The sequence below is a fragment of the Telmatherina bonti genome, assembly GCF_933228915.1.
Source record: "Telmatherina bonti genome assembly, chromosome: 2".
NCBI classification, from domain to species: domain Eukaryota; kingdom Metazoa; phylum Chordata; class Actinopteri; order Atheriniformes; family Telmatherinidae; genus Telmatherina; species Telmatherina bonti.
In genome coordinates, this window is record NC_136620.1 from 27,320,329 (window position 1) to 27,463,977 (window position 143,649).

A 143,649-nucleotide genomic window follows, 5' to 3' on the forward strand; every position below is an offset into this window, starting at 1 on the left:
ATATATATATGTATATATATATATATATGTATGTATATATATATATATGTATGTATATGTATATATGTATGTATATGTATATATGTATATATATATATATATATGTATATATGTATATATATATATATATATATGTATATATGTATATATATATATATGTATGTGTACATATATATATATATATATATATATATATGTATGTATATATATATATATATATATATATATATATGTATGTATATATATATGTATGTATGTATGTATGTATATATATGTATGTATATGTTTGGATGAGTGCCACACTTTAAATGCCATTTTTTATAATTTTTTTTTTTTTATTATTTAGACTATTGAGTGCTTCTTTGAAGTGGCATTGAAAAAACAAGGACCTGGACACAGTATTTATGTATTAAACCACTATAGCGCAGGGGTGATAATGAATGGGATACGAACTGAGATGCGCCGACAGAGCCTTCCAAAGGTACATTTAAATTACATTTGGATTATAGGTAGCAAATGGTTTACCGTGATGTATTGTTTATAGGCTAATGTCAGATGCTATATTATAGGTCAACTTTGAGGAATACACTTCAGTTATTAATTTTCTAAACATCAACAACAACCACTGGAAGTTTCTGGTCAGTATTGTTACATAAATTGTAAAGATCATTGATCCAAGCATTTAAGGCAATTTTTTGTTAAGCTTAACATTTTTTCACAGTTTCTGCATGCACCAACCAGCCAGGTATTTGTTGTGGATCCTACCGGACAAAATGAAAAACTTGATTCAGATCATGCTGCAACCAGATTCAGGTAAAATTAAATATCTCTATGGTGTGGTGTAAATGAGTTTCATTAGTTTTTTAAGTAATACACCCATACATCATTTGTACTAACTGCTATGAGCTCTTGATTTTATTTAAGGCATAAATACATTTAAGACATGTCAATAACATGCAACACCAACACAATGGTCATTGTTTACAATGACAAGCTCAACATAAAAACATATAATTTATTAGGCAACATTATGTAAAAGGAAAGATTTCAAGTCAGAAAATCAACAACATGTATACAATTGTAGTTAAGGTTTAGATTTTATTTTGTATATATTTTCACATAGCAATTCTAATTGATACAGATGGTTGTACAAGCACACTATGTGACAGCTTACCATCACTTGTGTGTGAATAGGTGAAAGAATGCAAAATTGTTAACTATTTGGATAAAAGTGCTATACAAGTGTGTTCCATGTACTTTTTACCATTACGCTCATACAAACAAAAACTAATTTGTGAAAAACATATCTTGTTTATGAGGGAATACTTCAAGATGCGAAGAACCTGCCACAGCAAAAGTGACTGGGTGGATAAAAAGTGGATAGGTGGGGTCATTAACCATACCATACAACAGGACACATTCAGCTGTGGTGTATTGGTGATGCAGGTGAGTTCATACAGTAAGATGTTTATTGCATGTATAAAAATAGTCAGAAAACACATGCTCTTTCACTTCAGTCCATAATACATTTTTAATGAAAATCACAATATGTTTTGTATGTCTGAGCAGATGGCCATGAAGGTCGTGGAACACCACCCCCATATCCCCAAAGACATTAACATTGACACATCAAAACAATCAATGTCAGCCAAGCGGCAGGAGATGGCAGCTGATATTCTGGAAAGCTCAGGTGTGTAGATAAAAGAAAAAGTAAAATAGGATATTAAAATCAATGTAATTACACTGCAAACTTTGCAGTGAAAGATAATATACAGGCTTTTTGTTGCAGTTTTTGATGAAGACAGAGATTGTTCAATGTGTGCAACAGACAAGCCCCCTGGAGGTGGCTCAAAGACAATGTGGGTTAGTTATTTTGTTTTATACAAGGTGATTATCACCACATCTCTTTCTAAAATAGTTGTGTATATATAATGCAATGCGCATTGATCTAAATAACGCTAGACATGAACAGTATTTTGTATTTTTTTTAATATGTCGACAGTTGGCACATTAGTAAAACTGTCTGCAAGGTTTAATCTGACCTTGATCTTCAATGAACAATGCAAATCCTGCATTATCAGAGAATAGCTAAGATTTTGGATGATATTAGATTATCAGGACTGGGCCAAGTTAGTGTATGAGTAAGACTTTGTTATTCTTATTGTTTGTCAATTACCTTATAGATCCAGTGTGACTCATGCAAAAGATGGTTCCACCAACTGTGCCTTGGGATGACCACAACACTCCTCAAAAAGTTAAAGAAAGGCATTTGGAGGTGTTGTCTCTGTTGCTGATGACGTGTAAGTCTCAAAAATATATTTTATTTTAAAAGAAAAATTTGAGATTGTATTTTACTTTTCACAACTGACACATATACTTGAAATGGTCCATATGAAAATCTGAAATGTTGATCAATCCTTTTTTCCTCAGAAAACCAAAGGAGTTGCAAAGCATGTGATGTTCTTGTTCCTCTTTTTGTTGTTCCATATGCTGTTTGCTGTTTTTTTTTTTTTTATATAATTTGTTGTTTTTTCAAACGGTTGTATTTTGGTTTGTATGTTCGGAAATGCATGTACATGCTCATCAATAAAAAACTTAAACAATTTTTTTTTATAAAAAACTATTCTGTTGTTCAATATAAAAATTCATATGAAATGACATAAGATGATAATGGAAAAAGTAATGGCTGTGCAACATGTGGAAGAACTGGATGAGAAATTAGGCAGTGTTTTGAGGAGTGTAGGTCACATGACTAAAAAGCTATTGAACTTTGAAATCTTAAAAAATTCATATAAAATCCCACAAGATGAAAATGAGGAAAATAAAAGGCTGTGCAATGTGTGGCAGGACTGGACTAGTAATTAGGCAGTGATTTTAGGTGTGTAAGTCACGTGAGTAAAAACCTATTGATGTTTGAATTGATTAAAAATTCATATAAAATAGGACTAGATGAAAATGGAGAAAATAAAGGCAGTGCATCACTCACAGATAAATCGTAAACTGTTTAAAATTGTTTTGACATTCATAGCCCCAGTGGTTGCGGAGATAGTTATGTTTAAATTCTGCCATGGTTAATTTGTTGACGGTCCCTAACTATCCGCCGGTGGTGAAGACCGCTGCGGTGAAATTTGCTGTCACAACCCCACGACAAAGCAGCTTAGGGTCGGCAATTCATTACGAGGAGACTGGGTGTTCAAATATAGATGGAAGGTATGAAGTTAAGAAGACCGTTGCATCGTGCATCTTAACCCCACGACGAGGTGGCTTCGGGTCGGGAGACTGGGTGCCCGAATATCTGTTGAATATCAAACATCAAACTAACTTTACCTCGGTCTTCAGATTTGTCTCAGAACAACGGGATTGATTTTCTCGCCTGCAGTATTTCCACAGCCCACACCATCATCCGCAGTCCTCCTCTGCTTATTACCACAGCTGAGCTGAGAAGTCCTCGTTTCTATCGACTCACATGAGTCCATCCAAGTCTGGTGATCACCATTCAGGAAGGGGATAGATAGCGGCTTACTGCGAAGAATTCTGCGGAATGCGGCACCTGAAATAAATGTTCGTCAGAGACTGACAGGATTCATGGAGACAACACAAGACTGCGCCCGTGACAAACTTGTGCAAGGTAGGAACAGGGAGAATGTGGGCGCTGTTCGGATATATCTGCACCAGTTAGTTGTTTTTCTGCACATGGACAGAAAGAAAACAGAAACAGATACCTGCGTGTAGTTAAAATACAAAGAAACCATCAATACACCTTGTTGTGGGGTGACACACCACCAGATTTGTGACGCTCACCTGGGATCTTTTGTTCACTGGAGACTTGTTCATCTCTGCATACGTTGCTGCTGTTTTTCTTTTGTTTCTGTTTGATTGTTTAGCTTGTTTCTGTGGATAAAAGACAGCATTTGATAATATTTGTATGTGTCCTAATGTACTGAACATCCAAATGTTTAGTAAAAGGTTCCACGTGGGTTTTCCTTTTGTCTGGCAGGAAAAGCCTGGGGACGTCCCAGGAAAAGATGGCATTCTGGAGGAGAAAGCCTTATGTTGGTAAGATAAATGATCATTTAGTCCCTATGTAGGCCTATTTTACGTTTCCTCTTATGTGACCAACAGTAGTCGACTATGAAAGTGTAATAATATGCAGCCAAGACACAGTTAGCTAATTTCTCATCCTGCATAAAATGTATTTTTAAAACTATATAATAGCAATATAATTTTTAAACCTTAAAGTTTAAGTAAGTAAATTTAGTTTTTCGTTTAAAGGCAGAAGGCAAACTTGACTTTTTGTTATATGGACAACTTGTTCTCTCCTGCAGACGAAATGTAACTTCATTGTAGACCCTCTCTTAGTCTTTGTATGTGTGTATCTGTCGGAATGTACTGTGCACATGTTGTACGTGTGTGGACTTGTCATCTTTAAGGTTAATAATCCTGTAATGATCACACACAGAGTGGACTGACCTGGTGCTCTGCAGAGATAGACTATGTTTATGTTGATGGGATTTTATTTCTGGGGCTGCATGGTGGAATAGTTGGTAGCACTGTGGCCTCACAGCAAGACGGTTGCTGGTTTGATCCACAGCTGGGTGAGGTTTGGTCAGTGGTCTTTCTGTATGGAGTTTGCATGTTCTCCCCGTGTATGCGTGGGTTCTCTCTGGATACTCCGGCTTCCTCCCACCGTCCAAAGACATGCATGTTAGGTTAATTGGTTACTCTAAATTGCCCCTAGGAGTGAGTGTGAGTGGTTGTTTGTCTCTGTGTGGCCCTGCGATGGACTGGCGAGCTGTCCAGGGTGTACCCTGCCTTTCGCCCAAAGACTGCTGGGACAGGCTCCAGCTTCCCTGCGACCCTTCAACAACGACCCTTTTAAGCGGTTAGGAGAACAAATAAATGAACAGAATGGATTTTATTTCTTCAATCTATTAGGTTTTCATCCGATTTGTGAGAGAAATTTCTTGTATTTGCTAAAAACTGACCATCTAAATTATTTCAACGTCAACACTAAACTCAGGAGATATATGATCTAAGCTATATCCTGAGGTATTTGTGAAACATAGATGGTTCTCTGTCTGAACTTGCCGGCTTACTTAAGAGTCAGTGGAATTTTCCCAGAAAAGAGACATACGTTCGACTGAAACTGTGAGATAAATGTGTTTGTTAGAACACAAAACTGCATTTTAACATCCTTTTGTAGCCCAAAACCTTTTTAACAGCAGTATTATTTCTTAATAATTAATGGCTGTAGTAACTGATAGCTGAATGACCACAGTCGTTGTGTAAAGATCATGTGTCCCGTTGCAACATCCTGCAGGTGTGTTATGCATAATTTAACAATGATTTAACCTTGTTTGGTGATAACAGGTATATTTGCTGGTTCAGCTGAGTGTGAAAAGTTCAAGCACTTTGACAACGTTTAATTGCCTTTGATAGTTAATTTCCTATTGAAATGCTGTAAAGTAAGACCAAATAACTAACTAGATTTAACCAATGAGTTGTTTTTTCCACAGGCTGCATTTTAACACATCAAGGTTAATCAGGGATAATTAATTGTTTATGAGAAATTACAATAACTTTCATTTTTACTGCACATGAGGGAAAATAAGCACAGGGACTGATTTCATTCAGTGGAGCAGTGACAAAGTGGAAGGTGAAGATGGTTGTTTATATCCCTTAATTCCATAAGATTTTCTAATCTGTAGAGTTCTGGCCCCAGCTGGCATCTTGTTTCCCTTCTTTACCATCTGAGACCATGGTTACCACATTGTGATCTTGTACTGTTGTCTCAGAGCAGTTTACACACAATGCCATCTGGATTTAACTCTGCAAATAGGTACAAGCCTCAAATCATTGGCATGCATCAAGAAGAAAAATCATCCAAGGACATAGCACAAACTTCTAACACTCGGTTAAGAACTGTCCAACGAGTTATAAAAAAAACTTGAAGGATGGTGGGGAGCCATCGTCTTCGTGGAAGAAATGTGGTAGGAAAAAATCCTGAAAGCTGATGATTGGGGGGGTCATTTAAATATGTAATTATATTAAATAATACAGAAAAATTAGAACTCTGGCTGACGTTTAATAGTGAAAGTAGGAACATTTCCACACACTATGTGAAGGGAACACAAAGAGTTGAGACAGAACAGCTGTGTGGCCATAAGACAACCATAGAGGATGGCTTCAGTTTGCAAGGATGTATAAAGATCAGACTCTGTAACAGTGAAAGAAAGGTCAGGTGGTCCGATGAGTCCAGATTTACCCTGCTCCACAGTGATATGTGCATCAGGGTGAGATGAGAGGCAGATGAAGTGATGCAGCCATCATGCCTACTGGCCATTCGTCTTCTTTTAACTGTTATAGGGCACGGGAGAGGGTGGTTGTGGGTGGGTGAAAGGGGACTGTGGATGTATTTGTGTGTATGTTTTGTGTATTTTATGTAAATTGTTTTATTGTGTGAAGCACTTTGTATTGGGGTTTTTTTTAAGCACGAAAAGTGCTATAGAAATAAAGTTTGATTTGATTTGATTTGATTACTGTACAAGCCTGTGGAGGCAATCTTTGATCTGGGGTTGCTGCCGCTGGTCAGGTCTAGCTTTTCCAACATTTTGTACCCAAAGAATGAGGTCAGCTGACCACCTGCAAGTTATTACATCAATTGATTTTTCTTCCCTAATGGCACAAGCATAATTCAAGATGACAATGCAAAAATTCATTGGACTCAACTTGTGAAAGTGTGGTTTGGGGTGCATGAGACATTATTTTCACACATGGATTGGCCATTACAGAGTCCAGACCTGAATTTCACTGAGAATCTCTGGGATGAGCTGGAGAAGGCTGTGCTCAGTGGTCGGATTCTATCATCATCAATACAAGATCTTGGTTGAAACGTTCATCCTGGTGGATGGAAATAAGTCTTGTAACACTGTGGAAGCTTATAAAAACACTGCCAAAGCAAATGGATTCAAGAATTAAAACTAAAGGTGGCCAACATAAAAATGACAGTTTGTAACCCTTTTGTTTTTTTGGCCAATGTATTTTGCTTTTATCACTCTGTAGCTTTTTCTTGCTTTGATGGTGTGAGGACGTCACCTAAAGCTTGACATTAGTTCTGTGTTTGAGCAATATCTTTTGTTATGTTGCTCCAAGAATGCAGAGTTATAGATGATATTCTAGCTTCAGTTGTAGCAGATGAGCAGAAATATGGGAGTCTTGCATGCAGGCCAGGGACAGTTGTAACACTTTTTACATTTGACACTGTTACTCAGAGATGGTTTGGATTTAAGAAACTAAACTTTTATACCATAAACTTACACGTGTCTGTTAAAAATAAAAAATATTTAAAGATATTTATTAAAAGTACATTTTTAACTATTTGCATTTGAATACAAGGAGTTGGATGTTCCAACTGTCCCCAGTCTCTGGGACATTATTTGGGGTTGGTTGTAACATGTTACAAATATGATATATTTCAGTATTAGTAAAATTATTATTAAAAAATATATACATTTTAAAATTACAGTGATGTTTTTTTTTATTTATCAGATTGATTAAAATGATAGATTTATACAGATGAGTATGCCTTATTTGCAGATGTCAAAGAGTTAAACGGACTCAAATGCAGTAGATTTTCAGTAACATTTTTATTTTAGCAATACATTAAAACTGCAACAATATATCTGTATATTGCAACTGTCAAAACTGTAACATAAATAATAATGTAACGTGGTTTTATTGTTTAATACTTAATTATAATTAAAATTCTCCAATTTTACATACTAAATTATTTGGAGGCTCCCCCAAATATGGAGTGGGACTCTTCTGTTTGTCACCCTCCCTTCAGAGTGCACTGATCTCCAAATTCTGGAGGGAAATTAATAAATATATGTTGGCTATTTTTTTTAGACAATATGCCATCGCTGTTAGACAAATCCAACTGAGCAAGTGCAGTTTCACCCTGGTCTGTGTCTGACTTGAGAATAATAACATGTTGCAGCCGTCCCTGGTCTCCCTTTAGAGGGTCTTGCTCTTTCCTATTTACCTTTTTTTTTGTAATGGTAAGGACTTGCAGATGTCTTCTCAAAGTGGATGGATGTAGAAACTCTTTTCGATTAAGCTGACGTTCTCACATCTTAACGTGAAAGTAGACATAACATACGAACAAAGATAAGGTTTTTACAGACGGAATATTTTGCAGGAGGCACGTAGGTCTAATATTTCTTTAAGTAATAAAAAGCATCCGAAGTATGTGATTATAAAGAGTTTGAGATACGCACGCTGCGTCTGCCGCTACTCTTCTTCACTTGTGCTTGCAGTTTATAAATTTGTTACTATGGTTACCGTAGTTATGATGTCTAAGGTTACGGTAGAGTGCGCAATGCATGATAGGTAAAAAAAATAGTCGGTGTAGTAAATATGAAAACTTGGGTTTGTTGTCAGGTTTTCACCAGCACAGGATCACTACTGATATTAAATGGCCGTTAGGCCTATAAAGAGATTAACCTGCCCAAACCTAAACCCCAGTAAGAAACAGAAAAAAGGTAAATGAGTGCAGAAGACCAGACCGAAATATATAGTCCCTCCGAACCAAACATCCACGAACGTTGTTTTTGTCAAAATGTTTGGTTAGCTCCAATAAATACTTTGAAATTTGCGTTTAAACGTCCCACACCGACCAGATTCAGAAGTTAACTTGAACTAGACACAGTTAACTAATACTGCACTAATACAGTGAGCAGGTATCAAGCTAACTCATTATAACCACACAAAACCTCACATAAATAAAGTTTAATTCTTTCAAAACAGAGAATGGGAAATTAACATTTTCTAAAGTAAATAATGTAATAGGGGGAAACGATGAATAAATAATTAAGGTGTGTTTCACGAAACACAAAAAATTGTTACTGGTACTGTTAGCATCCGTATAGTTTGAGTCACTGGTTCAAACCTGGTCTCGGTCGTGTGTAACCCTAACCCACATTTTCTAGTACCCTAATGTGTGTTATCTTTGAGTCAGTTAGGGCTCTAATTTTCTTGTCCTTATGAGTGCATTTCTTTATATGAAGGGCTGTAAAATTACGTTTTTATAACTTTCACTTTAACAAATCAATGTATACACGTTGGGCAAATAACGTTTTTTTTTTAAAACGTCTTTTCAACGGACTTGTGCTGGATGGGTCTGCACCATCCGTTCTGCTTCATATCACATGCAATAAAATAACGTGTAAGTTGTTTTTCATGGTTTGATAATGAAAATGTCATCTGTGTTTGTAGAGAAGGAACGCCATGTGAAAGCCAATGCACGGGACTACAATGACAAGTTCTCTTATGCCGTGAGTAGAATTCAGATTTGGTTCCAAATGTATGTGATTTTTACACAAGTTCACACAATTTCCTACATTTGAGTTTGACCCAGTTTTTTTACATGGTAATTTAAGAATTATTACTGATAAACACAGATTTTAACCAAAGTTTTTTTTTTTTTTAATGTAGTTCAACTTAATGAGAAATTGGAAAACAAACTTTGTACATTCTGGTTGGAAAAAATATAAAAGATTATTAATTGGAAGTTAGATTTCTTACTTTGGATATATGACTAACTTAATGAGACATATTAAAACCTCAAGGGAGCCTCAGAAACAAAATGCCACAGTTGTTATTTTTGGAGACTCCAGACATGCAAATACCCCCTTTATGTTGACTTCAAACATGAGTGCAGACTGTGGTATTTGTAGTATTTAGTTAGCAATGTTTCTGAATGTGTTCTTCTTCAGGATAATCGCATCAAAACCTCAAAGTACAACATCTTCACCTTTCTGCCTGTCAACTTGTTTGAGCAGTTCCAGAGAGCTGCGAATGCTTACTTTGTTGTACTGTTAATACTACAGGTAAGAAAAAACCACTACTGTGTATGTAGATCTATCAGCCGAGATGTCTAAGCTGAAGGCTAATATATGTATTTTTTTAAGTTAATTCCAGCAATCTCCTCTCTCTCCTGGTTCACAACCATCGTGCCTTTGGTTTTGGTGCTGGTGATCACAGCTGTCAAAGATGCCACAGATGACTATGTGTGCATGACTATTTATATTTTAAAAACAATGCTTGTAATCCCCCTTTATTTTAAACTCCATCGCTAAAAATGTTTTTAAAATTTCAGTTTCGACATAAGAGTGACCAGAAAGTCAATAACCGCCAGTCTCAGGTTCTCATCAGAGGACGGTACCTACTTGTTTTCTTTTTTTCTTCTGTTTGTCTTTTACATAATTCAACAGATTAAGGACACTTACTGTAGACATTTGTCTGCTCTTGTTTTAAAGTTTGCAGAATGAGAAATGGATGAATGTGCGAGTAGGAGATATCATCAAACTGGAGAATAACCAGTTTGTTGCTGTGAGTAAAATTAACTTTCACATATTATGTAAATCTGGATGATCTGATGCTCTTTCTTCATTTCAGTGGCATCTTTATTAGAAAATGTTCTATTGTACCTTTTATATTGAGATATGATAAAGAAAAAAGCCTGAGATGTTGAAGCGTAAAGCTTTCTTTAGGGACATCCGGGCTGCTGGGTGTCTTTGTTGGTGGAATAATGCAGACTGATTTATTCCCTAGTTTCACCACTGAATCTTTCATATTGGATTTACACACAGGCAGACATCCTCCTCCTGTGTAGCAGTGAACCGTATGGTCTGTGCTATATTGAGACTGCAGAGCTAGATGGGTGAGTACTGCAGTAGTTATGTAAACTGAAAGCTAGAAAACCCAAAATAAATTGAATTTATTTGAGCTGTTTGGTAGCTGTTTTTTTTTTCTTTTCTTTGATCACTGTGGAGTAAATTTCATTTTTTGACATTTCTCCTCAAACAGAGAAACAAATCTGAAAGTCCGCCAGGCATTGACTGTCACCTCAGATTTAGGAAATGTTTCAAAACTGATGGAGTTTGACGGTGAGATGACGTAGGAATGACCAATGTTGGATGAATTAATATCTTCTTTTGTCTTCTTCCTGTAATGTTTTGTCTTCACTCTTCAGGAGAAGTCATTTGTGAACCACCAAACAACAAGCTGGATAAATTTACAGGAACATTATACTGGAGAGACAATAAATATTCTCTGGATAATGACAAAATGCTTCTGAGAGGCTGTGTTCTCAGAAACACAGAGTGGTGCTTTGGAATGGTCATCTTTGCTGGTAGAATAATTATTAATTATAGGGCTCAGTCTTCTTATCTGTTAGCTTTGCCATGATTATTTCCAGCTTATATTTAGCTTCTATATCCACTGATGGTTGCTTTTGCCTCCAACAGGGTTGCAAACTAAACTGATGCAGAACTGTGGAAGGACTCAGTTTAAAAGGACCAGTATTGACAAACTCATGAACACTCTGGTTTTGTGGGTAAGATATTTTTGCTTTTGATGTTATCCATTTACGAATAAAGCAAAGCCACAAGCTTATTACAGACTGAACTGTTCCAATAGCTTTTTGAAGGAAAAGTGGGCGATTGAGCTCCACACACAAATAAATAGATTGTAATGGGTTTTGATTCATATGTTCAAACAGTCACTGCACAGTTACATTGAAGAAGGTGCACTTCAAACTGGGAGGGCATGTAGTCCAAGGTAGAAACAAAAAAGGACCCTAAAAATGAAAGAGATTGCAAGAAAACACACACAAAAAAATTTAAGAAAGATGTCCCTCCTCCAGAGTACTGCATAATAAAACTTCAATGAACAGAAGACATACATAGATCTGAGAAAAAGGTCTGACTAGACACAGTGAGTGATAACCTGTGGATTTAGCGTGCCATTAATCTGCTTTCAGATGCTAATATGCTTGTGACAGATTTAAATTAATATAATCCATCTGTGTATTTGAAAACTTCAAACAAATAATATGTTTTGTTTCAGATCTTTGCCTTTCTCATATGTATGGGAGTTATTTTGGCTATTGGAAACACCATTTGGGAGACCTGGGTCGGCAGAAAGTTTGAGGTGTTTTTGCCATGGGATGAGTTTCAGAGCAGTGCTGTTTTTTCTGGCTTCCTCACCTTCTGGTCCTACATCATCATCCTCAACACGGTGGTGCCCATCTCACTGTATGTCAGGTAAAACCGTTTTTTTTAAAACATTTATATTTAATGTTTGAAAAACAAACAGCTTTCAGATTTACTGACAACTTCACCTTTAACAGTTTTACTGTTACTACCCACAGTGTAGAGGTTTTGCGTCTTGGTCACAGTTTCTTCATTAACTGGGACCAGAAGATGTACTACACACAAACAGACACTGCTGCTGAAGCTCGCACCACCACTTTGAATGAGGAGCTGGGTCAGGTGGAGTTCATCTTCTCCGACAAGACCGGCACCCTCACACAGAACATCATGGTCTTCAGCAAGTGCTCCATTAATGGACAGACATATGGTACGACTGGCTCTTTTGCAGAGTTAATGCACAAGGCTAATTAGGGCTTGTTTAGAGTGGAATGAAACAAAATCAATACTATAATACAATAGAATGAAAAAAACATGCAGGTCTTTATTTTGCCAGACAGCTAGTGACTAATTGGACCACACACAGAGACTGAAATCCAGAAATCCATCTTTGGTCCTTGGTTCTTTTGACAACAATAACAGTTGTGAGCAGTTTTTGCATAGATAGCTTGTAACGTCCTCAGGTTGACATATGTATTCATCCTAGCAGAAAACTGTAATATATCATTTAAAACTGTGTTACTGTTGGTATCTAATCCCTTTACTAAAATAACTGCAATGTTTTTTATTCTCTTAGAATGTTTAGTTTATGTTTACTTATTTTGGGTTTACATACATGAAAACTGCCATATTTTTTTTTTTACTACTCTATCCCTGAATGGACAAAAACTTTGTGAGGTGAGAACTGTCTGAGCTTTAAACGGAAGTTTTGACTTTGTTTGATAGGTACTAGAGCGTAATGTAGGAAGTGGTACGTTAAAAGGCATATAGCAAAATACAATAGAGAATTTGCATGTGATGTCACTGCAGCTTCATTCACCATTTTGGGTGATACTAGCCTGCTGTTCATTTCTATAGTTTTAAGTTTCTTACCATGTTGAAAAGAAATGTTATTACCTCTATAAGCTCACAAGAGAAGTGTGGAGTCATTACAACGTAGAAACACTAATTATCAATAATAGATTATTACAACCTGCTGAATAACGAATGAAGTTCAGATTTACATGTTTTTCCACCAGCTTCACTCTCAAATGTTGGTTTTAAGTTTGTTTGTGCAAGTTCTTACACCTGTCATGATTGTAACGTTCGTGCAGCCATTTTACAAACAAAATAAAACCTGCAGGTCTACAAACCATCAGAATGATAATTAATATTTTCACATCCATATTGGTAGCTCTGCATTTAAAATCACATGGTTATTGCATCTGCAGCCAAAAACTCTTCCTGCATAAGTTCTCAGGTAAATGCTCCCACAATTCTGTGGGTTGATGGCACCTCAGCACATTCTATATACACATGAACACAATTATTGATTGAGTTACTTGAAACCACTGGATCCTCTTGCGTATAAAAACATATTTATGTCTGGAAGAATTCTGGCCACTTATGGCCATTGTCTATTCACAACTGCTCTGCATTTAAAGTAATTTCTATTTCTGTGTTTACCACTACATGTCAGTATTCTTTACACACTATACCTTTAATGTCACACATCAGAAAAACAAACATACAAACAAAAACAAAACAATTATTATCCAGTTTATTTATTAAAACTCTGGCTCATATTGATTTTAAAAACACCTATGAGAAGGATTTAACTGATTTGAGGATATTTTCCTCTTCTAGGTTATGTCTATGATGAACTTGACCAGAAAGTGGAAATCACAGAGGTAAGCAGTTTGAAACAAGCATAAATTTTCTATAACAAAAAATATTACACTGTTTAAAAGCCGATTCAACATTTCTCATCAGAAAACAGCCTGTTTGGACTTTTCATTCAACCCTCTCAGCGACAGAGGGTTTAAGTTTTACGACAGCAGCCTGATCGAAGCCATTAAACAAGAAGAGCCTGCTGTGCATGAGTTCTTCAGACTGCTAGCTCTGTGCCACACTGTCATGCCAGAGGAGAAGCATGAAGGTAAACTGCGCGGAAAATCCAGTAGCTGATATAGTCATAGCTGAAATGATTTAGTATTATGTTGGGCTTTTTTTCTGATGGGTTTTGTTTACATGAAGGGAATTTGGTGTACCAGGCTCAGTCACCTGACGAGGGAGCGTTGGTCACTGCAGCTCGAAACTTCGGCTTTGTCTTCCGGGCCCGAACTCCAGAAACCATCACACTATGGGAGATAGGAAGCACAGTCACCTACCAGCTGCTGGCGATCCTCGACTTCAACAACCTGCGCAAGAGAATGAGTGTCATTGGTTAGGTCACCACTCATAACAACAATCCTCAGTTTATGAGTTTCATGAATAAATATAAAAAAATAGCAAATTTGTTTACTGTTATTAGAAAAATCCCTACAAATGAAACTCTTTTGGTTGGTGTTGTAAAGTAACGCTTGTGATATAATCAATACAATATTTGGTACACTTACAGTATATTCAGGCATGAAATATCCAGTCAGTGATTCATGTATTTTTTATGTACCGGATTGCAATTATTCTTCTTTATAATACCATGTGTGTTCTTTTGTCTTGTTATCCAGTGAGAACTCCACAAGGCAAAATTAAATTATACTGCAAAGGCGCTGACACAATTATCTTTGATCGTCTGGATCAATCCAGTGAAGACCTTATGTACACTACCTCAGAACATCTCAGTGTGAGTGTTGAAGTTCAAGTTCAAGTTTATTCATGGCACATTTACTACAGTGTTGCCCAAAGTATTACCAGAGTCATCTGGCAGAGTTAACAGCATACACAAATGCTAGTTTATGATGATTTCTTTTTATCAAAGGAGGTTCACTTGTTTTAAAGCTATTTTGTATACAATATTTTTAGTTGATTACTATGAACTGTGCATCTGCTCTTATAGACTCAGAAAGGGAATCAACAAGACTAAATGACAATAACATCACTTTCCTTATGTAATGCTTAAATCTCCTGCAGCAGTTAGACATGCAACATGCTAGATATATTTTGTTGTCAATAAAAAATGAAGGCAAATTAATAAGATAATGAAAATAATATCAGATTATAAGAATCAAAAACTATCTTCACTTTCTATATTATGTCAGTTCTGTCAGTCTAAATGAATGTTACACTTATGTTTAATCAATTGCTTTGCAGGAATTTGCAGGAGAAGGGCTTCGAACATTAGCTCTGGCCTATAAAGACCTTGATGAAGGATATTACAACATCTGGATGAAGAAGCTTCTCTTTGTGAGCACTGTGATTGAGAACCGTGAAGATCAGTTGGCTCTTCTCTACGATGAGATTGAGCAGGGCATGAAGGTAAAATGGTCATCCTTTTGTTTACTTCCTCGAAATGATCAGTTTTGTTTACGGCTACAGACTGACTGCTGACTTTGTTGAAGCTTCTAGGAGCAACGGCAATTGAGGACAAACTTCAAGAAGGAGTGCCAGAGACAATCGCCTGTCTGAATTTAGCTGACATCAAAATCTGGGTCCTAACAGGAGACAAACTGGGTAGCTAAAAACTCATTATTCTAAATGATTGTCTTGCACAGAAGGACAACAACTGCTTTCTTATCTGTGGAGCGTTACCCAGCTGTACACTGTGGTATTTCAGAGACAGCAATGAACATCGGCTACTCCTGCAACATGCTGCGTGATGACATGAATGAGGTGTTTGTTATCTCTGGCCACACACTGCTGGAAGTGCAGCAGCAGCTCAGGTGATTCATCCTGTTCCCACAACAGGTTTATATTCCAACAGTGCTACTTTGTTTGCTCACCTTTTTGTAGAAAATGTTGTGCTTTTATGTCTATTTATCTGAGATCCGTTAACTCAATCAGTCAACAAAGAATTTAATAAACATATTAAAGATTTATGTTGACTTGTTTTGTTCTATCCACAGGAGTGCTAAGGAGCACATTCTTGGCCTGAGTCGAGTAAGCAGTCAAGGAAATTTTGAGAAGACGGACATGTTTGCAGACGATTCTGTTTTTGAAGAAGAAGCGATCATTGCAGAATATGCCTTAGTCATCAGTGGGCACAGTTTGGTAAGACATTATTTCATACAAAATGGTTTGAATTGTGCAACATTTGCCTGCTTTGTGTATAGGTTTTAATGTTTTTTTTTGTTTTTTTTTGGAAGCGATGCCTTCAGGTTTTACACTAATAAATGTTTATTTAGCTGTTTGCTAAATCTGACTCTGCTGCTAAACATAGTCTAATTAAAAGAGAACTGCTGTGTTGCAGAGGGCCATCAGCTCTACTGCAAGTTTCTATTAACATCCACTTCCTACTCCCTAGCTGCGCCTCAGGCAGTGTGTCTCATTCATTAGGCTGTTGCGTGGTGCCGATTCTGCAGAGGGTTGAGATTATAGCATGGTAATGACAGCTTTAACAGGCGTGATGTATCCATTTGCCCCCCAGGCTCATGCTCTGGAGTCCCAGCTGGAGCACATGTTGCTGGACTTGGCATATTTGTGTAAAACAGTCATCTGCTGTCGGGTCACTCCCATGCAGAAGGCTCAGGTGGTGGAGCTGGTGAGGAGGCACAAGGGGTCTGTCACCTTAGCAATAGGAGATGGAGCCAATGATGTCAGCATGATCAAGAGTAAGTCTTGGAAAAAGAAGCATCAAGCCTCTTGGGAATGACTGTAATTCAATTTCAAAAGCTGTGACTATAAAACTCAGTCCAAAACATTAGGGCAAATGTAAATACAAAAAAAGAAAACAATGATTTCCAAATCTCACAAGTTATTGTTTTGTCCATAGTAGAACAGAAAATATATCAAATGCTGAATGTGATATATTTAAAATTGTCATAAAAAATGTTAACTCATTTTGAATATGATGGGAACAACATGTCTTTAAAAAAGGAAGAAAACATTGGCATAAACAAAGCATCTTAAAGAGGTAAAACAGTTTAGCAATCTGCTAAAAACTTTAAAATAGTGATCATAAATGTAGATTTGGAATATTTAATCATTCACAATACATAACATCTAAACATTCACAGGATCTGGAGACATCTTCGTATGCCAAGAGCACAGCTATAATCAGTAATTATCTATGATTCTTAAGTTCTAAAACGTAAGCTCAGGAATAATTTCAGAAATAATACCTGTGATCATAGTTCACAGTTGCTTCTACAGATGTACTTTAGAGCTCAACTGTGCAAAGAAGAAAATGCACGTTGATATGAAACAGAAATGCTGCCATCTTCGCTGGTTGAAAGTTCACTTAATGTGGATTGATGCCAAGTGCAAAACTGCTCTGTGGTCAGGCAAAGTGGAACAATTGTTTTTGGAAATCACACGTCATATCATCCAAACTAAATGAAAAGGACCATCGAGCTTATTATCAGTGCTCTGGTCAAAGGCCTTCATATCTACTGGTGTAGGAGAGCCTTACAGAATGAACAGTGCAAATAGGGTTTTAGAGTAAACTATGGCTCCATCTGGATGTCTTTTTCAGGAAAGGTCTTCATATTTCAGCAAGACAATGCTAAACTACATGCTACATGTATAACAAGTTACTGTTATCTCAGAAGAGTCTACATGCTGAACTTCTCTGCCTGCAGTCCAGACATTTTACCAACTGAAAATATTTGCCAAACTATTAAAAAATGGACAAAACAACCCAGGACAGTTAATCTGGAAAAGCCCTCAATCAACAGGACATGTCTCAAAGATCCAGCAGCTGCACTCATTTCAGTTCCTGGATGTATGACTGTTGTAAAAAAAAAAAAGATTGAATGCCACAAAGAACACCCTGCTGTTCCAACTTTTTTGGTCACATTACTGCCTTCAGATTCAAATTGAGCTTTTTTGTTTGTTTTTTGGTTTTACATAATACAGGTTGACATAATAAATTTTAACCAGCGCTGAAGGTTTCTTCTAGCTCCCTGTAGGCATCTTTCATCAGGTTTAATAAAGTACTTGCAGCCACATACGATTTCTTCCTAAAATAAGAGTTAAATGACTTCATGCATGTGGCAGTAACTTAATTAATAACTCATAACTACTAATTATTCCCAGCTTAGAGGTAACATGGGGCAGGATCAGCTTGAAATTCCAGTATGTAATAATGTCAGACAGGTTGTGTCCTAAGGTTCTCTACCAAATTGGGATTTACTTCAGTAACTATTGAGCCTTTTCTATAAATGTGCATGTTCACATAATTACATAAAGTAACTAAGACAATAGAACTTGAATATTCTCATAGTATTTTTATGTTTGATGTCTTCATTTAAACGCTCAGTGACATGTGTTGTGCATTTCTTGCTCAGCTGCTCATATAGGTGTTGGCATCAGTGGACAGGAGGGGATGCAGGCTGTTCTGGCGTCAGATTACTCCTTTGCTCAGTTTCGATACCTTCAGAGGCTCCTGCTGGTACATGGACGGTGGTCTTATTTCCGGATGTGTAATTTCTTGGGATACTTCTTTTACAAAAACTTTGCATTCACCTTAGTTCACTTCTGGTATGGCTTCTTCTGTGGTTTCTCAGCACAGGTAAGAAACTGTAAACTATCATGTAACCTGTGTGCTATTTGAACTCAGTAATTTATTTAATTGTGCTTTTTTTTCCACAGACCGTGTATGACCAGTGGTTCATAACCCTCTTCAATATTGTCTATACATCTTTACCAGTGCTGGCCATGGGGCTTTTTGATCAGGTGAAGATTGATATGAATAAGTAAACACAAACTTTAGGACAAAACTGCCGAGATTATCTGCCTTAAAGCTACATCTTCATTAACACATTTGCTCAGAAAGTTATTATTTTATTAGACTCCAATGGAAACTTCCTGATCCATCTTTTACTTTGTTTTCTTTTCAAGATACTGTCAAGTCATGCAGGTGAATATTTTATTATTACTGTAGATGTCTTTTACTGTCACCATTTATAAACCTCCCACACATAACTAAGAATCTAACCCCATTTCAGGTACTAAACCGAATTTAACTAAATGTGTGATGACAAACCCTAAACCCATATAGTACTTCTACTACTACTGTTGCCATACTCGTGTGTATCATCAACTCATCATCTACCATGCAACTATCCCAACCATAATATGATCTCTTATTAAAAAAAAAAAAATTATGCATACCTTTATACTAATGCCACGTTTGTTTCCTACAGGATGTCAACGATCAGAACAGCCTTCGTTACCCGAGCTTGTACAAACCCGGCCAGCAGAACCTTCTCTTCAACAAACGTCAGTTTTTCCTCTGCACTCTTCATGGAATGACGACATCTTTCCTGCTTTTCTTCGTTCCCTACGGAGCCTTCTCTGTTCTGGTGAAAGAAGATGGTTCCCACTTCTCTGACCAACAAGCATTTGCTGTCACCATGGCAACCTCTTTAGTTACTGTTGTTAGTGTTCAGGTGGGTTTCTTAGCAGAATAAGCCAGATTGAATTAGCTGTTTATAAAAAAATGTTTGTGTTGTCCCCGTTTCTAGATTGGGCTTGACACACACTACTGGACAGCTGTCAATCATCTCTTTGTATGGGGGAGTCTGATTATGTACTTCGCCATATTGTTTGCAAAGCAAAGTGATGGCTTGTGTGGCATTTTCCCAAATTTTTTTCCATTCATTGGTGAGTTTTACTCCATGTGTTAATTTCAAGGTCATAACATTAAAATTTAGAAATGGAGTAAATATTAATTAGTTTTTTGCCTCCTCAGGCACAGCCCGCAACTGTCTTTCAGAGAAGAGTACATGGTTGGTCATTCTGCTAACCACTGTGGTGTGTGTTGTGCCTGGCTTGGTAGTTAGCTTTCTGAGAGTGGACCTTTTCCCGACTCTGACTGACAAGGTACAATAACTGCATCATAAACCAGCTGTAGCAGTAAATACTTTCACATTGATTTATTTATTTCTGACAACCTAATTATATATAACAATATATCAATCAATATAATAAAATGTTTTGTGTTTGCTTACATTAAAAATCTGAGAGATTTCCTCCAGTACTTTTGTATTTTCACAGGTTCGTCATCTCCAACAATCTAGGAAGAAGCAAGGACTTCAGGAGCAAAATCTGAAGCGAGTACGCAGGACAAGCTCCCGCCGCTCTGCGTACGCCTTCTCCCACCAACAGGGCTATGGAGAGCTGATTACCTCGGGCAAAAACATGAAGATGAGCACAGTGTCTTCGACTTGTTCCCATGAAAGGACAACACATAGCTCCAACTGGATAGAAAATATGTTAAAGAGAAAGAACGAAGTCTCTTGTATTTCCCAAGAAACATAAGATGCATCAGAAAGCAGCACCAGAGCTACACAGACTCTTATGCAACAGCACATGGACTGATCTTGAGTTAGGGACTGTACACCGTACAGATTATCAGACACATGGATCCTACAGACCAAGCACAAACTAAATGTAGGACACTTCATTTACCCAAATGAAGTGTCCTTCATTTGGGTAAATCTCAGCTCAAATCAATAACAGAGTACCTCGTTTGTTTTATTCAATTGAAATTGTAGGCTGAGTGATGAAGGAGAAACAAAAGAGTAACTATTTACCCCAAAATGGTAAGCTTTACATCTTTACCTTGTAAGACCTTTATTCAGTGTGCAGAGTCTAACTTTTACAGTGGTGGGTATATTTTTATACCATAATATGAAAACTTTGTCAAATATTTCTTAATGTGCAGGAAATAATCCCTGGTGGTCTTCAAGCACTGGTTAAGAGAAACGTTTCCTTTGATTGTCCAAAGCAAATTTTTGTATGATACAATAATAATATCCAAAGTGCAAAAATAGAAGTATTTTTATCATTTCTGAAATGGAGCTGTCTGCCATTTTGGAAAGCAGTGTATTACATTTTACCATCTCAACATTTTGACAGTTTTTATGCCAAACTGGAACTATAAAACTTGTAATACTAAGATTTACTGACTTTTCTGTGCCGTGCCTTTATAGGTCCTGAAAACAACTTTTTGTTATTTGATGTTTGTCTGGCCTGAATGTATTTGAGGATGAGAGACACTGGAATGCAGAGCTTCAATGTGACAGTTCTTTCGAATAAAATAAACAAATAAACAAATTTATTTTGAAATTTTGATATGCTTAGCTGCTAAAAATATTAGGATGATCACCGATCAAATCCCAAACATGATTTCAATAAATGATGGTAAAGAAGAGTAGAAATGACTAAATGTTTTATTTTACACATCAATTTTTAAGTAGATCTTTGAGCAGAAAGACTGACAGGAAGGGATTCATGATCAGCTATTTTCAGTACAGTCGTGTAACTTTTTGATTCAGGTCACTGAAAGTTTAATGTCACAGCTGTCAAATCATGCAAGAAATGCGCAGAGCCCAATATTAGGTGTTGGAAGATGCTGCTTTAATGATGCACATGTAAATCATGAATATATTCATCTTATTCAAGTATTCATTACTTTTGTAACATGTTGACATTAAATTCTAAAATCTATTTATGGCTTTAGAAAACATTGTTAGCAGTACAATTTTTTTGTGTGTGTTTTTTACAAGATGAGTTAAACAAAAACATAAAAATCATTTTTAAAAAAAAGGTTTTAATGCACCATTGATATCATTTTTGGCCCTTATAAACCATTTGACAAAAGTCATGTTTAACTGCTGAGTTTATCACTTATTTTCTCGCTTCAGTGTGATGATTTACATGCTGAAGCATTTCATTCTTCCAAGAAAACCGCAGCTCCACCACCTGGCTTTGATACAAACAAACTTTGTTTTTCCATTGCTGCCCGCCGTGGATCAGGGAGGAAGTAAGCTTCTCTGACAGCTTGTAAGAAGGACTCCACCTTCTCACTGGGAACCATGGAGACGGCACAGCCTCCCCATCCCGCTCCTGTCAACCGGGAACCAACAGCCCCCGACTTCCTGTGATGAGGAGAGACAGTAAAAAGTATTTAACACTAACCTTCAGTTCCATTAAATCTCATCTTTAATTTAGGAAGAAGGTGAACGAATAATGAACCAGAAGACAGAGAGAGGATCAGTATAGAAAAGTTATTTTAATTGTATGAAGAAGATATGACTGAACAGTTCTATACTGTTGATTGAGCTGTATGTACTCTGTAGTATAGAGTACATACAGCTCAATCAACAGTTTGATCAGTCCTTTGTAAGGTATTTGATTATGAGTTCTATATATGATAAATGTGGTAAATAAGTAGAACTGGAGGTCTGCACACCACCACACAAGTTTCATCTATTGTCCTGTCATTTCTAAGTAAAGCTGACAGAGTAAAACATTTCTGGCATTTTCTGATAAAAAAGGCTTAAAAAAAAAAAAACCACAAAAAAAACCACAATCCATAATCCATAACTTGAGTTTTTTGTGATAAAACAAGGTGTTATTCAATTTAATAGTATGACTAATAAATATTTTGTTTGAATAATTCAGAAAGGATCATAGTGTCAGGCCAAAATTAGACTGAGCTACACTCTCAAAAATAGAGGTACAAGATAAGGACATTTCTGTACCTATAGGTACATTTTAAAGAAATGTTCTCTCAAAAGTACAATACTGGTCTTTAAGAGACCAGAAGCACACCTTCAGAGTATGAAAAAGGGTTCAAAGTGACATAAAGTACAAATTTGTACCATTTTGACCATAAGGGTACCTGCAGCATTGAAAAATGTAATGTTAATGGCTGTAATGTTACAAACTAGAGCAGAGTTGAGTGATGACAGTAGTACTAGTAAACAGTCATTTATTACACCAGACAATGAAGGTCAGATGCTGCAAACTAAGTGTATGGCTGGTCAGTATTTTGAGTTTTTGAAGATTATTTCTAGATTAAAGATAAGATAATATTGCTAAGTGGCATGGACCAGGCCTGATGCTGTGAAAAACATAAAAAACATAACTTGATAAGGTACAAAAATAGACCAGAACTGAAGGGTACAGAAATGTCTCTCAAAAGAGTACACCCCCAGCGACAAGCATTTGTACCTTTTTAGGTACAAGCTGGTACCTCTATTTTTGAGTGTGTAGGGGAGAATAAAACAGAGAGCAATGTTGGGTTAAATTAACTAATAACTTTTGATTCTGAATTATTTTAGGATTAGCTTCTCTGTTTGCTCAATATGTCTAGTTTATAGACACATTTGCACTTAGATATTTTTAGGCTTTCTCAAAAACCGATTTTGCCTTGTCTCAGACATTTCTGATCAATAATTGCTCACTTTAATTTAAGTGATTCAGTGAGCAAAATTATTGTAGTTTTATCCAATTTCCAATAATACTTTGTATTTCTACACAGCTTTTGAGAACTTCATTTGCACACCGTACTGAGGTTTACATTTGGGGTACAAAACATAACGTTTGTGTCCATTACTGAGACTTCAGCCACAAAATTGACTTTCAAAGCATATTGCAAATTAATCCAGCTCTACTCTAAGTAAACGTATTTGTAATAATCAAATATTACTTAAATGCCTATCACTAATATCAAATTCTATCTTTGAGTACTCACAGACAGATGTCTACCAGTTGGTCCAGTTCAGGACAGCTGCACTCATACAGGTCTCTGCAGCTTGCATGGCTCTGGTTCATCAGCTCTCCCAGGAGTTGCATGGATTCTACAGGTCCAGAGTCACACACACTTTTGAACGTCATCACTCGGGCAGCTTCGCCATACACATGCTTGGCTCGCTGGTGAAGCTTGAAGTGTGTTACTAGCAGAGACAAAGGCAAAAAAAAGTCAGGCAAACCATCATTTCTGATGTCCAGTCAAATCTTGTCTACATGGCATCAAATATGGCTAAAATGTTCAGATATGATGATGTACTTTCTCAACTACTTCATGCATCCGAAAAAAAAGGGTCAGTTGGTGCTTTAAAGAAAAAAGTGAAAGGAAAATATAAATGAATAGTTTCATGATACATAGTATCATTAAACATAGAAAAGGATCATTAAGAAAATAAATCTTAAATTCAATTTCTTTTGTTTAATAAATATGAAATAAACATTAAACCAAGATTGACTTAAAAATTTGTCTTACCCAAATTTACATATTGCAGTTTGTGCTGAAGCTATCCATTACTTTGTCAGCTATCTATTAAATGATCGTTATATCCAGTCTGATCACCTCCTGCTCATATGTGTGATTTAAAAAGACGAGGTGGGATGACTGACTTAGAATCATCCATTTGCATGCTGCTCCTCACCATCCTGAGTGTTGGAGCTCAGCAAGTCTGTTGAGAGCTGCTCCAAGGTGATGCACAGCGTCTTGCAAACCTCTTCACGGCTGTATGGCTCAGGATGCAACACCTCATCCACCAGAGTCAGCATCTCCTCCAGTGAGGCCTTCAGCTCTGTCTGAACCTGAGCCAGCTTCAGCAGCCCACTAGAGTCCAGACCCCGTGCTTGTGCCAGAATCTGAGGTAAAAAAAACCCCCAAAATATTAACTTTGATGGGATATGTAATCGTGTTTGGTTTAAATGTTATTTCTTTTACCTATGATATAGTGCATCTCTCAAGTAAGTAAATCTGAATACCAAGAAAATCACTCAGAGTGCAGACCTCTGCCAAGCAGCTCATTTCTACCCACATTGTTATTTTTATACCTTATGTTATACTCCTCCTTTAATTTTATTTGTATACACCATTAGATTTCTAGATACACTGATAGTGAATCCAGAGTGTCTTGACTATAATGTGGTGTTTACTTGATCTTGCTGGGATCCAGATCTAACTTCATATGTCATAAACCATGTTGGGAACTTCTCATGCATTTTTTTTTTTTTTTTTGGCCGAGCACTCTGACAATTTACTGTGGAGTAATTGGATCACTCCTAAAATTGAACTGAATCTAAGTTAAACCAAGACCCATTATCAAGAAAAAGAATGATGAATATCTGTCCAGTAGTTTTTGCACAAAGTTGCTAACAGAAAGACGAATAAACACAAGGAAAAACATAACCTTACTCACCTCCTTGGCGGAGGTTATAACAGATGTTTCCAGGCATAGACTTCATTTAGTTAAGTTTAAAACCTTAAGCTTGGTAATAAAATATCTGACTAAGATCAAAGCACCTTTGTGGCGATCCGACACTCCACCACACGGATGTTGTAGTGAGAAGAAGCAGCTTTATTCATCTCCTTGCAGCAGTTGGAAATTACAAACACAGGCCCCTCTGGTAGCTTGACATCCGTGGCCCTCAAAGGCTGGAACTCTATAAGTTTTGCCTGACAAAAAAAGATAATATCATTTTAAAAAAGGATTCAGTGAGTAAATCAAAATACATGTGATCATATTAAAAGTCTTTATACAGATAGAAGTAGATTTGAAACCATTTAGGAATAATTTACGTTATCTGCTTTAAGAAGTTCAATTAATTGAGATGCATTCCATCTGTCAAACATAATGATAATACCCAATGTCATAACAGAAAAGCTATGTACAGTTCCTTTCTCTGCCAGGAAGGATATAGACTGGTCCATGCCTCCTCCCTCTGTACCAATGTATCGTTCACATTTGGCACATATCTCAGCTAGAGACACCTGGAGGAAGAATTACACAGGAAAACAGAGAGTATAAAGCATCAAACATAAAAGAATTCTTAAAATGCTCTCTATTAAATATTCTCCCACACTGAATCAAATTATTATTTACCCCAAATAATGTGCAGAACTTATAATTAAGTTAAATGTGAAGAGATTTTACCTTGGAGAGGGACTTTTGGTTTGCCTCCATTGTCAAGAGGCCTGAGCAACAAACTAAGGCACTTGAACTGGACAGACCAGAGCTTGGAGGAATGGTTCCATCTATAACACATGACATCCCTGCTAAACGAGTGATCCCAAACCTCTCCTGTTGATGAAAACATTAAAACAATGCATCAATGCTGCAAAGCAATGTTTGTTGTTATGTTTTTATTCAACTAACAGTACATCAAATATGGCTTACCTGAATACCTTTAACTCCACAGAGAAAATAATAATACCACTTTGGGTTGTCACTGTCTATGATGATTTCCTCTGAGCATGATTGTTTGAAATCTCTGCAACAGAAAATAAACTTAGAAAAAATCCATGACACCATATATATATTTAAATTAAATTATTTACAAAAAAAGAAAAGCACTACAAGATCGAAATCAAAAAGTATTGAACTCTTACTGGTACTGAGGATTAGTGTTGGCAAGCTGGATCATCCCTGAACTGTTGACAGACACAGCTGCGAGGATATTCTGCTCAATCGCCATTGGTAGTACAGAATAGCCACAGTAGTCGATATGTTCTCCTGGGAAGTGACAAACGTATATAAGATATATGAGGAATAGTTTGAATTTTATAAATTAAAAGATGTACACTGAAAGTATTACCTACACAACTATTTACAGATAGAAACACCAATGCAACTTATTCTAAATAAACACAAATCATATATAAAATAGAAATACCTATTAGATTTACCCTTCCGGGTGCACATGCATAGAAGAGAGGAGATTCTCCATACTTTGTTTCAAATGTAGTTTTTAAGTTTTTCAACCTGTAATTGACAAAAAAAATCTAGTATGTTTCATAGAAAACAGGAAGTTTATTTATCACGAGACTAATTTAATGTTTGTTACCTTTCATTACTATTTATCGCCGTCTTTATCTTGGGTGGATTTGCAGCCATATCCACAAATAATTCGGTTACTAATGTAATCTTTGGCTGGTAAGAAGGAGAATTCTTACAGAAGAGTTCACACAGAGCCTGACTGTTGTCAGCTGACTGCCTCCGATGGATCCCGGATATGTAACCGCTGAACTCCAGTCAGCCTAAAAACAGAAGCTTTGTACCTTTTCAATTTTGACAGTGCAGAGAGAGCTGACTCTGGAACAGTGGCAAAGAGTGAATGCCAAATACGGAAGTCGCCTGAGTCGCGTGTACCACATGTCCTAAATGGGCCGCCGTATGCATAGTCATACAGGAACTATGATTCTGATTCGTGTTTTTAGCATATCTATCTATCTATCTATCTATCTATCTATCCATAGACATCATATATACGATATATATGTTATATGATACATATATATATACGTATCATATACGTATATGTGATGTCTATGTATCTATCTATCTACTACATTACCCGTAATTCTACACATTCTGTTACTATGGAGACGTGTTTAGCTAATAGCATTTTGTTTCTTCTTGTTCTTATCTGGAAGTTGACAACAACAAATATTGTCAGCATATATGTTGTGCTTAGTGGTGGTATTGTGGGCAAATAAATCAGCGTTGACAACATAAATCTAGTTTTTATTCTAACAAACGCTGGATACAGTTGGTGTGTTGAGAAATTCTGCCGACTACCCTTGTGGCGGTTCGGCGCTGTTAATGCGCGCGAGTTTCAAAGTGGGCGAGTCTGTTTAAAGAGGACGCTCCACCGGCTAATTAGTTAGCTGAGCCGGCTAGCTTAGTGTCTCATAAAGTTTAGTGTTCAGTGAAATAATGGAAACGTGGCGCTAAATAGTATACTGTCCAGGGCTTCATGGTAAACATAGAAAGAAATTGGCGTTTTGTTTTTTTTTTAAAGGATGACTTCCTTTTTTTCTAACGAAGTCGGAAACAACGCTAGTTAGGTAGCTAGTGTGCATGCTATCTAATGTAAACAGCGTGGCTAACAATAAATGTTTACCACGCTTTAAAGTTACTCGGATCAACGAGGAAGTAAATAAACGACGCAAACGTCTGCCTCATTTCTAGTAGGTAAGTAGTAAATGTAGATATGTATGTGTGTATGTTTGCGTTTTAAGCTTTTTGGTAATTTAGATTTTGATGTTTGTTACTGTTAGGTGAAGATGATCGGTGCCAGGTATTGCTGAAGAAACTGCTTTGCTGCTGAGTGTTAACACCTTACCGGGGTCCAGATCTTTGAACCCCACCATTTAATCGAGTCAGGTGACTATCACGGTGCAAAGAGTTTTGTTTTATATTGAGTAAGACAACTTGTCCTATTTCTCCCTCACTTAAATTTGTTGTATCCCTTGTCCCTACAGGGAGGCACTGCAACATGTCTATTGATTTTGACAGTGCTGCTCTTCAGACTCAGCATGATGATGAAGAATACGACCAGGAAGACTATGCAAGAGAGCAAGAGGTGCAACACACACAGCATGTTTCCATTTGGATGGCATTTAACACCCATGTGTGTGTGTCCAGAGTTGTTTGGATAGTGTTGTGTACTGTTTTGAGGTTGTATTATGTTAGTTATTCACGATTTCAGATAACACAAGCTCGTCAAGTAAATGCTTGTATTATAGCAAGTAAAACACTGAACTTGTTCTACTTCTGAAAAGCATCAAGTGTCATTACATACAGGTACATATCAGAAAATTATAATATGAAAAATTTCAATATTTTTTGTCACTCATTTCAGAATGTGAAACCTACACTACTCAAAAAGTTAGGGATATTTTGCTTTCAGGTGAAATTTATGGAAAATGCAATATGTTCATGCTACAGTGATATAATATCATAAAAGTAAGACATTTAAGTAGAAGGATGCACTACTGATTTCCTCATCTCAAAAAATTCATTCAACACAAAAGGTAACAACAATGGTAGTTACACCACAACAAAAAATTTGAACGTCTCAATATCTCGTCATGTGCCCTTGAGCATCAATTACAGCTTGACAACGACGTCTCATGCTGTTCACAAGGCAACTTATTGCCTGCTGAGGCATGGCATCCCACTCTTCTTGAAGGGCAGCCCTCAGGTCATTGAGGTTCTGGGGTGCAGGGTCTCGAGCCTCTGCACGACGGCTCAGCTGATCCCACAGGTTTTCAATGGGATTCAGGTCTGGAGAGAGTGCAGGCCATTCCATTTGAGGTACACCAGTCTCCAACAGCCGTTCCCTGATGATGCGGCCTCGATGAGCAGGAGCATTGTCGTCCATGAAGATGAAATTAGGCCTGTGCTGTTCATGTAGGGGCACAATCACTGGATTAATGATGTTATTCAGGTAGTATGGGCTTGTCACTGTACCATTCACAAAGTGTAGGGCAGTTCTGTACCAAGTGGACACCCCTGCCCACACTGTAACACTGCCACCACCAAAAGCTCGCCTGGTGACAACAGTGGCTGATGCATAGCGGTCTCCCTGACGTCTCAAACATCGTTGCCGGCCATCATTTCTGCTCAGTGTGAATCGACTTTCATCAGAGAACAGCACTGAGGCCCACTGATTCCTCGTCCAGCGTAAATGCTCCCTGGCCCATGCAAGACGATGATGCCTGTGCCTGGTGGTGTGGTCAGGTACCCGTGCAGGTCGTCTAGCACGCAGACCACGCTGATGTAAACGGTTTCGAATGGTCTGACGTGACACTTGGGTGCCTCTCACCTCTCTTAAACGTGCCTGGAGTTGAGTGGCATTCATCATCCGGTTTCTCAGGGCAGTGTTCACAATGTAGCGGTCATCAGCACGGGATGTGGCCAAAGGACGTCCACTTCTAGGCCTTTCTGTGACTCTTCCAGTCTCTCGATATCTCTGTTGCAACCTGCTGATGACACTCTGTGACATTCCAAGCTCAGTGGCCACTTCTGTCTGAGAACGTCCTGTTTGAAGCATCGCAATGGCAAGGGACTGTTGTTCCATTGTTAGGTGTTGTCTTGGTCTCATGATGTCAAAATGTGAACAGCATGATGAGGACAACTGTTTAAACATCAGCTCTAATTGAACCAGGACATTTATTGGTCAATTCAAGGATCACACACCTGCCGTGATTTTTGCCGTTAAGCTCCTTGTTAGAGAACAGCAACTTGTGCAAAATTTATTGAAACATTTAACAGTTGGACATGTGCATTTAAAAGCTTAGAGAAGATCACATTAAGTTTACCTGTACAGGTTTGAATGCATTTTAGGCTTGTTGTGAAATTTCACCCAAAAGCTGAATATCCCTAACTTTTTGTGAATAGTGCTATATTATATAGATTCATTATAGATTGAGTGAAACATTTCAAACATTTATTTCTTGAAATTTTGATGATTGTGGCTTATAGATATATGGGTTTTCATTATAGATAATGAAAACCCAAAATGCAGTATGTCAGAAAATTAAATATTTCAGAAGATCAATGGAAAAAAAAGGAAATCATCACTGACTGTGGAAACACTGGACTTCAAGCAACATAGATTCTGTGCCTTTCCACTCTTCCTACAGACTCTGGGACCTTTATTTCCAAATGAAATGCAACATTTAATCTCAGAAACAGTCCAGTCCTTTTTCCAGTCCAGTCGTTGTCTCTGGTTCAGGAGTGGCTTGGCATGAGAAATGTGACATTTGTAGCCCATGTCTAGGATTCGTCTGTGCGTAGTGGCTCTTGATGCGCTGAGTCCAGCTTCAGTCCACTTCTTGTGAAGCTCCCCAAAGTTTTGAATGGATGTTGCTTGACAATGCTCTCAGGCTGCGGTCTGCCTTTTGCTGGGGCATCTTTTCTTTCCATTCAACTTTCCATTAATATGCTTGGATACAGCACTCTGTGAACAACCAGCTTCTTTTCCTTTTATGGCTTTCCCTCCTTGTGGAGGGTCAATGATCGTCTTCTGGACATCTGTCAAGTCAGCAGTCTTCCCCATGATTGTGTAGCCATGTGACCCAGACTGAGAGATCATTTAAAAGTTTAGGATACCTTTGCAGATATTTCGAGTTAATTAGTTGATTAGGGTGTGACACTATGACTTTCTAAAATTGAAGTTTTTCACAATATTCTAATTTTCTGAGATGCTGCATTTTGGGTTTTTCTTATCTATAAGTCGAAATGATCAAAATTTCAAGGACTGAATATTTGAAATGTTTCACTCTATGTGCAATGAATTTATAAAACATATAGGTTTCATACTCTGAAATGAATGACAAAATTTTGAACTTTTTCATAATTTTCTGAGATGTGCTTGTAGCAGTTACTGTTAACATTATTAAAATGATTGTCTATGTCTTGATTGTGTATTTGCCACATCGCTATCATCCCTTTTACGGGAGTATAATCTGTTAGGTTGGTATTTATTTTCAGTTTACTGTGTTGTTAGGAGGAACACAGAAATGTGCATTGTTTAAATTTCCAAATTAAGCCTCAGACAGACACACATCTACATAGTATTACTCATGCATACAATCTGTTGTATCGTGAGTCTGAGCTATGATTGGCTTGTTCATGGGAAAGACCTCCCTTCAGGTGTGTGACACTGCAACTAGCTCTGCCCAGTTGTCTTGCTACTTTCTCTATGCAAGTTATTTTTGTGTCTGTGCCTGACCCCACTTGAGCTGAGTCTGGCTGAAGAAACGGGTGGCTAAATACCAGTTTTACCAGTGCGATTCAGAACTTAACAGAATGGGACTCTGAATAGTAATACTAGATTTTTTTTTCTTTATTATAGCCTACTTGTTAAACACAAGTTGGTCAAGTGGAAAATGTTTGCGACTCATAATTGGAATGTTTCTGCTCCAATTAACCTTGCTATATGTTTTGTCTAAACAATGGACTTCTTTTGGAGCAAAACGCTGCAGTACTACAGCGAACCGACAACATGCCAGGCACGTTTTGGATGTTTCATGTAGAAGGTCATCTATCTAGACAGAAAGGCTAAAACAGTGGCCATCTTTTGGCTTTATGGCTGAAGCAGAGGTGTCTCTCTAGTTTTTAAGTGTGTAAATGTGCTAATATGGGTCCTTTGATTGTGAACGCAGTGGAGGATCTGAGAAATATTCAGCTGTCTTTGTGGGAGGTAAGTCCAGCAGGCTTTGCTTATTTCATCACATGTAGCTGGATGAAAACAAAGCCTGGTCAGTGTGATACTAACAGTGGAATTGATTATCCTCTCTGTTTTCGTATTGTGTAGATCTAAGATGTCTAAACTAGCCATTTATGTTTGTCAGTGTCAGAACTTATATTAAAACTTCTCAGTTAATGGTGAAAATCATCAAATTCATTAACCTGAGACAACTTTGTTCATTTCTTTCAAATGTTTACAGATATATCACTTGTATGGTTCAAGGTTGTGCTTAAATTTATGTATAATGAATTACACTAAAAGGCTGTGAAAAAAGTTTTGATTTCATAGAATTCCAGTTGATTTTTTTGTTTCAGGATGTTGAATTAAAAATTCAGTGGCAACGTGAGGATGGAGCTGCTTTAATCTAAAAACTATTTTATTTTATTTAGTTATTTTTTTACATTGATTCAACCCCTGATGCTTTTCATATCTCTTAAACTACGATTGAATGGTTCTGTTATTTTTCTTCTATCTATTTGTTACTTTATAACCCGGTTGCGAAGCAACCTTGGTGACTCATTTCCATGTGCTATTTCTCTGCAGCTGCACAAACTGCTCACAGACCTGCCAGATGACATGCTGGAGGACAGTAGAGACTCCTCCCCTGAACTTGAGTGTTCCACTTGCAGCAATAAAAACAGCAACAGCAGGTAACACATGCTTCTGTTGACACATTAATGACTCATATTTTGAGAGCTCTGGATGTGCTTTACACACCCTGCACTGCAGATATACTTCACTGATGATATATTTTTGCCTTTCCAGCCCAAAGTCTCAGTGGACTCAACAATGGTCTGATCATACTAAGCCAGCCTCTCATGCACAGGTAGACTGTCAAATATCTCTTGTGCTCATAATGTATTCTTGCTTTTTATCGAGGAAAATAAACAATGATACATGATGTTGTCAATGTCTCTCCTAAGAACTATGAAGGTGACTTGGATGAAGGCTCTCATGAGCAGTATGTTTATAAGAGTGAAGCTGCCCACTTTAATGGATATCAGAGTCACCCTCAAAATCAGCCATTGTCACACACCTGGAGTCAGGACCATCAGTTTGTACCAGGAGATTATACATGCACGAGCATGGGAACAGAAAATTGTACTGAGACCAGTGATTTTTCTACTGGGTTTGAGTCAAAGCCTTATCCCGAGCAAAGAGACAATCCTGTGGAATATAATAGTGAAGGAACGTTTAGGGATGAGCCCTGCCACGGGGACCACGACACAAGCAATCATTTTAAAGTAAGTGGTCTATCTTTACATTGCAAATTTGCCAAAATACCAACTGAATCCTGGATGTTAATTAATGCAATTAAACAAAAAAAAAAAAAAGTCAAGCAATTTTTTTTTTCATTTTTAATGTGCAACTGTAAACAAAACAAACATTTAATTGTGAAGCATTAAGTCGATATGTTCGTTTGCCTTATTGCCATACTGTGTTTCTTTCTTTTGATCTTCAGAATTTAAAGTCAGGGCTGAGTGGCAAAAGTGGAAATCAGTACAAAGCCAGTTACAACCCTCACCGTCCTGCGCATCAGCGAGACACGTTTAACACACAGCCTACTCAGCAAGAGGATCAGTTTCAGCATCTACAAAGAGAATTCCTTGATTCAACTCAACGTGAGTCTTGTTATCTTTATTTTGATAACGAAAGTGTATTTTAATAGTATTGTAGGATTTCTGTATCGGAATTATCATTAGCTAAAAACAGAATTGTGTTACTGCTGTCATTTCTCTGGCCCTCTTTCTACAAGACTCAATTCAGAATATTTTAAAGCATGAAATATTCTGAATTTGGTCTTAAAATATTACATACAAAACATTTTCTTATACAGTTGCTGATTGGATTAAGCCTTTTTTTGCTTCTGTAAAACACTAACTCGGCTTGCCTTCAGCCTTTTATATCTGTTTGCTGTTCTCCTTTGATTTGTGCTCACCTTTACTGCAGTTCAGTATGAACATATTACCAACAAAGCTGTTTTTCATTCTTCTGTTTGTGTTGTTTGACCCTAAGAGTGGTAAAAACTGATTTACATCAATGTATGTCAATTCAGTGCTCAACAAGCCAATAGATAGATAGATAGATACAATAGCATTGATCCAAACTTTTGATCAAACATTTGTCATTTGTAAGATGTTATAGATTTTAATTAACATTGCATCTTTATAGAATTTGTGATATTGTCAAACTTCGAATTTATATATAGTATTGTTTCATAACCAGATTTGTGAGTTACACCTCTGTTTTGACAATAGAAGAAGTTGTGTGGTTCAAATACAATGCAAGTCATCTTCCAGGCTGCAAGATTGCACCAATAAAATCCTAATTTCATAACCACCAAATTATTAAAATCAAAGTGCAAGTAATTTGAAAATAGCTATATTTAAAATGATCACATGGAAATCACTCATTGTGTTATACACATATGCACTGAACCTAAAAAACATTGGTAGCCTAGGAGATAAAAGCTTGAGGGATCTGTGAATTGTTGTTGATGCCACTTAAACACATTCTTTGGGATGAGTAAGACTTGAGCTGATTTGCTTAAAAGACACATGATATAAGAGTTTGAATCACACAGCACACAGTGTGTAAATCACAATTTCAAGATGTCTGAAAATGAGTTAGAGCAGTTTGTCGGACTGATTTTTAACAGTTGAAGATACTCTTGTGTAGAGTTTTTAAGAGTGTAAAACCAAAACGACTGGGATTACTTCAGGATTCCTTAAATATAATTCTATAACCTGCACCTAATCAATAGATATTGCTTGAAAAAAAGTGTATTTATTTTGTCTATGTGAGAAGTACATTGCAGTATTTTGAATAAATTTGTTTTCTGGGTTTTAGAAAATGCTGAGCGCGAGCAACTGGCTCAGATGCAAATTTTGAATAAAGCTCAACAGAGGCAAATTGAAGACTTGGAGCGAAGACTAGAAGATTCACGTCGTAATATGAGATACATTGAGCATCAGTTTGCAATTGTCAAAGGTAAGTTTCTACCTTTTTAAAATGAGTTGTGTAAGCTCACATGAGGTAATATGATCACACTGAATGATGGTGCACTTTTTTCAAATGCATTTAATAATTTAGCCTCTAAACAATCTTTATGAATGAGTCTTCGTAAGAATAATATCAAAGTACATCTGACATTTTCTGTCTTGTAAGGTGAGCTTTCCTGTTTTTACACTACTATACGTCTGCCCCCTGGTGGCTGTTAATGGGCCGTGCATGTTCCTTTTTAGTGGATTTACTGCTCATGAGAATATCGTCATTATTGTCGATCAACAGATGAAAAGAGTGGTCTAGCAGTAAGTCTGAAGGAATCAAGTCGATTGATTGAAGAGGCCAAAGAGAGAGAGGTTCAAATGCACAAAAAGCTGAAGGCAATGGAGCAGCAAGTCCAGATTCTCACTGAGAAAGACCAAGAGGTAAATGTTTGACTTACACATACTGTATTAACTTATGTGTAATCCACCAACATTTGTTCTTTCCAGGCCTTTATACGTTACATTATGCAGTGTGCATTTAATGCAACTGGAAGCTGTGACAGCCTTAACAAATTAAAAAAAAAAGAAGCTAAATATCCCTGCTTCTCATCCAATGGTTGCTGGGTTAGGCTCCAGCCTCTCTGTGACCCTTAACTGGAACAAGCGTTTAAGTAAATGGATGGATAGAAGCTAAAATATCCAAAGGATTTCTACATCTGCTTTGTGAGCTGCGCTGCATGTTGTTTCTGAAGCGTTCATAAGAATTGTGAGTGTAAAGACATTTTCTTGATTTGCAGAACATGAAGAAACAGAGGATAGCAGATGCTGCAGTGGATAGCATGAAGCAGCAGATGTTGGAGCTTTGTCGCTCTGACACCTTGTCCAGAGCGCGGGAGCAGCATGATAGAGACGTTGCCATCATGAAGGAGCAGCATGAGACTGCATTGTTGGCCCTTCAGCAAAAGCTTGACTCTGCCTCTCAAGCTTTGAGTGAGCTGGTCTGTAATTTCACTGATATGCACAATTCATTCTGTTAAAAACTTTTTTTTTTTTTTTTTTTTAAATCATATCTATATACAGCTACACTGTTGTCTGTAGCAAATTTCCTTTCGGGGACAATAAAGTTTATTCTGACATTCTCAGTCGCCAGTAGATTCAATCAACTACTATATTTTTATTCTTTCAGACTGATGTCAACCAGAGGTTACAAGAACGTGTAAAGTTTTTGGAGCACCAGAGAGAAGAAGATCAACTTGAGAGGGCCAGAGTCGTCAATTCCTTCACACAGCGTCTGGAGGAGAGTCAACAAAAATGTGCCAAGTTGCTGGAGACAAGTGAGTCAGGACACCTACATCTGTACTGAGAATACATCATTTATCTACTAATCCCAGCACGTTCCTAAACAGCTTGCAGAGATGTTCAGTCATATCCTCTCATCGAAATAAATCTTTGCTTTTCTGATCATTTTTTTAGATTCAGTCCAAGAGATGAGCCAAATGCAAATCAGACTTCAGCAGGCTCAGTCAGCCAAGGCACTGAGTGAAAACATGAATAAAGTTTTACAGGTTTGGATCCTGATTTTTCTGCCTCAGAACACAATGACTGTCAAAATATTGTAACTCAGAAAAAAGATGCTTAAACACGGAGATCTAAATGGTTCTTGTTTATATTTTTATTACAAAGGAGGATATGGCTGATCTAAAGGAGCAGATCACTTTGTATGAATCTGCGATGAAACATGGCGTCATCGCATTAGACTTAAGTAGTGACTGGGAGAACCATCTGTCTGAATCCTGTATGGAACTGGGATTGAAGAAAATCAACAGGAAAAATGGCACTTTTCACAGGTACACTGAATATTATGGTCCTCACTATGTCTTTGAGTCTGCGTTATTTTCCCATGATTGCTAGTACACATAATAAAATCAGCCCTTTCATGTAATCAGAACTAAACAAAGTTACATCATGCCTTTCAAAACTTTGTTGCTTTCCTCAGTCCTGTTCTAGCACAATTGTCAGACTCCAAGCTGCCCAAGGATGAGGCTTTACGGCTGCTGAGAGTAGAGATGCAGCGCTGCCTGGGATGTTTGAAAGGGAAAAGGCAGAAGATCAGCCAGCTGCAGGAGGAGCTTCAACGCTGTCAGGCTCATGTGAATGAACTGAAGACTGAGTTAGATGAAGCCAAACTCAACTCGATGAGTTCTCCTCCAATGGTCAATTTTAAACTTTAATTTAGCCATAATTTTTTTTTTTGTTTGTTTGTAGATATTGGGTGAGAAACATAAATCCTTTTTTTTTCTGGATTTTACAGGTTGAAGAGTTGAGCCAGTTGACACATCGAGGTATAACTGGAGAACCTCAGAAAGAGCTGATTAGACTACAGGAAGATAAACAACACTTACAGGAACAAGTGGAGGTTGTTGTTTATTGCATCAGTATTTTTTATTTTTAATTGTAAATGAATGAATGATACAATTTTGTTCTTCAACTGCAGCTACTAGAAAAGAAGAATAAAGAGTTGAAACAGAGCGAGGAAAAGTTAAAGTCTGCCAATTCTGAGCTGTGCACCAAAATGAGGGAGATGATCCAGGAGCTCGACCAAGAAAAGCAGGAAGCTGCAGAGAGGTAAGAAACGGGGTGTACACTACATTTACCATTTCCACTTACTTTATTTTGAGTTGTTTGGATGAAGTATTTGTATTTTGTTTGTTTTTTGAGAGCTGAACGGATTCAGCAGCAATACAGAGACGACGTGGTGAACCGAGTCAGAGCAGAGCTCACGCTGGAGCATGAAACTCAGGTTGAACAGCTGACAGCACAGCATCAGCAGCAGCTTCAGCACTTACAGTAAGTCTTGTGTTAATGTTGCTGGAAATTGTTGTCCTCTCAAACAATTTGTGGCCTATTTACACTATTTGTGTTTTTCCTCAGAAGCCAGCTGCAGGAAGTTAATGATAAGATGTTAGCTGTGCAGGAATGTTACCTATCTGTCTGCAAGGAGAAGAGCCTGCTGGAGGAAAGAATAAGCATCAGAGAGAAAGAAGAGGCTTTGATCAAAGAGGAGAGTACTGCTGCTGCTGTGGAGAAGCTGAGAGGGGAGCTTGAGGCTCAGCATCAGGCCTCCATGTTGCATCTTAAAGCAGTTTGGTCCAAAGAGAAGGAAACTGAAATCCAGGAACTTGTGAATTCTCATGTTGCAGCAGCTGAAGCTAAGTGGAAGGAGAAACTGCAAAAGGTCTGACTTCTACTAAAAGATTGCTCTCCTTGTCCTGCAAAGGTGACCTCATGTCACAATCTTTTTTTTTTTTTTTTTTGTTTGCAGATGGAGAAGAGTTGGGCGGCGAAGCTGGAGGACGCGAGGAAAGAAAAACACAGTGAGTCTGTTGAGGCGATCTGTCAGACTGACAAGACTGAGGAGGATCGACGAACCATTTCTGCTGAAGAGCTGAACTCCAGGCTTGGTGCCCAGAAACAGCAGCTGCAACTGGAGGCTGACAAAGTGCGATGCAAAGCAGTGGAGGATGCCAGGAAACAAGTCCAGAGAGAGTTACAAGAGAAACACCTGGAAGATTTGACCAAGCAGGTCAGCGGGTTTTATAATCCTCACATCGAATGCGCTTTATTGAATTTGGTGAAAGTATTTTCCACCCATGTGGAGATAACACTGATTAGATGTAGCTCTTTTTTTCTGATGCTTTCATGCTGGCAGAATGTTTAATCAAAGTTATGGTCCCTTCATTTGAAAAGGTCAAATGTAATAATTTTTATCAATATTTTGGTGTTTCAGGTTGAAGGTGCAGTAACTCGGGCCTATAACCACTGGGTTGAGGACTTGTCTTCATTACCAGAATACCAAGCCTGTCTTCAAGCAGAAAAGGAGAAATGGGAAGAGCAACAAGAAAAGTTCACAGAACAAAGAGTATGATGGGAATTTCTAACTTTTAAAAAGTTTAGCTAATACAACATTCGTTTTCTTTTATGAATATGAATCTTAATGTAAATGTTTCAGGTGTCCCAGGCTTTAAGAGAGGCAGAGGTGCAATGCAACAGGAAGCAAGAGAACCCCCTGGAAGAGCACAGCATGCAGAAGGCAGCAGAGCTTCAAGAGGAGGTGGCAGCTCTCAAGAGCCAGCTGGAACAAGCGATCAGAGAGCAAGCTGCCCTGGTGAAAGCTGAGCTGGCTGGAGCCAGGACAGCTTGGAACCGAGACAAACAAAAGGAAATCTCGATGATCAAGGCCAGCAGCGAGCAAGCGTACCAAACCAAGCTGCTAGAGCAGCGCAGAACGCTGGAGCAGGCTGTGCAGCAAGTCAGAGCAGATGCTGAGCTCCAGACGAAGGAGCTGCTCCTGCAGACGGAGGCTAAGCTTCAGCAGACTGTGAGAGCACGAGAGGAGGATTGGAGGTGCCAGTATGCAGAGAAGGAGCTGAAACAGAGACAGGAGTTGAGAGATGAATTTCTAGCAGAGCTTGAGACTGGACTGGCGGAGGTCTATACTCAGCTTCTTGGAGCCCCTAAGAAAGATCAGCAGGGGACTGTGGACAGCGGGAGGACCAGTGGATCTACATCTGAGGCTAAAATGATTCACATCATCCAGGCATCATGCAGAGACATGGTGAACAGAGCTGTGTCCCAGGCCAAGTCAGAGTGGAAAAAAGTCAGTTTGATATAAGTTATGTAAAGATATTACGTTAAGCAATTTTATCTGTTTATAATTTAAGGAGGATGGCTTTTGCTCATTTTTCTTTTTAAGTTGGTTTCCTTTTAAGATGCTGTTTACTTTCCCACAGATGAGTGAAGAGAAGCTGAGCTGTGTCTTGAAGGAAACTCAGGAACAGCATATGAGAGAAATCAACAAAATGCAAAGTATGCAATTCACTAAAGTCTGTTGAATGCAGTAAATACTCACATCTCTTTAAAGTGCATTGTTCATGCAGGGAAACCACAACAATGCATTCTTAGTTCACATGAACGACTTTTCTATTATTTCCAGGCTCTTTATTCCAGAGGAAGGAGCAGTCTCATTGCAGGAAAGAGTGCAGCGAGACCGTAAGTAAACTACAGAAGAAGAACCAGGAGCTCCAGAGACATTTAGAGAAAGCCTGTCGACAACTTCAGCACAGCGTTCGAGAGCACAAAACAGCCGTGCAGCAACTGAAAGGTTTAGTTGTTGTATTTGAACGTTTCTCTAAAAAGTCTCCAAAAAGTCTCCATCAGCTGACACTGCATCTGTGTTGATCAGATATACTGCTTTGATTTGTAGATGAGCATGAAAAGAGCTTACGAAAGGCAGAGAAGGAACATCTGCAGCAGTTAGAGGAAATGAGGAGAGCCACAGAATCCCCAGTGTATGTAGTATTATTATTATTATTATTATTATTATTATTCATTTTTATTATTTATCATTGTTATTCTTTATTTTTAACCAATCATGTAATACTGTTTTGCATATTAAAGTTAAAAATGAAACATTTTTGCCATTATTGTTTTGTAAGACTATTTTAGCTGCACCATAATTAGCAGCTCACATTCAGAGTTATATCCACACATAAACTTGGAGCACTTGATCAGTTTCTCCTGTTTTAACAAGACTGACTCAACAGTTTTTTCTGTGTGGGTCAGTTGCTGTGGCGACTGTGTACTTGATGAAATACTTGAATCAAGGTTTTATTTAAGTTTTTCTTCAGTATTTAAATATGTGAAAAGCAAGAAAAAAAAAGACTTAATGAAATTAAATGTTTCATAACCTTTTTATTGATCTAGCGATCTAATATCTATCTCTCCATTTCTCTCTCTTCCTTTCTATACTTGCAGAAGTCCAGATCACCAACAGAATCTTCAGCAAGGCCTGGAGGAGATGAAGCAGCAGTACCTGGTGACTGTAGAGAAGATCAGAGGCAAGTGTTGGTGCTGTAGGAGCTGATAAGAACGAACAAAACACTATTTAAGCACCGTGTGTGATGACCTGTTCCACACTGCATGTCCTCGCTCATGAATCTTTTGCCTGAGCATTAATCTTCACCCTGTTTCCATTTGACCCGGTAAATAAGTGATTTTAATTGTGCGTTTTTTGTCAGGAGACATGCTGCGCTACCTCCAGGAAAGTCGGGAGCGTGCAGCAGAAATGATCCGCATTGAGGTGCAGAGGGAGAGGCAGGACACTGCCAGAAAGATGCGACGCTATTATCTGACCTGTCTGCAGGAGTTACTGGAGGATGGGGGAAAGACTACGGGGTACCGTAATTGTCCAATGCTTGTTTGCTCGCTTTGCGATGGCTCCTCAGGCTAATTGTATTGATCTTTGTGTCATCTGCAGAGCTGAGAAGAAAATAATGAATGCTGCAAGCAAGCTGGCGGCCATGGCTAAAGTGCTGGAAACTCCTTTCAAAAGTAAATCTGGAAAGAATTACAGTTTAGCAAGTGAGTCCTATTGTCCACACCTTCTTTATCATGGATTTTCTTTCTCCACAATATAAATTTGGTGTGCATCTGTGTTTTGTATTGGCAGGTTGTTCAATGGCTGTGCCCACCACTGCAGATGGCAGCTTGCCAGGTAGAAACGCAGCTTTCAGTAAGAACCTGTCCGCTCTATCCAGGGTTCCTGATGTAAGGCCAGAGGAAAGATCTCATGGGGAAAAGACTTGTGCTGATTCGGGGCAGAAAACAATCACTGCAGTTAGGAGCAAACTTCTGAATCAACAGGATTCTCCGCGTTGTCAGGAGGCCTCAGCGAAGGAAATCCCAAACCTCCAAATCTCTCATCCAAATCTCCCTCCTTACAAAGCCGCTTGTCAGACGGCTTCTCGATCCGTTGTGGATTGTGGTGGTAAGTCTGTGAGGGGTAACAGCTCAAAACTGTACCTGCACGGAGGTGATTCTAGCAAAGACGACAGCAGCCTGGAGCCAGGGCAGCAGAGCAACTCTGTACTTGTCCAAGAGGCTCCTGTCAGAGATGAGAGACAGACTGACTGGAGCATGACAAGCTATGATTCAGACATAAGCCCTCAGTTTACTAAACTGCCCTATTCAGGGAGGAAAGTTGAACCAGTCAAACCTTTTTCATTGTCTGCAGCATCAACCAGTGGAATGGCAGAGTTTGGCAGCTTCACACCAGTTGTTTCTGACCTAACTGTTTATAATAAGATTCCCAATAAGTCATCTACCACCAAAGTCTTTACCCACTCACAAACACGTCCACACAGAGAGCCTACTCCCGGTTCTGAAGGTGAAATCCAGCAGGGAGCTTTTTCTGGGCCTCTGTTCTCTGAATTGAGACAGCGACAACAGGATAGCGGCTTCGACAGCCCCTTCTGTCAGCAGAAGTGAGAAAGGAAGGGCAGGTATGAGGCTGGGTGCTGATATTCCAGTTAGCTCATCAAATTGTGCCTTTAGGACATTATTGAATGTTTACGTGATGAAACTTATTCCTTTTATAGCCCATTACAACATGCAGTGAAATTATTTGTTTGCTTTGCACTGCAGAGTAGCATAGAATGATTATTATCCTTGCATGTATGGGCCGGCAGGTTAACAACCATAGCTACGTAGTTTAAATTAGCAGAGAGACCTAAAGTGGGTGAACACAAGCAGAGCAGTTTTTCTCGTGTAATTAAAATCTCTCCTCTACTAGCACATTTCAGTCTGAACACTTTACTTCTTCTGGGCTGAATCTGCATAAAGCCAGTGTAGTGTGAAATTCTGGACATTCCTTGTAAACGTGAAACTATTCTCTCTGTCTTTCATATGCATCAAGAAAATTTCCACTTAAAGTTAAAATGAAAAAAAAGCCTGAATGAAATATACTGGCAGGTTTTCCAGAAATACATGAAGTTCAGGATAAAAGCAGGTTTATTCAGTCTGTTTCTGTTTAGAACAAGCAGAATTTCATATTCCAGTGTCATTGTGTTTTTATGTTGTGAAATGTTTTGTATTAAGTTCATAAGATATGCTGTGCATATGTTATACATTTTTATACGGTTTTTTTTTTTTTTAAACCCTTTTAAATAAATTAATTTTATGTTAAACTGAAAAGAAATCATTTGTATGTTTTATTAAACAAACCTCAACAGTAAACAGTTTTCTTAAACTTGGTTCAAATATAATGTTTACATAAATCATCGCATGGGGGACATTTTAGCACCAACATCGTGGCTTTTCCCCCCCCCCCACTTTTTAAATAAAGTTTGGTCAAGACCATGTCACGTCACATGACCTCCTATTTAAGATACACTCTGATCCCAAACCCAGTTCAGACATGATTCTCAGAGTTGATTGGCCAATGCAAATGTGAACTTCTCATGCATTTTTAAATCTGTGTCTGATTTTTAAATTAAACTCTAAAAAAAAGTTCATTTAAACAGCTCAGTTATCGGCCATTCTGCAGTGACTTTGTACTTGTAGTACATGAATTAAAGCAGGAGAAAATTAAAACAACTTTCTTGTTTTAATTTGCAGATGTTGAAGAAATGATTTATTATGACCAAGTAAAGCCTGAGTGAGCGAGTCTCATGTCAGGCAAATAGTCTGTATAAGTGATCGATCAGGGAGTGTTTATGAGAGAATGGGGATAAGAAATGCAGGGCTATGGTCTGAGTGAATCTCCCCTCAGGAGCAGGTGAAAAAGCATCAATACAAAACTACATGATGCAAACATGCTGAATTATTATATTAACACTAATTTCTTGTGGTGTCAAGGCAGGTAATAAAAAAACCCCAAAACATTAAATAAGACACTTTAATTACAAACAATGAAACACAAGCTTACCCATAGAAACAATCACAGGTTTTATGTTTCTTCATCCATTGGTTGAGATAAACCTTCAATTGCAGTAAAGTATGTAGAAAACAACCTCACTGCTAGTTGTTGGTTATTCAAGTTCTTTACTTCCTTTTACTGCCGGCAAGGACTGTGGAGATGTGATGTGTCCAAATGTCACCTCAAGCGGCCCCTCTAGTGGTGGTCCTGGTACCAAAGTAAGGCTTTTTTTTTAATACACACAGCCATAGTTAAGTAACTGAATGCCATCATGTAGTGAAATGGACTGGACACTACAAGAAATGAGAGATGAAGACATTTATGCGTAGTCTTTGAAAATATTATTTTATTTGGTAATCACTAGAGATGTTCCCTGTTGAACTCTAAAACAGCTGGCTGCAATACTGAGTCCTATTTTCACATCTATCTATTAAATAAATTCCCTGCTCCAGTTGCAGAGTGTCAAAATATTAGCAGAGCTTAAGATTTTAGGGTGAGTTCAGGGTTCAACGGAAAAAGAAAACACGTGCTCCACCTCTGGCTGTTTTCTTCCAGGCCTCCCTGAAGCAGTACTGATCCCTGGTACCTGGCTTTGGACGGCTTCTCGCCATCTTACAACAAGACTCCAAACGCCAAACATGATTCATGATTTCCTTCTTTTCTACCACAGGGCTGTTTTTCCAGAGCTTTGGGGAGACTTACATACATTTATTTGACAAAGTATAAAACAAAAAGCCTCTACAGCAAATTTTCCTGCTGTCAGCAGATCTAATAAAAAGACCACAACAACACTTTTCACTTTCCTCCGTGCAGATGGAGCACTCAGGTATTAATCTATGGCATCCTTATGTGTGTAAAGGCTTTATGATTGATATCTGAACCTGACTTAAACACATTTTAACACGCACCCTGCCTCTAAAGTCCTTTAATACACTTCAGTTGTAAGTGAATGAAGCTGTTGATGGTTTAAATCTGGTAAATATGTTTTAAAAATGCATCTGCTAAGACAATGAGATGTGGAACATGAATGAATTAATGGATATTTGAACTAATTTCTCATTGCTGACTATTTTAAACAAAGTTAAGGAACAAGTTCTCCAGTGAATACATGTAGCAACAGAACTGCTATAGTAATGTATAAAAAATAAGACAATAGTACCACCATGATCCTTATAAGGAACACGTCTAGTTTGACTTTGTTGGATAAATTATATTCTTTCATTGTTATTACTAAAAACATGAATATAACCTTGTCTGCATGTTATTTGCTGTGTGGTATCAATCACATCAATGTTACTGATCTTTAAAACATTTCAGCAGTCTGTGGGAAATGCTCAACTTTAAGGAATGTACTGAAGTGGCTTTCAGGAGTGTTGCATCTTAAAAAAAAAACTTTAAAAGGCTGTAACGCTAAAAAATGGGATCAAAATTTTGTATATTTACTGTTTACCATTGTGATTTGTCAAAATGATTGTAGTGCTAAAGGTTTCCATCAAGGGGCAGAAGACAAGCTTAAATTATGCAAAACAGGGTTTTATGCAAAGTTTTTACCATGATGTTTTTCAGAAGTTTTCAGAAACTGTATGAATGCATGTATTATAGTTTATTCATATCAAATATGATACATAAAGCATGAAAGGTGAAGCTCCAAGTTCTGAGTATAGACATGTGCATTTGTAGGAGAGAATATGACTTGAACTGACCTGAAACTCCATCAAAGCCAGCGAAGTGGAAGAGGCTGGTAGTTTTCACTGAATATCTTCACAATTTTATTTTTTATCTATATCAACTTTAAATAATTCAATTTTCAATTTTAAAAGATTTCTGAGATTACACTAGGCTCTAAGATGCAAATGCATTTTGAATGAAAGTCTTATCTCACTTTATCTTTCTGCATTTAAACCAAAATTAGCAGCATATTTGCTCTGCTGTTAAACCATGTGCTGTGATTATGGGATTATTTTTCAGCTAAAATGTATTACTACTATATATCAGCAAATAGCAACATATTTGCCAGATTTAAGCACAAGCAAAGCTTCAATTTCAGAATGTTGGAAAAAGTTTATATGTGACGCATTCACCACTAACCTGACAGACTCGCTGTTTGCCAGTGTCCTGTGTGAAAGGAACACTCCATACTTTAACCTCAGGGTTCATTGAACTTGCTTGAGTTTCTCTGTGGTATTTACATTTTCCAGGTCGTCTGAAGTCAGTGTCCTGGTCATGAACGTCTGCTGATATATTTGACTCTGACACCGAGGAGCCACTTCATTCTCCCATTCATTGCTTTTGAAGGAGCAATCTCCATGTGCAATCTCTATCTTTCAGGGTATCTTACACCTGAGTTTAAACACAGCTTTTAAATCAGCAGCATATAAAGGACAGGTGTGCCGAAGGGTCAGTGATAAAATAAAAGATAGCATGGTTAAGTAAAAGAAACCCATCATGCATATATGTCCTATTTTCCTAAAATAAACATACATTTCTGTAATATTTACTTCTAAAACGAACAGCAAACCTGTGCAGAGAGAACAACACATGCAGATAATAAAGGGAATTCTGATGAACCCAACAGTATCTGAAATATTACAGGTACATTTTACTGGAATAGTCTATATCAGTCAGTGTTTTCTCAATAAACTCTTTTCACGTCAAGATTGGAGATAAGAGATGGCTGTGCTTACTTGCGGGAGAGACACAACTTTGACCTTATCTGAGGTCATGTTATATAGGGATTTTGGTATATGCAAACCAGCTGAATATTTATCTATTGATTTATTTGTTTATCAGAAATTCATAAATTATGTCATGGCAAACATTTGATTCACCTCCAAATAAAACTCCAATTCTAAAACTCGTGATACATTGAGTAAAATTTAAATACAATTGAATGTAATTATCTGCATTTCATTCCAACACAAATAGCGTATCATAGGAAAGAAAACATAAGGTCATTTTACTGTGATGGCAACACATTAAAAAGGTTGAAACAGGGGGATGGTAGCTGCAGAAATGAGCTGTGTGGTCCTTCTCTTTAGTAACACAGCATCCGTGGTTTACAAATAATATTTTCACATTTTGATTCATCTGACGACAGAATAGTGATCCACTTTGCTTCACACCATTTTAAAAGAGCGTTGACCCAGAGAAGATGGTGGCCGATGGTGTTCACATGTAATTTCTTCTTTCATTGAAAGAGTTTCAAGCTTCTTTTGTGGATTTCAGTTTCAATCTTTCAGCCAATGCCCCTATTTTTTTTTCTTTTTGGACTGCCCAAAAATGTTTGCATGTCAGGTAAAGGCCCATGAAATGTCCTTTGTGTTATTTTTAGTGGGGCAAGAAGAATCCTGGGTTCAGCAGCTGTAACCATGAGGTGATCTTCATTCACTGAGGTCTGTTCTCATTGTTCCCTCATTGCTGTTCACACCAACTCAACTCCCAGATGATCCACCTGACTGCTTAAAGTCCTTGTGAGTGACTATTACACACACTTTGCTTACATTTAGGCCATAAATGCTTATGCAATGGCACTTTTACTGACAAATTAAATGTTTGGGAGAGTTTGAAGTAACTGATTTTATTTATTTAAAAAATTGTGCTGAGAAGGATCTGAACTTAATTTTACTTTCCTAAAATCTTTTGAAATTCTGTAATTGTGTTTGGAGCTACACCTGCATGCCCATTTGTGGTTATTACATAGAAATTACAAATGTTGTTTCCATGGTATTGTTTCATCTGGGAATGTCTGATGTGATGTAATATTACCATGGATTAACACAGAAACATGGAATAGGACATTTTGCAGCCCTGATTATGGTTATTACATAGAGACTACTGATGATGTTTCCATCTTATTGTTCTATATGTTGATTCAATTCAATTCAGCGCCACTTCACAACAATGTTGTCACAGGGCACTTAACAAACACATCATTTCAAGCCAATTCATACATATCCTATAATAGAAACCAACTGATGGCATCGAATCATCACTTCAATCCAATCCCCCATTCTGAGCATGCACGAGGCGGCAGTGGGAAGGAAAATACTCCCTTTTAACAGGAAGAAATCCTCAGACAGAACCAGGCTCAGGGAGGGCAGCCATCTGCCTCGACTAGTTGGGGTGGAGAGGACAGGAAGGACAGATCAACATGTACAACTGCACTTATTGATGTCTGCTGTAATGTCATATTAATATGAAATATAATGGAAACATTCAATGGATAATTTTACAGCCCTGAGTTGTGATTATTACATAGAAACTGTCCTATCATAATAGGTAATAATGACATTATGACATCATAATTTCTCCTTTATTTAAGTATGTGTAGATGTTTGAAAACATTTCCAGGCAGCTACCACCACAATATCACTATAGTAGTACTAAATAGTTTCAATTTCTAATTAAATTGGTTACCCTCCTATTTCTGTAGGTTACAGGCAATCTATTACCCTTTACCTTAAGTTTTAGTCTATTACCATTATGTACTCAGTGTTACTTGCAGGATGTTACCTGGTTATTACTTATGGTGATTATGGAGTAATAACTAGTATTTATAAAGTCATTTAATCTGTGTTACCATGAAATTACGACACAATTACCCTATAATTACCGAGCTGTAAGGTAAAGTGATACCAATTGTTTCACTGAAGTGTTTTTATTTATACAATCTAAAGGCCAAAAAGGCATCGATATCAAATATTTGATGCATACAGACGTAATTGTCCTGTTATTACATAGTTATTCCATACATTTTATACACATATATATATATATATATATATATATATATATATATATATATATATATATATATATATATATATATATATATATATATATATATATATATACACACACATACACACACACACACACACACACACACACACACACACACACACATATATATATATATATATATATATATATATATATATATATATATATATATATATATATATATATATATATATATGCAAACTCTTTAACTTCCACCTCTTCCTCCCTTTTCATTCAAATGTGTGGATTTAGGATGCTAAAAGAGTGGAAGAATAAATATGTTTTTATTTTGTTTGGAAGCGTTTTATTTAAAGGGTATTAATTTTGTCAAGGAAACTGTTGACATGTTCAAAACTTCACACAAAGAAAGAAAGCGACAAAAGGAAGAATCTCGCATGTTTCTCTAGTCAGTGGTTGTTTGGAGATGAGGAATCAGACCCATACCCAGAACGTCCATCACATTAAAAAAATGAACAGGCTGTGCTTTTCTGCACGTGCAAACAGGACAGCATTGTAAGACAGTCTTGCTGTTATTTCTGAGCACAGTTGAAGCTTGTGTAACTGGAGCTGCGCTCCTCCCCATAAATCAGCAGCGGGAATGCACACCCACCGCCGCCGCTTACATTGCGCATTTTTCATCAGGGTGCCATTTGCGGACTTCATCAATGTTTGGCTCCTTTTTTTTAAAATGCCACTTTTGCTTTAAGACCTCCTACCCTCACTTGCATTTAGAAGAGACAAGCAGTGTAAAGTGCAGCTTCCAGTCGCAGCTGTCAGCTTGTTTTCAGATGAACAGGCTGCTTCACACTAACAGTTTGTCTGTCGGGGCCAAGAGAATGACCTAATCGGAGTGAAGTGAACCAGAAATACGAAAAGATTCGGGTTAGTAGTAATGTGTGCAGGAAACATCCAATCTGGCAAATGGATAACTTTCCCCGGAATGAAGGAGGGGTCGGTGGCGAGAGCCGAGCGCCGCCCCCCGATCCGACAGGCTGAACTTTGTCACAAATATTAACAAGAAACTTCACCATTTCCACCTCCTCTGATTGCTGAACCCCTCTCTGCGACATGTACATGTGGTTCACCGTTTTAGCCGGCCTGGCTGTGCTGCTGTTTTCATACATCAGGACTTTTTCTCCTTACTTCAGCGAGGACTGCGCGTACATTCTGAGGAGCCTCAAACTCGGCATCAGACTGGTCAAGTACAAGAAAATCAAACCCTTTTACAGCATCTTGGACTGTTTCTTGGATGCGGCAAGTAGACACCCTGCTAAGATCTTCGTGCACTTTGAGGATCGCGCGTATTCTTATGGCGAAATGGACAAACAGAGCAACAAGGTGGCCAGAGCTCTGCAGGCAGAAGCCCGGCTGAAGGAAGGGGACACTGTCGCCCTGTTTCTTCCCAATGAGCCAAGTTTAATTTGGACATGGCTTGGTTTGGCCAAGCTGGGCTGTCCGGCCGCTCTCCTTAACTTTAACATAAGATCCAAATCTCTGCTGCACTGTTTCTCCTGCTGCGGGGCCAAAGTGATCATCACTTCTCCAGGTCAGAGACTGTACAGTGTCATGGACTAGATCTGTCAGGGTGGGGGGCTCTCCCACCCCACCACTGTCTTATTAACTGGGTTTTAGCTCTGCAAAGTTCATAGTTCAATAAGTCAGTCACAGATGGTTTTCAGTACTTCAGTTGTGCAACAAGTGGGGGAAATGATTCACTTTTCACTTCAATAACTTCGGGATTAACAGTAAATACAAACACGTGCTAAGATTATGAAAAGAAAAGAACAGCACCCCCAAGTTTTGAGTCTGCAGACACTTTAAAGAACACTGTTTTAAAGAAAAACATTTTGTCACATTTTAGACATGGTTAAGTTGACAGAAATGCCCAAACGCTCTTGACATCTTAGGTTTATCTAAGGGAGAGGTATTTTGAGCTTTTCTGACCATTAATCACTTATAAACCCCTCTGATTGATCATATGACTCTTTGGAGGGCCCAGACCCATGCTGGGACCCCAAGCTCAAGTTTCAGCAGGTTTAAACTATTGACAATAGCTAGACTTCATCTTGCAGCAGTATTAAAATAATATTTGCATGACAGTAAGATTTACCAAATACTTTTTAAGGGAATTGCATTGAAGTTTATAACTTTTGATAGTTTTATTTTTTGTATCAGTTCTTTTTTTTTTTAAAACTTACATTCAACCACAACTTCTGTTCAAAGTTATGTTTTGCTATTATTAAACAGGCAATTTATTTCCTCTGCAGATGATTAATAGTGAGACTTTCCACTATTGATAGTGAAATAGTTAATGTCATCACCTGCCACTCCTTTTACACGCTGCCTGCAAGTAAAGACGTATAATGTCCTCCCAGGACTACTGAGCTTCCTAACGACTTTAGGCTCATCAATCATTAACAACCTTAAAACTCTGCTCAAAGGCTGCTATTGATCTAATCTACCCTGGAGGTATGAAGTAATAATATAACAATGATAAGAACTGCTTGAGTTGCAAGTTCGTCACTCTGATTCAAAGAGATTTGATGGGAGCGTGAAGAAGCTAAAGACTTGATATGAGCCACATTATTAAATCACTCAGCACCTGACTTGTCAAGAATGATGATGTGGAAAAACTCTAATGTTTGTAAATATCTTATTTCTTCTCTGTTTTGTTCGTTCCATTGACTAATAAACCACACTGTAGTGGTGAAGATATGGAGATACTTCAAACATATCAGAACTGAGTGCAGGATCAAGGCAATGTGTGTCTTTTTACTACTTTTCCCAAATGTTTTCAGATATTGTGCTTCCAGTTCAGCTTCGAGAAGTTTAAAGTAAAACTCCCCAGTTTAAGTGTCTGTACAGGGAAATGTATGTGTTTTAGCTGAAATTCCTGCACCACGTGCTCATGTCCCAGTGTGTAACATGAGACAGGCCAACATGTGCAACATTACGCAATGCAGTACTCTGACACTGCTAGGCTGAATGGTTTTCTGTATTTGCAGAGCTGCAGGAGTCTGTGGAAGAGGTTCTGCCAACGCTGAGGGAGCAGGGTATCCGTGTGTACCTCTTGTCAGACAACTGCAGCACAGAGGGTATCACCACTTTGTCCGAGAGGATCTCTCAGGCCTCAGATGAGCCCCTGTCCCGGGAGCTTCGGGCCAACATCCACATCAGGAGCACTGCTCTTTACATCTACACATCTGGCACCACAGGTATGCTCAGTATTACACTTTTACACCTGAAACCCACATGCAGATATCCTTTCTTGCAGCTCTCAAGTAGGTGTTCATGTTTTTGTGGAGTTCATTGGTTTCTGAGAGATGTTAAACATTTAAAGGGATGCCTCCAAGTTGGTTGGCATTTGGCTTTAATAACACATCCACTGGCAGCAGGAACACATATTAATGCAACAATATGCAGTGTTTACATTCTAGCAAATAGGATCAATTTATTTCTGAAGTCAGACTTTTCAAACCTTTTCAGACTTTTTTCTCATTTTCAGACCTGTTTTTTTTTTTTTTTTTTTAACATCCTGGTTAGTTTTTCTTCTTTCCTGCCTTTGTTGGCACATTGCAGAATATCGTGGCACATTTTCACCCATAAATTGGTGGAATAGTGACACCATTTGCAGGTATGTGTATTTTTCATTTTGCTCATGCATGAAAATGGAAGAAATGTGAAGCCACTCACCCAAATATTAAATAGTATGTTTTAGTTTTCTGACAGTTTTCTTCAAAAGTAATTTAGTGACGGTTAAAGACTAATAAAACCCTCAGCAGGATGAGAGCCCACCCAAAGCCAACACCTATCTAAGTCACATATTTATACCAAAAAGCAAATTTACATGAAATGCATTTCAACATATTGTACATGGCACCAGTAAAGCGTTAGTGGCTCACACACACACGTGAGCAGCAGCCGGATCATGTCTGCTGCTCTTTTTTCTTGTGAAAAGACCAAATTCACAAGATCTCATCAAAGCGCCCTGTGTTGGACTGGTGACCTTATCCAGGGTGTACCCTGTCTTTCGCCCAAAGATGGGTGGGATAGGCTCCAGTTTCCCCACGTCCCTTCATTGAATTAAGCGGTTAGGATAATGAATGAATGAATGAATGAATGAATGAATCTCATCAAAGTCCAATTCCTGGTGATTTTGACAATCTCAAGTGTTAAAATTTTACTAAAATAAATGACAAAAAATCATTTTATTGGCTTTTTCTAAGTTTATACATGAATTTAATGGCTATTTTGGGGCGCATATCCATCCATCCATCCCATCCATCCAGGATGGATGCCAGGATCCCATGAGTTTCTTTTTCTAAGATCCTGACTTCCTCTCACTGATTTTCCCATTTCTTCAGATTTCCAATCAGCTCAGGCCGATTGATAACGTATAAAAGTTGGTTGGATGTGGAATGAGATGATGTATCAAGACATTTAAAGTTGTTGACTGACTCAACCCTCTACAAGCTTCAAGAAAATGTATAATGTTGAGTTAATCTCAAATCGTTCCTCACAGAGAATCGTTCCTCATGCAGCTGAAAATGAAGCCGGCTCTGTGAGGTGTGTTAGATTTTCTCATGTTAGTACATGATGTTGCTACCATGACTGAACAAACAGGTTGGGGGGACTTGCACTCTCTCACATTAGCACATCAGTCTAATGTTTTACTGCTGATAGAAACACTTCAGAGTGTGTTTCCTTTTTTCATTTTTGCTTACATTAAAGACCACTTACTCAACAAGAATCTGTTGGATGTAGATCACTCGCCTGACTGTAAGCAGACTGCGTTTGCTGTCATCATGGTAAAAAAAACAAAAAACAACAGAAACTAATATGCATGCAGCTCCTAGTAGGACTGAGTAAGAATGCTTAGATTTGTTGTCATTTCATGGTAAGCAAAACAAGCATTATAGTGTCGACCAGCCGTGTTAACACATCCAGCTGGCACTAGCAGAGGTGGTGCTTGTTTTCAGTGTCTGCTCAGTGACATTAATTCCCCCTGAAAATCTCTGGCACTTTAACTGCTAAATGCGCCATTATGGTCACCAGCTTGCCGCTAACTTTATCCGCTTGTTTAGTGTTGAGCAGGTAGTGCTTACTGAGTGTATGATACAGCTGCCTATGTGGAAACATGGCCGTGTGAGCGATGAGCGTGAATAAAAATTGAATTTGAGTTAAAACCTGAAAGCATGATATTATTTTATTCAGTTGCAGAAATGTGGAGTAGTTAAGCTTTAAAAATGTGCATGTTAGTACATGCACATTAAATAGGCGGATCACACAGCAGGATTGAGTTTTAAGGTATCAAGTAGGGTTAGACCTCTTCAAATTTGACCTTTTTCATCAAACATATACAAACTGATATTATTCCCATTCTCCAAGGTCTAAATAAACTAAATATATCATTTACTTTGATCTTGGACCTTGGCTATGCCTGCCTCATGAGCCATGTAGTTTTATTGTTGATGTTTTTCAAAAACAATGCAAAATTTGGGACATTATGTCCTTGTTTTCATTGTAGCTTCCCAGAGGTTGATGCTGTAGCACTGAAAGTTGTACCAATTGAAAGCTAATAAAATGTTCTTGCATGTGGTTGTAAACACATTAACAACAGTGTAAATTTGAACTAATTTTATTGAGGTGACACCTAAAGAGTAGTGAGCCAGTCACATTTCACTCTCAAACAGAAAGTGAGACTCTGGGCCTACCAGGTCTGTAGCTATGTTGAGGACAGAAGGTCCTCAACAGGAGGTTCATAAGCTGGAGGTCATGGATAGCTGTGTCAGCTGTGATGGTTACACAGTGGCTGGTGGAGAATATAGCTTTCATTTGGTACAACTTTCAGCATGAAAGCCTCTGGGAAGCTGTAACTCGAAGGTGTTTCTGACACCTGAGTCTATCCCAGACAACCATTCACAACATAGAGTAATTGGTGGGAGGAAGCCAGAGTACCTTGAGAGAAGCACAGAAGAACAGTACAGAGAGAACAGCTGAGGATTGAACCAGTGATCTTGTTGCTGTGAGGCCACAGTGCTAACCACTACGCCACCGTGCAGCCCTTGTATGGCAGCGTGTTCTTCGTAAGCTGGAGGTCATGGATAGCTGTGTCAGCAGATAGCTGCATCAGATGTGATGGTTACACAGTGGCTGGTGTAGAATAGCTTTTCTTTGGTACAACTTTCAGTGTTACAGCATCAGCCTCCAGGACCAGAATAACTGATATATTTAGTTTGTTTAGGAGAATGGGAATAATATCAGTTTGCATATGCTTGATGAAATTAGTCCCATTTGAAAAAGGTCTAAAGTAGGGTGCTTAATGATTTGTCATCTTCTGACTATGGAAGGTTTGCCTAAAGCAGCTGTTGTGACCCATGAGAGGGTGTGGGCTGCCTCCTTCCTCCAGGCAGCATGTGGAGTCACGGCAGAGGACATCTTCTACATCAACCTGCCGCTCTATCACAGCGCAGGCTTCCTGATCGGGATGGTTGGAGCTATCGAGAGAGGTAGTGATCCTTTTATTTGTCACAGAAGTGCAGAAGAAAGAAAAACACTGCGGCTGAGAGAGATGAGATTTTCTGTCAATTGCAGGTATAACCATCATTTTGAGGAGAAAGTTTTCTGCCTCTCAGTTTTGGGAAGACTGCAGGAAGTATAATGTGACAGTGATGCAGTACATTGGTGAAACAATGCGCTATCTCTGCAACACGCCAAAGGTAAAAGCGTCCTGGTCAGCTTGCTGCTGCATCATTCTGACTGTGGATGTTTGTGCACATCTCCCATTTCAATCATTACTGTTTTGCAGAAAGAAAATGAGAAGAATCACAAAGTGCGAATCGCCATCGGCAACGGAGTCAGAACTGACGTTTGGTCCGAGTTTCTGAATCGCTTCGGGGACATTAAAGTCAGAGAGCTGTATGCCGCCACTGAAGGAAACATTGGTTTCATCAATTACACATCCAAGATCGGTGCAGTGGGAAGAGTCAACTTTGTGCACAGGGTAGGATCAGGAAGTGTTTCTGGTGTTGTTATTGGTGAAAACATGCAGCTCTACAGACTCCAAATCTGAGAATCTGCTCTGATGGGATGATTTATTTCTAACTACACGTTAGTCTCGTAAGGAATGGGAAACCTTGCGTTGTCTCTCACATACCGAATAGTGAAGTATTTCAAATGTGCTGCTACTTTTGCTGATGACTAGATTTCTCTTTTTGGCATCTTAGGCTGAGGTTTATGGGTATTGAAGTATTGAGACAGATTACCTCAAACGTAGAAGATATGATTCATTGAAGAAGTTAAGTACATGATTAAAACTGAATAACTGGGGGGAAATTTTTTGCCAACTATTCAATTAACATTAGATTAAAGCTCCAGATGCATCTCTGTCAGGTGCTTTTTGGTTACATCACCTGCAGATACTGTTCATCCCCTGGACAGTATTTTTTCGATCCAACACTTCTTATTTTCCCTCCATTTGTCCAGTTTCCTTATTCTTTTTCAGGATTATGCACATCACTGATACAAGTTTTTGGTTAACAATTCTTCAGGAATCACCTTGTTAGTTTAAAAATATTGTTTTATAGGTGTGAAACTGTAATATCCATTGCATTTATCATCGATGGATCTAAAGACATTGAGTACAATAATGTGTCTATGCAACAGGCTTTTGATAACAAAGTACTGATCTTTTTACATGTGCATGATTCGTGGGTCAATGTGAAGTCAGAAAATAGTCAGGTAGAAGGACTTGGCTGAAAATAAATTTGAAAAAAGTAGTCAATGACCAAGGAAAGAGTTTCAAAACTTTCAGAAAGTCTGAGAGATTATTGCTTAAGACCACTGAAAAAGATTACAAGAAAATCAGGCTTTGCAGAAGGAAAATGCAAAGAAATGAGCACTGAACGGGAAACCGGCTGACAGGAACTGATATCAGCGCTTATTTTATGCTGTAAATGCAGAAAAATATCTATAGTTGTAATTTAGACCATTTCTGAAGTATTAAAATAAATTATAAATGGTGTCATAGAGTTTGTTCACAGAGTAGAAAATGGGACAAAGATACTCTTCAGTCTGCTGACCAGTTTGAGAAAAATAAACCATGGGATTGTTAAAAAACAAACTAACAAAACAATAAGATGCTGTGTGCATACGTATGATATGTGTTATTTTATAGACTCTTTTGGAAGGTTTGTGTTATCTGTTACCATAAGTCCAGTTTATCTCCTCACACTTTGCAGCATCATTCCTATTTCTTATACGAAGTGGTCTTTCTCTCGGGCATAAATCAAATGACCACTCCAGTTGGTTCTTCACCTCATCACTCCGAGTTTCATGCAGAATCTCAGAAAACATCTTAATGTTGGTGTTTGAGTCCTCACAAATCTGCTTCCAAAGCCAAACCTGGCAGTCACAAAAAACAGCTTGATCTCATGATGGTTATATTTGTCCTTCCCAGTTTTTCTTCCCCTACACGTTGATCAAGTTTGACATTGAGAAGGAAGAGCCTGTCAGAAACTCTGAGGGTCTGTGCATCGAAGCAGCCACTGGTGAGTTTCCTACAAAAACCAAAGACAAAAACATTTTAGTTTTGCACAAACAAGATGCTGATCATCTGTTGCAGTGAATGTAATTCCTTGAATTTTCTTGACTTGGTCAGGTGAGACGGGGCTTTTGGTTGGAAAAGTAACTCAGAGGTCTCCCTTTGTTGGGTACGCTGGTAACAAGCAACAGACTGAGAAGAAAAGGCTTCGCGATGTCTTAAAAAAAGGCGACCTGTACTTCAACACTGGTGATCTGCTTCGGTTTGACCATGATAAGTTTGTCTACTTTCAGGATCGAGTCGGCGACACCTTCAGGCAAGTTGGGATTCTTTTTTTTTTTTTTACTTTAGAATCGCTTTATATCATCAACACCCGGTTTCTGTTTGTACTTGTCCCATTTATTTACTCACTATTATTATTTGAATTGATCTTATTTTATTACTCAAATTGTTCTGTATATTATTTTTTAATGTTTTTTTCCAGTTAATGTGTGTTATTTAGTAGCACTGTGGCCTTAGAAAGCAGTCATTTTAATTCTCTGTATGTACCGACACATGGCTAAATGACCATAAAGAAACTTGACTGATGTACAGTTTTGTCTTTTTGTTTTAGCCAGAATTTAGATTAATTAACTTTGTTATGATCTTTGTATCTTATTTCATGTGTTTATTATTTGCTTGCTCTTTGTCGCAGATGGAAGGGTGAGAATGTGGCCACGTCTGAGGTTGCAGACATTCTCACAATGGCTCATTGCATCTTAGAAGCTAATGTTTATGGAGTTAAAGTTGAAGGTAAAGTACTGCAACTTTACAGAGGCTTGTGCAAATATTGTATAGTTCTCGCTGCATAAAGATGAGGCGATTACCCTGTCCGTGGACATCTTTACATAAATATATCTGTCTGCCTGGAATCACCCTGACCAGGTCACGAGGGGCGGATCGGCATGGCGGCCATCACTTTGAGGGAAGGGGAAGAATTTGACTGCTCAGACACCTACAAGCAGGTCGTCAGCTACCTTCCGGCTTACGCGAGACCCAGATTCATCAGAGTTCAGGTGAAAATTGAATCATTTGGTGCATGTGTACATTTGTCAGGCAGATGATTAGAGGTGCCCCTCAGAGTTTACAGTTCATCTCCACACAGCCTGAGAGTTTAAAATGAAGAATTGCTTAAGGATATCCTCAATATTGTCCTTTTTGATTAAAAGTTTTGACAATTCAAGGTGGGTTGTTGTATGTTTTAAGTCATTTTAAAGTTGCAGCAAACCAATGATTTTGAGTTCTCATTTAAATAAGCTGACAGGAAAGCGTCTTCACCTTTACTTGTAATCCTGAGAACACAGTGTAGGCCTGTCCTGGCTGTCAGCTGTCGGGTCTGGATGCAACGCAACCTAAATCACTGAGCCCCTTGCTGGTTTATTGACAAGCATCCAGGTTTTAAACTCTGTCCTTTGCCACACAGAAAGTCAGAGCAGTGATTTAAGGAGAGCTTTAATGTGCTTCATATTTGTAGAATGAATGAGGACTGAGGCAGCAAGCAGACGGTGACTGTCCTGTCTCTGTGATAGATGTTGCTGAGGCTGAGTGCTGCACCTTAGACTGCAGGCACAATTCGTCTGAGAGATTCCTGTGGAAAAAATAATGTTTTGGGAAGATGGAAAATTGGGCAAGAAAGCGCTGCCGTGCAGTCTGGCAGTGACAGGAGGGATGATGTTGCATGTCATGGAGGGAGGGATGCACACAATTAACACAGTGTTTAGGGGTGTTGTAAGTATTTGATAAGGGTGTAGTTTCACTGCTAACAGCAGTTTTCTAGGTAATGCAACCCTTGTAGCGGCCATGTTTTATTGCATTTATTTCTTACTACCTGAACTATCTAAAGGCTGCTGATGCTAATGATCCGATCCAAAAATGTCTGGTCTATGTCTGCTAGATTCCTCACTTTGGATAATTAAGAAATGCATCTCACAGATCATAATAGTAATTTATAGATATTTCTGAAGATACAGTGTTAAAACAACAATCTTTGTAATTAAGAGTGTAATTAAACACTTTTTTTTTTTTTAAATTTAGCATACTTTAGCTCATTCCTTCATGTGTACTAGACAAGGATACACAGTACTAAGCCCTGACCCGTTTAACAAGCCATGAGCTCCTGTCAAAACATGATTTGCAGATATTTGCAGGTCCTTATAAACATGTCAGCATTATTTTACCATGCTTACTGAGCATGTGTTATATGAAGAATGAAGGGTACCACTAACAAACACCCGTCTCCATGACTCCTTCCATTATTTATATTCTTGCTGCTTTAAAAAAAAAAAAAAAAAAAGCTGTAAACACACTTCCATCTACTGATTTTGAGCATATTTATAGAGTGCTTTTTTTTTTTTTTTTTTTTTTAAGCCTGAATGGATAACACTTTATTTGTCAAGACTGTTTAGTTTCAGCAGCTAGCACTGATAGTCCAGGGTTCTGCAGCAACTGTGGATTTTATGGTTAGTTCATCTTCTCTGACCCACCAGAACAGACCATTGTGTTGTAGAACCACCTGGTTTACAGTAAAGAAAGTTAAAAGTAGGCATCAGGGTGAAGGACTGCTCTGCTGCCCATATACAGTACATCTGTGCACAAGATAAATCAAAACATGCAACGAATTTTGAAAATTTGCATTAATTTAAAGTAATAAAAAGAAGTTGTGCCTCTTGCATATTAGCCATTTCCAGGTTTAGTGATTTAATGCTTTATGATTTACATTTTTCATTTAGCTCTTGTAGCATACTGTCAGCATTGTGGGAATAGATAATCCCATATTACTACCAAGACATAACAGCATGACAATAGAGACTGCAGTGGCTCTCGCTGGTGAATCCGCTGCCTGCAGAGTGAATGTAAACCCAGAAATCAGCCAATGCCTAGCTCATAATGTGATCAAATTGTTGTTTTGCAGTCGTGTCTGGAGATGACTGGAACATTCAAAATGAAGAAAGTGAAACTGGTAGAAGAAGGATTCAACCCTGCTCTCATCAAAGATCCATTGTACTTCCTGGATCCTGAGAAAAAGACTTACGTACCCATGACGGAGGAGATCTACAAAGCAATTGCTTCAAGGGAAATCAAACTCTAACACAGAAACTTAAGTTGTTAAGGTGAAACCTTTTTTTTGTTTTATTTCTTCTAATGAAGATACGACAGCTCCTAAACAGACCTCATCTGTCAACTAATCATGTTTTGGTACATCACATCTCGTTTGAAGAGACTTTTTAAAAACAACTATTGTGTGCACTTGCAGATTTGCAGCCATGCGTCACTCACTGCTGTATTTTAGTTACAAACTTCCTCTGACTCACGTTGCTCAGATTTTACAAAGATGTGCATTAACTAGATACTGATTTATTTACAATAATCAATAATCAGAGGTGGATTTATACAGACATAGCTGATCAGTGACATGTCAAGTTTTTTTTTTTTGACTACACCCAGAACAGCAGTTTTCTCAGTTGAAAGGACCTGTCAGACAACCATTTACTAGTTGCTGCTTTGTAACACCAAAAGAAAATTTTTTTTTTTTACAAAAAAATATTGTCTGAAAAGAAATAACTTTGTCTTAAACGCATGAAAATGAGTAACAGGCACCTATTTTTGCAAGAACCAAGTTTGCCTTGAATCTTAGTTCTAAATGTGAGTGCAGCAGATTTAGGAAAGCCCGATGCACCGAGGAGCTTTTGCAGTGTTCCTTTTTTTTTTTTCTTTTAAATAGGAAATGGAAGCTTAATTACTTTAATGTTGATTTGCATATAACAAAACTCAGGAACATAGGAGTGTCATAGCTTAACAAAACTCAATGTACATATTTTGTAAAGAATTCCACAAACTGACTAATTTCACTCTCATTAAACAGTTTAATTTTTAAGGTATACATGTTTCCATGACGCACTTTCTTTATGTTCAGCCAGTCATTTCAGGTTAAGATGGTTTTTCTTTGAGCCATTTCCATGAAGCAGGATTGCTGGTCAACATTTCATGTTTATGGTCCTCAAAATGAACATCCTGATGTGTCAGGTCATGTAAACAAAACATCCTACGATATTTATAGTTCCGCCAGAACATCCTCCCAAAATATGCTTGGCATGTATACTTATATTTCTGCCTATGTGACAGTTAGGTGGTTGAATGTTGACATTTGGTTTTGTGAGTAAGAAAAAACCCCAAAATGTTTGTTCAGCAGAAATGAATCCATATCCTGGGCTAGTGGTTGAGTTGAGCATGTCATACCAGATTTTTGGCAGATCAAACTATTCTCAGTAAGACTCAAATCACACCATGAGGTGACGGGACCCGCCTCCAGACCTGCATGATAAAAGCAGCAGCAAACTGATAAATCTAAAATTGTAGGTCATGGTTTACCTCAAGTAAACCTAATGCTGGAAGTTTACTAAACTTAGATTGTAGTGACCATGTGCAGATGCCCTGCATTGCCCAGTACATGAGGAAGTGTTTGTCGTCTCCTCCAGTATTTGTCTATTCAGCACCAGTTGGGGCGAACATTGGGATATGTTGTTCAAAAGGCCTGGTTTGTTTCATGAAATGTTAAAGCAAAGTGGGATCAGATGAATTTTACAACCCCTTGTAGTCTTTAGGATGTGAAACCAAACTTTAAGACAGCAGTCCAGGAGCTTTCAGCTTGATGGAGCTCAACCATCTGTTGGAGAATGGGATAAACTGCGAACACCAAACCAGATCAGTAAATGCTGAAGTGATTTTCCTCTCATAAAAAAAACATTTTTTCCCCTTCAGTTTTAACAATTCAGAATCTTACTTAAAACAAAATACTTTCTAAATACTTTGTAGATAATAATTCAGACTACTTAGTTGCCAATATTTATATATCATAAAGATGAAAAATAAGATAATGGTTTAACACACACAAAATGATCATGACAATTGCAACCATTGGAATTCTTTTAGCTGTTCAGCAGAAACACTGAAAACATCTGGAAACCTGGAGCAACAACACTTGAATCCCAAAAAAGATTTACTTTATAAAGGAATTTATTTAGTAATACAGTGGTATACTTAGAAATGTGTTGCAAAGGAAAAACCAAAAAAAACTGAACCAAATTAAAACCAAAATAAATAAAAAGAATGTCAGCCACACAGGAAAATAAACTTGAAGCAGTGTTATCATATCAAAAGAAAAATAGTACTGATGTGCCATAATAAATTGTCTATTAGTACAAAAATACATTTCGGGGCACACAATACAGCATCCAGTATCACAAATAAAGGAAGGGACCACTCTTCACAGCAGCCCCCCTCAAGTACGTCTTTTAAAATCAGTTAAACCAAGCACTTCTTTATTTTGTAAATAAGAATAAAAAGTTTTCTGACAGATAAAAATGCCTTAAGTAGTGTGTCTGTCTGTGTGGATATGTTGGTAGAAAAGTCGGACTTATTACTGTTTATGTCAGTTCCAAGGCTCAGGGGTATAACCAGAATACAAACATAACCAATGTTACCGCTTCCTCTTTTTTAAACAAATGTTTTCTCTTTTATACAAAATAACAAAGATGTACAAAAGTTAATGTACAGAGAACCAAGGCCATATGCTAGCAGTATGTACAGCCACAATTTAAACATCTTCTAGCTTTGTGTATTTCCTCAGACTTCATATGCATAGCAGTAAAGAAAGCATACCTTTTCATCAGCCCCAGTTATTCTCGTGTGCTAAAATCCAAGTTCACTGTAGATGAGAAAACGCAGAGACAGCTTTTCCTTCGGTAGTGATCGTTACAACTCAAGGATCCGGTGTTTTAAAGTTTCACTGAAAAAGTTAATATGCAGATAAGGCATCACTGCTTGCAGTGTACGATGGGGTTTTCATGTGTTGAACTTAGTAGTAGCAGGCTTCTGGACCTGAGTCATAGCACATGCATAGATCTCTAGACAGCAGGAGTTTGTAAAATCAAGTCAGTATTTTTACCTACGATAAAACTTTTCTACAAAACAGCAGTTTAATCAGAGAGCAATCCGTTCCAACAAAACGGGAATCTGACACTAATACTTGATCATTCTTTAGTGTTTCCCCCCCCCCCCCCCCCATCTTTATGACGATTACATCTTCCTTCATGAGTCAGGCTCACCGAGTCCTCAGAGATCCTTCATGAGTGAAACGCATGACCACCGAACTCACAAACAAAAGTTTTGCATATACAAACTTTGCTGTTTGTGAGTGTTTTTTTTTTCTTTAACGGTACACAAAAATCCCATTGGAATATTAAATAAGTTTTCAAAATTCACTTTTTTTTCTTTTTTTTTTTCTTGCACTGCTCTAACCTTTTACAAAATTAGCTAAAAATGTCAAAATGTGATCATTCAGTCTGTGGCACTGGTCATGCATTCCAACTTCAGTTCCTTAGTTTAGATAACTTGTTTTAATCTTCGTTTTTTTGCAAGCCTTGAAAGCACCGAAAACAAAAAAATAGATATATAGTAAAGAAACAAACGAGAGTACAGCCGCGTGGGGTGCTGGACTCCTCCGACTCTCCTTGTGTAGTTGTGTGTGTGAGAGTGTTTTCTTTCGTTCTTTTTTTTCTTTTAATTTTGGGCGCAGTAAACAATGTGAGAGGATCAAGTTCATACTTCATCAAGCAGTATGCACCCCACCGCGGGGGAGGGGGCACAGCAGGGCCAATGGAATTCCCCGGTTTATCACATTCAGTAACAGGCCAGCTGTTGCCCTCTTCAGAAGTGGTCGATGAGCACAGACACACAGTTTGCACCCACCAGGTAGTTCGGATCTCCAGGAAGAGATTTGTTCTGCCAGGTTTTAGGATCACCTGCAGGAAATAAAGACATGTCAGCTCTCGGAGCGACTCACATACACATCAAAACACGAAAAGACAAAGTTAAAGTAAAACTGATTGTTACAATTCCACATAAAGCCCTTTCATATGATAAAATACTGAAGAGTTTATGAAACCTGCTCACAATCCAGGTGTTTAAGTTGACAGTGGTGCTACAAATTTTACCTGGTCTTCATTATTTATTCATTAATACTTTATTTACTTTATACTGCTAGAGATGTAATAGTCTGAGATGTCACAGCAAACTTTTGCCTCAAGTATCCTTCATTGACTGATATCTGACTGAAATGACTTGGACGACTGATGAAACTGTTAGGAAAAGCTATGTTGGAAGAAAGTGAAACATGGCACTCCAGCTAAAAAAAACAAACCCAAAACAAAACAAAAAACATAACTTCTTTCTATGAAACCGTCTAGATGAAGTTGGGCCAGTTTGTTGCAATTTCAAATGCAAACGTCTCGCATGAGGCGTCATCTGAAGCATGGGTGGCTGGGCTACTAGGGTCCTCGAGTGTGGAACTCCTGCAAGTGTTAGGAGTTTCCCTGCTGCAACGCACCTGAAACATCAGTACTAATTAGCAGACTGGTGCAGAACTTGTCATCAAACTCAGTCTGCTAACTACCTACTGATTTGAGTCAGGTGTGTTGCAGCAGGGAAACTCCCAACAGGACTGTGCCACTCCAGGACCCCAGCTGCCCATCCTGCTTTAAATGACATTACATATTATTACTGAAAAAGACATTTGTAAGCTGTTCAGTCAAAACAAAACAAAAAAAAAATCAGAAAAGCAAATTTCTGCCATTTAAAACAGTTCAAACCTAAAAAATATTAAGAATAGTTCTGGTGAATAAACTATTGTCACCAGCTGAGTCTGGCAGGGGCTGTGTCAGACTTGTTGACAAGCTAACTGCTAAGCAATACTTTTGCAAAGACTAAAAAAAAAAAAAAAAAAAAAAAAAAAAAAGAATGATGTATTGTACTTGGTATTCGGGAATCTGACATGCAGAATTTTGAACCACAACTAATCAGCAACAGGATAGAAAACCGACTCCTCCACAAGTAGGATGATGTAAAAATGAGTGTATAAAACATTCACTCAGGCTGCTGCAACTTTTTATTTAGGCTGCGTAGTATTAGATGGAGAAATGATCTGTTCTGTGGCTCAGCAGCAAGCAGCAAATAGCTTAGCTCCTTCATCAGTCACCCTCCCTCCTCCTTCTGACCACTGTCTGCTGCAGGTCAGACACCGAGTATTCACAACTACTACTGACATAACAAAGCAACACAACACGGAGCATAATAAAACTATTAACACCAAGCTGATTGTAAAGATGAACTTAAGTAATTCCATTTTATATTAATTATTTAAAATAAAAATAAAAACGGAATAAATCCTTCTGTGCTTTCAGATGTGTATTTCAAGTGTATTAAATATAACTGAATAGCTTATTTTACACACATTAAAAATGGGACTTGAAATTCATCAAATGATGTGTTACTAAATAGTAACTAAATATGTTACTGTAAAAAAAAAAAAAAAAAAAAAAAAGTAACTAAATATGTTACTGTAAAAAAAAAAAAAAAAAAAAAAAAAAAAAAGTAACTAAATATGAATCCATTTCAGAAATGAACATTAGAGACTATGAGCATATTTGGGGGGGGGGGGGGGGGGGGGGGCTTGCTTTTGCATACGCACCAAACAGCTGTTACAGCTATCAGGTAGTCTAATATTTGCATAAAGGTAAGTGCCCACAAAGTAAAAGCATGATGAAAGAGTGAGGGGAACATGGAAAACAGAAGAGGTGGTTGTAAAATCATTAATGAACTCTCCTCTTCAATCAAAGCCAGCCCACAGACCCCAAAAGGACAGAGAGAGGACAGCGTACCCGACGAGGAGTCGGAGGATTTTAGAGCAAAAGACCAACCATCAGGGGTCATAGACGCACAGTGAGGTAAGCGCAGCTCCACCGGCTTCAGGAACTTGAGTCCGTGAGGGCCACACATCACCAGCGGACTTAGCAGCGTTTCTCCTGTATGAATGTACAACAAGATTGAAATTCCACATATTAAACACAAAGAATTGGCCAGTACAAAAGGATTATTATTTAACCAATCAGGCAGAAAAGAAGGCGGTAGCAGGACTTTATACTGAGGGGAAAATGAAGTTCAGTCGATTAATGTGGATTAAAGTATCTTTACATCTACAGGTATCCCACTCTGCATGGAGGATTTCTATCTGCGTGACCAACTTCCTTCCTTCTGGGGTTCTCCAGTCTGAGTAGAACTAAAATATTATAGTGTAACATGTTAAATAAAAACTCCCTTCACTTTAGCAGCTCTATCTGAAGCAGACCAGCACTTTGTCTTACATACCTTACATCACATTCTGTAACTTATTCTTTGACACACGCAACATGGAGGGAATCTCTGTGCTGAGGCACTGACCTTTCTCCTTGTCAAGGGGGGGCAGGATGCTGTTGTCCCGGCACACCTTAAAGTAAATCTCCTGCTCCACACTCTCAGGGATGGCACCCTGGGGGATGATGATGCTGACACCTGTCTCGATGGAGCTCAAAACCCCTCCGTTACAGTTGAAGATCCCCCGAGCGGTGGCGACCACTGTGTGCCCTTCGTCCTCATCGTCATCATCCAGTGCACTGGGACTGAGGGACCGGGACAGAAAAGTCAGCATTATCAGTCAAAGCAGTGCAGCCGGAAAATAACGCCCAGCAGAGGACAGCTCAGTAATTATCCTCGGACAACTCGCTGCTGCTGGGTATTTCTTACCTTACTGGGATGGCCTTGGGAATGGCATTGATGTTATTGTGCTGGTATTTAGGCCTGTTGTCCATAGTGCGCGTGAAGGTGTCCAGACCACTGTCATGATCGAGGGGCTGTGGTGACAGCTGAGGTTTTCCACTGCTGTTGCTCCCGACGCTGGGCTTACTGAGGAGGTCGGTCTTCACTTGTGTGTCGTTGGGCAGCAGATTGTGGTTGAACTTGGGGCTCTCGAACTTGCGCTCAAAGGGCCGAGCTGCACTGGTGTAAGGCTTGGGGACATAGCGGTTATAGCTGGTGGGCATGGGAGCACCCAGTGGCTTTTGGGGTGCTGGTTCGGTGCCATTGACTGGAGATTTATCAGGTAGGGCCCTAGGTGGCAGGTAACCACCTGGTGTGGGTTCATCGCGGCTGGTCGGCCTGAGGGCTGGCAGGTCAGCTTTAGGATTGGGCGAACTCAAAGGTTCGGGTATGGAGTTAGCTGGGAAAGAAACAGAATGTAATCAAGCACTGACAAAAGAAAAAAAAAAAAAAGATTTCATACAAAGGTTTTTTTCTTGAACACTTGTCAAAAACAGAAAGCACCAAACTGGTTCAAATTTCATTTATCAGCAAGATAAGAGGCTTTTCCAAAGATCTAAAAGCATAAATTACCATATTGAACTATGCAGCAGTAAGGACAAAGATTTCTCCAACAGATGGAAACGCAGAGTCCTCATATTCATATCATAAAGCTTGTCACAAATTATTTAAAGCGACAGAAGCCATAAATCTACATTTAAATTGTGGCAAGACAGCTACGCTTGCAACAAACCTCTAAAGGACCCTAAATAACCTTCACAAATTGAGAAAACAAATATTTTGTAGTTGTCACTTTGCTCTCATCTAAACATTTTTTTTCCACAAATGAACAAGGGAAAAAAAGTTTTCCATTAGCATGGAAACGTGGATTAAACAGTCTGAATAGGACTTTTTCTTTCTTTCTTGTTAGTAGAATAGAGTGTCTTATGACATACTTTTTCCACAGCAGCGGCAGAGTACTGCCATTTATCATCTCCATCTTCTGACATGCTCTCACACCAAGCACATAAATTACTGCACATGCTTGGGTTGGGTCAGTGCAGTGGCATGTTTGTCACCATAAACACTGGATTCATTCCCACTGAAGACCATATTTCTGCTTCTCAACCGTGTTAGTGAAATATTTGGAAGAACTAAATTAGTGCAGGATGGAAATTTAAGAGTTCAGCAGGTTTATTTCCAGAACGTACCATCACTGGGGCTGAGTTTGGGCAGCGTGTTTGGTGGGACGACAGATGCTGGAGGCCCGAACTGTGAAGAAGGGCTGATCTGGGGCAGGGGTTCATATCTCTTCTCTACTGGGCTCACCTTCTCAACAGACTCCACTCTGTAATGACAAACAATCCAGTTCTGATAGGTCTTGTGTTCAGAGTTGAGGAATGTTGTGAAACAGCCAACGCGGCTGGCATTGGGTGGGATGTTGTACCTGTTGTATGGATAGGACAGCTGAGCTGGTTTGGGCAGATCATGGAAGCGATTAATGCCAGGAGGAGGTTGGCTCATTGCCTTGCTGTCAAAGCTACGGCGATCAAAGTAGGACAACTGCTTCCTGTAGTACTCCTCATCCTCATCTGGGTCATAATGATTGGAACGTGCTACATCATCTAGGGGTTTTGTATGAGGTTTCTGTGGCTCAGGAGTCCTGAACGGAAAGATAAAGCGAACGAGTCAGAGAGCCGCATGCACTGACAGATTGTCTGATCTATAATCTGCTGGCAAAAGTTTCAGTAGAAGGCGTCTCATAGATTCCAACGCCGTTACAGTTTTAATGAAGATGAAACACAATCATCATTAAAATATTTAACTTGCATTTGATCTGTTTAAGAACAATACATAGTTTTCAGACAGAGTAGGGAAAAGGCAAAAAAAAAGGAAAAAGTTTTGCTTGGAGGCTTAACTCCACTAGGTGGTGCTCACACAACAACATCTTAATTCAAAGATGCCTCCATTTAACATATCCAGTATTGTCCTTTAGCTACTCAGTACAGAGAGGTACATACCTGTAGGTGGACTTCTCCTGCTCCAGGTTACTAAGAGAATTAGCTTTGAGAACTGGACCTGGTGCAGTCACAGGTTTAGGAACATCTGCTGCAGGCTGGAAACCAAAAACCTTATTTTTAGTGAATCTGATTCAAAACATTTTTAGCATAAAAGAACGGCATACACACATTTGTAACTGTACCTAAAGATTAAAATTAATTCATTAAAAAAAACAAACACGCATCAAGTGTCACATTGTGCAGTCCTGAAGCTTTTTTAGCAGCTGTATCAGCAAATGTGCCATTTAGGCTTTTCAGAAGCTTTTTTGGTCATTTAATAGTTCCAACACTGTGCAAGTCAGGCGGTTTTATGGTTCCAACCTAATTCAGATTGATAAAATCCATGCAGCACAATCTATACTGAGAATTGACTATAAAAAACTCTATAATGCATTTGGATGAAAGTTTGTTTTTAGCACATTGCATTTGTATTCATAGAAATATATTCTGTGTTAAATTTCTTTATCACGTTTTCAATATTTTAAAAACAACGTTGCTTCAGAGTTTAAGAATCAGACTGACAAAGCATTTAAATAATTTTCCATCAGAACTTAAAGAGTCATCCATCATAGCAGAAAATGAGACGACACGTCTGGGAGGGACATACCCTGAGCACTGACGAGTCTCCCTCTTTAGCCCTGTCCATAGAAACAGACCGTTTATTCTCAAACATCTTGACTCTGTTGAGCACCGACTGTGGTTTCATGGCTGGATCTTCATCCAGGTCTTCCCGTGGTGGAGGAGGAAGGGGTTTGGAGCCTGGACTGACTGCTGGCTCACATGGAGAAGGCAGGGTCTCTGGTTTGGGTGGGGTAATGGTAGGTTCAGAGTTTATCATAGGTTCATGCATTCCTGGCTTAAAAGCCCGATTTGGAGGCCCAGGCATGTAGGTGGACCTCAGACCAGAGTCCCCGTAATACTGCTTTGGAGGCTCTGGTGAGCGAGGTGAATTAATGGGGAAGCTGTGGGATTCTGCCTCATAAGGAGAACGAGCGTCATAACCTGTTAGAGGTGGGGGAGGGGGTTCATCATATCGCATGGGCCCGGGTTTACTGTGGCGTGGCCGAGCATCATACCCCACCGGAGGAGCCTCATCGTAGCGTGGCTGAGGGGGGCTGTAGTCCCTTCCTGGTCCATCTTCATAGGGAGACCTGGGGCTGTAGGCCATGGGTTGCTGGTGGCCTGGCTGGTACCCTGCAGGCTGGGAGGACGAGGTCTGCTGGTCATAGGGTGGCCACTGTTCATTGTAATGAGGCACACGGTTGTCGTAGTGCAGGTGAGAGTCAGAGTTGTGAGGCTTTGGTTCTGTGTAGCCGCCTCCGTCGTATCCGTAAGGCGGGTGGTCATATTCGCGGTATGGCTGTTTGTCCTGGTACGGCGGCTGGTGACTGTAGCTCATAGAATGCTTCATGCCGTGGTTGATTCGCACCGGGTCCTCCATGTTGTACAGGTCTTTCTTGTACATCTGTGAGGAAATGAAACCAGTTAAATACATCAGATTAACATTTATTACAGCTTTATCACAAACAACCATCATGGCGGTGATGTTGTAGACTTAAATAACAAGGAAAAAAATAGTTTCTCAACAACAGATGAAGATTAAAGTCATTACGAGGGAAAAAAGAAAAACATTCATAGTATTAGCCACATTATTGAGAAAAATCCCTTATTGATCTAAATCATATCAACTACACAAGCAGATATTCGTTCATTATTCAAAAACAGCTCTGAATGCTTGTTTGACAAGATGCCTTTCAAGAATGGCCTAAGTCCTTTTATGAACATATGAATTTAGCATTTTAAAGCTTTTAATTATGTAATAAGCAATAGGCACATTTCTGAAAGGCCTCATTTCAAACATATGATGTGTAGCCTGTAGACAGCAAGTTTAGATACAGCATTTCCTATGGAAGAAGGTTCACTCATTTACATCTACTAAGAACACAACTATTTAACAGGATTGTAAAACATAATGCAGTGTGCCGTTTTAAGTTTGTTCTTTTCCATAGAATTGTTCAGTAGACATTATTACCAAGAATACTGTCTGCAGGTTAGCTTTCATCATGCAAAAAACATTCAGTTTGCGTCTAATGCAATGTCAAACTACTGGCACTACAACAGACGACACATCTACCCACTACGATGCCACTGTCAGTGCTAATATCATTCACCTACGGAAGAGTTAAAGCTGAAAGAAACCAAAAAAACATTAGGAGCCATGCAAAGGAAGTAAGAGGCCACAGGTACGGGCTGGTTGTGGATGTCTTCACCCTGGTCAGAGACCCAGATGTACCAGTCCTTCTGGTCTCCCAGCCCACTGTGGTGCATGTGGACTACTGTGTCGCACATTTTCTCTGGGAGCCAGAGGCACACAGTGGGCTCAGTGAGTCACACAGTGTGGGCATGACATGCAGAGAGCGAGTGGAAAGCATGTGTGAGGAGACAGGCAGTTAAAACAGCAGGCTGGGGGCCCAGGCCCGGTCCGAGTGGCTTGTGAAACAGCGAGTACCTTTGGTTCTGGACCGGGCGGTCCAAACGGATGGGGTTCATGTGGTGGTGGTGGTGGGGGCTGAATAAGCTCAGGGGCAGGGCTGGGGCTGTTAAGTGAGTCAGCCTGAGGAGCTGCGGCTGCAGCAGGCGGCTCCTCTAGGTGCACACCCTCTAGCTGTACAGGCTGCTCAGCAGCAGGGGAAGCTACCGCCGTCGGAGGCAACGAGGGCATGGGCAGAGCAGCCTCACCTTGCTGTGAAGTATTGTTAAGAGACATTTATAACACAGCCTGCCAAGGGCACACAAAGTACATCTTACCCCTAACACCATGATCGTCTTCCTTACACTCTTTTACACCAGCCAGAAAAAAGCACTTGCAAAGAGCAGATAAAGTAGCTATAGCTTCTAAAATGTTTTTACCATTTAACAAAGGATATTTTATCCTAACAAAAGATCAGAACACAAAGGCGCTATTCCTCATGTACTTTAGATTTGCTTCCATTTTAACAAGCACAGACAGTGGAGACTTGACTCTTTTGCTGCACAAGAACTTTACCTGCTGTGGAGCGGGCATCTTGAACCCAGCAGGGTCTATTCGGCTGGCCGGGTCAGGTTGCACAGCATGCTGGTATCCAGGGTACCCAGGGGTGTCTTGAATCACAGGGGGGTCCTCTCTCACTGGCTCTGAAGAGCGGGTTATGGCAGGCTCCGTGGGCAGACCCACTTCATCGTTCAAAGTTTCATCTAATTCTTGATCTGTGTATGCTCCACCCTCCGTATCTGTGTCCTCGTAGTCAGATGTGTGGCGGCTGTCTGTGCTATACATGGAGTACTCGCTGCCTGGTGCCGACAGGTAAGACAGACGGTCATCGTGTATGTCCAGGTCGTCCTCTGTGGTGCCATCCGCCTGGGCAAAGCAGATAAACAGTCACTCCCTCAGCTTACCAAGTTTCACTAAATATTCAGCCATCACCGGCAGTTCTCTCACCTTGCCCTCTGACACCCACACCAACTGATTCTGCTGTTGTTGGATGGTTTCCTTTAGAGCACCATACCACCCATCATTCATATTGTTCAGGTTGATGGTTGCTTAGAGAAAATAGTTTGCATAAAAATCACTTCATGAGGAATAAAAACGTGTAAAACAGGCAATTTACGTTTTTAATTTATGGTGTTATAAGACACTCTGTCTGCTTACTGGTGAACAGGTGGTGATTATTCTTCCTCAATTTAATGGCTCGCTCATAAAGCTTCCTGGCACTCTTCCTGGACTCTGGACAAAGTCTCGTCCTCATGTTCTTCACACCCTGTTTATTATCGGGATTTAGGAAGACTACAATCGGGTACCACTGAGCGTAGTTCAGCCTGTCCACAGCATTGGGGGTGATATCCAGCAAAGCGTGTTTGTCCTTCATTGGAAAAACCACAGACACAAGGAATGACTAAGAACGTTCCTTTTTCATGAAATGCTTTAAGCACAATTAACAGACAGGTGGATTCTCACTCTGTCAATGATTTGCTTGATGGTGTGAAGACGAATGATTCCTGAACTCCGCTGATCGGTTCCTGCATCGCGTGGTTCACTCTCTGATGAGAAATGCGTGACAAATGTGAGTTTTTTCGTTTGACATGCTTAAATCTGCAAATACACAATTTGTGTGTGTGTTTGCAAACATACTTGCAAGCTCAAAGAGATCTGGTTCTTCCCTGGAGAGTTTTTCTCGAGCAACATCAGCAATGGGTCCAAAAATCACAACTGGTCTTAGGAAGCCAGCTGTACAAAAAGAAAACAAAACATGAACAGATCCATAAAAAGGTCCATAAACGTGCCTTGACAGTGACATAAAGCCCAACAATCTCAGATTCTTCACCTTCTCTCAGTACAACTCTCTCGTAAGCCGGGAATTTTGTTTGGACTGGTTGGGAAGAAAGGTCCTCTCTGCTCTTCCTCAGGTTCCTCTTGGAACTGCGGAGACCACGGAACCTCCAGAAGTCGGCTCTGTCACCGCCTGCCGTTTTAGGGAGCGTGTACTGCACACTGGAGAGCTGCTCCGCTCTGCCATTAACAGAATACAAAGACATCTTTCATTGTTCTACAGATGGAGTCAATCTTAACATTGCCATCACTGGTAAACGTTAAATATCAATGATGCTGATAAGAAATGAAATACAACTTAAGGAACTTGTTAACTTAGGTTAGAAAGCAAGTCACCTGTTCTTGTTGGGAATTATTCCCCTCTCCACTTCCTGATGGTTCTTGCCAATGCGAATAGCCAACCAGGAGCCGAGCTTGCCGTTGTAGAGAGTGTCCACTACACGGAACACCTCGCCCTTATTAAAGCTCAACCCATATGGAGATTCCTTCTCGTACTCAAAGTGTGTCCGGATGTAGAAGGAGTCGCCGACATCTGACTCCACAATCCGCCGATACACTGAAGAACAGAACAGGAAGGTATTAACACCTGAACTGTCTGAACAATAGAATCTCATCTTTTGTTTTTATGGATTGATTTACCATCTTTTTTCTTCTGAGCCAGAATTGTGACTTCTTCGCCCTTAGGAAGGTCCAGAAGGAATAGCACCGCCTCCTCTCGAATTATGTTTGCGAAATCTACATTATTTACCTGGAAGTTAAGAAATTATTGCTTAATTTCGTACATAATAAGAATTGAACCTCTCTTGTATGTGGATTTGATGATGGAAAGTGTTCATCTGTTTAGATAAAAAGGTGCACATAGCTCTTCCTGTACACAGGATTGCCTGGGAAACTGCAGCTTTTATTTTGCTGAAAGAGTTTAAGTCATTGCTCAATACACCGTACAAAACGAGATATAAACAGCATGATATATGACAGTGAAGGAATGGGGCAAACACAGTAAGAGGAAATAGTGTTTTTGTGTTTGCTCCCTTGGGGGCACTCCTAAGCGACCAGCTTGATGATACAGGAATTTTGGAGCAGCCAGTGTGTGAAGACAATAATTAAAGGGGAAAAAAAGGAACGCTTGAGGTGTGCAGTACGTCCAATAACAAATTGCAATACACACACACTATCTGCTGAACACGTTCAAAGCTAAAAGAGGAACAAGAACACTTTCTTTTAAATACATTTTATCTTTGCCCTATTTAGAAAAATGTCTTTCAATCAGTCCCACCTCAAAAAAAGAAAAGAACTAAAACAGAACATGCTAAAAATAAGTCTCTCACCCTGAGAATTTGGTCACCCTCCTCCAGGCCCTCCTTAGCAGCTGGGCTATCCTCAAGCACTCCAGCTACGAAGATACCCACATCGTTCCCCCCAGCCAGCCGCAGACCCACACTCTCCCCCTTCTTGAACTTCACCAATTTCATGCTTGGCCTGTGGATAAAGACAATAGTAAAATACTTTCCTTTTTTGGGATATCATTTGGTCAGTTTTTTTTTCCCTTAAAAATAATAAAATCAACTGAAAAATCTTTAAGGTTGTTCTTCATTTATTTTTTGACAACACAACAACAGGACACTACTGCTAATATTACCTTAGAATACTGTCATCGTGAGCAGCGCTTGGCACGGGGGCATCAGAGGGACTCACTGGCAGGTCTACATCTGGCTGTCCAGGCTGAGCATACACGGGTTTGGGCTCTGAATAAAAAACAAAAAACAAACACAGGCTCAGAGTATTGATGCATATGATGATGATGAAGATGATGAAGATGCATTAACTGACAGTGCATTTAAAACAAATATATAAATGAAGGCATACAGGAATGAGGAATAAGCGCTTTAATGGATAACAAAAACTGCAGAAGTATTCAAATCATCCCATGGACCCTTGTGCATACACACACACACACACACTAAGGGCAGTCTGTCCTTAGCTGGGAGGTCAAAAAGAAAGACAGCAGAATGCCGCAGGCTGGCGAGGAACGTCAGACTCGATCAACTCATCTGGTTTATTTTCACTTGGCTCCTGGCAAACTCACCCAGACTCAGCAGGCGTCTGGATGCAAGTTTTTTTTCTTTTTTTTGGTGGTTGCACTTTTAAAAAAGAGCAAAAACAACCGGTTCCAACCAGAAATCCTTTTGCCATCATAAAGCTGTGATGGAGAAGTAAATGGCATCCTATTTTCTGGCAAGTTTCACAAGTATGGGAGCAAGTTTCAAATTCTGACCGATTTACAGCTCATATCTTTAACAGAGACATTTGGTCAAATGACCAATCTCAGACCTGGAAGGGGCGGTAGCTGTTTTTCTTCTCTTCCAATGGATGACTCCTTCGGTTTGGGCAAAGGAATCTCCTCCACGAGCTTCGCTGGTGTTGAAGCCGGCTTTGAGATCCGATCATCATCACGACTTCTGTGACTGAAGGTGATGAAAGCACATGCTTTTTTAACAATTTGCATAGTAAAGATCGAAAGCTTAAAAGCAACATGGAAAATTTTGGGTCGAGAAGTGCTGGATGAGAATAGTTGGAAGAAGAGCTAGAATATAAGGCTGCATGTTAGTCTTGAAGGTCATCGTCTTGCCTGTCCACTCTTTTGTGCTCTATTTTTAGAGCAGCTTATCTAAGGTGTCAGAGTGGATTCTGTCCTCCAGGTGAATTTCACCATGTGGCTCTGGCTTCAAAGCAGCTCGCTTTGCGTTTCATTTTCAGCTTTAAAACATTAAGACTATGCAAAATGATACATCCTGACCCTGGCCAGTTATGAGTGAGATCATTTTAAGCAACGTCAACAATTCAGTTATATTTTCCATATGGACTTGTGTTTCAAATCACTAATGGAAATAATGGGAACAAGGTGCCATGTGGTGCGTTTGTATGGCTGGATCTGGATCACATGGCTGCTAGCCTCCTCAACACATGTTAAAGTACTGTTTTATTCACAGGCCGAGAGAGGCAGCAAGTACAATAGATCCTACTTAAAAGTGGCTGTAAAGGAACAAATATCTTTTCAGTACATCTTGGGGACCGACCCACTTCTAACTGTCAACTTCTTGAACTGAGAGAAAAGGTCACAGATCAAGATCAGATAAACAATAATATCCCGTCCCAACAAATTCTTCCTGTTATTTGAGTTAGTTAAATAAATTCTGAATGCTCCAGTGGCTTCTGAAACATACATTTAGACAAAGGTTTTTTTTAAAAAAAAGGCTCAACTATGTGTACAAAGATGGAGCGCTCATCCAGGTGGCTGAAGAGGATCTATTGTCACTTTATGGTTGGAATTTTGTCTTTGTGCCAAACATGTGGTTTTAGCTACCAAATATTCAAGGGACAGGGAGATCCAGTGTCACAGGACTCTGACATCTCAAGAAGTAGCATCACTGAATAATTGATGCGGTAAAACATCACTTCGATAACATTCATCAAGTTATGGGTTGCTGTTACATAAAAACACTCATCTTCCTGACACAAATTTCATTTCTCTCTTAGAGTGATAGCTGTGAGTTTACAGTCATCTATCATTGTCAACCTTCCTTTACTGAATTACATTAAATCTGCTCTACGGACTGCACAACTAGTCCTACACCTACATTTCTACACAGAGAAATAGTTCCAAACTTACGGTATTCTCCAGCTGTTTAAGTATGAAAGGAATGAAAATCACAGTCAGTTCCTATTAACAATACTGGCATAAGAATTAATAATCAGGAGTAAATGGCAGACAAATTTAACACCCAATAAAGCAGAAATCTGAATGACCTCTTTTTCTCTCATTTTGACAGTGACTGACTTGCTGACAGTACTATTAAATTTAATCCTTTAAGGCAAATGGTCTCAAATCTCTGATAAAGTTAGAACCAAAGAAGAGCTAAATGAAGATTATATCAACCAAACTCAAACTTATAACAAAAGAAGGCAATTACAAAAATAACAGTTTTGTTAAATGTATTTGAACATTCATGTATAATTTAAGCTTTTTTTTTTTTTTTTTTTTTTAAATATGGTGATAATTTTTCACAGGAAACCAGATGAAGTACGTAGGGCTGATCCTCCATGTATTATGTTCGGCTGGCAATTTCTCTACAACCATCCCCTGCAGATCAAAGCTGCCCCAGGGTTTGTTATTAAAGGTGATTAAAGGTGTGAAACAGCAGGTCAATATCTTGGCAATATAGTCTCATTTGTGTGTGTAATGTGCCTGAAAGCGATGGTACAACTCAGGAGAGTGTGACTGATACAAAACAATATCCATGCTAATTAAAGACAATCGCTTCTAATAATACTGAGTCACAAAAAAGCAACTAAAATATATCAAAATGTTATTTTATTCCAGCATTTGACCAATGAAAAACCACATTTAAGAAATTTTTAAGAATCTGTTCTTAAGCAGAAACAACATTTTGTATGTTGGGCTTTAAAATTTTCACATAATGTAAAAGAAATAAAAGAATAATAGTACATTCATATCAAGACTCTGTCTGATTGGGGACTCGGCTCAATTGTAGGGGCGTTTATCCATGCGAGCCGAGATCAGTGCAATGCTGCACTTTGGTCAAACAAGCCAAACCATTAGAACATGTCCCCGTTCCCACCAAAGGTGGCGCTGCACTAGTATTTAGCAAAAGAGGACAAGACCCACATGAAGAAGAAAACTCCATTTCAAGTTAAACACAGAGCATGAAACTATCGCTGTTTGGGGTTTTTTATTTTGTCTTATGCAATTATACTGCAGAAATACACAGTAACAATGACTGCAGTATGAATAACAGACGAGGCAGAGGACCTTTAACAAGATCAGTATGCATTTACCCACAATGCAATGCTTTGTCAAATGTAGGAAGTTACTGTTTTTTGTAGGCCGCTTCCTGTATTTTTATCCGCTTGAAACATCTGTGACTTACATTTGTATTGTGGGCCGAGTCCACTTCGTTGGTCCAAGTCAGAATTTGTTTTGCACATTCATATTTCCTCAAACAAGCAAACTTTCCAAGCAAATAGACTCTGATTCAAATCTAAAAGGCTGATGTGAATATAACTTTTTATTATTTGTATACATTGAAAGAGGATATAATGTAAACCTTACTCCCACTTAGAGCCTCAATATTTTTTAAACTCAGTTATAATAACTAAGGGAGTACAGTGTGACTTCATCACCAAACTTCATGACATCAGCATTTTCCTCATCAAACAAAAGAAAATGTTTGATAGAACAAAATAAATGTAAAAAAATGTACATGTCCAGTATTACTAATTTGATCGGTATTTTTTATTTGGATTGTTATTGGCTCGTTGTAATATTTAATCATTGTACATCAAAACAATATTGCACAATTATAATTAATATGAGAACAACTCAAGTTTATTTCCTTTCCTACTGCTGTACTCGTTTCATGACATATTAATTACTAAAAACAAGTATGAGCATCAATAATCTTTACCTGCCATTGCTGATTTGTGGGGGTGAATGTCTGGAGTGGTCCGAGGGCTCAGATCTTCTGTCAGGAGAGCGGGAGCAGCTACTGCGATGTCGGTCATGCGATCGATTGGAATGGTCAGACGCCATAGAATGAATATCTGAAATGTCTGATTACACAAAAACACATCTGTTCAGAAACAAAACTCTGAAGTAGACACAAACATTTCTGGGTGTTAATCTGCACACACTGCTGCTGAAGACAACAATGTCTCACCATCTCTGTCAGATGCGTTGGCTGAAGGAATACTGTCATCAAGGTCAGGGATGTTCAGCAGGGTTGCCCTCTCATCTCTCTGAACAACCATTTTTAGTTTGCCCTTTGACCTTTCTATCAGCTTCTTGGCATCTATTAAGGAGAGGTTCTCTGTCACTGTGCCATTAATCTGAGAGAATCAGAAAAAGAAAGTGTTTGCCATGATACAACAGAACAATTTCATTCTTGAATGCAAAGTTGCTTTTGACTCGCTTTAATGTAATAAATTGTTATTATGTCTGTCTGGGACTAAGTGTAAACTAAATACACACAGATGATTTATAAAGCTATAAGAAGCCAATTAAAACTGCAGTGATGAACAGTCTTTGCACCTTGGTGTCATTCTGGTCCATTTCATGACAGAAGAAAAGTCCATTTTCATCACAACCTCTGCAAATGGCGCCTCAGTACACCCAGTGGTGACATGTACATACAGCTCTGATCTCATCTGCAATGTGCCGTCTTATTTTAAACTAAATGGAAGAGTGCTTTGGCAGTGGGCTGACTTCCTTTGGCCACTTGGTGGCACTTTAAATGTGGGAGGGGGCTGACGTGCAAATATTAAGGGTGCAGTGTAAGTCAACGCAGTCACAAGAAAGAGCAACTTCCTGTTTCATGGAAAAGGATTTATCTCTTACATGAAGTCATCAGAATCCCGACAATGACGACTGATCCATCATTTCAATCACATTCTGATCAAAGATCAAAATTAATTTGGTTATAGAGGTAAACTGGGAAGAAAGACTTGGGACTTCTTGTTGCCAGTGAGAAGAGTTATGATAATGACCAAATGTTAACATGAAAATTTATTCTGGATGAGAGTGTCAAAGATGTTCAATATGGATTAGTTGCTCTGAGCTGTAACCACTTCCTCTTTTACAGCAGAACAAAAATAGGAGGGTCGACTATGGCCACACCCACAGAAAAAAGCTCAACTTTTCAGCAACTTAAGCACAAAACTGTACCGACCAAGCTTTTGGTTTGTTAAATTGTAAGGTCTACGAATAACAAAAACAAAGTGTCGTCCATGCAACATGACCAACTTCCTGTTGGATTTATGCTAACTCTAAGATTCATGAGTTCCAGTTTCAGGGTGGCTACAATACAAAATGCTGTGGGAGCAATTTAAAAAAAAAAAAAAAAAAAAAAAAAAAAAAAAAAAAATCCACCACACTTAAAAACATTTTGCACATTCCATAGAAAAGGAATAAAATTGAATGACTTTGGGGCATGCTGTAGCCCCCTACAATGCAATTTATTTGGAATCTGACACCTTGTAGGTAAAATTGCATATTTTCCAAAACACAAATGTGAGCTGAATTATACAGATTTAATCAGTTGCTATGCAACACTGCAGAGGAGATGTCACACATTACAGTGGCACGATGAATACAAGTCAATTTTTTTTAACTTAATATCAAAGAAAAACATCTTTCTCTCACTCGCCTCACCTTCAGTACAACATCCCCCTCCTGGATGTTGCCATCTCTGGCTGCCAGGCTCTCAGGGGATATGTCCTTGACAAAGATGTGGCTGGCCAGGCGCAGGCCATATTCTGCTTACAAAGTGAACGACAGCAACAAAGACAATGTTAGCACAGAGTTCACGTGACCACAGCACACTGACAGCTGCTGCTCCCGCTGGGATTAACTCAACTGATTAAAGAAGATTAATTGCTCTTTTACTTAGATTTACTTGAGTTTACTCAAGATTTTGCTGAGGCTGGCAACTTGCATTTACTCTGGCTGTCAACCAACACTAACTTAACTCTGTTCTGAAGGTTACATAATTATTGTGTGAATGCAATGGCCAGATTTTCTTGTTTAAACAGGCAATGGTCTGCTTGGAAAGTCCAGGAAAATTTCCTGTTGTACTTTCTTTCCCCGACTTTGTGAGCCTCACCTTCATTTTTACGAGATTTGACCAGTGTGACCTTGGCAGGGCGTGGGGGAAGATTGTGTGAGCGGCGGTCTGAGCGTGGGGAGAGACTTCTCTCCCGTGAGCCGCTACGTTCACGTTCCCTGTCCCGTCGCCCACTACTCCGGCCGCTGCGTCTGCCCATAGCCCCGCCTACGCCGCTGTAAGCACCACTGCGTCCGCTCCGCATCTCGTATATCTCTTCCTCGTAGCTATCCTCTTCTTCATCGTGCTCTGACATAGTTTCTCTCTCCCCCAAGCGACCCATGGGGACGTGCACCTTCCTTTTCCGTCTGATTGTCTGGCCAAAGGAAATGAGATTTGAGATCAGCCTGACAGCTCGTCACTTCAGATGAATCAATCACTTCCCCCCATAACATGTGTTTTCTTCTAGTCAATTGTCAAACATATGAAACAAATCTCAACACCATACATGACCTCCTTGCTTCTAACACATACACTGAAGCTCCTGACACTCACAATTTTGGCAATTTTCCCACTTTTGCGTAGCTGCTGGACAGCATAAGCGTGCTCCACGTTGTCCATGGAGACGGCATTGACCATAACCACTCTGTCATTCTCCCTACAGACAAAAAACAGCAGGAACAGACACACTGGAGTCTTTCTGGAGTGGGCACAGTAATTCAATGCTAAAACTTGAAATTTGATTGGGCTGGGGGGGAAAAAAAAAAAAGGATAATCTTACTGCAGTAGGCCTTCTGCAGGGCCTCCTTTCAGCACGTCCGAGATGACAATAGAGGTCTCACCACTCTGAAAATGAGGGTTATCCCGACCTCCTGATATGGCTATCCCGAAGCCAAACCCTGGTGCCTGCATGGAGGAAACACAGATTAGGATGTTCATTCAGCTGTCTGATAGGCAGGCGGAAGCAAAGTTACATTGACCTGTGCAAATGTCACTAAACCCCTGTTTGCAAATCGGACCTCCAGTATAACAAAAGTGATTTATACACGGTACATCTACTTTGAACAGACTGTAGAATAATATAAGTAGTCACGCACTAGTGGCCAAGTGTCTGCACAAATGTTGCTTCAGCATTTGGTTCACATTTTTTTAGTACTAAAGCAAAGAAAATCTGAATCTTGTAAAAGAACAGCTTTGTGTTAGCTCTGCTATTTTGTCTGGTCACCTACAGCTATGTACACAGCGAGCTTCCATCTTACTAGATGTAACACTCAAAATACAAAGGAAGTGGGAAAAGTTAGGATGGCATAAAACATGGTTTAACTGGTTGGGGAAAGAGATTTTGGAATCGGTACTGCTTTCCATAATGACAGCTACAGAAAGGAAGTACCTACCCTGTGTAGTGTTACTGTGTGCTGTTCCCAAATGACTGTTTCCTCCATTGCTGCACTCTGAAAGACAGAAACACCGTGTTTAACACTAAAGCTCAGACACGGCTCATATCCAAAAAGGCAAAACAAGGCAGTTTTGGCAAGTCAAAGATGGAGATTTGTGATTTTTCTTTATGTAAAGAACTAAATATTCCTGGTTTTAGTCAGTTTACAACTCAATTACAAATTTAAAAATGAATCATTAAAAAAGTGAATAAAACAACAACAAAAAAAAAACTTAACTGCCCAACTGCTTTCAAGACAGCAAATAAAAGCCACATAAATCCTGCTATTAAGACTTCCAGTTAGTGTTCTCTAAACTGAGATACACCGGTGTCTCTACAGAGTGTTTTTAACCTTCATGTCAGTCATGTTTATTATTTTTTTTCAACAAATAGAAGTTTTTGTAAAGTTTAACTGGCCTCCAGACACACGTCCAAAAAACAGGAGCAAACAAAGGGAATGTAGTTAATTTTATTGCTGATATGAGCACTGCACTGGAGAAAAGAGGCATAAGCTACCAACGGACATAAAAATAAAATGTCCTAAAAAATTTTTGGTAAAAATGACTTTAAGAGATTATATTAAAAAGACTTCAAGCTCAGCTACTTCAGCAACCAAAGAGGATACAATGAAGGTCGACTCATTCAGCTGGTTCAGGTGTCTATCATTTCACCTCCACTATGATCTCATGATACATTAGACATTCAATGAATACATATAAAATATGATCAGGCCCATCATTTGGGGAAAACCACAGTCCATACCATAGCACCTAAAGAAGTAATCCCATTTGTCATATGAACTGGTCCAAAGTCTGTGGCCTTAATAGATTAAACCAGTACCCAACCCATTTCCCACTTAGTTTGCTGAGGATTTCTTTGACACCTGAAATACCCCTAAAATCACCTGTGTAGATAAACAAAATACAACGTTGGCACACATAAAATAGTAACTGCTCTCATGCTGGCAGAGTGAAATCCAAAACAACAAACCTACGTTGTCAAACTTCATCAACTTTAAGCTCGCATGGTGATCAAAGAGTGATAATAATGACTAGAGACTAATAGATATGATAAAAGTATTTTTACAAATTACAACTTGAACAAACAAATTTCCTATAAAAATAAAACTAGTAAAGGCCTTTGGTCAGCACATCATTTTAATGGCTGTTACAAGCTGTCGGCCAAGTGCCAAACATTAGCTGGCGTCTGGGAATACAGGCAGTTGAATAAATCGCCACAAGTGGTCCCAGACGTTCTTAACTTGGCAGCAACAGTCACAAACCCCTAAAGCAGCTTATGGTGGGACCCACACAAGGAGGGTGAACAAAAGTTTGAACAAGGGAACTCCCCCTGGTCTTTTACTCTGAATGCACTGCAAGGGGGAGAAGGGGGGGTGACTCATGAATATCAACGAGTCTGCTAAAAAAGAAAAAAAGGCATTTTTCATTGGAAAGTTGGCTCTTAAGGCAGAAGGATTTATTCCTGTCTTCTTGATCTGCATTGAAAGAATGCCGAGGCAAAGACCCCAGACATTTAGTCTAAATTTAGAGGCGATTTTCCGCCAAACTGATTCATTTAAAAAGGTTTGTTTCCAGCTAGTGTTCTTATTATCAAACATCTCCATATGCATCGGGATAAAAGAAAAAAATGTACACAAACAAATGTGTAATATTTAAGCCCCGTGTTGAAATGGGGCTGCATGAAATGTGATTTTCTCCTATAGAAAATATGTTTAGAGAATATTTAATCCCTTGATCAAAAGTAAACAAATCACAATAAAATAAAATAAAAAAGAAAATTCCAACAACAGAATGAGTTTACTGAAAGAATAACAAACAGAGACAGATTTAGCAAGGTTCTGCAGAGTGAATCCCTTCCTTTCAAGTATTCAGTATATCCCTCTTTCTCTCTCTCTTTCACACACACACACCTTTCACTTTGAAGGGATGTAATTTTGCCTTCTCCTCCCACAGAGCTTGTTGCTCTGGTAACAGAGGGGGAACAGTGTGGCGTTGTTCAAGTGGCCTGACATTTTCAGGACATATCTGAAGGTTCCTCTCAATAGTGGAAGGCTTGTAAAACACATGCTCCAATGAATTTGTAAACAAATTTATGTACCAGTTTAGATGGTCACTACTTGTTAATTCTAAACAACACCGTCTGCAGTTTGGTCTAATGTTAGTCTGAAATAAACATGATCTTCAGCTGTAGAAATGAATGAAAAATATTGAACATCTATTGACAGATCATTGCATCCAATCACCAAAAAAACATCTAAAATAAAATTAAATAAAAGATAAAAGCATGTTTATTATTTCAGTAAGCTAAGAAGACCCCAAATTACTTGTGTTCATGGCTTGCAATAAAGCTGCACCAACAGCAAATGACTGATGAATTTTCGTCTAACTGTTGTGCGTGTCGTTTATGGCCACACATTACTGGTGCCAAGAGAAGCTTCATACCACATGCCAGAGCTGTGGCTGGCACCTGCTCCACTGCAGAAGCACACCATGTTGGTTGGGTCATGCTTGGGGGATTACAACCAGGCAACTTGGGAGCCAACATTACAACACAGATGGACAACACAGTTGAGAATTGAGAAAGGACAGGAAAGTATCAAAGAGTGGTCGATAATGACTGTGGTGAATCACTGATAAACCTTAGTTTTAATCATCTGCAGAATAAACCATTATCTCGGTTTCATCATAATATTAACCTGGAGCTTCTCATTTTTTCTTTTACAGTCAAACTACAGCCAAGTTATTTTCATTATTGATTACAAATTAAAACAATGATTAGTGTGAAATATACCAATATGCCACACTTGCTTCAGGTGTGAGTGTTTCCCCTACTTCTCGCTACTCCCCCACTTCTCCTTTCCTCTACAACAGGTTTATACTTCATCTTTTCTTTTAGAAAAAATTAAACAGTCTGGTGTTATTGATCTGATTTCTGATTATGGGATGTCAAAGCTACTCTCTGGGTCTACGATGTAGTTCTGCACTGACGCCACACACATACACGTGTCAGATCAGCAGGCAGAGTATGTGTGTCAGAAAATAAATCAACACACTGACAATCAGACAAAAATATGAGTTTTTTTTATTTAAAAACCTCTTCCAGGGAGGTGATAATCCAGATGCTTGCTGCCCAGCAGGTAGAAGGTATTTCTCCTATTTGGGTGTTATGGTGAGAAAGCCATGACAAACGCGTGCAACTAAACAGCTGAATTTCTGCCTAATTACAGTTTTAAATGGATCTAATACTCTTTAGCAACACGTTATCAAAGATCTGTAATTAAAGAATATTTACAGTGATTCCATCGAACCAAAGTGTTTTCATCAGGACACAAGTAAAGTCTGTCCATAGGGGTTTTTCTTTTTTTAATTATTACAGCATTTGGGTAATTTATAGACGTTACTGCAACTGAATTCATGAATAGGTGATTTGGCAGAGCTGATTTAGAGGTTGACGACATTATTATCCTGTCTATTGAGACTTTATTCAAATTACTCATATGAAACAAACAATTTTTTTGCCTGATCTACAAAGTACAACTGCAAAATGTACAGGATTTCCATAAAGAAAACAAACAACCACCACCACCAAAAAACAATCTCCTAAAACTGAAGATAATCTAGCTTGAAATACTGACTGATGGTTTTATAATGAAAGCCGTTCATTCGCTTTATGGACTTCAAGTCAACCAGCTGCCTCATATATAAACAAAACTGACCAATCATGTCTTCCTGCTGAGTTAAACCCCATTTAGAGCTTAAGTGAACATCTCATAGTGTTAGTAATTAGAAGTGAGGTGCAGTCAAATGACAAAAAATAAACAAAACCCTAAACATAATAAACATGTGAGCACTTGTGTGACCTGATGGTCCAGGTTGAAGAGACTATACAAGTGTAAATTTTGCCAATTGTAACAGTGGGTTCTCGCTGTTTCAATTTCAAAATCAGTTTGGCTGATCAACAGACTGAAGCCAATTTTTACTGCAAGTCAAGCAAATAACATTTCAGTATTCCTTTTCACTCTCTGGATTCTGTAGTTATCAAAAAACCAGAGAGCAGTAAACCCTTCTGAAACATGAATCTCCTCACTGGTGAAGTCAAGCGTTAAGCTGAATTGCAAACAGTGGTACACTTATCTAAACACAAAATCTGAAGCACATAAAAGAGAAGATTAACATTGATGCTTTGCCACCACAACCCTAACCTCGCATAGTCCATGAAAAGGGACACTAAAATGTAATTCCATTTTGTATTCACTTGAAAGTATCATCAAAATTAAAGAGTGCGGCCTTTCTAGCTCCGAGTTCAGCAAATCATATTTCATCTGAAGAGAGAACAGAGGCAATTTGGTGTGGTGCTCAATTTTCAGACAAAGAATAGATTTTTTTTTTTTTTTTTTTGCTGTAGTATGGCTTAGGGGTGAGGCAGAGCCTTATTCAATTCTGACCGCTCTGGGACCAGAGCAACTAAAAATAGCTCTCATTAATTCTGCCGTTGTGATGCTGCAACAGAGTGATTTCAGGGAAACTTGCAGCATGAACATTATTTAATAAGCATGTTATGTAAAAATACAATGAATCAACTTAAAACAAATGATGCAGTACTGCAGGGAACATGTATTCATGTTGTCTTCAGGACATGCAGAAAACAGAAGTAAATCATTTTCAGAGATCCTGGCAGTAAACATGTATTCAAAGTCTTAAATACTTAGTGATGATGCAATACTCATGTTACACAGAGTAGTACTAAATTACATATATGCCACTACATTTAGCCTATCTTTTCATTGATTGACTGAAAAAAGCCAACTTAGCAAAAGAACTTTTGAATAATTTAATAAAATGTACAAAGGTTGAAATAGAAATCTTCTATTACGGGCTGTGGCAAATAATCGGTCACATTTTACCTCTCAGATGAAACCAGACAAGATGAAAACACAAACATGACTATACTAGGAATAAACAAATATTTTTTCACAACATTACTAATGAAGTTGCATTTGTACTGCAGTTATCATAGGAAACAAAGGGATAACACTCTTCTGTGGTTGCTGATAGTGAGACAGGGGAGGTAAAAAAAAAAAAAAAAAAAAAACACAGAATAACATGATTGATCACTTCAGAAAGTGAAATCGATGTTCTGGGGAGTGCTGACAACAGCCAAAACTCTCTTGCCTCTGAGAACATAGTCAAATGCTAATGAGGGCCCCTGCCTTGCCACCAGTCAGGGGGCCCCCAGAGAGAAAAGTGACACTCTGCACATATAACACGAACAGACACTGTACTGCAGATCTGTGATGGAGGGGAGGTCGCGTGAAAGATGCAGCAACGCAAGACTGATACCAAGGTCAAGAGAGGAAATTAAACCTAACATAAAAGTAAAGTATGAGAGCCATAAAAGACATGCATTTTTAAAGACTGCCCTTTAGCAACAACTCCCTCCATCTGTTTAGTTTGATGCACGAGCATTCAAAACGCTAGATGCGGAGCATCTGAGATACTTACATCAGTATATCCTTGTCATAACTAACGACACAGACAAAAAGGTCTTTAACATCTAGCTACTCCTCAGTAAATCCAACAGGAGATTCCTGCAGACGCACCAATCAGTGCTGGGAGGGACTTGCCCCCACCGTCCTCTTTTCTCAGCTCCAAAATCGAAAATTATAACCACAGGTGAAAGGTTATGAAACACGCCCCGCATCTACACCCTGACAATTCCTCTGTCCCACACAGATATGCGTCCTCTCCCAACATATTTCCTTAGGAGCATACTCCTCTTTAAAATTCTCCCCTCACACGGTTAGGGGATCGAAGCAAATCCCCTCTGGCTTGGCAACAATCTGTAAGGGAACTGCAGTTCCTCTACATCCTGGGACTCCTCTGTACTAGCGAACCTCATCCGCAGTGTAAAGTGCTGTATCGGACTTAACCCTCAAGCTCCCGTGCTGAACCAGAGCATAGTCCACCAAGTGACTCACAACGTGTCATTATTAGTATTTCCCTCTTTACGTATGCTACATTACATGCATAAATTAGACTCGTCATGTCAGTGATAGTTTACAGCAGATTAGCTTTAGGCTCAATGACCAGAAACCACACAACGTATGAAAACATTTTCTTTACCATTTTTGCACTGCAGCTGCACACTGCCATGACTATATCTCCATCTTCACACAAACAATGAGGCTTCTCGCAAAGAGGGTAAAACAGTCCACAAATGGAGATCAAAGCAGAGAAAACAGCATACAAACACAGCAGAGGATGCTGTTTAACAACACTTTTTAAAGTCATTCAAGCTTAATACTAGAAATAACTTAATTATTATATGTTTGAATCTAAAATTTATTGATATAACATTATCCACAAGATCAATTCCCACTATGGACTGCATCTATGAAAAAAAAAAAAATTCTTGCTGTGTGCACACACTGCAACTATAACTAGATATGTCTGTGTGTAGTACATGCAAATTTGTCCTAATATACACACTGTTGAATTTAACACCTAAAAATTAACCAATCAATTAGCTTGGTGAAATATTATTAGATCTCCATTATTAATCTAATAAGTACTAACACTGAAGCATCAGTCATTAGGAATACATCTCATTATCATTCTTAAATAAAATAAATAAATAAAAAAAAACATACCAACACATATGAAAAATATAAAGTTTGAAAGTTTTAGATGTCTGTAATCATTGTCCATTATTATAACAAATAGGCATCCAATCAAAGTCAAATATATGATTACCATAAGCCAGTGGACCTACATGGAAATAGATGCTGACCAACTAATGCTGCACTGATGTCTACATATGCAAACTTGTCAGGTTTCTCCAGTAGCTGGATTTTCATTTATTACTGAGGCAAATCAGAAGCAATCTTTTTAAGAGCTGAAGACAGAAAAAAAAAAAAAAAAAAAAGCTATGTAAATCAGACATTTCTGTGACTTCTTTAAGGCAGGAAAATTAGATGTGTCATTACAAAGGAATGCTCTAAAGCTTGCCGTTTAAACTGCTGCCACCGCAGTGGAAGCAGCTGCTCTAACCTAACAATATGCAAATAAATAAATAAAGAGCAATTTATGTGTGCAGAAAAGAGATTAAAGAAAGTTCAAGACAGCTAAACTTTTGCCATGGAACCTGAGGGCATTTGTGCTCATGTGGTATACAATCAAACTACTATGAAGAGATTTTTGTTTGTCGGTTATTGATAACAATCTAATAAAGATTTTATTCCCACCATTGATTCATGAAGATATCTCGAGTAAGGCAACACAACATCTGTGGTAGGGCTGGGCGATATGACCTTTTAGTAATATCCCGATATTTTTATGGCATGTCACGATATACGACATATATCTCGATATTTACCTTAGCCTTGAATTAATGCTTTGGTGCATACAATCACATCAGTAAGATGATTTTGTGTCTATATTAAAACATAATTGTTCATACTGCATTAAGATATGCTCATTTTAAACATTCATGCCAAAAGGATGAAATTGTAACGAAGCAAATTGATTAAAACCGTATTTATTGAACAGTTAAAGCAGTGACAGAAATGTCATTTTAAAACAAAATAAAGTGCCTTTACATGATGTAATAAATGCAACATATAATAATACGTGCTCTAGGGGGTGACTTTTCAAATGATGAATTAAATTTGTTGTACTACTACCTTTTGTGGCGACACTTTTGCGACATACTTTGCATACGACAGTTGTTTGGTCAACGTCTTCTCTCCGGTATCCAAACCACCGCCAGATGATGGATCCTGTACTATTTTTCTTCTATTCTTTCTTTATTGCCACTGAAACAGGCTATCCTTTTGAAAAAATATTTTGAATACCATTAAAACCACATAAATCAGCTTTGTCCTCCTTTATTAAATGTTAGATTATCACATTTAATCAAATGATTCTTATGTTTTGTGGAATAGCTAGCTGCATGTCCAACCCCCTTCCTCTATCTGGACTTGGGACTGCACAGTATCCCAAAAGAGACACTTTGACAGTTTTATGTTTTATGTTTTTTTAATTTGTGTAGTTTTCTTACTTTTAGTTTTGTCTTTTTTTTTTTTTTTTTTTTTTTTTTTTAGTTTTAGCTTGCTTTGGGTTTAACTATTATAAGGCTTTGCTTTATGGATACGTTTTTGAGTTGTTGTGTATTTTTTTTAATTGCAGAGAGAGAATAGCATAGAAATCAGTCTTATAATACAGGCAGAATGTCCTCGTACCGTCTCCAATAAACGGCTTCAGCGAGCTTTTAGTTCAGGATTTGATTCCCACTGCTTTCTGTACTTTCTAGAGACATGACAAGCTAGATAAATATGCTTGTGTCACACACACAGTGGATGAGGTGAGTAAGTGACAGAGGCTGTGAATGTAGTCAGATAGAATTTATTTTTGCGTGACGTGAAAAACTTTGTAATTTACGTTCCACTCTGTAATCCAGAGCGGGATCAGTGGCGGATTTGGCTGTTCATTGTGACTGTAGGTGGAGTCGTGCAGGTGTCCTCTCTGCTCCTCTGACTGGCTGCAGCTGCAGCCGGAGCGACTGAGTGCTTTAGGACGGGGAGAGACTCTCGTTCTAACAATAACTTTACAATATGCGCTTTAAAGTCAGTCGCCAAAACACCAGGAAAGTCTCCAATAACTCCAGTAAAAGTCGCTAGATTTGTCGCTAGTCGCTTTTCACAAAACAAGTCACCAGATTTAGCGAGTAAGTCGCCAAGTTGGCAACAGTGGCTACACGCTGCCTCTCATGACGTAGCACGTAGCTCACGTTATGTACATAACTAGGTGCGCTTGCTTTAACTCTCTGTGCAAAGCGGTGGAGAGTCGAGGAGGAGGGAGAAAACCCCGCCCACAGCTAAAAACACCTGCGTGACAACAGGATACTCGAATATGATGAATATAGGCATTTTCTATATCGCACAGGGGACTAGCCACGATATCTCGAGTATATTCGATATATCACCCAGCCCTAATCTGTGGGTTCTTAAAATGTTTGTGATTCAGACATCCCTGTTGTATATGAAGGACACTGTGACATAACTATCCAGTAGTGTTCATTTGCTTTGTTTTGAAAGTTGAGTTATTTTACAATATCAGGACTTGCATGGCTCCTCTGTAAGAGCATACTGCATGATTGAACAAGCATGAGAATTCATCCTAAGGCAACGTCAAGCATCCGCACTATAAGCCAAGCACACATACATATATTCTCTGTTGTTTACAAAGAGTTTTATTTTTCCTTCCCACAGAATAGCAATATATATCTATGATTTTGTTCATATCAAAAGATAATGTTACCCTTCTCTTGACAGCGAAGTTTCAAGCAATGTTAAGAAATCAAGTAAGACCAAAGCAAGAACAGATGGAACATTATATTTTTTATTCACATCATCCTTCTATGTTGCATTAGCTGCATGTTACCTACATTAGACTCAGGGCGGCTAACATTATAAATAAATCATCTACTCAACGTTTTAAACATTCAGTACAGCATGTTATAGTATTCTTGTTACTTATAAATTTCTGACATTAATAAAATGGCTCCAGCCAGCTCCTGTAAGGGCATCATTTCCATATCCATCTTTGCCCTGCTCTGTGCAGGTTTAGCAGAAAGAAACATTGACATGTATGAAACAGCACAGAGATTAAGAACAAAGATGTCTGTTCTGACAAGAGATAAGAGACAGATTCGTTTCCAAGTACCCATTTTGAAAGGAACTGCAATAAAAACATGCATCTAATGCACTACTTAAGTAACAGATACAAAAAAGAAAAAAGATGATCTGGTGCTCTGACATTTCAGTTGTACATTTTGTACCCCAAAGCTCCCAGTTACAGACCAGCATCAAAGTCAACACCAATCAAAGGCAGTGAATGGGATGGTCTTCACCTCTCCCTGGCTCTGCTCCTGAGATTCTGCTTGACTGATCCATGTGCTTTTAAAGGTGCAAAATGTAGGCTGCTCTCTGAGAGCTAGACATGCTAGCGACTGCTAAAAACAAAACAAGTGCTCGGCACCAGTAATTTGAGCTATTGTTTTTGTAAAGAAAAATGCCATTTTCCTACATAACCCCCCCCTCCTCTAATTCCAGTTCTGACACATCAGCTTGGACCATCACTATGCACAAATGTTAAACTACCCATTTCCCTCATCTTTGATAAAAATTACAAACAGTTACCCTGACAAGGCAACAGAGACATTATCATAATCAGACTAATAAAAAGTTCAAACCACAAATTTTGGGAAATTTGGGTAACCTACATATCAAGACATAGGAACAACAAAAAGGACAATGTGACGCACGCCATTTACCACACACAATGCAGTTAAAACAAGGTGCGTAACAGTGCTTTTGTTGTTTTGAGCATCAATAAGCAGGATGGAAATGAAAAGGCTGTTTCAAAGAAACCCATCCACTGTAATGACAACAGCGATGGAAAAAAACAACACTACTCTCCTGTAGTGTTTTCAAATCCGACAGTAGCAAACTAAAGCACAGAGCCATCAGAGATGATCACTGAATCTAATCATACAGCCAAATGTGTTGAATGCTTTAACCACTGTAAACAGCTGTGACTATGGCTGCGGTGATACAAATCAATAAGCAAAGAAATACCAAGAACACATTTTAGGATCAATTAAAAGAGCCGGCATACTTATAAAACCTCTCCTGGATTTTGTAATAGTAGATATAAAAGATAGTCAGGTTGAGTACTGAAACCAATGCAAATAAAAAGTTGACCTAGAGCTCAGCGGTGAAATCACAATCTTACCAGGAAGAAATAAAAACTGATCAGGGATTAGCAAAAGCATTTTTGTAAAAATATCACAATTCCTACAGCATGTCAGTGCTGTAAGACATGAACTAACATCAAACCAAGGCCATACAAATTGTGAAACCCTACTCATCAGTAAATATAACAATCAAATGAGACAAGCCTGACACCCAAACACAGATGATAAAGGCAGTGAGATAAATTTGTTTCCCCTCTCACCAGAGCCTGGAAGAGGTGACAGATTCCACACATAGTGCAGAGAGTATACTATCTTCTGCCTCCCAATCTCCAAATTAATTTTTTTTTATTTTTTTTTTTTTATAAGAATCAGCTTATATTAGAGGGTTGCCACATTTAAGTACCAATTCAAATATGCTAATTTTTATGTAAAAGCCTTATCCCTTCCTTTGATATGTAAAATGCAAATGTTTAGAAAATGTTAACATTTTCTAAACTTTTTACTTTTTACCCAAGTAAAAAGTGAATAAATAAATAAGACATGTTATGCAACAACAATTTTTTTTTCACATTATTTTCAGTCTGACATCTTGATATTTCAAAGATGCACAATACGTGTTTCGTAATGTAACTTCTGCTGGAGTCGTTTTTGACAATATATAACAGAATTTATACAATCGCTGTTTACTGTGTCTACCATTTTATTTTCACAATAAGAGTTGGTGCACATTTAAAAAAGGTACAAGATTTTTTTTTTTTTTTTTTTAGAGGTGTTTGATTTCCTTTCTATAACTCAATGAACATTATTAAGTCAAACACGGCTTGTCAATAACACTGCAGTACATTTATGCAAAAATATTCATTTTGTATGTGTGGATTTCAATATAGTTGAATAAAAAGAGTTGATTGGGAAATTTGGAAAGAAAATAATGTTACAGATAGCTTCAGGTGGTTTTTGCGATTTTCTCTTTTTTAAAAGGTGGGTATTCATATACTAAAAATATTTGGTAATAAGTTTGATGTAGTTGAAAAAAATATCTATTCAAAGGATCAAATTATTTCTGAGGACATAATTTTTAAAACGAAGCCAGTCTGCAGGCATATATTTTTTAGTGTGCTGAACATAAGGACTGACTGTCACCGCTAATAATTTTTTTAAGATTAAATGTTTAGACAATGTTATATTATTCATTATCAAAGTATTAATGTACTTTAGTCAACATTGAAGTTCTGATGCATATTCCTTCAGAAGAGACAAGATGCATGTTGCTTTGTCAGAGCAATACTCTGCATTGGCTGTTCTTTTTAGTACATTTTCTCAAAGCACATAATATAGCAAACATGTTAGCAAACAGAGCCAATGTTGCAGATCCAAAGTTCATCAAACATGAACAATCTTTAAACATTTAAGCTTTAAAAGACACTCCTAAGGATGTAGGTTTGGTGTGACATATCCATGTCTAGGATAGCAGCTAGATGCTGTGGTCATTACATGAGCCTGTGAGTGTGCTGAACACATGAAGCAAGCAATCCGCTCCTAAACTCAATCAGCCCACTGGAAGTTATCAGTACCCCACACAGAGTACACAAGAGAGCAGGAATGTGGTGATAAGCTGAGGCACCAACCTGCTACCCGCCTCCTCTTAATCACAGTGATTGAAACAAGGACAACGGAGCCAAAGAAAAGTGGTAATGATAAAGGATGTTTCCATGCCATTTTCACGTTGAAATGTGACTGATGAAAGACTTTGCAAGCCTCTGTATCCTGAATATTCCACACACCATTCAAACAAAGATTTATGATGGACTTTATTTGTACACGCAAGCCTCTGTATAACAGGAGCTACAACCATGACACAAAACATGCCATTTGTTTACAGAGCGACTCACTCTGCTAAAAGAACATGTCAAGTGTTTGCTGAGATAGCTTAACTAAGCCATGCAACAAAGTTAAAAACTCTTTAATGTCTAAGGTAGACATGAACTGCAAAACTACAAACATCAATAATTTTGAATTCAAATTATTGTTAAAAGATATATGTAAAAAATACTGTTTAGCCATGGAAATGCTGCTCCACAAAATGCCATAGATGAAGCTCACCAGCACATACGATATAACAAATTAAAAAATTATATCATGTCATTTGGGCTCAGCTTAGTCTAAATTATAAGTTAAAAAATAAAATACTATGCTAGCATTGCTACCCTCAAGGCCAAAGCTTTGGCCACAGGTGGAAAGCAAACTACAGACAAGCCTTTGCTCCATGACCCACTGGATAGAGAACTGTCATTAAATCCTTCATTTTGGATTTAATTCATTACAAATAACTTTTTTTTAAAGAAGTAGTCATGACCAATACTGGACATGAGAGTGACTGATGATGGGACAAAAATACATCTTTAAGGCCTAAATAACTACTGAATAATATTTAGATTTTCAAAGTCAGTAATGATTTTGACTTTGTGTTTCCTGGAAAAAGCTAATCCTCACTGAATCTTGATCTTTTTATTTTTTATTCTTTTGGGGCCAGAAACACAATCATGACACATCATAAAATAAATACCACATGGCACAACACACTGCAACGATATAAAAAGCCTCAAAAAGATGACCACTACTAATTTTACCTTTCTCTGTTCTCTACTGCTAAACTGACTCCTGTCGTATTAACCACGTCGTATTAACCACTTTTGTCACAACTTTACAATGACGACAGCCAACAGTGACATGGCAAGTTAAAACATTTTTACATCAGTTTCATATCAAGAAGCAGATAACTACTATTGCCTTTTGTGCAATGCTGTTTAGAATAGTCTCTGGCTTATGTAAACAGTCATATTGCATTATTGATGACAACACAGACGGATTCATTAAATCTTTTCCCTTCATTACTTAGTGGCAGCCCTGGGCCATCTCTAACACTGATAAACATGCTGTGTAATGTGGGCATTGTTTTCTAGCATCCTCTCTGTACACACGGACATCATTAACCACCTCAAAGAGGAAGCAAAAGCCTGATGTCCTAACCTTTTTTACATTCAAAAGCTATTTGTTTTTTTCGGGGGGGGGGGGGGGGGGGGGGGGGGGGCATAAGTTACAAAATCAAGTTTTAGTTTCTCCATGTTACATGTGTCAACAAATCACATAAACATAGTAATACAGTCTCATAAAGACATTTACTGTCACAAGGAAAATGAATAGGCCCTCATTCCAGACAGTTTCTATAAATACGTAGGACTACAAAGCTGCAGTCAGTTGAATTTAACTGAAGTAAGCAAAATATCAGATCCGTTTGCCCTTTGGAAACCACAATGACTCAGATGACGACTGCTCCCACAACAGCTTAGGGCAACATGATTTACAGGCCAACATGTATGACTGCCCTTGAGCAGCTATGTATTTTCTTCTTAGCAGGTGACAAGTTTGTCACACTCATTCTGCACATCAGTCTGCAATCTCAATTATTCTAAGGGGAGGGGGGGGGTTAGTATAATCAAGCAATAAAATATCTAATTACTGCAAATATTATCTCTAATGTGGCTCTCTCACTTCATTTGACACATCTATTAACCATGCCCCGCTGCTGTTCCATGTAAAATTACCATCATGACACTAGTGATGACCGATTTTAGTCACAAGCCTGAGGGACACCAGTGTTGAATGATGCAATAATGAATCATCAAACTTCAGGGTAATGCTTCTGCAGACAAGATATTTTTCTTTTTCTTTTTAGAGCTCCATCTTATCAAAAACACAAACATCACATATCAATCGAACACAACTCAGATAAAATTAGATTGTATGACAAGATCATACCCAAACTATTTCAACAATGTGTATAAAACCTGCATGTAGAATTGCATTGTACTTGGTTAGTTTTGTCATATATAGCTAAGCATATATGACAAGATTACATATTTAACATTTGATATAAAAGTCAAAACATAATCCACAGTTATAAGATGTCTTAGTAAACCAGAATGAATTTCCTACAGCAGTCAAATGAAGTGGAAAACTGAATTAACTTGTAAATTCTCAAGGAGCTAAGATAAATGGAGAAAACCCAGCTGAATCACAATCTGGTTATGTCATCAGAAAGTGAATGTGAAATGTTATAATTTCAAAACAGTTTTACATATTGTAAAGATAGATGGTCTGACTGGTTTACAGTAAATGTATAAAACATGACCGAAAAAGGAAACTATATCAATATTCAACAGGTGATAAATGGTGCCTCTGGTCTTTTTTAGCGTCAGTAACATTTATTATAAGGGAAATTAACAGAACCAGATAGTTAGCTTGCATCAGCTAAAACAACCACTAGCCCACATGAAGGATCCAAAATACGGCTGACATGACAATGCATTATAACGATAGTCAAAATCCCAATGTCACCAAACCAAAGCAAGCTAATAAGCTAACATTAAATTTTTCCTTAGCTTTACCAAAAACACCTCCGTTTTATTAAGGGATCATCTAAACAAGGTGAGCCACTGGGTGACCTTACGTTTTATGTAGGAAGTAAAGATGCCCTATTCCTAGCAGCTGATTTCAGGCGAACACTCTTCAATTTCCTGTTGCAATCTGACTTTAAATAAACCTCGTCCCCCGTTTAGTACCCTCTTGGGTAAATCAAACCCCGAACTGGCCGACATTTTGTTCCAGGAGCTAGGCTAGCTTCGACTCGCTAGTATTACCTGGATGCACTTAACAACCGCTACGACCGATGACAGCATGAATGGAGGGCATTTAACGATTTAATACAACCACCTATGCAAGCTCGGCAAAGAATATGACAAGGTACAGTCTTATTAGTGATTTCAGTGGAAGGATAACGTTGGCATGTTGGGCAGCTAGCTCTGCGCTTAGCATAGCGCGCAGATGCAGTTTGCTAGCAGTGAGGCAGGTCGGCTCGCATCGTTATCGCTCGTTTGTAGCCGCCTGGGGACACATCCAGCGCGCTCCTGCAGCTAGAGTGGAAGAAATCACTTCCAGAGAGCTTACTCGTGGATTTTTTTTTTTTTTTTTTTTAAAAAAAAAAGGAAAACTCATTCACCTTCGTAAATACAATGATCCTCGCGGCGTGCTTGTGAAAATCTTACAGAGGAGGAGAGATCTTCCTGGTGTGGCTCCAGAGCAGCAGCAGCCGCCGCACTGCAATGGCAGGCAGTGGATGAAGCCTTCCTTCTCCCCCCTCTACGCTCACACTTCGGCTGCCTTCCCCGCCGCGGCGACAGTGACAGCTTCGCTTGGAAGAAACCATTCTGGTTTATCCGCGGGGGGGAGGACAGCAAGGATACAGGGAGGATGCTTACAGCAGCAGCCGCAGCAGCAGCAGCAGCAGCAGCAGAAGGCATCCAGCAGCATCAAGCGCCATTCCAGCGACGGAGAAAACACACTGACGGAGCTCCAATCGTTCATGCTGAACATAACAGTGCCCACCATGAAAGGAAGAATGGATGCGACTGACCATTATGTAATCGATCTTAATAAATACATTAATGCTGACACAAAATAAAGAAAACTCACTATCCTTATTGCCCATAAATATTTCACAACTCCAAGGTATGTCTCACTAAAGTCCCAGTTCACATGTCAAGTTATGGCTTATTGCATCTTCATCATCATTACACTGTGGAATTTTAAATGTTCTTTATACTATAACAATTTTTCTTTTTTTTTTTAGAATATGAAATGATGGTAAAAAATAATTAGAATTTAAACTATAATGTAGATATGTTTTATTTATTCTTTCCAACTAAAGGGGATAAGGGGTTTTAGCTTTTGAGATGATAATAAGTGATCCCAAACTAATAGGAATAAATACATTACACAAGACCAAAATGAAATACCTAGTCTTCTGCACTGTAAACTTTAGTAAAAGCCCTAAAACACACATGTGTACAGGATTAATTGTGTATTTTGCAGCAATAGCAATTGACAGCAGTATTTTTACTCAAACACCTATTTAAGTGATGATGTAAATACATAGTCGACAAGTGATGTGCTGCAGTATTTGGTCTTTGGTAAAATCTCAACAACCATATCCTTACCTGACATATCCACATCTATTTCCACAAAATGGCAGTGTAAATGATAATATAGAAGTGAAGGACAGTTTAATTTAATATCATGGTTTGATTGATAAAGTGTCCTTCATAACTAATTAATAGCCACAGAGGAGGTGGTTTAGCTGTCATACATTTCTGGATGTGTGTGTCTGGGATAAACAACTGCTCCAGGATAAAGATTAGATGCCCTTGGTACAAAATATATTTAACATTGATGTTATATTGTTTTGAATGTACAATACATTATTCAGAAATCAGTTCGGACATTACTTTTAATGACAGCAAATATAAAGCTTTTTATATGGAAAGCTGAGGTGGGTTACCCAAGTAGTAATGACATACTGCAGAAAGTCATTTAAAATGCAGAGGATAGAATTAAAATCCATCCTACAGTCACGATGCTCAATAGTCCTTCCCTTGGGGCAAACAGATTTAATCAATATACAGTAGAATGTAAATTGTGCACTGCACCAAACCCCACTCTTTAGACTTTCTTGCATGCAGTTTAGATTTTGTGCTGGTTTTCAAAGAACCCCCTAATTCTCTGCAGCACCTTTTGCTGTTGTGCATTTTATCACTTTGAGATTGTGTGACCGTTCTTGTCACCTCTAACTCTGGCACTAATGAGCGCAGGAGAAGATAGGCCTGAATGTAATGCTGGAGGAGCACAGAGGTCCTGGAATGTTGCTGACGTTAGGAGAGTTGCTGCAGACTTCATTGGAGGAACAGGAGGAGGGGGGGTATCTTGAATGTATGATTTTGACATGCCCAAGGTCAAAAGAATTAGATAAACAAGGGCAGTCAGAGAATTTCCTGTGGAAAAACAAATTGTGATTTATCACTGTAGTAACACACTGAGTTTTAAATAAAACTCAAAATGCATTTGTGGCGTGCGCCTCTGGCCAGAACATTGCCTGCATTGGTAATTAAGGTTCAGTATCAATGTTGTGTCACAACTTGGATCATGACTATAAACAGGAACAGACACCAAAAGCCAATTAAAAATCATTTATTAAAGCAAAAATAATATGAAAAATTGTAGAGTGTAGATTGATGAATAAACTTTGTGACTGTAAATGCTGTCATCTAAACTTCAAAACGAAGAAAGAAACGAAGCAAACTAATGCTGGAGCTTTTTATTTTTATTGTCTCCCAGGCTCCAAGTCCTTCAAACAGGGCAAACACCGCCATTTAGCCAATAACAGCACTCGGGTCATATTGTCCTACAGTCGCAAAGGGATCCACCTGCAACAAACACTACCAAGAAATTCAATAAAAGTAGAAGAATGAAAAAAAAAAAAAAAAACAGAAAAAAAGAAGCAAGAGATGTCAGTGGCACACTGCTCTCTCCTTGCCTTCAGCAACATTGGTAAACAAGAAGCAGAGTACGACAAGTGTCGAGGAACAACAAACCACTAACCATCATACATGGCATGAAATGAGACAAAGCCCCAAGACTGCATGACTGCAAAAACAGGGACCATTGTCAGTCTCTGTCTGGAGAAGAAACCGATGGGCCTCACTACTTCCACATCATCATGGCGCAGCAAAACAGCACCTGTGCCTACCTGACCTGCATCCATCTGGAAATTACGAAATGATGAGCTGCTTAAACAGGAGAGGATCAGAGCAAAGACGATCAAAGGTTTACTGATATTCAGACGACAAAAGGAACTCACACTGGCCTTCAGCAGCTCAGTAAAAAGAAAACTAGTTGAGAAGATCTGACAAAAACTCCTATATCCAACCAAACCTGAGCAACCTTCCAGACCTGATACAGCCCGGTTCATCAGGTGTTGGAATGCCACTGTTGTATTTCTGAGATCAAATGGCATCACTGTATAAGAGTACAGCCTAGATGGTGTGATAAAAGCATGTATTTATTGTACATGCTTTGTCGATGGCACTTGTCAGTACTTCTTAATTAAATCAAATTCGCTTACAAACCTGGCAGACCCAACCTGATCTAGCAGTAACCCATTCTGGATAATGGGAAGTGTTCTGGTTTGGCCACAGATACGAAGCACTCCAACCCACCAAGGCAGACGGGCAAGACACCAAAACCAGTCCACAGACTGAACTCTCATCCAAATGAGCAAAACTGGACCATACAACTACCAAATCAAGCTAGAACAAGATTCCCCACCAAAACAATAGGCCAGACCAACACACGCTGACCACGACCACTAACAAAGCCAAACAAGACAAAACAGAAAACCAAACAGTGAACCACCAAAACAAGCCCCAAAACTGTGCTCAGCAGGCTGTCAAGTGGACTGTGCAGCACAAATACAGAACTAAAGCAGACAAGTCCTCATTTCGTCACAAGCTGGCTCATAGTTCTAAAGAAAAAAAGGGGGAACAGGATATAAGAATTACAGCGAAATTATTAAAGCAAAAATAGCATGCTCCAGGTGTTACAAATCAAGCTGAACAGTGCCAATTAGCAGTCACAGCAGTCAGATCCTTCAAGAGCTCAAAAAAGTAAAAAAAAGACAACATTATCACCGCCATAAGGAGTTATGAGTAAAAAATATTAATAAAGAAGTCAAAACTAAGCCAAAATGCATGAATGTAAACTTTTCCCTGCAGTGAGGTGAAGTAATTAAACGCTACTTAATGTGTTTCTGTCCTTGAAATCCCCTCTGTTATTTCTACTACAGTCATCACTGGCTCCAGCAGCACGGAGGGAGTTTCGTGTCCTGTGCAGAAGAAAAATGCAGCTTCTCTCTTCCCATTAGCACAAAGCACAGTGAAGATCCAAACCAGAGAATGACTGCAGGAAAGAAAATCACACAAGTGGAAAGGCAAATTAGAAATTCACAGCAGGTTAGGTTATAGAGTGTGCCGCCCCTGACAGTGACTGAGTCACCTCTTGGTTGTGCAGGTCAGGAAAACAGCCTACTAAGGAAAGTTTGGCAAGGCTTTGTATGTGCTTTAATGACTGCAGCAATCCAATGACATGTTAAACGTAGCACTGCAGCAGAGGAAAACACATTTATTTGATGTATTGCTATGTGAGAGGAAGTTCAAGATGTGGTGTCGTTTAGCAAAAAGTGGAGGCCGATATGCTACATTTTGGTGATTCTTAACATCTCTCCAGTGGTTATCTTGACAAACTAGAGTTTAATCCCACAATGGAGTTAGCTGACAACTGGAAAAAGTGTCATATTTCTGTGATTCCTCTGTTTCCTCTGTCAGCTTCACTGACCTCCAGCATGAGAGGGCAGCACACTGAGTTGACAGCTGACCCAGTAGTTCAGGAGAGAGAGGTTTCATTATGCCATGCCATTACAAAGTGCGGCAGAGTGCGGTCATTCTAGCAAGTATGAGATATCTTGTAAAGTCAGCAGTTAAAGAAATACCTATCAAATGGTGCTTTATAGAGGAATAAAGTGTGACCTCGGGAAAGCCGAGCTGAGAATATTGAGCAGGAAAATCCAGCTGAAAGATTTGGCTGCAGCCTCCTGGTCTCTGTTCAGCTGCTTAGCATCTGATTTTGCAATGATCCCACACATCATGAGATACATCTCATCTTTCAGCTGAATACGTAGCATTGATGATAACATTGACACAGCTGGCTGTGTTATTCCTGGCTCTTATGTAAATGGCAACTTTCAAGACAGAACGGGCTGTATCATTATTTTTGTTTTCATTCACTACTGAATTTATTCAAACAAATTATATTAATTTACATATTTTGCTCTGTTGATTAAGTTCATCTATTCCCTTTAGACTAGTAGAAATTAATCACCCTAAATATACATCTGCACATGTATTGTTTTAGTTTTTCATGAATTTGCTATTTATGCCAATTAGAATTGCTTTACATATTTTAAGCATCCTTAAACAAAAACATATAGAAATCATTAAAAATGCAATCATTAAATGTAAAAACAGATGGCTTCATGCAATAAGTGAAGAAAGTATTGGCTTCCAGTGAGACGCTGAAATATTTAAAAAAAAAAAAAAAACCTTCCAGACCTTCTGTTTTTAGAAAATTTTGGATGATTTTTTTATTTTTTATTTTTTATTTTTTTATACTTAGGCAGAAATTTCAATAGTAGGCTATAATCCAAACTTTCCAGATTGACCATGATCTGCTGGAAGGTTTATCCAGAAGACTTTATTCATAGACTGATTTTAACAGCATAAAAAACAAAACAAAACAAACATAAAACGTTTTTTCATGGTACAAGACTTTTCACTGATTTTAAAGATTTGCTTTAACCTACTGTATAACTCTATTTGAGCTGCTTGGGAAGTTTTGTGATAACTTCTAGTGAATTTTATCAGATTTACCTGCAGTGTCTCTTGCAGGCGATTCATTTTGTTCTCACAAACATTCAATAGTTTACAAATTTTGCACAGCACTTTTATTGCCAACAAGCTGCTGAGAGATGTGTTTACTGCGTTCCACTTGAAGAGAAAATTAATGCAATGAAGCAACTACATCAGTACAAGTAATGAAATGGAAAAATATCACTGCACACAACCCTGTGGCTGTCCTTGGGCAAAATTGCTTCTGCGTTTTTGTGCATTATTTCACTGTGTCAGAATTGGTGTCCAGGTAAACAGTGTTTTCTATCATGTCTTTGATACACTCTCATTTTAAAGGCAGAGCTGAAGTGACATGAGACAAACTGATGCCTTTGACATACAAAATGTGATTGACAAAGCACAAATCTGGATTTACTGTTTTGTAAATTTCAGAGCTGAAATCATAGCGTGTTCAGGGAGGGAATACATATTTTTTAAAGATCCCTGAAATGAACCTATAATCTCTGTCTCATTTCCCACCAACAGCAGAGAGCTCAGACATATCAAGCCTGAAGATCACGTGACAGCAGGCCACCAACATCCAAATCCTCTCAGGATCAAACCACTCATGTTCGGTTGCAAAGAAGCAATCACCTAAGTAAGATCATCCCAGGAGGGGTGCACAAATGCTAATAAAGAAGAACAATTCCAATCAGTTAATGCAGATGTGTATTATGACACAGGAGGTTTTAGCTGTGAACTGTAAAGTTAAATTGTTCTGTCGTTGAATAAACATCCAGATCCAGATTACAGTGTGTCACGTTGGGCTGAATGGCTCAAGGGGCCTAAGAGCTTTTAAAGCAGCCGATTCCTGATCAATCAAACTGTGATTGTGTAGGCAGCCAGAAATGGCAGCAACAGATTAATATTCAATGTTGAATAACAAGAAATATTCAGAGGCTCTTTTCACTTAATCCAATGGGTTGAAAACTTACAAGGTTGGCCAAAAAGTATGGTGTATATATATATATATATATATATATATATATATATATATATATATATATATATATATATATATATATATATATATATATATATGTATATATATATATATATATATATATATATATATATATATATATATATATATATATATATATATATATATATATATATATATATATATATACACACCATACTTTTTGTGAGTAAGACAATTGGGAGCATTGGTGGTCTTGGATCAGATACCCCATTTGCACTGGAGTGAAGGGGCACTGTGGAGGGCAGCTAATAGGGGTAACAGAGACAAGAAGAAAAAGGGAGAAAAATCACCTAGGGGTAATTTACCGCACTGCGGAAACTAGCAAAATGATACTATAAATCTTCTGTCCCTCTCAATTCAACTGGAAATTAATTTTTTTTTATCACATCTACAGGTTGACTCATTGATAAACTCACTGAATAAAAGCACACACATATTTTACAATACAAGGTTGCCTCCAGTGTGATGCATCAAATGAGCATAGAGGGTAAACGTGTTGTCCTGTTTGGCTTCAGGAAACTCACTAGTGGGCATTTGTGAAATCCTCGTACAATTGTCCTGTATTCAGATATTTTTTGATTACATGTGAAGGTAAAAATTCATTCATGCCATGCAAAACCGACCATTTCAGTGTATTCCTGCACATTTATGTAGTTAAACTCTGCCCTCTGCAGGACTTCAGCTGCACTCTGCTTATATACATGTCTAACTTGACTATCAAACCCTACAAGAGCAAATCTGTATGCAGTCATTCATGGTGGCGTGAATGGAAGCATGAGGAGAGCGTGTCTGCGTGATTTCAACCCCTGCTGGCTAATGATGTTGCACGCACCAATGATGAGGGAGACACATGAAGGAGTTGGGGTTGTTCACCCACGGGTCCACCGTGATGGGATGCTCTGGAGTCTAAACAGCATATGGTGCCTCCCAGGGCATCAACACACATCCTACATGTCCAGCAACACAGCAGGCTGCCCCCAATACTCATACACAAACACACACACACACACACACACACACAAACACAAAATGTACTTGCACTTCTTCCCTCACTTCATTCTCACAGTGTGGGCATTCGAGCTTTATGCAGACTCTATAGCATATAAAAACCGAAGCATTTATTTTGTTAATATATTCAGGGAAATGCTCATTGGTGACATTTTAAATCTCCCACTGGATTCCATCGTAAGATTTTAAACTAACAAAAGGCTCCTATACACGTTGTCTCATGATAAAAGACCATCACTGAATTTTAACATGGTGGTGAAAAAATGTTCAAATCAGAGTGTTTCCTGATTTTCCTCAGATTTATGTCATTAGAAATTGAATATCCTTGTTGTTTGAATCATTAGTTGACCAATTAAGAACATTTAGGGAGAAAAAATGGAATATTAAAGTAATAGATAACAATTGTAACTATTTGATGCAGGTGTTGTGAATGATTTGATGTCAGTGAATAACATTGCTCACCCAATATTGTCTTACGATCAAACTGCATCCAATTTATATGAAAAATCCTGTTTCCACTGTGAAGATAAATGTAAAGATCTGCTCCATATAAATATGTGTTCATATCATGATAATCAATCAGCAGCCAATGTAATCTACAGAACATCCACAATTGCAAGCAGCCAACCTGATGATTGATTAAGTTGTCTTAGAGCAACCTTCCCAGTGGTTCATTCTTCGTGCTTGACTTCCCCACCAGGGCCACCATCTTGATTCCTACAAACATTACATCATCCTGCTGGTAGTCCTTCACATGACCTAACACTCAGGAGCTCAGATGGGAGAAATAAAAGAAAGACCAAGCTCTCTTTGACAATGAATCAAAATCATGAAAGCCTTTTTTTCTAATTTAAACACAACCAGAATGTATCTCTTGAAGGGAAATTATTGCATGTGATGTTGTTTCGTTGCCCGTTTTCACTAATCCACAACTGCAGATGGCGCTTGCTGTTCAGCTCTCGCTTCTTGCCATAAATCACAAGAGAAAGTCAATAGAGTTGTTGGGATTTATGCGGGTTTGAGTCTTCTCTTGTGAGATGATTTGTAGTTGATGATCAGCAAAAGCTCGGCCATAAAAACAGTTCAAAGGCACGACTCATTTTCTTCAAATTGTCCACTGACAACCAAGGTTGTTGTACCCTGTATCCTTTATGGGCTGAACAAGATGATCAAGCCTTTTTTTTTTTTTTACTGAGAACAGCAGGAAATCACTTTTAAGCACGGGTGACAATATATGTGTAGGAATTGGTGAATAATAGATGCAGATTCATGAATCCCGTTTCAGAAAGATAGTTAACAGAAGTGTCAGCATATTGCTGCAATATGTGTGACACGATGGTTTTAAATACACACAGCACACAGGGCCTATAGTGGTCAACCATATGTCCAATGAGCGGACACATGGACAGGCCGTACTCTTGAGTCACAGCTTCAAGGAATGTAGTCAGCATCTGCCATCGCCTCCATGCAGCCTGTGGGATTTCGCATGAAATCTTCACAATCATCACACATGGTCAGTTCCTCTTTAGCGTCACATGTAAACCCTTTATTTCACCTCCAATCACAAGCCAGTGATTATCACCTAAAGGAGGGGGGGGGAATCATCCAATCAACAGTTCTTACATAACAGACCTGTCTCAGTAAGAGAAAATCAGCAGCTTCAATCAGTGTCTGCCTTCAATGCTCCATCCTAGTCCCATCTACAGTGTTAGTTGTGATAAAGCGCCTGCTTCTATCCACTCCTCCCTCCTTTTCTGCCTAACCACAGCCCTTGTGGTGTGTCCCACTCAGGTACAGCTCTCTGTTCCCACCTCCATGCCTTCATCATGCAGGAGCAATCTCCCTCTAACACGCCCTGCATATGCAGATTGGTTAATTCAGCTGCAGTTGCTTCCTCCGTAAATGCATCTGCAGCACTTTCCTAAGACTGAGCAGCAAATAAATGCTTACGCTGGGGCTTTTTTTTGGTGGTGGTTTGGGGGGTGGGAGTGCCTCTGTTCATGGCAGATTGCAGCCAAGGATGGGATTTAAGGAGTGGAACAGAGCAAGCAGAACTAATAAGATATTAAGACTTTCACCAGCGCAAACCTTTGTCCAGCTGGTGACTTATCCTGATCTGTTATGGAATAACTAATTAAATTGTGCTTTTTATCTTGGCTTAGCTACATCTGCTCCTGCTGATACTGTCTTAGTTTCTGCAGCTCACCTTATTGCCTCTGCAGCAAACATTCTTCTAACATTCTCCAAAACAGCTGAGGATGCAGGGGGAAAAATACTGTATTTTAAAAAAAAAATATCTCCACTAAAATGACACGAGAACTTCCTTCAGACCTCACATTGAATCAGAGCAGCAGCAAAAGTTAACTTTTTATGTAAAATATGTATGATCTATTGTGTTTTACCATGGAGAAGCTGAAACGCAGTAAGCCATATGGAGTGTTCACAAATACAACAACATTAATGCATAAGTGAGCAAAGATGCAAATCCCAAAGTAAAGCTGAGTGTACTGTTTTACACCACCAGTCCCTAAAGTTGTATTTATAGGACAACAAAGAAATGTCAGTTTTTGAAAACATGATATTGGTGGTGTAAATGATAAAGAGCACAAGAGTTTGGGTGATACAAGAACAGATGGACCAATGCAGCTCCCTAAGGCAAAATAAAAGAACTATATGCTATAAACAGGGTGGCTTTAAAACTGGATGAAGTGCTGTAAATGAACACAGAAAAATAACTCCTTTCACAAGCATTGGGTGCACTGAAGACTGTTATTAACCCCTCCTCTCTTCATCTCTGTTGTGCTTTTTTGCAGCATTAGCACTAAAATCTGATTCAAGCTTTCTGTGAACAAGTGCAGTGCTTGCCAACACAAATGACAGCAGGAGTCGGCCTGAAGCCAAAGTCCTCCCCGGCCTATCAAGAGAGAAAAGCAATCAAAAGAAGCAATCGATATAAACAAAGTCTTAACTACTATTGATTATTTACCTCTACACTGATGGGCAATGATAGCTGTGGACCTTAATTCATTTCCTTACTAGATTAATATCTTCAGTAGTCAGTTAAAATAACCAAGCAGATAAAATTTTCTTTGGTAAGACATTACGCCAGATCACCTTGCAGCTCAGTAGCGGTGTTGTGTCTGTAGTGACACTTCAAGAGGATGCAATGGAAACTGTTCCTCAGCTCAGCATCCTGCAGTCTCATCACTCACTGTAAAGCAGACTGTTACTTCCATCAGCTGCATTTGAGTTTAGGCAGGTCAGCATATTTTCCTCCAGTGCACACAGCCTGTACATGATATATAGACTGTGTGTGTGTGCATATGTGTGGATATATATATATATATATATATATATATATATATATATATATATATATATATATATATATATATATATATATATATATATATATATATATATATATATATATATGTATATAAAAATAAATGTTTTTATATATATATCTATATAACCCTAACAGCAAGACAGAGGAAAGCCAGAAGCCTTTTAACCAGCCGCAAGCTTTCAATCCCTAGTGTGAGCAAGCAGCCTCTTGAGCCATTGGAAGCATTCTCTGAGTGACAGGCCATAAAGACAAATGAGTGCAATTTGGTTCACTCTCTCAATGACTCAGAGCAGAGTAGGGGATGAGCATAAAGAAACACTACACTGCCTTTTCCATTCAGGTGAAGGCTTATTCAGCTCATGAACAAGGCCAGCACTAATCTGTCAATTACATCCAAAAAGCCTACAGCATTTCACTAAACACATTTACTAGATGGGAGCTGAACGTTGATTTTTTATTTTCTTTTTAAATCTTTCTCTCTCTCTCTCTCTATACACACACATATATATATATATATATATATATATATATATATATATATATATATATATATATATATATATATATATATATATATATATATATATATATATACATATATATACACACACACATATATATATATATATATATATATATATATATATATATATATATATATATATATATATATATATATATATATATATATATACATCAAGGGAAATATTTGTATATTTTGTATTTGTATATTTCCCTTGATGTCGTGACAGTGATATATGTCCTGCTAAACTCTGTACTGCTACGCTACCATTGTTTTAGCCACACTGAAACAATGCCAGTCCATTGATTGGTCAACTTCTTGCATTGTAATATTTTCACTATTTTTATCTGCTACAAGAAACACAATTGACAGTTGTTTTGCTATTTAGTGAAAAAAAAGTACTTTGAATAGTAGATGGATTTAAGAGGAATTTAATACAGATATCCATGATCACAGGAAGATAAATCAGGATAATCCAAATGGTTTGGTCTCTAATCCACTGATATTCATTATTGAACACAATGGAGTTGACGTTTATGTTTTTCGGGGAAATTTGTCTTAGATGTTACTGCTAACCCCAGAATTCATTATAAGAACTTTAGTTTTCCTAACACATTGGATGTAGCACAATGAGACAAAATTCAGATTGTCCACAAAACTGATTTTTCATTGGGAGAAGACCTGCACCTAAAGACAGGACTATTTCTCTCTAAGGGAAGGGAGAACTGAGAGACCCCTGGGCCGGCAGTACCCCAATCTTAAACTATTCAGACAAATATCCAGAATTAATTAGTATTCATCCAGGTGAGCCTCAAGAAACAGGTAATAATGTACTCTGAGGAGTAAACATCCTGCACCCCACTCCCGAATAGTGTAAGCAGTTTTGTTCAGGCAGTAACTATTGTTCCCAGGTGTATCAAACCTGGTGGTGAACTGTTTTGCTGCCCAGTTGTGAGAATAAATATGTAGGCAAGTAAAAACATCTGGTTTTATTTTGAGTTTGAATACTTGGAATATTACTGAGCCACTACTGTAAGCTAAAAACAAACTCTGAAATAACCAAGGCAACAATAAAACACTAAATGGGTAACAGTCCTAAGGCAGCTAATGCCAGAATACTAAAGTTTGAAAAGTCTTGTGGTGTGAGGACACGGCTCTAAGCAGCTGCACATTTAGCTGAAGATCACACCATGTCAGCATCACGACACCAGCACATTTTTATCTGGAAAGTTCTGTTGTTTTTTTCACATCAGTGTACATAAATTAGTGTTCATACAGCAGGATCTTGCTGTTGCTGACATATATAAATATATATCTGCCTATCCAGGCTGTTTTATCAGGGGATTAAAAAAAACACATAATGCCATCAGATAAACTTAACTGGCTCAGAATGCCAAATAAACAATGATACAGCTTCTAATGGGATTAAATGTAGTTATTTCGATCTCAGGTCTTAGAGATGTTAACTTGTTCCTGTCTATATACCCTACATCTATCCATCTTACTGTTTCTCTTGTTCACCTTGACACAATAGGGAAGAGGATATTTAGTTGCTCTGTCCCCCATCCATAGTACTTACTACCCCTAATCTATGAAATATTGGTTCACTTCTGCACCTAAAGTCACAGCTAAAAGCCCACACATTCAGGCTTGCCTTCTCTCTATGAACAGGAAGGCCTCGGCTGTGTCTTAATCAGTTAGCCTTTGATGCTTTATCCATTTTTATTTGTTTTATTATTTTTTAAATATGGTATTTATTTTCTATATTCATTGTATCTTGTACTATGTTTTTATCTGTACGGTGAGCTTGTATATCTACAAAGGCATCCATAAATAAAAAACATCAACATGTTTATAATTATATGAACTGTTTAATTGCAGTTGTGGGACTTGTAAATTGGTGACAGTACAATTAATCTAAAATGCAATCAGTATATTAATTAAATGAAATCACAAATGTACAGATTTTAGAGCGACATATGTTGCCATTCTGAATTATGGATGTTTCAAGGGAGGGCTTGACTTTTTCAGTAAGACGGTGCCAAACTAAATTTGTCTATTTGGCTCTGTAATAAAAAAAAAAAGCAGGTGCTAAACTAGCCACCTGAAGTATGACACAGTAAATGCAACTGTAAATACGATAAAGTGTAGTTTTTTCTTTTTGCTGAAATCCTTTGTAAAATCAGAAGAAAAGAAGACATTTTGTTTTCCAGACAAAAGCAAGTTATGTCTTCAAAATGTTTCCAAAATATGTTTCCTTTTGTCATATTGTATTTCTGGTTTAAATTTTAAGGTAAAATGTAAAACCAAAATATATTTATGCTGTTTTCAGTCTATAATAATACCTCAATGATTTTCAGATCAAGTCATTTTGATTTAATTCCCATTAGCACATAGCATCCTAACTTCTTCAGAAAGGGGTTGTTTCTCTCAATTCTTTTTAAAGCATAAAATATAGTTTAAGCATTTTTAAGCAACTGCAAAGCAGCAAAATAAACTCTAAAAACGTAATGCTCATACCAAATTAGCATTGGCAACTTTCTCCCAAGCTTCTATTACTAATACCAACCAAAAATGTATCAATAATTCAACCAGCTCAGGGGTTTTGTGGTATCCTTTAATGAGATGTAGTGTTAGAGTTAAATTCACAGCAGTAGCTGAGCTGTCAACATGATATAATTCCCCTGAGGCCGAGGCCCTCCAGCAGTCGACTGCTCTGTCTGCAAACAACAGCGAGTGTGTATCATAACTATTTCTCCTTCAGTTTAGGCATATTAGTCAACTGAATCTCTGCTTTTTTAATTAATGTACAAAATGTACCAAAGAAGTGTTTTATCTTGATTGAATATGACCAAAAGTATCTAGATATTAGAGGAAGAGTTTAACTTTAAGCACTGAAAACCATTGTAGGTAGGCCATTTAATGATAAGGTGTGTGTGTATGTCAATGACATTAAGTGAATACAAAAATGAGTTACAATTACAAATCTCTTGATTAAACAAATCGTTTTGATAACTTTGGGATTGTGTTGCGCACAAAATTGAATCATTTCTTTGACCTGTTTCACCTAATAACAGATTATAAATGCAGTCACTAGAACGCCATGAGCTCCTGCTCATAAAGAGGTGAGTGTGCAGCTTGTTAGCATAGCTTAGCTTAGCATATGTACAGCAAGTACAGTGGTAACTTTCCCCTCAATATAAAGCTCTATATTACTCTACAAGCTTAAGTATGAAGAGGTTTAAACTTTAAGAAGATAAGACTGGACTAAATAATGTTAATAATGTTTTGTCTTGTTTTGGTGTTTGGAAAGGAGAAGAATGGGGTAAACAGTCACTTCACCTTTCACCTTGTTATAATCACCTATAGGATTGTGATAATGTGGTTTAATCCCATAAACACATAGCACATGAGTTAAGATAACATACTACTGTTTAATATAGCCAGACTAGACTAAACATATAAATAGTCTGTTCTAATGGTTTTATTAGTGCTGACTTCGATCACAGTCAGATTCTCCCAGCACTTATCTTTGCTCCATATTTCTACATTTAAGTTTGGCTTTTCTTTTTAACTAAACAAACTAAATGAAATGAACAGATGAAAACAACAGCCTAAATTACTGATTTATTTACTTTGTTTATAAATATATATAAATGCCATATTTTTTCACCTCCATTCCTTGAAACTGTTTGAAGCTCATTTGTAAAGGCCTGATACACTAATCTCTTCATATTTGGGGCATAAACAACATGAGACCAAAACCTGTCCTCTCTTCTTGACAAACTTATTCCTCATGAGCTCTCTTGACAAGCAGATCAGACAGCAAACTCCTGCAGTCCAAATGTGGATCAGATATGTGACCATGCAACAACACAACAGAAAGACAACTCTTTTGAAAATACAACAATCAGGTTTCATTGACTCTGCTACGACAAATGTTTCCAAATCTTTTATGACAGTGTGACAGACCTCCAGAATCTGCGGGTTTATTTGCAATTTGCAACAAAAATGACACCAACTGTTAAAAACAACAGCATGATAACTGTGATGTGAATTACACTGCTTTCATTGCTCTTGTTTGGACAAAATATGATTTTCATCCATAGCACTTATGTTTGGAGGTTTAAGACGAGTTTTGTGTATATGGTGGATTATTGGACAAATCTTTGATGCATCTCTGTGTGTTTCTGAGTAAGTACTGTGTGCTTTCAGCCATAAAAAATCTATTTCGTGTTAGTCTGCTGGCCTGTACATTTTAGCCATACATTACATTGACTGTATTTAATCAATATAGTTCATTAATAGATGGTGTTGGCCTTTCAGTAAGTTTACTCACGTTAGAGTCCAGGAGGTCGATACTGTCCAAGCTCTTGCTTCTGTGGATGCGGCCCTTGATGCGGCGCAGTGATGGCTTGCCCTGACCAGTGCTCGCAGAAGAGGCTGCTGTGATAGAGCCAGCGGTCGGGCTGGGGTGATGCCTGAGGTCAGTGTAGGAGGAGGAGAGGAGGAGAAAGGGGACAGGGAAGCACAACAGGAGGACATCATCAGGGCAAGTAAGCACATGAAAAGCATGGCTGTATCACAGCTGGACAAAGTGCCTCGAACGTGACTGAGGAGGATGATGACTAACGCTGTGGTCGCGTTTGTACATTTTAAAAGGGTGCAGTTACCCTCTGGATGAAATGGCATTCAAGAAATCTATATCAAATGCCACTGGATTAAAATTCACAGAATCACTGAAGGGAACCCGAATAGTTATCAGAAAGTGCTTTATCCTTAACGACAGTAGACCTGGACCCATCTCAGCATACAGGAGCCAAAATGTGGTGTGATGGTGAGAAGACTTGGCTGACCTGCCATGACTCTCAGGCAATGTTCTACCTGTTATCAGTTACATGCTTTAGCAATACCATTGGAGCCCTTCCTGAAAACATTCTCACCTCCTGCCTCTCATTCTGTCTGTGTTGCACATTATTGCCATTTAAGTAGTGGTTCATGTGTGCTTGCTCAAAATTAAGCCCACTTGGGAGAACTGAATTTAAATGATCATGTACATTTTAAAAAGTCTTAAGGTAGCGACTTTTTGTCTTTTTTTCTCTGCTGTATGTTTCAGTACCAGTTTTTAATTATTTTTCTTTTATTTCAGGCATGTAACTTATTATTCTGTTACTTTTTTTTTCTTCCCCACTTGCGATCTAAACATAAGGCCAGCCTTTTGATTTGCAGCATGATGAACCTTTCTCTGCTCAGTGGTTATGCATTACTTTCTGGATTAATGTAGGTTTAGAGGGAGTGTTCACTTTCAGAGCCACAGAGTCAAATAAGGTATGTGCGACAGTTATGAGCAACACAAGTCATCAGCGTGGGCACAGTGAGATGGTGCGCGCCTGTGTGTGCTACTTTTGGTTAGCATGTTCCAGCTGTTTATTTAAAAAACTAAAATTAAAATCATAAATACTATATGCATCGCTAGGACTGAGTGAATTAATTTGACACAGGAAGATGTATCCTGTCTGGTTTATCCCAAGCTTCACCATCACAGTCACTCCAAACTCAATCCCATTTAGTCGTTTCTCTGATCGACTGCATTCACTTTCCACATTTAAAGATGAATGCAGCTTATACCCAAATTATATGTATAACCCTATTCATCAGTAGTAAAAAAACAAAAACAATTCAAGCCTTAAGGAGAAAGTTAAGGCTAGAAAATTAGGTATGGGAGAATTTCATTGTCACCCAGTTTACTATAGATCAGGGGTGTCCAAAGTTGGTCCTCAAGGACCGCTGTCCTGCAGAGTTGTCCTGTTTCAACACACCTGACTCAAATTAATTGGATCTAACAGCCTGTGAACTTCAGCACAATGATTCATTAATTTGACTCGTGTATTTGAGCAGAGATGCAACAAAAACCTGCTGGACTGTGGCCCTTGAGGACCGGAACTGGACACTCCTCACACAGATCCATCTGTTTGTCATGAACACACAACGATCCTTTTTCAACTTGGTACAACTGATGCTGCCTTTCTTCTCTTCTCTTCTCTTGTCTTCTCTTGTCTTCTCTTCTCTTCTCTTCTCTTCTCTTCTCTTCTCTTCTCTTGTCTTCTCTTCTCTTCTCTTCTCTTCTCTTGTCTTGTCTTCTCTTCTCTTCTCTTCTCTTCTCTTCTCTTCTCTTCTCTTCTCCAACATAATAAGAGGGAAAAATCTCATCCACTCAGTGTGGATGTCCAGAGATGGAAGATACCCATTAGCATGCTGTGCAGCAGACTGAGGAGCTTCCAAGGTTTGGAGGCTCAGCATGTATACATAATTGGAGAAAAGGGATGAACACAGATAGGAGGAAAGAGAAAAACCACCTTGTACTTTCTATCTGCATTAATTTCAAAGCTGCCTGAAGCAATCTAATGTGCTTACAGGCTGGGAATGCCGGGCAGAAACATTCAACAATACACCCAGTCGATAACAGCCGACCTCAGATTGTTTTCATAAACAATTCAGCAAACATGACTAATGAGAAAATCTGCTTGGACTGTATCACAGGCCTGGTGCAATCCTGCGCATTCAGAGGCTCATTTCTTGGATGTTGATTCTGAAATGGATTTCAGCCAAAACACCTCAGGCTACAAAGGCATAACGTAACGTAGCGCCAGCCAGAAACTGTGCAGACTCAGATGTAATGTACAGGGAATGATTTCTTCCCCTCTACCAAAATCCGCAGGTATATTGCATTTCACTAAAGTTGTGAGAATATCTAACAGGACGCGATTTCAAAAAATCTCTCCTTTTCACTTCTAATTTTTATAAGCACATTTCAAGCTAAATATTTTTCCAGAATTATGAAAAGATTTTTGATGAACTCGTAATTTTATAGGAGTGTGTTTATGTAACAGTCACAAGTTTTTATCTTGCATTGGCAGTCATTATTAAGAAGATCTGTCTTCAATTTCTCATAGATTTCTTATATAGATGTCCTCACATGTTGGAGACATGAGGACAGGTGACAGATAGCATTAAAGATTTAATTTTCTTTGAGTCAGTTGTGCAAAAGTACAAGATGTGCTTGTGATTGCTGTATTTCTTTCACCATCTGGCAGCAGAAATACTCCAAAACAGAGTCCCTCTAAATCACGTTTTCATTTCACACTTCAGTCATGGTAGAGACTAGCTTACCCCTTACTCCCATTGTCCCTTACTTCTTCTGTATTTGAAGGTCAGAAAGCTATTTTTTAAGCAAACCTTTTTAATTTGATCTGAACAACACACCATATTTTTTTGTTGCTTTATCTTCAAAGGTTGTAAGGTTGTCTTATTGTTGAGGTGTTGGTAAAGCAGCTTTGTCACCTGGGCTTGCTTCCAGTGTTTATGCAAAGGTCAGCTAACGAGCTGCTGCTGCTGCAGGAAACATGTAAAATCCTCTGATGTGATGGCAAACTCATTTCTTCTCATCTATTATGAAGCAAGGAAACAAATATTTCTTTAAAATTCAAGATTATTGCTGTAATGACAATCTATTTGCAGAGCTTTGTCCAAGTCTACATGCACTCCAATGCTGAGAGCATAATGTACATAACACTCTAGTTAAATACCTGCAGTTGTGAAAAAGTGGCTTGGATTATAAGAATATTAATTTTTTTCCATTAATGACTTGAACTGAAGACTATGTATTGCTACTTTGTTTTGAGGACATAATATGCACATCACGTTAACAAAACAATGTGTCAGCTTGGGCTTTATATGATAAGTGTGTGGGAGACACTTATATATAATATTTGAAAAATAAAATCCACTTCAAAAGTTAGCAGAATATGATCAATGCCAAGGCCTCTGATGGCCCAGATGAACACAACAGAGTATAATTGTGCTCACAGATAAGGTCGAGCAGTTGCCTGGGATTATTACAAAGAGAAGACGGGGAGCACACGCATTGATCAGTTGCAGGGCTTTATGCTGTCTCTCTGGCTGTATGGAGGAGCCATCAGCCACGATTAGACCTAGCAATAATGGCTGCTGCTTAATCAGCAGGTCAATACGCAATGTTACGCTTCATTCCTCCCATCTTGGCCAGTGCTAATACAACATTTAACAGGAGAAGCAATCCTGACTATTGTCTACTGGAAGTACGCAGTAAAACACAGAAAGCTGCACACTGTGGCAGCAGATGAAAGCTGCAAGTGAAAACAGGATGAAGCATTATATAAACACAATAGACTTGTTGTACCCCTGCAGGCATGCAACAGAGTGTAAAGTTCATTAAGTCAGGTTAATGCAAATTGTTAGCTAGAAGAAGGCATGAAGGGAATGTGTTTTTAAGGCTGCAGGCAAGAGGAACATCTGTTTGCAGAGTCTAATCCTAATTTAGAGAGCTGCTGCTGTTGTTCTGCCTTTATCAAAGGGAAGCGGGGCTGTTCTTTCTCTGACGAGGATGCACATGGCCCACACAATGCCCGGTAGGCAAGTAGTGTAAGTGTTCAGGCAGAACAGTGTGTAATCTCACCACCACGTACTGTGAGATCAGCAGCACAGGAAGCAGCTCTGACCATTTGACCAGAAATGGGACAGAATTACGACTGCAATTAAGAAAAAAAAGCAACCAAAAATAGGACACTCTTCATACAAATGCAAATGCTTTCTTTCTTCAGTTAAGACTCACATCACATCCTGTCTCATATCTGCGCGAATAATTTACATGTGAAAAAGCGAAATTGACTGTAATCCATGGTGGTTTGCCAAATCTTCCACAGCAACTTTTATAGAAGAGGCAAAAACACAATTTTTTTATTTTTTATTTTTTTTATTGAATTGGATAACATTTTACTATTCAATTGAATATAGTGATTTGTCTAAATTTGGTTCAGTGTTTCATGCCTCAGGTGAAAATTTGTGATCAGTAGTGAATGTATGTCAACTTAAAAAATTTTTCTAAAAAAGTACAATTATTTGCCATAATATCTAAGAAAACCAGCAAATGCTGAAGAAAGAGCAGGGAGGAAATCTACAATAATATGTGAATGCAGTGTCATTAAGTGTGGAATAGTATATACTTCAAAAGTCCCATAAATCAACTTGTAGTACTATTTGAGAAAAACATATAAAACCATGAAACGGCTTTCTCTGAGGTCCTTGTAGAAAAAGATATAGGACAGCTCCTGAGATGATAATGCCAGGTTTTATTAGCTTATGAATAAGAAATTTGCTTTCTGCAGTTTAAATGAAGACATTTCTATTGTCATGCCTGCTATCTTTTAAGAAATGTCTGTGTGCGCTGGATTTGATGAAATGTGATTCAGGATTTAGCTGTAATCCATAAAACACGCAGGTCTCCCAGCCTGAAACTCATCTAGCAGTTGTATTTCCCAGCTATGTTTTAGATAATCATCCCTAACCTGCAGTGTAGACATATTCAAAAGGTTTTTCATTCAACAACTATAAAGCATAAAAGGCAAGTTCAAGCAGTTCAGTGATTTGACATTCCAACTCACTAAAGGTTACTATTTCTGAGGCAACAACTATTGTTTCTACTGCTCCCATTCAGCAACATGAATCACATTAATGAATATGAGGATAATATATGTTCATGTTGTAACAATCCCACATGGTGTTTTTCTTATTTTTTACATGTTAAAATGCTATTGACCTGATCACATTATTATTAACTGGATGAAATGACTGCATCTGTTGATGTCTCATCACATCAGTGTAAAGGTTTGAATGACTTATGTAGGTCTGAGTGTCTATTACATTTTATAGAGGTTTCCAAACATTAGGAATTAAATTAAACTGTGTATTACTCTTCTTAAAATGGATAGAATTGTTTTTGTGATATACTTTTGTTTTTTTTTTAAAAAAACAAAACAACTTTCCACATTCAAAAACCCTCTGACCAACCCAATCCCTATCCAACATCTACTCCTTTCAGGAATATTGGATAAAAAATCTGGAGGATAATGGCGTGGTAAGGTGTGACTAGAAGAGCAAAAATGAGTGGAAGGTAAAGGAGGGCAATGGGTGCAAGAGAGAGACTCCAAATGAGGACATTTAGCACAGTCACATAACACCTAAATGTGCATCTGTGCTTTATTTCTTTTGCAGCAGGTTTGTTGGAGCAGCAGCTGAGAATTTGTAGAACAGGTTCAACAACATGAAAATAGATCCTTTTTCTCTACTCTTTGTGCACAGTTTTGATGAGGTAGGAGGAAAAATAATCAAAAAATAGGTTTTCATTGTGTGTGTGTGTGTGTGTGTGTGTGTGTGTGTGTGTGTGTGTGTGTGTAGGAGTGTGTCCTCGATACAGCATATTTATTTGAGGTGATCTTTGGATTGGGTGAATGCAAACTTAAATGTCACAGCATAATCATACGGTAAAGCACAGAGGTTCCAGTGGCTTATTCCAGAAGTCAAAGAGTGAAGTGAGTCCGTGATGAAGGGTATGAGGCGAAATGCATTGGTGTTTTACATGACAGTAAATGGATTTCTAACTTATTTCAACTTTTACTTCTTCAAATCCTGCTCATTCCCAATGCTGCAGATGAGAAAACGTGCCCATTTTTAACACTGGTGTCATTATTGATCCTGCATTTATGTTTTTTTTCTTCATAAGAGATTGAATATCATTATACCAGATTAGGCTTTTCAACACTGGCATTATATTTGAATGATTAATGAGTTAATTGGCATTTTAGTGAATTAGCACAAATACAAACTTGATACAATTAAAACACAGATAATCGGAGACCAAATTTTCAGTATCTTTAACCAAGTGATGAGGCTCTGTTATCAATTAACAGTCATGTAGTCATTGATTAAAAAAAAAAGTGTGACAGTACAATGAAAGATCCAAAATACAAGACATCATGTAAAATGACCAGTACAATGGATGGTGCTGAGAAACAGAGGCTGACTTTTGCCAAGGCTAATAAAGCATTTTGCTTTATCTAACAATTACCTCTCCGCACTCAACAGGTCAACTTAATTTCTTCATTGTTTAATCAAGTTCTTCAGCCTTTGGTGTTGGTATGGTCTGATGAAACAAGAGGCTTCTGCCATTACTGACTTATAAGTCAGTAATGGCAGAAGCCTCTCTCCATATCTATAGATATGGAGATGTAAGCATGAAACCAGTATCGGACAAAACATGAAAGAAGCTGTCAGTCAGTGAAATCCCTTGTCTTCTCCTTGGAGGGCAATTAGGCTAAAAAGAGGACTAAGGAATATGATTAACCAAAGAGACTGAACACTAAGAAGCTGCATGAGATAAACTTGGGACCCCAGCTAAGGCTACAGCAGGACTTCGACTTCAGTGTTATCACACCTCTGAGTGTTCAGACGAGATGGCGGTCAGACACTTACAGTTACAATATACAATGAAAAAAGATGACAGGAACACCTTATTATATAACCACCATTGTGCATCTTGTACAATTTTAATAATCTCTCTACATGACAAGCTCAGAGATGTCTGGCAACTTGTGGGTTTTGTCCTTGCTTCCCTCACAGAAATGGTTTAGGTTAAAGAAGCAATGATAATGATGATTAAGCTTCTCGCGAAACAAAGCCACACCACTGCGATCAATGCTCTGATAGCATTTTTTATTTGTTCAGTCCCAACACATTGTCGCTATCAGAGCACCACTGAACCCGTTGGCTCTTAATTAACCATCTTCCCTTTCAAACAAGATAGTAATCCAGCTATAATTGGGGATAGTGTGTCACACACGTTGCAGCCCCAGCAGCAATCTGCTTAGAGTGAGGAGGAAGAGTGAAAGGGAGGCTGCCTTGAAGTAAACAAATGAACCAGGCCACGGGAGGAGAAGAGGTAGAAAGTGAGAGGTGGTAACTGCAATGTAGTCCAGCACACAAAGTAATGAGGACACAGAATAGGTGGATAGAGAGGACACAAACACATGCTAAGAGTTGGGTATGAAAACACAACGTTTAATAGACATGGCAATGAGAGGTTTACAGAGGCCTGGCTGCAGCACAGGATCACTGTCATGCTTTACATTTTATTAATCAGTTACAGCACAATAGTGGTGATGGTGGTGATGGTGAGGGGAGGGATGGAGAGGAGTTAAGGCAGAGGACTGATTTATTTATTTTTTACCACATGGTTAGCTTGATGAAGACACTTCCAGTGACAACAGCAGCAGTGCAGTGAAGACTGGACAGTACATGGAAGCACATGGAGTTAGAGGCAAAGAGACAATGATGAGGCTATGACATCATCCTACGCATTCAACTTTACAAACTAATGGAGAGGAAGGACATGGATAGAGCCGCTTGTCTTTGCATGCGCGCGCCCAGCAACGCACGCACGAACACAAACTCCCAGCATGCGGAGTAGCCGCCTTACCTACTGTGTGCATCGAGCAGAGTAGGTTTTTGATGATTGCAACATGGTGCAGACTGGCCGCAGTGGCTGACAGGAGTATTATGTCATTTCGGAGAGTGAGCCGGGCGTATTTTGGCTCATCATTTGACAAGACTTTGGAGGGGGGGTAAGCAACGACTCGGATCATTGCAGCCCTCCCCTGTTCTCCTCTCTTTCCCCTAAACCTGCATCACATCATCCTCATCCTCATCCTCATCATCATCATCATCCGCACCAAGATTGATACTCACCACATACGCTTCCTGGGTGGAAGACAATGTTCTTTGTTGGAGGCGGTCACCCCCAGAGCCAGCTGCATAACAGTAATGTATTTCTGGTAATTCACCATGGTACTGTCCACCGCTACTAAAAATCCAACCCAAAGAAAAGCACAGGTGATCATATATTTCTTTATTCCTTGGCATCCGCCTCCGCTGCGTCTTCCATGCTCAGCATCACAACGCCATTTCCAGCGCTGAAGGACTGACAGTGAAAACACTCCCCAAGGAGCTGAGCGAAAGGTGCCGTACCGCTGCGACCCATGCCTGCAATGACACTCTGACCGGGTTTTAGCGCTCGCAGACGGATTGCCGATCCATTCGCTTTGCTATTTATCAGAGTTGCTTTTCTTTCTGTTTTTTTTTTTTTTTTTTTTTTTAATGTTAAAATATTAAACACGGTCAGGATTTGGGCATTATCTCCTTCCTCCTCCCTCCTTCTTCCTATCCAGGGTTGGAAACACTCTCTTTAAAACGCTGCAGAGTCCAGGCGTCCGTGTGTGTGAGGTAGGGGAGAGTGTGTGTGTGTGTGTGTGTGTGTGTGACTGTACGGTGTAAGGAAGCGACTGGGAGGGAGGGGAGGAGGGAGAGGAGAGGGGAGCGGGGGGGGGGGGGGGGGGGGGGGGGGGGTGTCAAGAGACTGATTCATTTAAAGATGTTCAGTTGTTGTATCTGTTTATAAAGTGAAAAGTTTGCGATGAATAAATAAAAATCCGGCTACATGTTGGCTTGCCTTTGTAGAAAGTCGAGCGTCTTTGAGTTATGTAATACTTCCGGGAAGCAGAGATGGCTTACAGGGGCGTCACTGGGATCTCAGATCGTCCTGAGCCCCACACCTTTCCCTTGCTGAATGAATAAGTCTTGAACTCCATTTGATCACGTGCTCTTCCAGCCTTGTGCAAGTATTTAAACAAACATACAAAAAGAAAACTTGCTTTTTGATTATGTAAAATACAGCAGAGTACAGTAAAACTGACTTTAGGTAGGTTAGTGTGTGATATTAAACACCTTCTACAGATGAAAAACAAGCATGGAAACATATGCTGCTGTGAAAAGTAGCAAGTTGTACCAATATGGTGCCTTTCAGAGACTTAAAATCCCTATTTAGACCACAGAAGACCTTAACGATTAAAATCCCATTATTTTTTCCCCCCTGAATGCAAGTTGTTTAACTCCCCTTTGCTTAGCTGATAAGTCACCACTATACTAATATTGCTGCAGAAATTGAAATATGAAGGTCATATAAAGTTAAGAATAGAGATTATAAATTTATGAAAATCTGAATTTCAGTTGGCATTTGGCGTATTTGGATCCAATAGATTTAAGGAATCTCTGGGGGTTATGTGAACTGAAAAACTCCCACAAGAATGCCGCATTTGAGGGCTCTTCCTCAAACATATAACAGATATGTACACTGAAAATGATGTAACCATCAGCAAACTAATGATATGAAAGTCAAAGTCACGTTGTAATTCCTCCATCACATACACGCTTAATAAATCCTGGGTTTCCCTAGAGGTCCGTCCCTCCCTCCCTGGATCAGAAACAAAGTTTCTGATCCAGTAAGAATATATATATATATATACATGTATGTATACACATACATCAGAGGAACAGACCTCAGAACAAGTCCATTCTTAGAGATGCTAAACGTTCTTTGATGTAGGTGTTGGTTTTGTGTACTGTGTGTCATACACAAATGACCATGTGTGTATGACACAAACCAGTGACAACAGTTTTCATTCAACTTGACAGTTTGTAACGAGACACAAGCAGTGGACAAAGATCGTCCGCACCCAAAACACTGTTTGGTTCAAGTCAGGGAAAATTGACACTTGACAGAATAAGGTCAGAAATGAGCAAAGTGAATATTATTTATGTCCATTTATGAAGCACACTGATTACACATCCTGCATAAAATGAGAAAATATGAGGGATTGCTGCAGCTGTCACAGTTTTACAGCGGGTCATTCATCAGTGGGGTAATAGACCTGTTCAACTGGACTAATTTCATTGAACCTTTCTCTCCATGAAAGATCTTATTTTACTGGATAATATTATGAGACACAGCCTTCAAAACATTAAAAAAAGAATGCTTTTTCATCTTATTAATTGTCCTTTTTTTCTTTTTAAATCACTTTTAAATCAAGCATATATTTGACCCAGAAATGTGTCTCAGTCTTGCTATTGATTATACAATGAACAGAAGTTTATCAAATTCCTTATTGGACTGAGCCTGTAACACCTGTCATTAGCAGCAAACAGAAACTGGCGTGGGGTTGTTTTTCAGTCAATAGACTGACACATTGGTGCCTTTCTGAGCTTCAGAGTAAGTCGATTAGTCTGGACTTTGAGGTCTTAGAGGAGTGAGCTGCTTTCTCCGAGTTTGAGAGGAGCACCTTCAGTCTCACCAGACAGATGAGATGGGCTTAAACAAAGATGTCTGAGAGGCTGCATACATAAAACTTGAGGGTATAAGGTTTATCTGCAGACCTGCAGTAGTGAAAATACAGCAGACGATATGGGCATTAAGTGAAAAAAGGATTTTTGGGTTTTGTTAATGAACACCTTCACATCCATACAAAAAAAAAGATTTGAAACATTTTGTGGTTTACACCTGAATTATTGGTATACAGGATGTACATTTTTAAATAAAACATGTTTCTTAATTATTATGGCTGACCCACAGTGTGTTTGTATGGGTTATTGTAATTCAAAATCCTAGTATTCACAACAAGGCTGGTGTACAGTAACACACAAAAATGAACATCAGGCCTCTTCTGAAATGTAAATCCGCCCTTTTTGCGGTTGCCAGCTAGTTACTTCTGCGTGGCTGGAGGCAGAAAAGCCTTTGGGGCATTAGAGAAACCTAAATTCATCCACTGCTCAAATGAAAAAGTCATCCATCCTGTACCTGCTAGTGAGAAAGCTTCTGATGCTATCTGTGTGCAGACATAGAACAAGAAATGCTTTAAAAAGTTAGAGCGCAGAAGTAAGACAAGCACTGCTGAAAGAAAAGTATTGGTTTCAGCTGTAATTTTAAAATATCTCAGAGATTTAAACAAATTCAGGAGAGGGACGTTTTCACAGCCTGAAGCCCAGGACAGTAAATGCACACTCCCTCACGTTGTCATGCTCATACACGGTTCAAGCAGCAAGAATCACAAAACCTTAGGGGCCTTGTGGGGATATTACACATTAATAGCTTGCTGATACAGTGTAGTCTTGGGAAAGATACTCCTAGGCCTTATGGATGAGGAGGAACCTTAATGAAATACGGAATTTCATTAAAAGGCAGTTAAGCAAGAAACCTGATCTTGATACATTGTCATGCAGTGGCGTCTTGGACTAGTTGGAACTGGATGATAAATGTTTAGATCTAGATAGAAATGAAATTGCAGATGTACTAAGACAGATATGCGCAGATGATCTTTTGTACTACAATGGCTATGTAAAAAGATACAATTTGCAGTCTTTCTGAACAAATAGCTATGAAGTCAACATCCTCAGTGGCTGTTTTAGAAAACCCTGACACCATGGACCAGACATCATCTTATAGTCGCATCAACTATGGGAGCAGGCTTTCATTATGGAAGAAGATAATTAAGGTTCCTTAAGGTGCAGAAAAAGGTGTCAGCAGCTGTTAGGGCCACTTCATCTGGCAGCTAACCATGGCACAAAACTGGGCTATAAGTCAATCTGGCAGACTAGGAGCCAGAAAAGCTTATATTGTAAACTGGTGGGATGCAGACTAGCCCCCCCGTACCACCTTTAAGGTGCTGGACACAACAAGAACCACTATGGAAAGACCCAAAAAGTAAAATACTCAAGTTGAAGCAATGAGATGAGCAGTGATGACTAGAAAAAGTAAATTTCACCCATTATCATCCATTATAGGTATATATCCCAGTCAGACTGGAAACATACATTTGTTTTAAGTGTTTTAAGTTTTTGAAAGTCACTTGATCATTTCAGCCTCAGCTGGATGCAGGTGTCTAATTCTGAAAGAGCAGAAAATCTTGATAACCCCAGAAAGCATGACTGGTTTTCCTGTCATCAAGTAAACCAAGTAGACACATTTTAAATCAAAATGTCACTTCATTTTAAAAGAACAAAATCACACAGCTGGAAAGGAAATTATGTCATTTGGAAGCAATTATACAACAATAATGCTCAGTAGTCTGAGTAACTATTTATGTTTTGGTACAGACTTCAGTTCAGATGTTCATGGAGGTGGAAATAATTATTGCTTCTTAGCAAATCTGTTGGAATTTGATTTTTTTTTGGAAGAGTTAAACTATATACTTTAAACTGGAATTATAGAGCCTTGCTGTAGGTTTGGCTTGACGAATAACCCAATTTTTCACACATAAAACCTCTATTTTGAGTCCTGGCTGCACGCTGGCAGTTTCATCACTGCTTCCTGTTAGTGGCATCTTAAATCCTGTCAACAGTTAACTAATACACTGCTAACAGAATCATCAGAGCAGAGCTATGCTCCAACAAATCTAGGCAGCAAAGCACCGTGTCACCTCCCATTAGCTAGGATGCTGCTGAGATAACGCTCCTGATTAATAAGTAGCCATCATCATTATCAGACATGTAAGACACAGCAGCCATTAGTGGATGGGGAAACTGCTAAGGACACACATTACCCAAACTTTGCTGTCCATCTCCTCCTTTCTGTCTCTGGCTTTTATGTGTACATACACATCATGGGGAATGAGCATGGGAACCAGTGGTAGTGTGTCAGTGGGGAAGCACTGACACAGCAGTGGGTCAGTAGCTGTGCTGCAGTCTGAAGACCACTGCATATCCATGCACACTCCACTGCAGCACTTTGATTTCACATTGCCCCCCCCCACTGCATCTCCACAGTAATGGCTCAGAGCAGCCTGCCCCATCATTACCCTTGTCACATGAGAACCCACTGCTGACATCTTTTATTGTACACTGCACACACTCACTGACAGCAGCACACTCACTCAGACACGCACAGGCACACGTGTGCACTAATAACACACTAAAGTATTTTATTTTAGAACGTAAATAGGACAGACGGGGCTGCCCTTCTTTTTCGTGTCCTCAGACTTGCTTGTCCACTTTATCCTGTACAGCAAAAATCAAAGCTGGTTTGTAGGACTCAGAGGCTGCTCCCAGTGGAGACAAACCTGGACGAAAGCCCCAAGAACCACTGCCGCTTTACCACTGTGATTTATTGCTTTTGCGCCGAACAAAGAGGAGTTCACAGAGAAAGTCCTCTTCACATGAATGCACTGCACCAAGAAGACCAAGAGTAATGAAACACGCGCGCACACACACACACACACACACAGTCACACCTCAGTGCTGTCGCAGTTCTTTCTCTCTATGTGCTGTGAGGTGAGTCATCAGCACAGAGAAGCACAACCTCACAGCTCCAAGCTAATCTCTCCTCCTCCTCCTCCACCTCCTCTTCAACCTGCCAGCATCTCATTTTCTTCACTTATGGATGAAGGGATGGTAACTTACATCATCACAGGAGCTTCTCATGTGCATGCAAGGCTTTCGATCTAATCATAACCTGGTGATCTTCTGCAAGTGAATATGATTTATATTCCAAACAGTTACCAATGTTTCTGCAAAATCATGAATTTATTGCACTTTGATGTGTGCTCAGAAATCCTCTGCATGTTCATACTGATAAGTTTACTTACAAGGCTTCTTTTTTCTCACTTAGCTGCAAAGGAAGCACCAGTTCCATGTTAGCAATCTGGCAAGTAGCAGGCCAGAAGCCAGAAGCCAGAGGATGTGATTAAATGCTGCACGTATACTCCCAGTCAGCAAGATACTGACCAGAGATGGACACAAAAAGCCAAACTAATAAACACAGCACCTCTTTAAACCACATGCAGCTGGTAATTTGCTTCCTCTTCCACTGTGAGTACAATAAAGTGATACTGAACTAAGATGGAATTCAGACAAGAGGAAGATGTATTTTCCACGCTGCAACCTCAACACTAAAAACAAACTGACGTACTTCACTCTGTCATGCAAATGCTTTTGCTGGCACACAATATTTGAAGCCAAGCATCCATTACTTGAGGCAGCATCTGTCCTAATTTTTCTAAGAGCGAATAAACAAAAGATTATGCCATTTTTTCTTTTCTATTTATACATGCAGTGAAGATTGTCAGACACACAGCACACAAATCTTCCCCTTAACTTTCAGACAGGTATAAAAAGATGTCACAGTCCAAGTCACAGCTTTATCTACTGCTACACAGTAGCATCCACTGTTAAAATATATAATGATGAAATCAAATTCTAGGAGGACTTACATTGCCTTGTTAGCGTGCAGCATCTCCTGTGGAGGCTCTGTGAACATTCTGGCAGCGTGTGCTGCTACCCTTTGTTGTGTGTGTTGGTTTATCTCTGTCAGCCTGTCTGTTTATGTGTGTATGTGTGTGTCACTAACCAGGGCCAGACCACTGGGATGGCTGTCTATGCTGACTTAGCTGTCATACATTAAAAAGGCCTTCTTAACGGTCTAGAGAGCATATCAGCTTGTCTGTCCCGTCACTTCAGGCATCACATCTAAGCAAACCTCCCCCCAGTCACTCTACCCTAGTCTACCTCTCATACACATGCAGACATACATATACACACTATCAGATGCCCCGCCTCTACATGGCCACTGTCTTAGCTTGGCTAAGGGTAGTCTCCAGAGGTTCACATACACCCAGACAGGCATCATCACTCAGTCATGACGCATTCAGGAAAAAAAGGCCTGACACATAGTGACAGTAGCCTCACACACTGCTCCCGTCCATCTTCAGAAGATTAACTCAGCAAATGTCACTATGTTCCCCCTTTATACTGTTTCATTTATAGCAGCTCAGAGACCTTTTCAAAGACCCACAGCATACATTATTCTTTAACATTTTCCCCACACATCATATAATAACACTGCCAAAGTTGGCAGCACAATTTAACAGACTAGACCAAAAATCTGTCATATCAGATGGTCTGTTGGCGGCAAAGCTGCAGCACTTATTTTAATACACCTCAAACAATCTAAAAAAGCCCAGTAGCACACACTGGAGCAACTGGATTTGAATTTTTTAATTTTTTTTTATAAAGTACGTGTTCATTTTGAACTTGGTAAGGAGGATAAAAGTATCATTAATAAGCTCTGCATAGAACGCTGAGATATGAAGGGAAAAAGCTCAGAAAATGTGAGGATTTTGGTCTGTTTTTCTCAGCTTGAAAAATGAGATGTGCCACTCTTTTTGGAAAAAGTTACTGCTGTTGTTTGAACATGAAAATGTTTTCCTTTATCTTTTGTTTATGGCTCCACAAGTGTTAGTGACTGACAGGTCTGAGTAGCAGTTAGTTGGCACTGTCGTGCTAAAATAAGCAAGACTTTCCCAAAAAGGTCGAGTTTGACAGGGAACACCTAACATTCCTGACAACACTACAACCTGAAAATAATTGTGTTAATTTCACAGACTTCAGCAATTATTTCTTTTGCATGTTAGTTTTTTTTAAACTAAACTAGCTGATGTTTCATTTTAGGACAGAACTCTCAGGATTTTCAAAATAAAATGCAAACTTTCATCTATTTCAGAGTTGTCAAACTTCAGTCCTTGAGGGTCGGTATTTGGCAATTTTTTTTGTTGTTTCCCTGCTCAAACACACCTGATTAAAATCAAATGGATCCAACAGCTTCTTGTCACCCTGTTTATTCATTTCAGTCAGGGGTTTTGGAGCATGGAGACAACAAAAACCTGATGGATACCGGTGTTTGACACCTGTGCATCAAATAAAATATTAAACTTCATCTTAGTCCATCTTAAACAACACAAGCCTAGAATGTATTGACCAGCAATTCCGGGTCTGATGTGTTTTTGTTTCTGCATGACAGAGTTAAAGTTGTATTTATGGATGCAATGACTGACAACAGTTTTCACAAATGTTCCTGCACTGATATAGTGATGTTAGTAGTGTGTAGTTGTGTCAGTTTTTAATGTAGTCTCATCTTGTGAAAGGTTCAGCTTGTCTCAGATGCTTTTTGTTGTACTCAGTCACGTCACTGATTTGCTGCCCGTTAACCTTTTGATTTTGTCAAGTCTTTTTATTAAATGTATGATTGGCATCAAACTGAAAATTAGCACAGTGCAACTATATTAACACTGTATTTCAAATATGTTTACAGATGTTTATGTTATTTGTTGAGCCAGTCTATCAAAAGTGAATGCTCAGCTTTTGAGTTTAATTTGATTGACAGGACAATTAATATATTGTATGTATTGCATGAATGAAAATGTAGAGCTAGACTTTATAAATAAGAATCACATCATAGAAGTTGTGCATTCAGTAAACTTAACAGTAAGCTTTCATATGAGAGGTATTTCATCAAGCAGCTCTCACCTGGAGTCAAACATGGGGTCGTTGTACATGGGAGGGGAGCACAGAGGTTGCTCTCCAGGACTGTTTGGTGGTGCAGTGAGGCCCACTTTTCTGCCCCGTCCTGGGACACCATCTGTGGGAACAGATGAATAATTTAGCCACATTTTATGGCTCTGTTAATTTACACCTCTTCCTCTTTTGGGTGAGTTTCAGGAGGATCCACAAGTTCTTAACTGCGGGTTATTAGCCAAACATAAAGAAGGCACACACTCAGCTGTAAATGCAATTCTTGAGAGCGCTCAGTTTTATGTAAATGCGAGTAAAGTATATTGATCTGAAATTGTGCAAACCACAGCCACGATGAGGCCATATGTTGTCAGAGGCTAGTTAGAATACTGGCAGCTCAGTAATCCCCTCAGCCACCCAGATTTAAGAGGCTATTTTTGCTGGCTATTAGTCTGCAGCTCTGGCTTACTGCAAAGTAGGTTCCCTCTCTTTTTATTGTCTTATTTTTCATAGTTTCCTTTCTGAATTAAATGCAGCTCAATATAGATGTAAACATCAAATATTTCAGTACAAAACTGTTACAGATCAATTTACTGTTTTTTCTTTATAATGCTAAAAAAGAAAGAGAAAACTTAAAAAGAGAGTACAGCAAAAGGTCACACAGCTCCCAATGGTCAGTAATGTAATTAGTGGCTAATTAACAGTTTACCTTCTCCATCCAATAGGAAGCAGGTGAGCAGGTGAGGACACACCTCCTCCAAAACAGCGCAGAATGAGCAGAAAGCAGAAGGCCCCTTCAAGGAAAGGTGATCCAAGAACACCTCTGCCCGTCTCCTGTTGGTCTCCTGACCCAGTATTTCCTTATACTCCACCAAGGTGAAAACGTTATGGTACACCAGGTAGGGAAGCACTGCATTGACATCCAGCTCATTCAGGATCTTTTGTCTGTGCTCTTTGAGGATCTTAGCTGCCCACCTCTTCTTCTTCCTGGTGCATGGCCTCCTGCCAGATCTCTGCTGCTGCCTCTTTTGCTTCCTCACAAACCACTTCTTGGTGCCGCTGCCAAACATCTTCAAATGAAAGACACCTACCAAAACTTCTTCCACAGTTCTGTCAACACAGTTCCCGAAGGAGGGGAGGTGCATATTTCATGCCAGCAAAGACACTATGACACATATTTCTCTGAGCCTCTCTTTGTTGTTGTCTGAGTTGTTTATCTGGGGCAGGAACAGACTATCTGGACAGTAGCTGATTTCTAGCTAGGTACTTAGTGACTCTAAGTAGATTAACAACCGCTTAAGTACACTGATGCACACTGTTCGCCACTGCTCAGACATCCTCAACATGTTTAGCTTTGTCTTGTCTGTCTTGTTAGAAGATTAAACATTTACTGAAGAAGTCAGTTAATTTCCATAGAAATGAATGTGTCTTATAACATTTTTCTCCCCTATCAGCTTCTTTTTGGAGTTTAATTCAGAGCAACCGTGTCAAAAGACTCCACATTTATTTTGGGTAATGCTGACTACCCCAAAACTGATCAGGGAGTTATAAAACAAGGCTTGTGAGAATCAAGTCCTCCACTGATTGTGGAAAATTAGTATAAAGTGAATGAGACACACTGCTAAGCTGCCTCCTGAGCAAGAATGTGGCAGCATTCATTAGCCCTCTGGTCAGCACTCCAACTCACCTTCCTGCTTATTACTGTGAATGTGACACCTGATTAATCAAGATCAAAACATTTCATCATGCGCACTGACCCTTTACATTTAGATACCATGCCTGCACTGAGGAGACACATTAACATATAATGAAAAGAAACAAGGGCATTTAAAGGGGAGCTTAATGTATTGAACTAAAAAAAAAAAAGAAAAAAAAAAAAAAGAAAAAATATATATATAAAAATAAAGGATAATGCAGCACAAACTTACATGACCTTGAATCACATTTTATTCATCTGCTGTTCAAAAGACACAAGGACAGTGTGTTCATTACCAGAAGAGGGTGCCATTTGATTAGAGTTTTACTTTACCAACGTCTGCTAAAAAGGGACAATTTAAACAAGAAACAAATGAACTACAGGCCATTTCAAATCTTTCATTTTTAAGTAAGATCAGTGAAAAAGCTGTTTATTGGCTAAATGACTTTTTAAACAAAACAACTGCTATAATATCTTCCAGTCAGGTTTTAGACTACACCACAGCACAGAGACTGTTATGACCAAAGTTTTAAATGACATATGTTTACATACAGACAATAGAAAAATGTCAGTTTTAGTTTTACTTGACCTTAGTACTACATTTGATACAACTGACCACAATATATTAATGAAATAACTGTGAAAGTGGGTAGGCCTCTTTGGCATTGTACTAAATCAGTTCAAAACTCAATAAAATCCTAATTAGGAGTATGAATTAATTCCATTGTAATTCAAGTCCAAAAATGGGAAGCATCAGAATGAACCATAAAAACAGTGGTTGCACAAAACACCCAAAGTTCCCAGCATAATTTCCTCCAGTGATGAAACAACATATTGTTATTTTGATTTTTAGACAATGACATATAATAATTAAATAAAAATGTCCATTTTTTCCAAATGTTTCAAACAAACATGTGTAAAATTAAACCAGGGATTCTCAGTGATCTCAAATATATATGCATATTTTTAAATAAAAAGACAACTTCAAGTAGAAGAAATACATTACTTACATGATAGACAATCAAAGAAATCAACAAATAATTTTTGAGGCATTGCCTGATATATATATTTCCAGTCTTGATTTCAATTAAAGTCGTAATGTTTTTTAGGACTTGAGAACAAGTGTGCAAAGAAATTAACAAGCATATAAAATTAACATTCACCGTAATACTAAATTAACATTCACCGTAATAGATAAAATCAACTCAAAATCAAAACCTACCAATCTAGCTCTATGAATGTGTGTTGATAAACAAACCCAGTAAATTTGTTTGTCTTTTCAGTGATTTAACCATGCAGTTTAAAGCTCAGAACCTTTTAGAAGTTCTCATAGTGATGTATGAAATGCGCTTGATCCCTCTTGTTCATCTGCTGGCAAGCTTTCTCCACATTCTTGGTGAGACCAGGTGGTCCACAGCTGAATACACCAATTTTTCCAACCTACAGAAAAGAACAATTACAAGTTAAAATAATCAATCCGTGTTGTCCAGTGTGGCACACTGAGATAACAGGTTAATAGACATGGATGAGGACTGACCTCAGGGTGAACTTCCTGCAGTGAGCTGAAAAAGGACACGAAGGGTGGGCGGCCAAAGTGAGTGACAGACCGCAGGCCAGTGAAGAGACTGCGATTCCACACCTTCTGAAAGTGGCGCTCACACACATACTGCACATATATATTACAAAGAAAATACACAAAATACATTGGAGATTTGTATCATCATAGATTAAAACAATGGGTATTAGTCACTATGCAGTCAATAAATGTTTGAATTCAACATAGTTTATGGTAAATAAAAATGTAGTATTTGTGTTTTAAATACACTGAAGCAGTGTAAATTATCATATCAGTTATTTAATATATCTATTAAGACTGATTTAACAACAACAATGAACACATTTAAAGTATACTACAGCCGATGAAGAATAAACATACTGAAATTGATCAGTTATCAATACTACAGCTCAGCTACTTAACATCTAATATGTGCAATTAATTGTATTATCAGAAAATTATGGCCTGCTTTCTCGTAAGTCCTTGCATACTGCATCTTGTACACACTTTGCAAACTGCTAGGTGTATACAAAGGCTTTAGACTTACTTCAAACTGCCTCATATAATTATCATTAAATACAATTTTTGTGTTAAATTAAGATAGTAAAAAATTGTTTGAAACAGTTATGTAAAAGTTATTCCAGTAGGAACTAAAAGAACTGAAAACACCTCAACACACTTTGCAAAAAGGTAGCCAGAAGCACCTCTGAAGCCCAGTTAATAATTTGTGCATATTAAGTTAAAATAAGTGCACGATGAAACGAGTTATGTAGATGAAAAAATGTGATTAGAAAATGGGTGAGCTTTACAGATGGTCACTGACAGACTTAATCTTTGGATATAAAAAAAACAATAAGCTAATGTTTAGACATCAAATATCAATATATCAATACTGTATGATAATAATAATAATATCAATAATGATAAAAAATTATGTGAGAAATATTTAACTGTATTTACGTCCACTTTACTTCATGTGATACTTGGAAACTGTAACAGCAGATCTCACCAGCATGGTGGTACGAAGGTCAAACTTTTCGGCCACCTGGGTGATGTAAGTGTGAACTGAGACCAGCTCCTGGGTGTCCATTTCCTCCACCTCCCTGATGATGTCAGACACCCACTCAAACTGACGTTGTGTCCGTGTCACCCAGATGAAATACACCTTCACACAAGATTTTAACATTAGCAAAACAAGGTCAAGAAAACATCAAATGAGTATAGTTTGATTTTATGACACACTTTTTTACACAGAATCTTGGATTTGATGGAAGACTTGAACACCAGGTCTTTAAGGATAGAGGCAAATGGTGTGACTCCGATTCCTCCCCCCACCAGAACAGACACCTCAAAGTCAGTCCACTCCTGATGGCCTTCACCAAACGGGCCATCCAAGTACAGCTTCAAATCCAATGAAATATTAACATTAGTGTCACAAAGTATGAAAAAATATAGCTGAGAAAACCACTCAGGTGCATGATTAAAAACAAAAACCTGCCTTTGGATAGGCGCCAAGCTCCAGGACATTTTCTTCAGCGTAAAGCTCTCGAAGCTGGCTGGTCCAAGGACCTACAGCTCGGATGTGGAGACTCAGGGTTTCTTCATGGGGTGCTGAAGTCAGTGTGAATGGATGGTACTCATCTGTGCCCAACATCAGGCATGCAATGCGAACCCATTGGCCTGAACGGTACACAAAGCCCTGGGGTCGCTTGAATTCCAGATGTGTCACACCTCAAGTTTGGAAAGCATTTGCATGGTGATGGACATGATTCCAATAAGAGCACTTAAAACATCAAATTGTAAAGGGATACACTCAAATTCAGAAATATATAAGAATTATATCAGACAAGAAAATATGAGTTTCATCTTGTGTCACCTGAAGGTAGGAGTTCTGCTCTGACAACAGGGATCTCCACCTTCTTCCTGCTCAGGCTGATTAGTTTGTCCAGCAGGAAGAGCAGGGCAGGGGGAATTAAGTAGATGTGGAAACGAGGCTCTTGGAGCAGAGCGTAGCTGCCATGAACAACTGTCTGTTGAATAAATAAAACTTGTATCACATTCCCTCCAACACACCTTACAGTCAGGGTACAAAATTGAGGAAACACTTACCAGAATGTACACAACAATGTAAAGGTAATGAGTGATCCAAAATCCACGAAAACTGATGCGACGGAAATAATGAGAGGCAAACACATACATGAATGCAAACGTAAAAAGAAGCAAGACACCAGTTAACCCTAGGAAATATAGAGGAGAAAAATACCAAAAATAATTAGATCATTATATGAGAGTAACTTTATGCATTATATGTACATTTAAAATAATCTCATGACATACCTGGAACAGTCTGAAAGAACCACCAGTACCACTTGGGAGGAAGCTCAGACCTTAAAGGGAAAACAAACAGTTAATAATAAATAATTGGAAATCACTTTGTAATATCTATGTTTATGGTGAAACCTGAAATGTTACCCGTTGTTGTTAAAGACTTTGGGGAACAGACATGACAAGATGCTGATGTTGCTGAGAGAAAATATGTAGATGTTGACCACATGGCCCAAACTATGAGTAACTGCACAGAAAACACAGACAACCACGAGCATCACATTAATGACCATAAGGACATAAAGCCTTTAACATGTTTAGAGTAAAAGCACAGATTGCTGCATGAACAAAAAATATTCTCTATGCAATCAACTGCACTTGACTTCTAGCTCACTGTCTTATCCTGTTTAACTGGAGAGAATTTAAACCCCTTTGTCATGCCAGATGGCTGAAGGCTGTCTTGTCCTATTTAAAATTAGAAAAAGATTAAATGTCCCCTTATAGGGAAAATGGCTGAGTTCAGGAAAACATGGACCTGTTTTTTTTCACGGCTGTAACCAGGATAAAAAACTAGACTGAGGAGCGTATGGAGCCTAGCCTAGATTAGAAGTTATTTTATTATTTATTTATTCATTGTTCTTGTCAATTTTATTTGCAGACTTGATTTTTATAATTTATCTTTACTTATCCTTATTCAGCCAGTTGGGGGCATTTTTTTTATTTTATCTATTTAATATTTTATTTAAATTTTCAATGTACAAACAATAAGGCACAATTTACATTTCAGAATCATTTCAAAGTTCTTTACTGAGTAGAACAGCTCATAATAAACAATATCAAGTGAAGGAACAATGAATAGAAAATAAGCAAGATAAATAAATACAAAAAGTAGGATTTAATCTATATAAACTTGAGAAAAAAAACAGAAAAAATATGAATAAATAAGGTTAATAGATAAAAAAAAAAAAAGATAAATTGATTCATGGGTTTAAGGGTCGGGGTCAATTAGTTTATAATGCTGTATATGCTAAAGTAGCTCAGCTGCACCTTTTGTGGTCATTTATTTTAAAGATTTATTGTGTAATTATAAAAACCTTTAAAGATGGGTGGAGACTTTAAGAATCTAGATTTGAGTATATAATGTTTTGCCAATATGAAAACTGCATTTACCATCAAGTCAATATTATTATCCAGAACAATTCCATATAAAACTTCTACATGAGACTGAGGTTTCACAGGTATTTTTTTGTCACCCAACTTTGTGTTCCAAAATTCTCGAGAAAAATTATATTCATAGAATATGTGATTTGTGGTTTCTACATTTGAGTTACAAAATGCACATGTGTTATTGTCATAGTTGAACCTAAGAAGTTATTAACATTTGATGCAATTCCACACCAACCTGTGAGGACAATGGCGGTCATGGCCAGGAAACGATGGAAGTCTATGGCAGCGTCAAAGGGAATGTATAGGTTGAGGAAGGTATCTCGACACAGTGTGATGAGGTTACGGCACACAGTGAGAAGCATGTACGGAAACAGAAAGGAGATGCCAGCAGCCGTGCTGCGAGCAACGATGATGCCCACCGCTGATGTTTCAGGCACACCAGTAGCTTCAGCCTGTAGACCGTAGTCTGAACACAATATTTTAATCAGGTCAGATCAAAAACAGGTAGAAAAGCAATCAATCAACAAGATGCAGTCTTTTCCACTCACAGTAACATCTCTCCATCATCACTCCAGCTGTGATGCCGTACACAATGATGAAACACACAATGTGACGACGATAATTCTCAATGAACCGTTTGAAATGCTGGATTTTCTGCTGCACTGGATTCCTGATATACTGCTCACGCTTGGGCTTCACATAGACGTTTGGAGTTTCTAAACTTAAACTGAAAATAAATAAATTTAGATTTTATTTTGTGGATATAATTTAATATTATATTTAACGTATAATCAGATTATGAACATGTGAGAAAGAAGAATGTGACACATTTAATAACAGCTTCAAACAGACAGAGTAGCACACATGCTTTTCTCTTTAGCCAGTATTTTCTATGCTAAAAAGTATTCAAAATACATGTACAGGAGGAGCTTCAATCCACAAGTTCAGGATTAAATATTTTTTTTGTAATACTTATGTCATAACTGAAATAAAAAACAAGCATACTTTTTTCGTCTTCGTAACTCCAGCCCATCTCCCTTGTTTCTGCAGGAAAAGAAATTAAGAAAATCTGTAACCAAAATCTGTAATCTGTAGTTTCTAAATCAGCAGTAATTAGCTAGACCTTCTCAATGTTTGCTTACTATACAAGTTATCACAGCCTGTCTGTGCTGTTTTCTGACCTGTTTGCTGGACAAATGAAGGACACTCTCTGGTCTCGACTCAGTCGTTTCCTGCCCTGCTTCTCCATCCCTGTGCACCGCAGCAGACACAAATGCATGAGACAAGGTTGGAGAAGTCAATATACGAAAACTATCTTCTCACTCCAAACTCTTCTGAACCTTTGACGTTAAGTTGAGCAAATTGCAGCTCCTTTTCATGGTCCCTCAAGAGGAAGTGAAAGTCCTGCCATGAAATTTTCTCCTTCTTATCGAAGCCTGCGGCCTGCATCATGGCGTTGATGCCATTCTCTGCCTGTTTCTTCGACAGAGCACCATTGGAGATTTCAATGAAAGACCTGCAAATCATCAAAAGGGTGAAGACGAGCCATCAATCATACAGAGAAAACTGTTCAGTCATGGAAAAAAAAGAAAAAAAAAGATGTATCACTGAAACCTGAGCATCCTGGCAAATTCTTCTTTTGACAAGTAACCAGTTCCACCAATGTCATTCATGGAAAACATCAGCTGGGATTTTTCCTCAGGAGACCCTGCAGCCATGTACATTCATGCCACATACACATTTACATTAGTATCAGATATCTGGGAGAATCACTGTGTACAAGGTCTACTTATTATGTTTAGTTGCTTAAATGTGAAGAGCATTAATAAATAAATCCTACAAAGTTGTTTATTTTTAAAAAAATCTATTCATTGATTCAGTGGACTGTCTTAATTATTAGTACTGTGGATTCATTTTCAACAGGTGGTGGTGTCAGCTTTAGAGTTCAAAGTTAAAATCAAATGAAAAAAAAAAAGGCACATTTTCCTCAATGGTCTGAATATTAGTTCAGAACATTTTGCATTTTGTTATAAATTTGGAGAACCTGCTGAAAGTCTGCACAAATTCTCACAAAACAAGAATACACCACCTTTGTTCTTGCTCAAGCCTGTCATAATGCACTTAAAACGTCCTCCAATGCTTTTGTGTTTGTATGTATTGTACCTAAAGGACAGTACACCCAAGCTGCAAAAAACAGAAGAAGATTTCTAAGTGACTGGTTTTACCTTTCATGAAGATAACGATAACATCCAGAAACTCTTGAAAGGACAGGTAACCATTTCCATCTTCATCGGCTAGCGTGAACATGGAGTCCACAAATAAAGAGTCAGGCTTGAGGCCAAGTGCGTCAGCAAACTCCGATGCTGTCAGCTCACATTGGAGAACTTCACGGGCTCTTTTGCGGGAAACACCACTCATGTCTCCAGCGTCACACTTCTCTATTTCCAAGACCTGCGTTCCAGAGAGACAGAGAGGGAAAGTGTATTATTTGTCACCATAGTGTAATATCTCCAACGTCAGCCAAGAGCATTGTCATAGATGAGGTTACGGTAAAGACCAACCACCAATTAGTTGAACCGGTTTGCGGCTGGACCAAACTTGACCTCAAACAACAAATGACGCTATTTTGTGGCTTAGTGGGAAGACAAGAGGATCAGGTAAATGTTCAGAAGCTGACTGTACCTTAGAGAAAGCATGTCTAATAAAAGTTTCCACAATCTGAGCCCTCTGCTCTTTGGTAATAGCCTCCTTCAGCAGTTCCTTCTCTCTCATCTCTGTCACTTTAATTTGCTGCCTGATGCCCGTCACCTCCTCGTGCAGATGCTTGACGAATTCTGTACGTTTGCTCTCCTCAACAAAAAACAGTACCTGCATGTGCAAACAAGGACCAATGTATAAAGATAAACAGAACTGGAGGCAGATAAATATAGTGATGGAAATTAGAGCGATATCCAGGCATGCTTGGGCATAATTGCAAAAAAGTAAAAACAACAAAAAACTTCTATTGTACTAAGTTAAGTTTATATGAGCGTAAACTGCGCACAATTTTAATGAGAAAACAAATTTGCCTGCATGCACATTTCCAGCTTTATCCTCACCAAGTCGTATTCTTTTGGTACTTTGAGCAGCAGAGCTTTACAGTGACAGTCGCTGGAGAGAAGGACATCTAAGTATTCCTGATTTTCCAGACTGAGGCAGCGCTGAGGGGACCCAGATCTGTCAAACACCTGCAGCCTCCTTTCCTTGACCACCACACTGACCAGATGAGGCTGTTTTTTACTGCCCTGCCACTCATATGCTGGAGTGAAAAGGCAGAATTAAAAGAGGAACATGACAAGGTTTTGAAGAACGATGAGTACAAATACAAACTAATAGAGATAAAAGCAGATCAAATTTGATATCGAGATGCATATTTTCAAAATATAGGCTCCTTTGTTTGATTAGTGATTGTTGCCACTGTAATTGGCTTCAGTGTTTCTCCTGATTATAAGCTTAATATCAGCTTTCACTGGAGGCTTTTAGCTAGCATAGCTGTAAACATTTAACCAATGAAAAGATTTAGTTATGTAATTTCTCCACATAATTCTCAATCATCTGTTTTCACTCACTCTTCATGTCTTTAGTATCTATTTTTACACATTTTTAATCTCTTTGTTTTATCCTAAATCTGCTTGTGGTCACCTCCCAACTTTACGTGACAGTTTAGTGTCTCACTCTGGTTGTCTTGAGCCTATTTCATTTTTAAGGTCAAGACCAGAGGTACTAGAGATACTGCCTGTTATCTGATGCTTGTTAGCCGCTGACAATGAGTTAACATTAAATCCTGAATGTTTTTATCAACACTGAACATTGCAAATAAATTCTAAGCAGGATTTTCTCTTTAATCCCACAGATTTCATACCAGCGATTCCCACAGCTGGCTCCTCTGTTCTGTCACCAGCTTTTCCTCTTCTTCTCTGGAACTTCCTGTACCTGTGCCTCCGAAAATACGCCACCATACAGGCCACGAGAAAACTCACTATAAAAGTAAAATAATTCACAATCAAAGTGCTGATGGGGTATATTAGTGTTGCTGTTGTACAAAATAAGAGAAAGATACTGACCAACAGGGAAGAGAAACAGAACGATAATAAATATCCCAAAGCCAGCTTTGCTTCCATCAAAGTAATTAAGTTTTGTAGCATTAGTGCAGGGTTGCAGCATTGATTCCAGCAGCTGTGTCGGCTGAGGACAGGGGTCACCTGTGGACAAAAGAGACAGATTTTGTATTAAGGGGGAAAAAAAAGAAAAGGAAAACAGATTTGTTGCTTTTTTTACCATCTTTCCAGAAGAAGACATTGTCTTGTATATCAGTGGCCTCTGCACTTGTGACTGCAACAAGGACATCATGATATGTGACGTTGCGAATTGTCTGAATCTCCTGATCTGTAAATAGACTAGAAACACATAAACAACACAGAGAAGACAGATGACTGAATATAGAGCTGTATTAAAAATATTTCTAGTAAATATAAAAAGTCCTTCAGATTACCCATTCTGCTTGTTTTCAAACCAGAAGCGGTCCCCATTTCTGATGCGCTCAAACTGGTCCAGGATTATGGCAGAGAAAACTGGACCCGGACCATCAAGAGACTCCAGTAGTCCTCCAGGGAAGAGCTCCAGTTTTGAGATATCTCGGCTGTACATCTCTGCAACAGTGTGGAGCAGCTGTAGCAGAGCACAAAGCAGAGTTGAATGCATAGGATTAAGCTTTTTCTGAAAGGATGGGCCAGTGTTTATATAAAGATGTTGTCTGTTTGGAGGACTGCAGTTTTAACCTTTGGGTCGGTGCTGTTGAGTTCAGGATTAATTTCTTCAAACGTCTCTACGGGAGGCAGATCCAGAACTTTTCTCAACTCAGAGTAACTTTGTAGACCAAAGTCTCTTCCTCTCTGAATGGTCATGGCCACCAGATCTGTTCGGGTGAATCTTAATGGTCCGTACATGTAGTCTATTAAATTGTAAATCACAAAGTGGTGAGCATTAATTAAATGTCAGTTAGTAATACATAAAAAGATACAAGTAGCAATCAGGACAGACAACAAACCTCTTAAGTCCTCCACTACAACATTTTCTTCTCTCTCTGCAATCTGAGAAGCCATGCCCATGAGGAGGTCATCCACATCCTGGCCTGTCTTCCCGTTGTCTTTCTGGGGAAGACAAACCCTATCTATTACATGTCAAAGACAACAAGCTCATGTAGTGGATGCAGCTACATTTGGTACGTACTTATCTGAATACAATTAAACAGGTACAGATTTTTGTTATTTTAGCTGTTTAAACAATTATATCTAACTTATAGCTATTTATCACTTTGGGTTTTAAGAGCAGATTTGGTTTGGAGGATTTTACATCAATACTGGAGGACGAGGTTAGACATTACAGCTGTTTATTGTATAAATGGAACAAGTTTGTAAACAGCTAAAACAACAAAACCAGTGTCAGATCGCAAATATACTCAGACCTAATTACATTTTGTCTCCCCAATTTCTGGTATTTATGATGTCACTTTAAATATCACAATTCACATCTTTATGTCTTGAAGCTCTCCTTGTCTCTCTCTTTCTCTGTGTAAATCAGGTACTCATTCAGGAAGTTTTCTCTTTTGCCATCTTCCTGTACTTTTCTTAGTGTGTGGGTCAAAAATAAATAGAAGCAAACAAATACTTTTGAAGATAGTTATTGACTACACCGAGATGCACATATCTTGCATTGCAGTTGACATTGATTAATAGATTTTTGTATAATATACCTGCCGCTTCCAAAAGCTGTTGCACAGGCGCATTGCAGGCGATGTGCTGCCATCCATGTTGATAATCTTTCGAAAATGGCAGGTTTTATTTCTGTAAGAAAAATATAGGGAAACATAATACATATATATATATATATATATATATATATATATATATATATATATATATATATATATATATTTTTTTTTTTTTTTTTTTTTTTTTTTTTTTTTTTTTTTTTTTTTTTTTTTTTTTTTTTTTTACACATTCCACATGCTGCCTTCTGGGTTGTGTCTAACAACATTCAAAGCAGGCCATCACAATAGGCACACACTTCTAAATTTTACAGAGAAAAACAGAAACACCACCTCATATAAACACCAGGTGGGGCCATAGTGATACCAAATCGAATGGCAGCCTGAAACTCAGGAGAAATCCCTGGATCGACAAACTTCTGGTAGCCTGTGTGCAGGAAAACCACAATACAATAAAAAGTAAAATCACAGTTAAGTTAGAGTTGGAGGCATTAATATACATGTTGATCCCCTACATTAATCAAATAGTCAAAGTGAAGCAGCAGCAGAAATACAGCAGTGAAAAGTGGTTCAGGTCACGGGATCATCAGACCACTGTTCTTTAACTTTCTTCAACCACGGTGCTTATTCAGCAGGAGAAGGAGGCTTGGTGCAATGCTTTGCTGACAAAGCACATATTTGTCAAACACCACCTCCGACAACTCACCTCACCATGGCTTGTGGTCACTGGTGCATTACTTGTTTCCCTCCACTTGTACGCACATACTCTCTGACTGATTCTTACCTGGATAAGGAGGAAGCTTCTTGTCTCCGAGGTATGCAGGGAGCCATTCATAGACAGCAATATTCTGTGTAA

At 38.6% G+C, this 143,649-nt stretch overlaps 6 protein-coding genes across 12 annotated transcripts in view; 3 read left to right on the forward strand and 3 right to left on the reverse strand.

The window, feature by feature from the left end:
- Positions 1-3,585: 3,585 nt before the first annotated feature.
- atp8b4 (ATPase phospholipid transporting 8B4) lies at positions 3,586-20,393 on the forward strand (the record flags this gene model as incomplete). The annotated part of the gene is made up of 26 exons (XM_079257207.1): positions 3,586-3,628; positions 9,277-9,335; positions 9,777-9,890; positions 9,972-10,070; positions 10,160-10,221; positions 10,320-10,392; positions 10,653-10,723; positions 10,870-10,949; positions 11,036-11,194; positions 11,310-11,398; positions 11,911-12,107; positions 12,215-12,458; positions 13,965-14,130; positions 14,229-14,417; positions 14,702-14,817; positions 15,285-15,449; positions 15,533-15,644; positions 15,748-15,853; positions 16,037-16,181; positions 16,558-16,741; positions 18,419-18,642; positions 18,723-18,806; positions 19,277-19,522; positions 19,598-19,736; positions 19,825-19,955; positions 20,130-20,393. The coding sequence occupies 26 exons, from the start codon at positions 3,586-3,588 to the stop codon at positions 20,391-20,393; spliced, it is 3,561 nt and encodes a 1,186-aa protein (XP_079113333.1).
- A 1,235-nt stretch (positions 20,394-21,628) lies between these two features.
- galk2 (galactokinase 2) lies at positions 21,629-26,830 on the reverse strand. Its single transcript, XM_079255002.1, has 10 exons — positions 26,721-26,830; positions 26,550-26,638; positions 26,266-26,389; positions 26,054-26,147; positions 25,811-25,957; positions 25,549-25,647; positions 25,180-25,332; positions 24,311-24,521; positions 23,617-23,818; positions 21,629-22,015 (listed from the first exon to the last, which is right to left on the reverse strand). The coding sequence occupies exons 1-10, from the start codon at positions 26,768-26,770 to the stop codon at positions 21,808-21,810; spliced, it is 1,377 nt and encodes a 458-aa protein (XP_079111128.1). The 5' UTR covers positions 26,771-26,830; the 3' UTR covers positions 21,629-21,807.
- A 1,324-nt stretch (positions 26,831-28,154) lies between these two features.
- cep152 (centrosomal protein 152) lies at positions 28,155-42,232 on the forward strand (the record flags this gene model as incomplete). Its single annotated transcript, XM_079257220.1, has 26 exons — positions 28,155-28,241; positions 32,460-32,566; positions 32,682-32,742; positions 32,840-33,164; positions 33,392-33,538; positions 34,767-34,907; positions 35,208-35,347; positions 35,704-35,904; positions 36,093-36,240; positions 36,380-36,471; positions 36,590-36,753; positions 36,903-37,119; positions 37,218-37,322; positions 37,401-37,531; positions 37,625-37,753; positions 37,838-38,141; positions 38,229-38,489; positions 38,694-38,825; positions 38,916-39,563; positions 39,697-39,772; positions 39,900-40,067; positions 40,170-40,254; positions 40,721-40,803; positions 40,984-41,140; positions 41,223-41,326; positions 41,415-42,232. 26 exons carry the CDS (start codon positions 28,155-28,157, stop codon positions 42,230-42,232), a joined length of 5,031 nt encoding a protein of 1,676 aa, XP_079113346.1.
- Positions 42,233-49,439: 7,207 nt separating this feature from the next.
- LOC306762578 (long-chain fatty acid transport protein 2-like) lies at positions 49,440-60,867 on the forward strand. The gene is made up of 10 exons (XM_079249113.1): positions 49,440-49,989; positions 51,449-51,658; positions 54,794-54,952; positions 55,038-55,162; positions 55,252-55,446; positions 56,902-56,992; positions 57,103-57,301; positions 57,680-57,777; positions 57,910-58,040; positions 59,936-60,867. Exons 1-10 carry the CDS (start codon positions 49,512-49,514, stop codon positions 60,110-60,112), a joined length of 1,863 nt encoding a protein of 620 aa, XP_079105239.1. The 5' UTR covers positions 49,440-49,511; the 3' UTR covers positions 60,113-60,867.
- A 2,279-nt stretch (positions 60,868-63,146) lies between these two features.
- Positions 63,147-98,134, reverse strand: tjp1b (tight junction protein 1b). 7 transcript variants are annotated; one of them, XM_079254750.1, is made up of 28 exons: positions 98,003-98,134; positions 82,130-82,186; positions 81,517-81,641; positions 81,291-81,393; positions 80,796-81,111; positions 80,345-80,448; positions 78,855-79,023; positions 78,603-78,747; positions 75,448-75,581; positions 74,756-74,861; positions 74,445-74,595; positions 73,756-73,864; positions 73,453-73,672; positions 73,112-73,296; positions 72,919-73,014; positions 72,745-72,827; positions 72,439-72,649; positions 72,229-72,329; positions 71,797-72,147; positions 71,260-71,493; positions 69,358-70,215; positions 68,712-68,806; positions 68,138-68,353; positions 67,902-68,038; positions 66,640-67,111; positions 66,298-66,515; positions 65,799-65,882; positions 63,147-63,824 (listed from the first exon to the last, which is right to left on the reverse strand). In XM_079254750.1, exons 2-28 carry the CDS (start codon positions 82,175-82,177, stop codon positions 63,730-63,732), a joined length of 5,166 nt encoding a protein of 1,721 aa, XP_079110876.1. In that variant the 5' UTR covers positions 82,178-82,186; positions 98,003-98,134; the 3' UTR covers positions 63,147-63,729. The 7 variants fall into 7 exon arrangements, with proteins under 7 accessions (XP_079110876.1, XP_079110875.1, XP_079110871.1 ...); XM_079254749.1 differs by having other exon boundaries at positions 65,778-65,882; XM_079254745.1 differs by having other exon boundaries at positions 65,739-65,882.
- Positions 98,135-133,257: 35,123 nt separating this feature from the next.
- duox (dual oxidase) overlaps positions 133,258-143,649 on the reverse strand; it is a gene marked incomplete at both ends in the record, with an annotated part of 13,329 nt that continues 2,937 nt past the window's right edge. Inside the window, 27 exons of the mRNA XM_079254154.1 lie at positions 133,258-133,380; positions 133,478-133,606; positions 134,505-134,660; positions 134,738-134,896; positions 134,994-135,226; positions 135,372-135,525; positions 135,605-135,732; positions 135,833-135,882; positions 135,968-136,067; positions 137,223-137,453; positions 137,536-137,714; positions 137,993-138,031; positions 138,169-138,238; positions 138,328-138,503; positions 138,602-138,695; positions 139,213-139,438; positions 139,670-139,855; positions 140,086-140,285; positions 140,889-141,005; positions 141,091-141,228; positions 141,305-141,423; positions 141,519-141,694; positions 141,805-141,977; positions 142,074-142,176; positions 142,779-142,869; positions 143,127-143,220; positions 143,578-143,641. Of these exons, the coding sequence (XP_079110280.1) occupies positions 133,258-133,380; positions 133,478-133,606; positions 134,505-134,660; positions 134,738-134,896; positions 134,994-135,226; positions 135,372-135,525; positions 135,605-135,732; positions 135,833-135,882; positions 135,968-136,067; positions 137,223-137,453; positions 137,536-137,714; positions 137,993-138,031; positions 138,169-138,238; positions 138,328-138,503; positions 138,602-138,695; positions 139,213-139,438; positions 139,670-139,855; positions 140,086-140,285; positions 140,889-141,005; positions 141,091-141,228; positions 141,305-141,423; positions 141,519-141,694; positions 141,805-141,977; positions 142,074-142,176; positions 142,779-142,869; positions 143,127-143,220; positions 143,578-143,641 (3,708 nt within the window). The remainder of the gene's footprint in view (positions 133,381-133,477; positions 133,607-134,504; positions 134,661-134,737; positions 134,897-134,993; positions 135,227-135,371; positions 135,526-135,604; positions 135,733-135,832; positions 135,883-135,967; positions 136,068-137,222; positions 137,454-137,535; positions 137,715-137,992; positions 138,032-138,168; positions 138,239-138,327; positions 138,504-138,601; positions 138,696-139,212; positions 139,439-139,669; positions 139,856-140,085; positions 140,286-140,888; positions 141,006-141,090; positions 141,229-141,304; positions 141,424-141,518; positions 141,695-141,804; positions 141,978-142,073; positions 142,177-142,778; positions 142,870-143,126; positions 143,221-143,577; positions 143,642-143,649) is intronic.

Coding starts and splice junctions, on each gene's coding strand:
- galk2 (XM_079255002.1), bottom strand. CDS start 26,770: ATGGCTGCAAATCCACCCAAGATAAAGACGGCGATAAATAGTAATGAA. Junction 25,958..26,053: donor GTGGAGTTAAAGGTATTCAG/GTAAGCCATATT, acceptor TTTCATCAACAG/GAGAGGTTTGGGATCACTCG. Junction 25,648..25,810: donor ACCAAAAGTCCCTCTCCAAG/GTAAAATCTCTT, acceptor TTCTTCCTCCAG/GTGTCTCTAGCTGAGATATG.
- LOC306762578 (XM_079249113.1), top strand. CDS start 49,512: ATGTACATGTGGTTCACCGTTTTAGCCGGCCTGGCTGTGCTGCTGTTT. Junction 51,659..54,793: donor CTACACATCTGGCACCACAG/GTATGCTCAGTA, acceptor TGACTATGGAAG/GTTTGCCTAAAGCAGCTGTT. Junction 56,993..57,102: donor GTGCATCGAAGCAGCCACTG/GTGAGTTTCCTA, acceptor TGACTTGGTCAG/GTGAGACGGGGCTTTTGGTT.
- tjp1b (XM_079254744.1), bottom strand. CDS start 82,177: ATGGAGGAAACAGTCATTTGGGAACAGCACACAGTAACACTACACAGG. Junction 81,642..82,129: donor ACACAGTAACACTACACAGG/GTAGGTACTTCC, acceptor TCCTCCATGCAG/GCACCAGGGTTTGGCTTCGG. Junction 63,825..65,738: donor ATCCTCCGACTCCTCGTCGG/GTACGCTGTCCT, acceptor TATTTCCTGCAG/GTGATCCTAAAACCTGGCAG.